At 37.4% G+C, this 144,179-nt stretch overlaps 1 long non-coding RNA gene and 2 pseudogenes across 2 annotated transcripts; 2 read left to right on the forward strand and 1 right to left on the reverse strand.

The window, feature by feature from the left end:
- Positions 1-26,146: 26,146 nt before the first annotated feature.
- LOC143662001 (uncharacterized) lies at positions 26,147-105,293 on the reverse strand. 2 transcript variants are annotated; one of them, XR_013165078.1, is made up of 5 exons: positions 105,275-105,293; positions 42,381-42,487; positions 40,335-40,421; positions 29,506-30,091; positions 26,147-26,405 (listed from the first exon to the last, which is right to left on the reverse strand). It is a non-coding gene; the product is annotated as an uncharacterized LOC143662001 (long non-coding RNA). The 2 variants fall into 2 exon arrangements; XR_013165075.1 differs by lacking the exon at positions 105,275-105,293 and adding an exon at positions 58,259-58,496.
- LOC143662735 (large ribosomal subunit protein eL32 pseudogene) lies at positions 58,527-62,523 on the forward strand (annotated as a pseudogene).
- On the forward strand, positions 73,244-74,045 carry LOC143662553 (small ribosomal subunit protein uS3 pseudogene; annotated as a pseudogene).
- Positions 105,294-144,179: the final 38,886 nt, after the last annotated feature.

Raw genomic sequence — 144,179 nt, forward strand, 5'->3', positions numbered from 1 at the left:
ACCACCCAGTACTCGTCTCCATAAACTGGACTATGTGGAAAGAGCATGGAGAGTCAGACATGGGAGACTGTAATGAGCGAGGCCTGAAGCGGTGGATATTACTCCTGCTCATGTTCTACTAGAACTCAGTTATGGGGCCACATTGAATTCCCAGGGAAACTGAAAAACGTAGTTTCCCTGTGTGCCTAGGAAGAAAAAGAAACCAGTCTGGTAAATAATCAGGCAGTCTGGGAAGTGGCAGAGCCAAGATTTGAACTCTGGCAGCCCGGCACCAGAGTTCCAACTCTGGACCACAGTGCTATACGGACTTCCTCACGGCCCCTTCCACAGTACCTACTCTGATGGCTACTGATTCGTCATTTTCTATAAGTTTACTATAAATATAAATGTGCATGTGTGTATGTATATAATATATATAGATAGTTGATTTTAGATGTTAATTAAAACCAGATAAATATATGCATATAAAAATCAGATGTAAACATGGTAGTTCATAGAGTTCAAGGATCCATGGGTGATAAACTTCCCTATAATTACATATTCAGATTCATTTGCATTAATTAATTAATAGCTATGTGGAAGCCTAATGAGAAACACACTGGGATTTTGTCTACCATTGGTCATACGATGGAGGCAAAGTTATGGGCAGGGCAAAGAAGGGCTCAAGAGATAACTCAAAGCAGGAGAAGGGTCTAGCTCAGTGACGTAGATATTAACCAGGCTTTAGAACCACAGAGAAAGAAGTGGTACTTGGCATAACCCGTAGTGGCTTCAGCCCTAGAGACCAATAATTCATGACTCCTAATGTAAATAAAACATGAACTACAGAGAAAAGAACAATACTATTAGTCACATGGTTTTACAGCAGAAGCCATTCAATATTAATCTCAGTAACAAAGTGAGTGATCAAGCTTATGAAGTACTTCTTTTGTCAAAAATAGGTTGTAAGAAGGTTCAGATATATTGGGTAGATGGAAATACCAGCAGTCAATGAGTGGGAGGGGTAAGGGGTATGGTATATATGAATTTTTTTCTTTTTTCTTTTTATTTCTTTTTCTGAGTTGATGCAAAGTGTCCTAAGAAATGATCATGATGATGAATATACAACTATGTGATGATATTGTGAGTGATTGATCATATACCAAGAATGGAATGATCACATGGTAAGAATTTTCGTGTTTGTATATTGTTGTTTAAAAAATATTAAAAAATTAAGAACAAAAAAAAATAGGTTGTAAGTATACAAGAATGAGGCAGAATTTTTCATACACAGTATATTCCATAAACTATTTCTAAAAGCAATTTCTAAATAGGCTTTGTTGGTAAAAGTATCGTATTCAGATGAAAGAGGAGATATTCAATTCGGATGCCTGCAGTCTCGTAAAGTATTATGCATATTTAATATACATTCCAGTCATATTTAAGGTAGAGATTATTTATAACTTGCCTCAATTATGCTCTTGCAGCTTTTGCACTTGCTTCTCTCCCTCTCTTTCCCTCTCTCCTTCCTTTCTTCCTTTCTACTTTATTTTTCTATTTCTTTTTTCTTCCTACATATTTCCCAAGATTTGTTGTCATGTTTGATTTCTGTCTATGCCCCAAAGCTGACCCCCAGGGAAACGTCAATTGACTTTCTTTAAACAGCCACATCTCGTCACTTAAACAACCATAAATCTCTATGCCCTTGCCCTATTTTCTTTTTCTTCTTAGCAAAATTTTATGTTATCTCTGGCATTAAATTTTATATTCATTTGCTTATTCATTTATTGAATTTCTTCTCCCAAGAATATAAACTCTGCAAGAACAGGCACTTTGTCTCTTTTGCCCACTACTGTGTGCCCAGCAGCCAGAAGAGTACCTGGAAAACTGTTCGATGAATAGCTACCTGCCACCAACAGGTGCTGTAACAGGATGTACCTGACTCTCAGTAAGCCACAACTCCACTGAGGAGAGCAGACGTATGCAGGCATCGGCACATATTCCAGCAAGGGAAAGGTGCTGATAATTCTAGAGACTCCCCTAAGAGGTGTCTTGTTAAGAGAGTATCTACTGTAAATATCAAAAATATAAAAATGCTGGCTTAACATCCCCAAAAGGATCTTTGGATTATCTCTGAAGAATTTGTGATTTGGAAAAAATACTTAATAGTCAGACTTCTGTCAAAACTGGGACACAAATACAAAATATACTCTAAACACACTATATACAGCCTGAATGATGCTGAATCAACAGTGCCCGAGTCCATGGCTGAGATTAATGCCACAAAGCACCATTTCATGATGAACCAGAATTTACAGGTTGTTTTTTTTTAGGTGCATGGTCTGGGAATCGAACCAGGTCTCCCACATGGAAGGTGAGCATTCTACCACTGAACCACCCTTGCACCCTACAATGTAATTTGAATAGCAAAATAAAATATTATTTCATATATGACAAGTCTGTATTTGGATAACTGTCCTGAAAATAAAATGCCAACAGTTGGCTGCCACATTCAGACTTACCCCACCTCTTTTCTTCCAACTCTGCCTGATAGCTTTCTTCCACATAATTTCTTTGCCCAGTAGTATCATATCATGTATCAACTTGTCCTAATCTTGCAAATGATCTTTATTCTTGGCCATAAAAATTGCCTAGAATATCTACATATACCAAAGATATTCAAGACAGTAAATTTCTTTAGAGTGGTAGGATGACGAAATGTCACAGTGACATTCTCAGAATATATAAAACTTTTAACATTGCTTTTGAAGCTGACAGATAATGTGCTATAATGTCACATATATTCCAGTAGTAAGGTTTTGATTTTTTAACAGCTCAGAATAAAATGACAGAGAAATGGTAGAGGCGGACGTTAAAATGATTTTCATGACTATTTCTAAATCATCTTTGTTGAGACCCAGGATAATTGTTCACAAAATAGTTAATCATCTCAATTACAGTTCATTCTCTTTTATGTGTGTTCACTCCTTAGGTAACAGAGAGGACACAAGATGGATATGACCTGAAGAAACGAAAAGAAAGGGGAGGGGGAGGGAAGGAGAGAAAGGAAAGGGGGAAAAAAAGGAAGGAAACAGAGAAAGGGAAGAAAGAGAGAAGGAAAGGGGAGATGGGAAGGGAGGAAGGGAGACGGAGGGAGAGAGGAAGGAAGGGAGGGAGGGAGGAATAAAAATCCTGAATCTTTAGCAAAATTTTGGTTATATATAATTATTGTCATTTTTAACACTCCTTTATAATGACTTACTTCTCAAGAGAAAGTATGGCTTGACAAAGCAATTCCATAAAATGATCTTGAATTATGTTTAATATTTTACTAAATATCTGAGGTCCAGTTTTGCATATTGCTTCATTTCCCTTGAAGATTATTAAATTTTAAGAGAAATTAAAGTGCTTTTTATTAAAATATATATTGAGAGAGAAAAACTGCCTATGGAATTGATAAAATAATTTCCATGGGAAACAAATATTTAGGACATTTTATATTTGGGGGGAATTTCTTTAAGTTGAAATTAAAAAGCAAGCTAAATAGAGATTATCTCAAATTATAAAATAAACTAAATTTTAGAGGTTTGGATTTCAGGAATGGAAGAGGGCCTACTATAACTTGACTAAATATATGCATCATGAAGTGGTTGTCATCAGTAATTATTTGTCATTAAACACTGATATTTAAAATGCTATTAACACCATTATTAACATTATCTTTAACACATCCCAAAGTTCTAATTCATTACAGATGCCCCTCCTGCCTTCCCTTTTCCTCTCTCTCTCCAGCCCCTCCTGCCCTTTCTCTTTATCTCCTTTCCTCCTTCCCTACCTCCACTCTCCCTTTTTCTAATGCATGTTTAGTAACATATTTTGTCATTTAATCAACAGCTGTTATATTTCACTATTATTTAATATTATTGAATACAGTAATTCTTTCACATTGGTTCTAGATATAAATAGATTTTATTTCAAACTGTAAAATCAGTATATTTAAATAAAAAGCCTGTTATCAAATGAAAATATGTATACATACACGAAGTTTTCATTAAAGCTCTAATATATGATATAGTCATAATCTATTTTTAAATTATCCTCTATCTACCCCAGATTCTATAGAAATGTGACAATCAATAAACCATCTAAGTTTTAAGTGTTTCACATTCCATTACAGGTTTAAAAATCAATAATTCATGTGCATTAAGCAACCCAGAATGTTAGTAAATATTGTAAAATTGTGAAAGTATTTAATGTTAATAAAACAGGTTATTTGTTTCTCTAAGTACCATTACAGACTGTGTTTCCATATAGTTTTCATTAAAGAGTAACATAAACATTAAACAAATGCAGTTCATAGTTTTTTCTAAATTCTAAATTATAATCTCTGCAATAGATATGGCTTTAATAAGAATTTCCTCCATCTAAAATAGACTTAAAAATAACATTCTGTAAAAGATAATTTAGAAATTTCATGACATTAAATTGATTCCTTTTCATTTCATGACATTAAATTGGCGCATGGCCTCCATGACTGCTTATCTTTGTATATTCAGTCATCCATTTATCCAATCAACAATCATTTCCAAGCATAACCTGGACGTAACTGTATTCTAGTTATCAGACTTTCTAGAAGGAAGAAGCATGTTACAATATAGTAGAAAGACAAAGGGCTGTGTGGTGAGAACACTTGGGCTGGATTCCAGCTCAATCCTCTACCATATGCAGGATCCTGACTCTCACCTAGAACTGTATTCACCCTTTAAGGGGCATTTAGGAAAACATACACAGCAGTGATTTTGATTAAGCTTGGGCATCCAGTGTCCAGAAACCAGAGCTTCTAAATGGCAGCAGTACCCTCAAAATGAAGACTTCTTCTGCCTAAAATGTCAATAATCACCCTTAAAAGATTAAGAAATATCTATTAATCTGTAAAATAATAATAAAACTAAAACTTTATGGCATTTGGGGGAGAAATAAAAGATACATGTAAATGAATTTGAAAAATTATAAAATTTTAGTTATTGCTATTAAAATGCTATTCTTTCATTATTATTAAATATTAGGCTCAGTGGATTATGAGGGAGCAATACCCACTATAGCTAACCCAGATAAGGGAAGGGTGAAGCAGAGTGTGTGTCTGTGTGGTGGGGTGGTGAGGCAAGGGGGCATTGTAAGAAGGAATATATATGACGGTAGGGAAAGTGGATATCAAAGAATAGGCTTACCTCATACACAATGGAATTGGATGAACATTTGCTTCCAACTCCCGTAGATCTTCACTACAGTGCTCCGTATTAATATGGTCCTGCTCCCTTCTCCACACGCCCTTTTCACTTTCCCTTTACCAACCGGCTTCCTCACCATTTCTTCTACATGTTGTGCATTCATTTCCCTGACGTGCTCAGCAGAATTCTAGTCCAAACACATGCACAAAAAAATTAAAAATAAAAAAGGGAATAGATCATTTTAGGATATTTGAAGATTTTGAAAGGTCCCAACAGGGAAAAAATATACACAACTATTTATCCCAGCATAATTTAAGATTCTTTAATTCAAGATGGAATCCCTTTTCTCAACAAGACCTATTAATGCTTATAAAGCAAGTGTTGAGAAACTAATTTTTTAAGTGCCATGGTTTCTCCTTACTAGTGTTTTAGCATATATATAAAGTGCCTTAGTCAAATCAAAGGAATTGGGGGTGCAAGGATAGTTCACTGGTAGAACTCTTGCCTGCCATGCGGGAGACCCAGGTTCAGTGGACTTTCCAAAAACAAATAAATAAAATCCAATAAAAGGTGCTGCAATAACGGGATGCTCACTATGGAAAAAGAATGAAATGTGACCCCTGCCATACAGCATTAAAAAAATACCAGGAATTTCTCAGGATCACTAAACATAAATCAAATACTAAACACACTTCAAAAAATGACTTTACTATGGTTGACCCTGCTTGAATTACTCTCAGGAAATGGAATAGCTACTATGTTAAAAAATACCAATGAAAACATTTTCATTAAAAAAAAAAAATAGTGGTATGATAATCACTTCCAAAGAAGTTGTTCTGAAAGTCAAATAAAGGGCCTACTTGACCAAAGTTTCCAGCTCCTCTCCTTAATACAATCATCGCAAAGTCTGATTCCAACCACTAAGAGGGAAAAGAAAGACTCAAACTCCAAATGAGTCCAAGGTCAGGAAGATTCATAAAGAAACAAGGTTGGGCCTTGAACACTTGTACAAAATTGTACTGGAAAAATCAATAACCAGAAAATATTTCTAGTTCTCCATCTATCACAGACCCATTAACTTCTGGTCCCCACTTCTGGATTGTTCAAATCAAATGTTTCCCAAGTCAGACCTAAGCGCTCAGTGAAGCTGAATGGTCCCAAATGCTGCCCTCCACTTGTACCAGGTCCTGTCTGGTTCCCCCGGGCAGGTTTCTCTTTAGCTTTGCAACATGCTTATTTCTTCGACCTGGTAGGTCTCTCCAGGCCCACAACTAACTCCGCTTATCATTTTCAATTTGAGACTTTATACTCCACACCACCATAAATCATTTAAAAGCTCAAATAGCTTTTCCATTTTCCAAACTCCACAGATCAAGTAGAGAACTCGTTATGCCCAGTGGGCACTTCAGTAAATGCTGCAGAACTAACTGTTCTCTAGAAAAGAGGACAGTAACTGCCTGCCCATGGAATGATGATTTAGTGGAAAAACTCACTTCATGAAGGAGAATGCGAACATGCTCTGTAGAAGAGGAAAACAAAGTAATTGGTTAGATGTACACGTGAAATTCATACGTTTAATGCTCTGCTTCCTTCCCGTGCTTTACACACTAATAGCCTCCAGATTAACACAGTTATCTTCCAAACATCATACTCCCAGGCCACAGGGCCTGACTTAAGGCTACAGGAATGACTTAAGACCTCAAGGGTTAGACTATGCCTTTCCTTCGAAGAAAAACAAAGGGTCAAATTAATACTGTATGTTATGCCTAAGATAAAATGATCGCAAAGCCACGTATAAATTGAAAACCTAGGGACTGAAATCCCTCACCACAAGAACTAGGAACACACATATTTCAAAAGGTAGCAGTGGATGCTTTTCTGCAAAGATAAGTGGTTAAGATTTCCATTTTGAATTTTAATAGAGCAAAATCAGAAAGTATGGTTCTTCACAGGCCAGGCTCCAAACAATGAAGAATTACAAGTTTCAGCCCAAGCTCCACACTTGCAGAGCTGCAGTTAAGACTGATTGAAATGAACAAATGATATAAGGGAAAGCAACTAGACATTTACTCATTAAATGTCAGGGTTTGTTCTACCTCCAAACAGGGCTGCTAGAAACAATATAGAACACCCCACTGTTACCAGATCAAATACAGGATGCCCAGTTAAATGCGAATTTCAAACAAACAATAAAAGTATTTTTTAGTGTAAGTATGTCCCAAATGTTGCACGTAATTTTATTTGCTAAATCTGATAAACCCCCTACCCCAAGAAAACAGAAACAAAGAATACAGAAATCCTAGGGTGACAGAAACAAAACTAGCCCAATACTTAAAGTTTAGCCCCAGGCTCTCTACCTACTGTGTGTGGTTTGTAAAAAGTACAGAGCCTCAGTGAACCTTCTTAAAATATGAGCTGAAATAATCAAATTTCATTTAAAATCAGAATGATATAAACCTATGACAGCTATTGAATGCTAACAGACTCCTTCATCTTCTAGACTCATGAAAATTATAATTAAAATCTGCACTATTAAAGCAAATCCCACAAAATCTTTGTTGCAATAGGCAACTAGCGGTAGATTCCACATTGGGACACTAAGACGTGGGTTAGAGCACAGCAAAGCAGAGTTAGCAAAGAAAATCAGTTGGGCTTTGATGAGCTTTTAGGATCAGAGAATTCTGAAAAAGCTTTTTTAATTTTGGTAGATTAAATTCGGTAGATGTAAGTTTGTGTTTTGCCATTTAGTACTTTTTGACACTCTGTATAAGGGTATCACAATCTTTTTGGTGTCTCTGAAGGTTTTAATCCAGCCCTGCACACTGTGGGGTTAGCTGAGGAGTTGGACCTCATGAAGTAACTGTCTGTGAGAGAAACAAGTCTTAACTTGGTCAGGAGGGCAAGAAAGAAGAGATGATCCAGAGGCCAGCCCGAGGAGATCCTTGTGGAAGAGAGCTAGAACAAGAGTCTCACTCTGTCTCTAAATCACTAGGAAAGGGATGGCATAAGCTTCAGAGAAAAGTGCCATATAATGGATTGACTTTGTAACTAAAAGAGAGGAAGGTATCTTGGCTTAAAGTATGGTGGAGCAAAAAATGATCCATGATCACTAATTTACAGTTATATTGAAATGAAACGTAATTTCCAATGATAACATGCTTCTATCTACATCATTCATGCAAATATCTACAGCTAGGGAATACAAAATTTAATAAGGCTTTGTCCATATTGGGTATTCATCAGTGGAGAAGACAAGTTTATTAACTTATGAAGACCACAGAGTGAGATGAGGGTGGCAAGAGAACCGTGAATGGAGAACTAGTCAGAGATATCATCACAAAGGAGGAGACACTTGGGTAGAGGCGTCACAGAAGGAGAGCAGGAGGCTACCAGGCATTCTAGAAGAACGGAGGGGCCTTTTACCTCAATTCCAATGGCTTAGATTTTATCCTGTCAGGACTAAGGAATCATTAACTACTTTAAGCTTGAGAAAGACTATTAAAAGTATTGAGGTGGATAACACAATAATTAAGAACAAGGGGATGTGGCAAACGAAATTCTAAGATTATTCTTGCCTTCTGTGTTAAAATAAAATGGGAGGGGAAAAATGGGAGTCAGTGCATCCCTATTTAGAAACAATTCTTTGGTGAGTAAAAAAACTGAGGTTTCCTTTTTCTTTGTATATAAAATGATATGTGGTCATTGAAAAAATCACATTGCACAGATGCATAAACAGGAAGTGGAAATTATATTTTTTTAAAAATTTAAATAAAATTCTATTCATGCCCCCATTGTATTTTGGTACTTTGCATTTTTGGTTGGTTGGTTGGTTTTTTGCTATTATAAACGCTATGGGAAGAAACACTCACATGTGTATGAGTATCCTAATAAGTCTTTTGCTTCCTATTTTTAAGAAGTTGTTGGATCAAAGTGGAAATGTGCTAAAAATTTTGATGACATGCAAAACTGTCTCCAAAAAGGATGCAGTATTTTAGTTGCCACCAACATTCTAGGAATGTGCTTGGTTCTCTCTATCCTCACCAGCACTGGGTAATTTTTTAACTCACAAAGACAAATTCTTATTCTCTTATAAATGAGGGTAATCACTCAGACCAGAACCTCATTCAATAAACATCTACTGAGTGACTTTCAGGTTTAAGTTCTGCACCAGGAATCTTCAGCGTATATAAAGATCAATAAGCTAGAGAACAGGCTGGAAGGAGACTAACATGGACAATCAACTACTTGCACTATAAGGTGAAATACTGTGAGTCATCTGAGAGTGTAAACAACTCCTCGCTCCGAGGAAGAAACAATTCCTTCTGGATGGACTGCTTAGGAAAGACGCATGAAGAAGCAGTCTTTCACCTTTTTCTTAAAAGCTGGCCAAGATTAAATAAGCTGAGTGCTCAGAATTCTTCTCGGCCTAGCAAACAGCATGAATTTTGGACAAGTGAGCATGGCCATGTGAGAGCAACAACAAGGAGCTTTCTTGGACTGGGATGAGTTAAGAACTGACCTTGGGCTTCCTGCCTACAAGAGAGCACTGTAAAACAACCTGAGGACCTGACTCCCCTGCTGCATGCCCCAGACTCAGTCTTTGTAGCCTTCAGCCCTTTACCACTCACCCTGAATTGCAGCACTCATTTCTGTTTTTTTACCAAGATCCATAGAGATTTTTAAACTAGCACTGATCTTATATATGGCATAAGGTTGTAACCATAACATAATTTGTATCCATATAGAAACAGTGGAAAGAATACATTATAGATTAGGTATGGGGAAATAAAGCCATCCCTATATTCTAAGTCCATACCGATCCAAATATTTGAGTAGCATTTTCATATATCAATCTTCATACCATGCCATTTGTGAATAACTATTTCTTTCTGCAGCTCTTGCCTACTTTCCTTGCATAATTTCTAGAAGAATAATGTTTTCTACCTGAAGTATAACCCAAGCCAAAGAATTTTTTTCAAGGAAGTTGACATGAAGATACTAGATAGCATTGGTCCCTGGGTGCAGGACACCTGGGTTTGGTTCCTGGCCCATGTACTTTCCAAAAAATAAATTTAAAACATTTATATACATATATTTTTTATTTGACACACATACATATGTGTGTGTCTGTGACATAAATAGCTTTGATCCACCCCACAATCACCATCACACTTGTTTGACAGGTCCTTTTCTGACCTTTATCCTACTCAGTTCTTAATAGTCAGTCTTGCCAAAAAAAAGCCTGAGCAAAGAATTAATTCTTGGAGAAATTATGTCTCTTCTAATGCACTTGGACAATTATTTTTCATTAGCTTAACAAATGACAGTCTTCTCTAAGGAAATGGAGTAGCTTGAGAAGTCACAGCTCGGAGATATGGTGACTCTATTTAATTTGCAGAAGAATTAAGCCACTGGTTTTCAACCTAATTATCAAAAGAGAGCTAAACTTCCAACTCTGCTAACAATACCTTCATTAGTTAGCTCAAGTACTCCCAAGTAGAGCAGGTAAATATAATATCAAGTATCTCTCCTAAATTATACAAAGGTCATGTGCTAATTTGAAACGTTATGTAACCCAGAAAAGCCATGACCTTTCCTAATCCAATCTTGCGAGGACAGACCTACTATTTAAGGTAGGAACTGTGGTTAGATTGTTTCCATGGAGATGTGATGCAACCAAATGTGGGCATGACCTTTTGATTAGATGGAGATGTGACCCTGCCCATTTAAGGTAGGTCTTGATTAGTTACTAAAAAAGGAAGACATTTTTGGAAAAGCAGTTTCTTCAGAGTTGATACAGAGATATATGCCCTCCAGGGAAGCTGTTTGAAACCAGAAGCCAAAGGACCAGCAGACGCCAACCATATGCCATTCCAGCTAAAAGATGTGTTCCAGACACCATTGGCCTTTCTTGAGTCAAGGTATTTTTCTTTGGATGTCTTACTTTGGATATTTTCATGGCCTTAGAATTATAAATTTGTAACTTAATAAGTTACCTTCATAAGAGCCAACCCATTCCTGGTATATCGCATTCTGGCAGCATTAGCAACTAAAACAGCTCACCTCAGCAAAATTTTTACATAAATGCTCCAGAAAATAAATACACACACAAGGAGCCAGTGATCAGGTGAGAAAACTAGCATCCTGTCCTCTCCACTCTTTTCCATCTCATCTCCAGTTTTGCAATTTCTTTCCTGTCTCATTAGTATCGTCCTTCTCTAGTTACTGTTTAAAACACAAAATTTCTTCTGAAGTGGGAACAATGCAACAAGTAATACAGTCATAAGGAAGCCAAAGAAATCCAGGAGTAATAGCAGGAAGTCGACCACCCAGTTACAGCAGCTCTGAACCAGGGCAGTCCTTCCCACGCTCCCAGCTCCCAACGCTCACCCTGAGGACAAGAGCAGGACCTTTGTTCCCTGCAGGCAACTTATTTCCAAGAAAAAGGAGGGGATTGCATCCCACTTCCTGCTCTCAAACTCACCAATCAGATAATGAGGAGCGAAGAGAGACTGGAGGGATACAGTAAAATTGGTATCAATTCACTTGCAATAGAAGGGGAAATGTTCTACACCACCAAACACCTTTCTAGTATCTAGTTAATCACTTTCTTCATCACCCCTGTTGCCCCTGTACCTCTACATACATCTATATCTGAACTTTGTACCTCGTCCTCATATACCCATAACTAGATTTAACTAAATTCGGCTACTGCAAATACACCACAGGGAAAGACCAGAGACTTCACTGGGTAGTAACTATTACTAAATGTTCAACTAGTACCTAGCTATAGTAACGGTAGCACTAGTAATAGGTAGTGATAATAATAATAAAACCACCACCTATCATTTATTTAGAGTTTGCTTTGTACTAGGTCTACACCAATTGCTTTACATCAATTACTTTGTTTATTCCTAATAATTACTATTTACAGTTGAGGAAATTTGATTCCAAAATTTGTGATCTTGTATCAGTTAGGATTATGTGGCAGCAAGTAAGAGAAAAGGACTTTAGCTAACTTAAGTAGAAAAGGAATTTATCAAAAAGATATGACATCACATACAGAACTGAATGGAAGCTAAAGGACCAGGAATGACAACGAGTATCTCGTGACAAAAAATGACAGACTGTGTCTATAAAGCACTGTCTCTGTAATCAATCAACTCCAAGAAATTTCTAAATATTTTTAGCTCTGAAATCCAGGAAGAGAATGTATGACTGTGTTACATTGGATCATACATCTATATCTTGGGCACCTCAAGTGATAATCCTGCCAGATATATCCAATAAAGCAAGGGTAGTTCCCATAAAGAATGCTGGGGTACTGTTTTAGAAAAGTGAAAATGGATATTAGGTGGGAAAAAAATTGTCCCCAACATCTCTTAATCATTATACTATATTTCTGCCTATTTCTCAGGCATGTCCCAGAGCCTGGAAATCATGAATAAATAAAATACAAGCATTATTCTCACTGAAATCAATAGATCTTGAGACAAAATGAAGTTTAAAGGGTAAAGGAACTGGGTAATATTAGAGTTGGTTATAAGAACCAATATTAAATGGAAGAGAAAGAACTAACTTTCTTATTACTAGCAGATGAACTGTTTTAATCATTTTTCCTAGGAACTGATTTTCTCTTATGAAAATTCCATTTGAGGCAAAGGGAGTCACGTTATCCTCACAAATAGAACCACGAACAAAAAAAAAAAAGAAATTCAGAAATAAAATTTTAATATTTCCATAAGTAGAAAGAAAAGGCAAAGATGGAGGCATCTCTAAGTTCGGAAACCAGGATTTTGAAGGTTGACTAGTAGAGGCCATGTTTTTAATAACAAGTGAAGTACTGTATCATTGGCATAAAGCTGACATCAGACAGAGATGTCCAGGGATTATATAATCACAATACAGTATCAAGGGATTATGTTGCCTACTGATTTAAATATTAACTCGGAGCTGGGATTCACACTGGGATAGAACTATCCCTAAGAGCTAGACAGAAATACACAGGTGTCAGACTCTGCTGTCTGGAGGACACTCAGAGTGAAAGAGAGAACTAAGCCCAAGGGAAGATAACCAAATGCCTGTCAGATGGCTTAGACATGCTGGGCAAGACACTTTCACATTCATAGGATAAAGGAACAGGAAAGGCCACTGTCATGGTCAGGTTATGTGCCTGGTTGTCAGGTTGGGCAAACCGCTGGCCTGTCTGTTGCTATGAGGACATTTCATGGACTTAAATCATGACCATGTTAGCAGCATACAAGCTGACTGCCTTTGCAATCAGCTAAGGGGAGTTTCTTCTGCAATGAGTGACACGTAATCTAATCACTGGAAGGCTTTTAAGGGGGACTCAGAAGAGACAATCACTCTTACTGCTTCAACCAGCCAACCTTCCTGAGAGTTCATTGAGGACCTTCACTGGAGCTGCCAGCTTGTGGCCTGCCCTACAGATCTTGGACTCCTATATTCCCATGGTTTCCCAGTCAGCCTCTTCTGAGAGTTCGCTGAGGACCTTCATTGGAACTGTCAGCTCACAGCCTGCCCTACAGACCTTGGATTCTACATACCCATGGTTACATGAGATACTTACATAAACTTTATATTTACAGATATTTCCTGCCAAATCTGTTTCTCTAGAGAACTCTAACCAATACAGCCACCAAGGCCACAATTCGAAATAGTGCAAGTGAAACAGCTGAAGAATACAAGGTACCACCTAGGGGCACATACATAGATGCTTGGTCTTAGAAAGATAAAACGATGTGAATTCTAAATGCTCCTTGGACTCACTAGGTCTCAGTTACCCTAACTGTAAAGTGAGGAGTGTTGGGAAATCTGAGAGGGATCAATAAATCACACTCCTCTTTCTTACCTGGGTGCTAAATCAATTGAGGAATAAAATAAAATAGTGACTGATGGGAGATCAAAATATCTTTATTATCTATAAAGGCTAAATTAGAAGACATTGCTAAGTGGTAAGAATGAAATGATCTAAGGTTAGGAAGACTTACCTATCCAGTTACAGGTGACAGCAGTGAACAAGTTGAGCAGCCCTCTCCCACTGGAGGAGAAGAGTTTGCTCCAGGGGGAGCTACAGAATGTATGCTAGGTCCCCAAAGTGAGCATAGGTCCCCAAAGTAAGAAGTTATTACTGAAAGGGAGAAAATTTACCTTGATGCAATAGTAGCCTCCCACTATAATATCAGGCAAGCTATCTCAGAAGGTGCAGAACCAAAGTCCCTTACACTAAACTAAGATGTTCACATCACTTGATTTATTGAATCAATTTTATTTATTTTTATTTTTTTGCATGGGCAGGCATCAGGACTCGAACCCGGGTCTCTGGCATGGCAGGCGAGAATTCTGCCACTGAGCCACCATTACACTGCCCTATTGAATCAATTTTAAAACATACTGCAAAAAGTAGAGGAAAGAAATAGGGTAGGGTATGGTGGAGTAGGAAGGACCATGCTACTAAATCCTGGATTATGCAATGTTCATATATCCTGTGTTTCTCTGCTGCATCATGCTTCCCTGCTGCTGATGAGGTTCCAACCAGGGTTCAAATTGAATAAGGGGGTCCAACAGGCGGATGGTGCCTGGAGGAATCACACTTTTGTGCAGAGGCAAGTTAAGGCTGACCACAGCTGTTGCTATCACAGACCTGCTGATTTATTCTTCCCCAATTTGCTGATCAAATAAATGACCCTGGACTGAGTGAAGGAAATCCAGAACTTATATTGGTTGAGTTCCCTTGACTTAGAGGAAAGCATTAAGATGTTAGGAGATAATTTTGGTGACAATGAGGTTGCATGAGATGATCTCCAGATTCTCTTTGACAATTATATTCTATATTCATTATATATATTTGTTCAGATGAGATATCAACCAGTTTTTAACAATGGAATAAAAACATACATCTCCCACTTCTGTAATTGAGGCACCATGTAATAATAAACTACTACTTATTCAGGTTTTCTCAATTTCCAAAGAATGAAAAACTCTTGAATAAATGAATTCTGGGAGCCAGAGCTCCATTTCTGTTTACTGACATAAATGGAAGGTGCATTCTCTATAATTAAGACTTTACATCTAGAATCATATGATAATTCACCCAACAGTGAAAAGCACTCTGACTTCTCAGGATTACTTCAATTCTAAAATAAAAATATTACATTGTCCCTCAGTTGGTCCATGCACTACTTTTTTTTAATTTAATTATTAATTTTAAAAATTAACAAACCAAATAAAACATCAGCATATATAATCAGTAATTCACAATATCATCACTTAGTTGCATATTCATCATTTCTTAGAACATTTGCATTAATTCAGAAAAAAATAAAAATAGAAAAAGAAATAAAACGAACACAGGAAAGAAAAAAAAATTATACCTACTATACCCCTTACCCCTCACTTTCATTGATCACTACCTTTCAAACTAAATTTATATTAGCATTTGTTCCCCCGATTATTTACTTTTATTCCACATGTTCTACTCATTTGTTGACAAGGAAGATAAAAGGAGCATCAAACACAAGGTTTTCACAATCACACAGTCACACTGTGAAAGCTGTATCATTATTCAATCATCCTCAAGATACATGGCTACTGGAACACAACTCTACATTTCCAGGCGGTTCTCTCCAGCCTCTCCATTACATCTTGAATAACAAGATGATATCTACTCAATGCATAAGAATAACCTCCAGGATAACCTCTCGACTCTGTTTGGAATCTCTCAGCCATTGACACTTTGTCTCATTTCACTCTTCCCCCTTTTGGTCGAGAAGATTTTCTCAATCCCTTGATGCTAAGTCTCAGCTCATTCTAGGGTTTTTCTCAATCCCTTGATGCTGAGTCTCAGCTCATTCTAGGATATCTGTCCCACGTTGCCAGGAAGGTCCACACCCCTGGGAGTCATGTCCCACGCAGAGAGGGGGAGGGTGGTGAGATTGCTCGTTGTGTTGGCTGGAGAGAGAGGACACATCTGAGCAACAAAAGAGGCTCTCTTGGGGGTGACTCTTAGGCTTAATTTTAAGTAGACTTGACCTATTCTTTTTGGGGTTAAGTTTCATATGAACAAACCCCAAGACTGGGGGCTCAGCCTATAGCTTTGGTTGTCCACACTGCTTGTGAGAATATCAAGAATTCAACCTGGGGAAGTTGAATTTCTCCCCGTTCTCACCATTCCCTGAAGGGGGCTTTGCAAATACTTTTCCACTCACTGATCATATCACTCTGGGATTCACTAGGGCATCACTCTGGACAAACCAACAAAATCTCATGTTCTGCCTGAGATTCCAAGTACTTATGGTGTTCAATCAAACTATCTACATTAAGTTATATTAGGAAATGCACTAGTCAAAATATAAATTTTGTACTAAATAAACATTTTTTGCTTTAGTCTCACACATAAGGTGACATTTTAAAATATTAATTACCATCTATTTTCAGCACCCTGCAATAATGACATTCCTTTGTTCTTCCTCATGCAAAAACATTTTTAAAATTTGTAATTTATTCACTACTATTATACACTCTAGGCATTCCTAGATTATATCATCTCCATCTTTAACATCTATCTTTCTTTCTTATTTCATTTATGTCCCCAGCCCTCCTCCCTCTATCATTCTTACATGCAGCTTCATTCAGTGTTTTAACATAGTTGTATTACAGTTAGATAGTATTGTGCTGTCCATTTCTGAGTTTTTGTATTCAGTCCTGTTGCACAGTCCGTATACCTTCAGCTCCAATTACCCAACATGCACTACTTTTAAATATAGTTTCATTTGCTAGTGGACATTTCAAAACATGTACAATACTATAAATTATTACATGGTTGACTTAGAATATTTTAGAAGTCTGATAAAATAACTTCCATAAGTAATTACATATCAAATAAAAAAATTATTTGTACTTATAAAGTTTTTTATCACCTAATTATTTGAATATAAACACTGGTTATTTAAGTACAACAACAACACAAAACATCTCTTTGAAATTAAAAATGAGGTCCTAGACTACCTACTGATATAAACTTCCATTTTCCTTCTAGCCTTCCCAGAAGATAGAAGAACATGGGAACTTTTGAGGCAACCACAAATGGAATTAGAAAATGTGGGGAGAACTGTGGATCTTCATCTCTGTTTTATACCAAATTTCAGACAATTTCCTTTAGTACTTTCTAATTAGCACATCAGCCATCTGCCCAAACTCTCAAAGTGATTCTAATCCATAAGAACACTTGCTTCAAACGTTTGCCTTCCCTTCACTTCTTTGTCCAAACATACCTACTTCATGTTCCATTCTATTGGCTTCTGATAAATGACTAATTATATAATGAGATAAACTAAATCAGCTCTGATGTTGAATGTAATTCAAGCCAAGGTATGGAAGCTGATGACAATTTAATGTTTCTACCCTCTCACTCCTAAAGTGGTATTTTCATTAACCATCTGGGATAAATTAAAGGAATAAGTAATGCCAAGAATAAAAATATGCTATAAAAGATAATAGTGATTTTTTTTAGGTCGGATGGCTTTTGATGCTACTCAAGTCATAAATGAAACAAATCATGGAGTGTGGTTAAAAGTACAATTATAAAAATGCTTTCATCAATTGTAACAAATGTACCATATCAATGCAAGGTATTAATAATAGAGTGGTATATGGGAATCCTACATTTTCCATGTAATTGTTCTGTAAGCCTACCACTTCTTAAATAAACCAACACCTTCCTCTTCTCTGAATGTCAACACTGGATCAAGAGCACAGTCCTGGAGACGAGCTGATCAGGACTCGAAATCCCAGCCAGCTGTGCATATGATCTCCTCACTAGAACCCAGTCCCAATAAGGCCAAGTTGTGTAACTTATTATTGGAATTTTTATTAACCTCATCTTCTTTATGGCATGCAATGGCTTCATTGACCTGGGTCAGTCAGCACAGGATTCCTTGCCTTGCATCAAAAACCAAAACCAGACAAAGGAGCCTAGGTCCATGCACAGTCTAGAAAAGAAACAGTCTATTTCCTCTTTAGGCCTCTTTATAATGGAATAATGTTGCTTTTCATACTTCGCAATGTTTTTACAGGGAGAAAATAATGTGGAATATTTTTGAAAAATCCAAAATACCATATAGGCACATGTAAGAAATTATCTTTATCTTAAATTATATCATGAACACTGCTACTAGTAAAGCAAAAGTAGATGGAAAAATTTTGAATTTTAACTAAGCTTTTAAAAACATTACCTTCACTTTGGAAGCATCCTAGTGGAAAACAATTAGTCCTTCTACCAGCTTTATGCTTATCTAAGATTGTATAATTATTCTACGTTTGCTTTTGCATAGCTCAAGCTCTTGACAAAGTGAAAATCTGTAATAATTATCCTTTAGGGCAGTTTTATTCTAAAACAAAGAATCCCTTTATGACTCATATGTCTACTAGTTAGATTTAATCCAATATATCAGTCTTTCCGTGTAGGAGCCAGGGTTAATGGAAAACCTGCGGAATTTATTGGGAGCAACTGGCTTCAGAGTGGCGTCAGCAATAAACTGTGGAGGCTGCTATCTGCTTAACTGGAGGACAGTCTGAGAGAGAGAGAATGTTTGGTTTTACTTAAATCCCCAGGTCTCGTTAGCTATCTCTTGTATGTAGGGAGTAATTTACTGGAAAGTAGGCACTCTGTTTTATCACGAAATACATGCATGCTTTTAGTCATGTAAACCCTGCAGTATATAAGCAGGAACTAGTTAAGAATAAAGTTGTCTGTTGTCTGTTATTGCTAAGCTTCAGACCCCCTGATACCATCTATCTTTCTTTCTTTCTCATCATTCCTTAATATCATTCGAGCTCTGTTTCACAGGAAGCAACATTTCTGTAACCAAATCTGTGTGTGCATATTCCACATATTACTAATTGCCCCAGTGTGTATAGGTTTACACACTAAATAGATGCCTGGGATTATAACCTTCGGGATAGTTTCTGAGGATAATATTCAATCGTTTGTTCATTATCACATCTCAGAAACTGGCAAATAAGTGACTTTTTTTTTTTTTTTTTTGCATGGGCAGGCACCAGTAATCGAACCCAGGTCTCCAGCATGGCTGGTGAGAACTCCACCTGCTGAGCCACCGTGGCCTGCCCAATCACCATGATTTTACTAAATAAGAAAAATAAATGTTGGTTAGGAGATTATTTTATTTTTTTATTTATCCACATATATGATGTATTTACAATCATATCAATAATCAATACAGTAATCCTAAAAACATAAATAGTGATTCTTTATCCTGGAACATTTGTTACTAGTTATATGCACGAGAAAACAGAAACGATTTCTATTTAAGACTTTGCATTCTGCCAAAACATTATTTTAAAACTTCTTATGTTTTACATGGCTGCAAATACTGGGTATAACAGAAAAACATTCAAATTTACTTTTAGCATAGAAACAGAGAGACACTAATATATTATTAAATATGCTTAAAATAAATGGTAGAGTTGGAACATCAAAACAGAAAGTTATCTTTTTCTCTTAGTAAAAAAAAAGCTAGTGTAAGTAATACAAACTCTAAAATAAGAAAATAATAAATCCTTTATGATTAAGAACTGTCATGATCTCTGTTTCTCAAAATGATTGCTTTCTTATCTAACCTGCCACCTACAGAGTGACTGCCCTAGGACTTTGTCATGGTTTTTTTACTCCATCTGCTCTTTCTCCCAAACAACTTTTCTTGGACTTTTGCTTTTTCAAATTCTACTTAGACCAGTTACCATTCTTCCACAATGGCATTGGTAGGTGAGCTTTGCTACAGTGTTTAATGTGCGGTTTGTTTGGGAGCAGCTGCGATCTAGTCTTTTTAAAGAACATTGAAAATCCTTAACCTAATATCTCTGATCACCCTGTGAAAGAGTAGGGGTTTGTCCTGTGGCATGCTCAGCCAAACCAGCAATTATTGAGGCAAAAAACCAGACCTACTGGACCTAGACAAAAAGCAGGAGGTCTCAGGAGCAGGTAAGATGAGGAAGTTCAACACTCAGCACCTGAGACATTCAGTGGTCAATACAAACAGAGTCTGGGGGAAAGGCAGAGGATAGCTGGAACATATGGAAAGATGGTGGCAGAAGAGTAGACAGATGCAGCCCTAGGAGCTGAGGTCCAGCAGCAGGGTCAGTCTCCTGAACAGGGTATGGCTCAGAAAGAAAATTCCAATTCAAAAAGAAACAGGTTACAGGGAATTCCAGGCAAGAACCATGTTGACAGGATTAAGTCGGGACTCTGTCAGTGGAAGAGGTTGGCTTAGTTACAAGATGAAACAGAGTTCTGGTATCCAACCAAAGGAATGCAACTAAAAGGACCAATACCTAGGATGAATGACACCAATGTAGAGTCCACTTTTTTTACAACAGGTGTGCTGGTTTGAAAGTATGTACGTACCCTTGAAATGCCATGTTTTAATCAAAATCCCATTTTGTAAAGGCAGAATAATCCCTATTCAATACTGTATGTAATTAGATCATCTCCCTGGAGATGTAACCAAATCAAGAGTGGTTGTTTACTGGATTAGGGGAGATGTGTCTCCACCCATTTGGGTGGTCTTGATTGGTTTCCTCCTTTATAGGACGAAACATTTTGGAGAATGGGAGAGATTCGGAGAGAGGAGAGCAGAAAGACATAGCCACAAGAAGCAGAGTCCACTAGCCAGCGACCTTTGGAGATGAAGAAGGAAAATGCCTCCCAGGGAGCTTCATGAAACAGGAAGCCAGGAGAAGAAGCTAGCAGATGGCGTCATGTTCACCATGTGCCCTTCCAGATGAGAGAGAAACCCTGAACTTCATCGGCCTTCTTGAACCAAGGTATCTTTCCCTGGATGCCTTAGATTGGACATTTCTATAGACTTGTTTTAATTGGGACATTTTCTTGGCCTTAGAACTGTAAACTAGCAACTTATTAAATTCCCCTATTTAAAAGCCATTCGTTTCTGGTATATTGCATTCCAGCAGCTAACAAACTAGAACAGGTATAATTCAAATTTATGGCACTAGGACATCTCTCACCTTTCCTGGCTGTAGCAGATTATTACACCATCACTTCACTGTAGTCTTATCCAAGGAGATTGGAAGGGGCCACAGTCATCCTCAGAAACAGTATTCTAGGATTCACCAACAGATTGGTGTTGGCTCCAGGTAAAGCCAGTATCTCCATATAACACCAACCTTCCCTCCAAAGTACTGCCAGGTAAATGCAGACCGCAACTCAAAGATGCCTTCTGCAAAAGATTTACCATTTTTACCCCTAATTGATAAGTGAGGTCATTCTGCTGTAAGCTGAATTTACAATATGAGTTTAGCTTTCCTATTTATCAGTGATGCCTAAAAGATTGAAATTCTGGGCTCATTTGAGCCAGAAAACATCATTAATGTTCTTTACCTTGTCCACCACTACTGTGACTCAAAGCTCAGGCATATTCCTTTATTCAACTGAGTAGATGCCCAAGGTGTGAGGAGCCCCTAACTGCAACTACATTAAATCTTACTTTCTACTCCAAAACACAAAGGGACATTTCCTTTCCAGCGATGTTGCCTAAGGAGAAGGCATCCACAGAGGTACATTCTTAACTGGCACTATTTCCTGTATTAAAAAAATAATTTCTCAACATATTTCAGTGAAAGGAACTCTAGAAAAGTCCAACTCCTGGCACAGGATAAACACATCAGATCTTAATTAGAGTCTCCTTAATCATCTCAGTGGTTCTAGCACTTTAGTGGTGTGATGGTTAAGTTCATGTGTCAATTTGGCTAGTTTATAGTTACCCACTTTCTCACCATGCAAGCACTGGTCTGATTGTTACTGAGAGGATAGTTCATGGACTTGGGTCATCAGCAAATGAATTGCATCTATGACTAATTACATCTACAATCAACAATGGAGACTGCCTTCAGCAATCTTATCCAATCAGTTGAAGACCTTAAAGGGCGATTTCAGCAGTGAGAAGTAAGGATTTCCATCCTTCAGGCAGCAATTCTCCTGGGGAATTTATCCAAAACCTTCATCAGAGTTCACAGCTTGTAGTGCACCCTACAGAATTCGAACTTGTCAATCCTTATCATCACGTGAGCCAATTTCTATAATAAATCTCATAATATTTATACAACACACACACACACATCCTGTTGGTTCTTTTTCCCTGGAGTTCTCTAATACAAGCAGTCGTTGGCATCATCTGGAAGGCTTCTTACATCAGATCCCCTGGACCTCAGCCCCCGAGTTTCTGATATTCAGTCAGACTGGGACCAGGCCCTAAAGTTTGCATTTATGGTGGCAATATTGCTGGTCCTGGCACCTTACTTTGAAAACCGGGTCCTCTGAATTACTGCCACCACTATGGGATACACAGCTTCCTTTCCCACCATGAGATGCTCTCCTTGTAAGGAAAGTGAAAGAGGGGCTTTTGGAAGAGTGACTGTTCTTTTAATTCCTCTTCTTCCATTAGGGTAAATAGCCATGCCTAATCCATCATTAATGGAGAGAGACAAAACTAAGTGTCAGCACAGCTAGGCGACTGTCTGGGTCACTGCTGTTCCCCTGCACATCTGTGTATGATGAGAACTCCCCTCTCTGGATAAGTGGCCTGACAAGAGGAACGCCTCTGCTGGTGCTATGGCACCCAAGGGTGAGCCTGCACAGCAGCTCTGCAGTAGTGGATGAGGATGTGTCAGAGAGCCAGGCTCAGGAGCCATAATTTTGCAGAGTCCAGAGTGAAATGATAACAAGAGAATGAGGGAAGGCCACGACCAAAATGAAGCAGATGAGCAAGGGTTAATGTCTGAATGGACAGGTCAGAAATGATAATCAGAATCCTAGACCACAGAGGTCTCACCAGCGGGGTGTGGTCACACCTTGACCTGGTGGTTAAGGATTTTGGAGTCAGGATTTTGGAGTCAGACAGACCTGAATTTGAATCCAGTTGTAGAACTTTATGTAAACACATAAGCTTTCTGTCAGTTTCCTCATCTGTAAAATGGGGACGATATTAGTTATATTAAAGGGTTGTTGTGAATTAAATTTTATAATGTAAAGTTATGGGCAGACTTTTCCACATTCCATCCCTATTCCCTGCTTCTTTCATTAACCTTCCCCTTCCTGAGACACAGCCCATAGCCAAGGCTAGGCTAAAAGCCAGCAATATGACAAAACCCAAAACTACTGATAAGCAACATTAGAGAATTTCGGTGGAAGGTGACACTCCTAATAGAACACTCTCTCCCACAAGAAAGGTTGTGACCCTGATTAACAGCTCAGTGGACACCATGAAAAGATGACATCTTGATAAAAGGGATTTATCATGGCCCTCAGTAGCCATGGGAATTTCAAAGATGCAACTGTAGGTAAGTAGATAATCCCTAACACATTTAGGGTAAAACGAAAAGCAACAGTTGACAGGAGGAAGCACGTGAATAGGAGTATTCTGGATCATTCAAAGACCTGATTTTTTTTTTCATATTCTTGCTTTCAAATAGGCATTTCCTGTTGCATCCTTTTCCCTGACTTAAAGCAGCAGCACATAGAGGAGGTAGGTACTTAAAATCAAGTAGGTGGTAAGAAGGTAGGGCATGGAACAAGCATGTTATACTTCAAATAACCACTTTTATTTATTTCTCAACTCACTTGAAAAGTACATGTTAGCCCCCATTTTATAGGAAACAAAGATCCTGGACCAGGGGGGAAATAACCTGCCCAGGAATATGGATAGGAAGTGTTTGAACTTGAATGCAAACCAGGTATGTGTGACTCCAATGGACTGTACGCCACACCTTACATCAAAGGACATTGATCAAGTGAGGAGCCAGGACTCAGCCACATCACATGCTGGGAGAAATGAGTCAGGGCCCAGGACGAGGCCCTTTACACAAAGGTTTACACGCCAATGAAATGAATGAAAGAGTGGCTCATAATGCTGATTATTTCACTATTTGACTACTTCCACCAGGCCTGGAATGCTGACTCATTCTACTCCACCCAGAGAAGACATTACCACGTGTTCTTAAAATCCTCCTTCTCATTCCTCTACAAGGTGAGTCCTTCAAGAATAGAGCCTATGCCCCTATTGTGGCCCTGGGTCATTCCGTCCAACTCTAAGATGATGCTATCCATTCGGCTGTAAATGACTAATGAATGATGTCTTGATATCCAACAGAGACCCCCTTAAGCTGGTGTGGATTATAATAGACATTTTCAATGGCATGATGATGGTTGTGCTTTTAATGGCATGTGATACATAACATTAGATGATGGTAGTATTTTGAAAGGCAAGAAGATTCTACACACTGAACTGAAACTGTGTTCATATACTATTTTGGTTTGCTAAAGCTACCAGAATGCAATATACCAGATATGGAATATATTTTAAAAAGAGAATTTATTAAATTGTAAGTTTACAGTTCTAAGGCTATAAAAAATGTCCAAACTAAGGCATCCGGTGAGAAATACCTTGGCTCAAGAGAGGACAATGGGTCAGGAACATCTCTGTCAGCTGGGAAGGTGCATGGTGTTCTCTACAGGCCTCTCAATTCAAAAGGCTTCCCTGGGGGCATTTTCTTTCTTCACCTCCCAAAGCCTCTGGCTGGGTGGGTTCTAAAGCTTTTTCCAAAATGGATGACCCTTAAAGAACTCCAGTAAGCACCTTGAACAGGTAGAGACACATCTCCATGGAAACTACCTAATCTGAAAGTCCCACCCACAACTGAGTGGGTCACATCTCCATGGAAACAACTTACTTAAAAAAAATCCCACCCAATAATATTAAATGAGGATCAAAGAACATGGATTTTCTGGAGTACACAACTGTTTCAAACTGGCACACACATGATGCCACAGCCTAAATCTGGAAATATTGTTAATCTAAAGCAGGTCATTCTGGACAAAGAGTTATTTATTATGGAAGCTGAATAAATGTTGATTGAAATCTGGATATCATTATTCCCAATGCCAGCACAGTACCTTATTATAACAATTTTATACTTGACTTATGATGATCATCTCTATTTCTCTACCAGTCCCTAACCTGGCACAATTCACCCAAATTGTCTCTGCTTTTCACTTTGGTATAAGGGAAAAAGTTTAGCCTTTAGACTTAGAAGACCAAGGTCTGCGTTCTGGCAATGTCACTTATTAACTCAGACAAACTGCCTAACTTCTTTGCAAGAAAAGATTAAAAATAATTATGACCATCTTTATTTATCACAAAGTATTAGTGAACCCCACATGAGATAATTCATATAAAAAATAGAGCTCAGCATATAATTAAGATATTATTAGCTACTTTCAATGGTTTATCCTAAATTCCAAAATCTTAATAAAACTTTACCAAGATATATGTATCAGTCCATATTTATCTCACCCAAATCTCATCTTATGTAAATAAACCTATTGCCCTTAATGATCTTACCATCACCTACTCTCATATTTTCTTTGATTCTTCATTTGTTCATGTAATACCATAGGTACCAGAGAAAGTGATATACTCTCTTTGTAACTACAGTGATCCTAAATAAAGAGTAGATATTCAAATACCCATGGAATAGCAATAAAATATGAAATTCCACCTTTTGGAGCTACTTACAAGACAGAGATTCAAAAAATTTCTCAGCTAAAAAAGATAAGGTCGAGACAGATAAAACAGCACAGATACCATTTCCAAGGCTGGCTTTGATGTTGCATCTGCTCTTTGTTGAGGTAACAAAGAAGTGACAGAAAGCTTTGAAGTTTGAACAAAACTGCTGGTACTCTTTCATAATGACTTTGATAATATTAAAATGAAATGTAATTGTCATTGGTGGTGCAATTATATGAATTTTGTCATATGTATTGACTGGGAGAAAGCAAATGAAATGTATTTTTCATTAAACAGTTTTGCTATTAAAAATGGGGAACTTTGAGAAAAGGAGTCTTTTTTTTTTTAAATATTCTGTGATCATGTAAGAGCATCATCTAGAGTAGGCCTGGTTTTTCCTGATTTTTTACAGCAATGAATATGAAATAAGATCTACCTTCCTTGCACCCCTGAGCCTCCTGTGTTCTAAAGCTGCCTCTTCTTCTTTTATCAGTCTTATCACCCGTGCCATAGTTGCAGGGAAATGCCACCACCGGATGGGGTTGTTATCAGTGTCATCTCCTCCGTTGGTCTCAGATTTCTAGAAGATTAATCATTACTTTCTTTGTTACTTTATGGTGATCAACCTTCAGGGGACAGCTTTAAATGATCTCATAACCTAAAAATATTCAACATTTTTTGCCCCACTGGCATTGATAACAGCCAAACCTCAAGAAGCACAGCACCACTGGGAAAGATAACGCAGCCAAAGGGGAACAATAAGATTGAGAACTGAGAAAAGTAAGTGCTGTTCTAATAAAAATGAATGAACGCATGGTGACATAATATTTTGATAAATTGGATACTACATTTTCCATCCAGACAGAAAATGGTTATATGTATAAAAAATTGCATTAGAGAACTGAATAAAATTGAACCATATCGCATCATTACTAAGGTTTTTTTTAGTATCCTGTGCCTTATATTACTTTTTCCAATACTTGTATCAGCCTACCGTGTAAAAGAATCCCAGCATGTTTAATGTTAAAATAAAGACAAATGTACTTGGCATTATCATAATCAACCAAACCCTTTTCATCTTCCTTGTTTGTAAAGCTCCTTAAAATAGGTATTGTCCCTCCTTTCTTTTCTGTAATCCCTAGGTCACTAGGTTGATTTTCACCCCAAGGAACAAAAATAAGAACCAATCTAATAGCCAATTTATTTTATTATTCTCTATCAATAATATACAAATATATAACATGTTCACTTTTTAAAGACAGTTCATTCATTTATTCAACAATATTTATCAAATATCTATTATATATGTAGCACTGTTCTAGGACCTGGAAATGGGTAATGAAGAAAGCACAAAGTCCATAAACACATGGAGCTTTTATGTATACATACTATATGTATACACACATACACAGAGAGAGAGAGACAGAGAAAAAAATAAATTAGGACAAAGGGATAAAGTGAGGGCAATGCTTTGTACAGGAGGGTCTATCTAGGTGTGGAGTGTCTGAGAAGGTGACATCTTAGTAAAAAAGACCTGACTGAATTGAGGAGAGAAGCGTGTAACTATCTGGAGGAAGATTTTCCCAGAAGGAGAGGATTTGACACAGGAAATTCTTGCCATTTTGAGGCTCAACAAGAAGGCTGACAAGTTAGAATGTAGCGAACAAAAGAGAGGGTGGTGGGAAATGAGAATCAGAAGTCAGCCAGGGACCCAGCAAAGGAAGGAGCTTGGATTTTCTTTTTTTTTTTGGCTTGGGCAGGCTCCGGCATTCAAATCTGGGTCTCTGGCATGGCAGGCAAGAAGGGACCTTGGATTTTATGCTTCGTACGATGGGAAGCCACTGGAACCCTAAACACAGGAGAGTGACATGGTTGACATGGTCTGACCTGCACTGGTGAGAAGCATTCTGGCTGCTGTGTTGAGAAAGGGACCACCAAAGGAAGAGAGGAAGCAAGGAGACGTTGGAAGGTTTCTCCTCCATCGGTGAGAAAGGAGGGTGGCTTGGACGGGGTGTAGAGGCGGAGGGCCTGACTGGATGCTCTGGGAAAGAGTCTCCAGGGTTTAGTAGTGAATTAGGCACAGCAAGCCCCACGGAAGCAAGGAGTCAAAAATGGGACTCCAAGTGATTGGGCCTAAACAATGAGGTGAATGATGAGACCATTTATTCAGTTTTCTCATTTCAATCTTTCAGTTTGTCTTTAAGCAACTGAACAGTCCAACTTATACAAGAGAATAGGAATTAATCTGTGCTACAGAATTTAAAGAATATAAAATCTTTCTACTCTCCTATTCTCACCCAAACCTTTTCTTCTACATGGCTCAAATTTCTTCACTTTAATTCTTTTCCCAAAAGTCTGCAATCTACCCTCTAGAGATTAACTTGGGTCAACTCGTTTTACTGCTGCATTAATATAAAATGCAAAAACACTTACGAGATTTGGCAGGCTATTTATTATACGTGTTTTAGTGGGAATTGATAGAATCAAGGTGTTTTCCTTCCCCAACCTCTAAACCAGTATTGAAGGGGATGTGGCTCCCTGAGTGAGACACTGAAAGGAAACATTTGGAAACATATGGTACTTAGGTAATAAAGAAGTCTGAAGTAGAAAAATGAAATGTGAGGCTTTGGAAAGCTAAAGGTCAGTATGAGCTCACTGCCCCTCTGAAACCCTCAGGGAAGGGATAAGAGATATAATCAAATGGTTACTATTTTATCAAGGGCAAGTACTACTCTATACCAAGAAGAGAAGATCTTCTCTGTAGCAGCAAACACTAGTGTACTTCAGCACATATTACAAATATTTATTCTCTAGATTAATTAAGAAAAGCCTTTAACAATTTTATATTATAAAGTCAGTACAGGTTGAAATTTGAGGAGATACTATAAAAGGAACACAAGTAGGGGGCTATATTTGCAGTGACAGTATTTCCCAAATCAAAAGTAAGCAAATAAAATTGGCTAGGCTTGCTTTTAATTAAGAGAAAAAGACAAAAATTGAACTTATAACTGCCTAAGTCCTGTTGTTACCCTACATAAGTTGTACAACACAGTAATAGGCATTATGGGCTTGAGAATGCTAAAGCACCTTCTCAGAATGTTATGTCATCACAGTAAATCAAATACTTCATGAGCATTTACTTCATTTTATTTACCCTACACTCACAATCAAAAGCACATTTCCAGGGCTGTGCAACATTGGCTCAGTGACAGAATTCTTGCCTGCCATGCCAGAGACCAGGGTTCAATTCCTGGTACCTGCCCAGGCAAAAAAAAAAAAAAAAAAAAGCACATTTCTAGGTTTCTGTTACTAGAGATATTTTTTGTGGACTGAACTGGTCTTCTCCTTTTTTTAGTTTCTTCTCTTACCTAACAATATATACCTTCTGAGGGATTTTTTGGCTGGGAGTATACTTCAAGTATTAAGTCAGCAATTGCTTTATTCTATAAAATCTACCTATTAAAGAGGTACAGAATGAAGGTTTTATGCACTGTGGGACCAAAACGAACCTAAAAAGAGACCTGACCCTTAAATTCACAGGATTTACCTCTAAGTTGGTTCAGTGATTAGAAGAAAGGCAGTTACAAAGACAGAGGAGGTACGCTATCTTGGTGGTGCTATCTTCATGTATCTCGTCTCCATGCACACAAGCCCTTCCCCACACATACACACAAACTCACCCTGTTGAGCTCTTTGATACTGTCCGCTTCCTTCTCCCAAGTCGCCACTTCCTAAATCAGTATCATATTGTAGCACTTCTACTGGGAATGTGACAATTCCTCAACTGTGATGCTGAGTAAGAAGAGTTAATACACTTTGTGGTTTTAAAATATGTCCGAAAAGTCTTTGACAATCCTCTTCAAAATACAGGGCCTAATTCCGCTCTCCCTTGAATGTGAGCTGGACGTAATGAGTTACATCTAATGAGGAGAATGTGGTAGCAGTGATGGTGTGTGACTTTCAAGGCAAGGCCCTAAGAGACATTTTGGCTTCCACCTTGCTCTCCCTTCAACCACTCATTCTGCAGGATGCTGGCTGCTACATCAAGAGGACACTCAATTAGCCCTACTGAGAGGCCCATGTGGCAAGGAACTGATGCCTCCTACAAACAACCAACAGGGAATTAAAGGCTCGGGTCCAAATCTATGTGAATGAACTATCTTGGCGATCTTCAACCCCAGGCAAGGCTTCATATGACTTCATATTGACTGAAACTTAATGAAGGATATCGAAATAGAACCATCCAGACAAGCTGCTCCCGAATTCCTGGTCAAGAGAAATCACATGAGGTAATAAATCCTTATTATTATTTTAAGCTGCTAAACTTGGGGGCTAATCTGTTAAGCAGCAACAGATTACTAATATACATGTATAAAATAAAAAAGCTCCTCTTATTATCTTATCTAAGCCTCAGATGACTATTTAATATCATTCATTTCAGTAAACCACTTAACTCACCCCTAGGACTGTCATGTGCTGCTTCTTCCAGGGGTAATAACTTACCGGAGAGGTTTACTGTGATCTGGATAGTATGGGAAATCATTAAAATACCATGTTTTGGTTTTTCTACAGCTTTGTTTTACATCTATTGCATTTTTGTACTTTTCATTAATAATCACAACACAATGCTTTTCATGAGAAATTCTCATTTCATCTAGAATTTGACACTTTTAAATATTGACCTCTACATGCACATTTCAAGATATAAACATTGTATTTTCATGGCATTCTTGTAAATTCTCTATAAGGTTGACATTTTCAAACAAGCAGCTCAGAACAACATCAATTTTTTTCTCACACTATTTTAAACAATTCATTCTTACTTCTTAGAGAGGTAAATAAGTTGACCTTCATGCTTTAAATAAGTTATGTGTCTCATCAGATCTTTTAAATATCCCTGATGGCAATCTTACCTCTCTGACACACTCTTTAATGTGGCTCTTCGAACTCTAGTACATAACAGCTTTCCTAATTTATCCAAAAGCTAAAACCTATCCAACAATAGCAATAATGATAGCTGTTTTTTGAGGCTCTCTGAGTGCTAGGCACTGTGCTATGGGCTTTATATGTATTAATTCATATAATCTCACAACAACTCCATGACATCGGGACTGCTATTTTCATCCCCATTTAGAAGCTCAAGAAAGAGAATGTTTTAAGAAGGAAGGAGTCAGGAGCGCACTTGCCTGCAGAATCAGAAGCAGGAGGACCAGGTTCAAACCCAGGGCACAACTCCTACTAAATACCCCAAGGTACAGAGGCAGTCTTAACTTCACTGTTTGTTTCAGCATTTCCTCTTTTATTGTCTCCTTCAGAAACTGCCAGAGAAACTTAAGGAGTAACCCATGCTCTATCAGTGCACTTAACTTATATTAAATTGGCTATAATTAATGGTCTATGCAATGTCCTCTCAGGTTTTCTAATTCCCCAATGTATTAAAATGCACTACCCTCTTACACTAATATTAGGTTTAATGTTATAATTACCTAATGTATATTAGTGCTATTAATCACATCAACCATACAATTACACTTAGAATGTTGTCAAACACAGCCTTTCTTCTTAGCTATAGAAAGTGAGCAGTTAAATATGATATCAGGCTTTACAGCACTGACTATTAATGTCTCTGATGCTCTTTAACTACGAAATTAATTGCCTATGTCTCAAGAAGACATCTACATATCAAGATCCCTGTTTTCTAGAGGTCCAGCTATTCCCATGACATAGGTTCCCTCTTGCCTGGCTCCTCAGAGCTCTCTTTACTCGCTTCTTTAAGAGATCTTGCCCGGCATCCTGCATGCTGAGCCATTCCAATCACCAAATACCTATCTGTCCAGTTTCACCCTCCAACATGGTTTTGCTCTTTGCCAGAATTGTTGAGAGTTCATATGGTAAATAGTGATGGGAATGGATTTTGTTGTCAAAAGATCCAAACTTGAGTCACTTCTCCCTCTGGTATAGCCACCAGGGTTTGCTCAAGTTGCTTAACCTTCACATGTTTTGGCTTCCCCATTTGTTTAATATGGCAATAACTCAACTCTTGTGAGGAATTAAAGAAATGAGAAGCACTGAGAAAAGTGCAGAGAACATAGTCAATAGTCAATAAACCACAGTTATTATCTGTTGACTAATCTGATTAGTCTGTTTTGTTCTTTGTAAATGGATGCTGCTGGATCTAATGTCATGACTGTAGGCAATATATTGGAGAAAGGCCCTGTCCTACTTCGCTAGCTGCCAGAATGCAATATACCTAAAATGGAATGACTTTTTACAAGGGGAATTTAACAAGTTGCAAGTTTACAGTTCTAAGGCTGTGAAACTGTCAAATTAAAGTAAGTCTATAGAAATCTCCAAATTAAAGCACTAACAAGATTTAGTGCCTTCACTCAAGAAAGGCCGATGAAGTTCAGGGTTGCTCTCTTAACTGGAAAGGCACATGGCAGACATGGTAACGTCTGCTAGCTGTCTTCCCAGCTTCTTGTTTCATGACACTCCCCCAGGGGTGTTTTCCTTCTTCATCTCAAAAGGTCTCTGGCTGGTGGACTCTCTGCCTCACATCTCTGCCGTGGTTCTGCAGCTCTCTCCTTGTCTCAAGCCTTCTGTAAAACGGCTCCTCTCTTAAAGGATTCCAGTAAACTAATCAAGACCCACCTGGAATGGGTGGAGTCACATCTCCCTCTAATAAAAGGTTAATACCCACAATTGGGTGAGTCACATCTCCATGGAGATAACCTAGTTTCCAAACTACATTATTGAATAGAGATTAAAAAGAAATGGTTGCTCCCACAAGATTGATTAGGATTAAAACATGGTTTTCCTAGGGTACATAAATCCTTTCAAACTGGAACAAACCCTCTGGCTGAAATATTTTAACCTAAAGAAATGATAGAAATTGGGATTTTTAGGAGCTGGATAAACCTGAGACGAGAATAAATGTTTGAGATCAAGTAGGGTTGTTTGTTTTTCTGCTAATGAAATTCCACCACAAAACAAACATTTAGTTCACTTAAGCAGAAGTAGTAAAGTAAGAACCAAGGGAGAATGAAGATTGGATTTGGAGGGAGAGTGATTACTTTCATTTTGGATACGAGTTTTTTTTTTTCCATGAGACTTCCAAATGAAAACATCTAGTAGGAAATAGGGCAAGCAGAGCAGGAAATAGGTCTACAGGGGAGTTTTAAAGCTGAAGTCACCAATATACCTGTTAGTAAGTGAGACTGTCCTCAGAAAAAGTGTAGACTGAAAAGGGAAGAAGGTGGTGACACAGAATCCTGAAAAACACCAGTAAGTAAAAAAAGGTAGCCACAGATGGAAAAAGAACTTCAGATAAATGAAAGAACTTGGGGTGCAAAGGAAGCCCAAGGGAAGCTAAATGTTTCAAGAAGAGAGTGGTCAAAGTGCTGCTCAGAGTACAAGTAAAGGGAATACAGGAGACAGTCTACTGCATTTTGCCACTAGAAGGTAATCAGAGGGTTTTGACAGAAAGTTTCAGGAAAGTACAGGTTGAAGCTCAATTTCCCAGAACTCATGTACAATTTACAATTAATATATTACTGTTCTAGTTTGCTAGCTGCCAGAATGTAATATACCAGAAATGGAATGCCTTTCAAAACAGGGAATTTAATGCATTGCTAGTTTACAGTTCTAAGGTCAAGAAAATATCCCAATTAAAGCAAATCTATAGAAATGTCCAATCAAAGGCATCCAGAGAAAGATGCCTTGGTTCAAAAAGGCCGATGAAGTTCAGGGTCTCTCTCAAGTGAGAAGGTACTTGTGAACAGGGTCAGGGCTTCTCTCTCATCTGGGAAGACATGTGGTAAACACGGCATCATCAGCTAGCTTTCCCTCCTGGTTTCCTTTCATGAAGCTCCCCGGGAGGTGTTTCCTTTCTTTGTTTCCAAAGGTTGCTGGCTGCTGGGTTCTCCACTTCTCGTGGCTATGTCGTTCTGCTCTCTCACAATCTCGTATTTTCTAAAATCTTTCCTGTTTCATAGGATTCCAGTAAACTAATCAAGACCCACCCAAATAGGTGGAGACACGCCTCCACCTAATCCAATTTAACAACCACTCTTGATCAAATCACATCTCCAAGGAGATGATCTAATTACAGTTTCAAATGTGCAGTACTGAATAGGGAGTAGAAGAAAAGGCTGCCTTTACAAAATGGGATTAGGATTAAAACATGGCTTTTCTATAGTACATACATCCTTTCAAACCAGCACAACTACTATACTATTTATCACTGTCTTAGTATGTCAACTATAATTTTCTCTTTATTTTATAAATTTTAATCTTGTCTCCCTAAATGGATATTATGTCCTTTATCACAGGAAATCTTCAGTGTGTTTCATGGTTCTGGGCAAACAATATTAAGTGCTAAAGGAACTCTTGCTAATGGAATGACTGATAAAATTTCCACTGGGAATGTCAGATTACAAAAATGGGCACTGGTCTGCCATGCTGGAGACCTGGGTTCGATTTCTGGTGCCTGCCAGGAATTTTTTAAAAAGGGGGGGGGGGGCACACTTGTGAGATCCAGGAACTGTTCTCTTGGATCCTGCCCCATTTCCTGTCCCAGTGTGAGGAATGGTAGACACCAGAAGTGGCACTCTCCATCAAAAGGCACCAAACCCCCTGATAATCCATGATCTAATCACAAACCCTAAAGCCATCTTCCCCATGGCCGCTAAAGCTTGAGCCCAGAGAATATCTGCTGTGGACCATGTAGCTAACCCAAGAAATGGGTCCTTTGATAGGAGTGTGGAACTATGACTAAAGTTCCACCATCCCACCTAATGATGGTTTTATGGATTAAATGGTGTCACCCAAAAAGAGACACTGACTTTCATATTCCAGAACCTCAGAGCGTGAGCTTATTTGGAAACAGAGTCAAGACAGGTAGAATTAGGAAACTTAAAATGAGGTCCTACTAGAGTACAATGGGCTCTTACTACAACATGACTGATATTCCTACAAGAAGAGGAAATTTAGATAGACAGAAGGGAGAATGTCAGGTGACAACTGAAGCAGAGAAACATGATTGCTGGCAAGTCACCACTAGAAGCCAAGAGAGAGGCATGACACAGATTTCTCCTGAAACACTTCAGAGGTAGCAGGACCTGATTACATCTTGAAAACTCTGAGACAATACTTTTCAGTTGTTTTAAGCCACCTGGTGTATGTCACTTTGTTACAGCAGTTCAAAGAAACTAAAAGAGACAGGTACACAATAGGTTCCCCAGGATCCAGACAGCTGATGTAGTGTTAGGTTTCTTCTTCTTTAAATATTTCCCAAGAAGTGAAAATAACCTCTGAATTCATTTAGAATTACCCTCATGACAGCTGGATCAGAAGTGGCAGCAGAGAATGATAGGACAGAGATGGCCAGCAACTATCTTTAACTGATTTAACTTCAGAGAGCTGCTTGGAGAGGTGATAAGATCTTGAACTGAGAATCTTCTTACAAACCTGGGTGAACAGGCTATGTAAAAGAAGCAGAGGTGAGAGATCCCCAGTGATGAGAAATCTCTAAGAAACCCACAAAATACCTGAAGACAGTCCATTTTGACCATCTGATACTGTCCCAAAAAACCCCAACTATGTCAGGAAGAAGATTTCAGCCCTTTTACCTCTCCTCTGCCTCTCTTCAACCACAGGAAATCAGTGGTCTCAGCTATACATATCAGGAAGGGGTGCTGTTAAAAACACATGGAGATGGAGGTGGGGCAAGATGGTGACATAATGATGTATGAAATTTAGTTCATCCTCCAGAGCAGCTAGTAAAGGAACTGACTGCAGGGAACAACTGTTGCAAGGACATCAGTGACCAAGACACAGTATACACCACTCTGAGCCAGGTAAAATGGGTAAGATCCCATACAGAACTCAAGTCCCCCAAGCCACGGAGGCCAGTGCCCCTACCCTAGGGATAGGGCAGACTGGTTTCCCAAAAGGAAAGGAAACAGATTTTACTAGTAACATGGACTTAGCTCAAGTTTCAGAATTAATTAACAAATTTTGACTATTGAAAATAGGTCCTGAGCACAGACAAACCTGGAATAAGCATTTAAGTAACCAGGAGTTTTTTGCACCAGCAGAGAGGGTATGGGGTTGTTAAAAAAAAAAAAAAATCAACCAGAGGCTTTCTGAGTTGGACAGCACAAAATACTGGAAAAGGGGTGGACCAAAAGAAAAAAAAACTACACCTCAAGCTCTTGATTGGCAAAACCCAGGGAGCAGGGTCCAACTCTGAAGAGGCTTTTGGTTTGCTGGTTTGTTTTCATCTCTTAACAGCTGATTAGATAGAACAAGCACTCTCAGACTCCATCACTGCCCAAGGCAAGGACAGAACTATGGCATGTATGAGAGACAAAGTAACTAGCTAGATGAAAGAGGTTAATTCCCTAAAGGACGTGTCCTTCCAAAGAAAAGGGTAGTGGGGTCCAGATCAAGTAGAGGCACTCCTTCAGGGAGCAGGACCCAGGGACTGGAAAGCAGAAATAATCAAAGCCTGCCCACTACAGCAGCCTCTCTCAACAACACCCCTGCAGGGAGAGTCTGCTGAAATTATAGGCACCATATCACTTTATGCTGGCAGGAAGCTGTGGTAGACAAGTAACACATACTGGGCAGGATAGGAAAAGCAGAGTGTCTAGAGGTGTTTCCCTTTCAGGGAAAATGATGCTGGCTACTCTAGCCTCATGAGACATAGAAATGTCTTGTCTGGGAAAACCTGACTGGGGTCAGTAATGTCTGAGAAAACTCTCCTCAAAAAAAGACTCCATATAGGCAGAGCAAAAACAGAAAAACATGAACTGAAAATGTCTGGTCAGTTAAACAGAACCTATATTAGAGGTCCAGAATAAGTTGAACTGAAAGTCAAAGAACAGACAGAGAACAAATCCACCCAGCAAGAAAACCCTAGGTAAAAGAGTGAAAAACAACCTCCAGAATAAACTGATTAAGAAAATAAAATGCCTAGATGCCAGCAGAAAATAACGAGTCATGCTAGGAAAATCAAAGATATAGCCCAGTCAAAGGAACAAACCAACACTTCAAATGAGACACAAGATTTGAAACAACAAATTCAGGATGTTCGAACAGACATGCAAAACCACATCAAAAATCAAATCAACAATTTAGGGACGATATAAAGAAGACATTGGGGAACATAAAGAAGAACTCAAAATTTTGAAAACACAAATTGCAGAACTTCTGGGAATAAAAGGCAACACAGAAGAGATGAAAAGACAATGGAAACCTAAAAGAACAGATCTGAAGAGGCAGAAGAAAGGATTAGTGAACTAGAGGACTAGACATCTAAAATTCAACACACAAAAGAAAGTACAGGGAAAGGAATGAAAAAAATGAGCAGGGTATCAAGGAACTGAATGAACATGAAGCACATGAATACAGGTGTTGTAAGTGTCCAAGAAGGGGAAGAGAAGGGAAAAGGAACAGAAAGAGGAATAGAGGAAATAATCACTGAAAATTTCTCATGTCGTAAGAAAGATATAAAATTACAGATCCAAGAAGTACAGCGTCCCCAAAAAGAACAAACCAAAACAGATCTAATACACTTACTAATCAGATTCTCAAATGTCAACGACAAAGGGAGAATTTTTAAAGCAGCCAGAGAAAATCAATCCATAACATACAAGAGAAGCTCAATAAGACCATGGGTGAATTTCTCAGCAGAAACCATGGAGGCAAGAAGGCAGTGCTATGATATAGTTAACATTCAGAGAAAAACTGCCAACCAAGAATTCTATACCCAGAAAAACTCTCCTTCAAAAATGAGGGGGAGATTAAAATATTTTCAGACAATCAGTGAGTGAATTTGTGACTAAGATACTGGCTCTACCAGAAATATTAAAAGGAGCACTACAGACAGATAGGAAAAGGCAGGAGAGAGACGTCTGAAGAAGAGTATAGAAATGAAGACTATCAGTAAAGTTAAAAATAAGAAAAACTGGATATGACATATAAAATGGAAAAGTCAAAATGGTAGAAGAAAGCACTGCCTTTATAATAATAACATTACTATGTTAATGGATTAAACTCCTCAATCAAAAGCCACAGACTGGCAGAATGGATTAAAAAACAGGACCCATCTACATGCTATCTACAGGAGATGCACTTTAGACCCAAGGACAAAAATAGGTTGAAAGTGAAAGGTTGGGAAACGTTATTTCATACAACCAACCACCAGAAAACAGCAGACGTAGCTATATGACAAATAAGACTTCAATTGTAAAACAAATAAAAGAGACAAAGAAGAATACTACGTAATAATAAAAGGAACAATTCCAACAAGATGACATAACAATCATAAATATTTATGAACCATCAAACATTAGGGACACCCAAATCAACAGGACAAGTTTTCTTGAGGTTTGCTCTTATGAAGCATATATATGTAGGGGAGAAGCTTACCCTACCTATAAGTATTCCCAAGAGTAACTTCTGGAGGTCTTCTTTTGTTGCTCAGATGTGGCCTCTCTCTAAGCACAACTCTGCAAGAGAAATCAATGCCATCCCCCCTACATGATATCCAGGGATGAAAATCTCCCAGGCAGCATAGGAGATGAATCCCAGGGATGAACCTGGCCCTGGCACCATGGGATAAACAATACTATCCTGACCAAAAGGGGGAAAAGAAGTGTAACAAAAAAGGTAACAGTGGCTGAAAGAGTTCAAATACAGTCAAGAGGTTATTCTGGATGTCACACTTACACAAACTTCAGTAAGGCATTCCTACCTATCACAGCTAGCTGAATCCAAATGAAAACCATTCCTGCCAATCCTAAAGAACACCTACGGTGTTATATAAGATTCTACAAAGGTTTCATGTACTAGGGTAACTTTTCAGAAACCTACAACTCCAGATGGGTCCCTGGACCAGATAAGCCCTGAAATGCAGAGGGGGCACCCTCTCCAGAACATCAACTAGTTCTATCCATCTATTCCATATTACTGATAGCCCCTTCCAACATGAAAATACAAGAATGGGCATAGCTCAATTACCCCTAAAGAATAGGAGAAAGATCAAAGGTGATAGTGGAGTGTAACAAATTACTTTGATTACTGAATCATTACATTAATATTTCTTTTAGTCTCTGTGCTGTTTTTGAAATTGTTTATGTCCCCTAGAAGAGCCAGGTTTTAATCTAAGTCCCATTTCATAAAGGCAGAATAATCCCTATTCAATACTGTATGTTTGAAACTGTAATCAGATCATCTCCCTGGAGATGTGATTTAATTAAGAGTGGTGTTAAACTGGATTAGGTGACAACATGTCTCCACCAATTTGGGTGGGTCTTGATAAGTTTCTGGAGTCCTATAAAAGAGGGAACATTTTGGAGAATGAAAGAGATTGAGAGAGAGCCAGAGAAGAACGACACAGCCACGAGAAGGAGAGAGCCCACTAGCCAGCAACCTTTGGGGATGAAGAGGGAAAATGCCTCCCGGGGAGCTTCATGAAACCGGAAGCCAGGAGAAGAAGCTAGCAGATGATGCCGTGTTCACCGTGTACCTTTCCAGATGAGAGAGAAACCCTGACTGTGTTTGCCATGTGCCCTCCCACTTGAGAGAGAAACCCTGAACTTCATCGGCCTTCTTGAACCAAGGTATCTGTCCCTGGACACCTCTAATTGGACATTTCTATAGACTTGCTTTAACTGGGACATTTTCTCAGTCTTAGAACTATAAACTAGCAAATTATTAAATTCCCCTTTCAAAGGCCATTCCGTTTCTGGTACATTGCATTCCAGCGGCTAGCAAACTAGAACGGTCTCCAATATCTTAGAGCAGTTAAAATTGTGGAACTGTAAGCCATACCAAACTGAAATCAGTTCTACAACTAATTGTTGTGCTGTGCTTTGAAGTTTATTGTTTTGTATATATGTTACTTTTCACAAAAAAGACAAAGTTGATTGTGATGATTAAAAAATATTTATTCCTTCTAGACTCCTATATTCTAGAGCAGCCAGAAGGAAAGATCTGAGATGATGGTATGGCAGCCCATGACAAACTCTGGGATCTGTCCTGTAACCACTTGTTGAGAGTGCTTTCAAAACTGTTGCTTATTTCTTTCTTTGCTTTGTATATATGTTATATCACACAATAAAAAAAGTTAAGAAAAAGAAAAAGAAAAATCCGTGGCACACAATAAGATCCATGTCCATAAAGTAATTGGAGAGAACACAAAAATCTTAGCGTTCTGGAGGATATCAAAAGGAAGACAGAGAGGGGCAGTCTAAGGCAATATGGTTCCCAGACTTTGCTGCAAATTGGAAATCACCTGTCTCCTCCCCCAACTCCCCCATCCCACCACCTACCTCCCACCATTCTGGTTACACCAGTATGGGGTGCATTCCAGGGCATCAGGATTTCTTAAATGCCCCCAGGTGATTCTAATGTGCAGCAAAATTTTGAAACTATAGGTCCAAAGTTTATTCAGGAACTCAATGCCCCTGCAGGCCAGCAATCCCCTTTGAGGTAAGTCTACCTGAATTGGTTTTCCACCTAGACTGATGGTTGCAGTGGGGCAGAGTGAACTCCTTCAGCTGGGCTTTCAGAGCAGTTGTGGCACCACCTGTATGGAAAATACACAAGTCTTCAATTATACCTTAGCTTTGTACTCTCTGAACAGTATGGATGAGTTTATAACTTGAGTCCAAGAAACTTGTAAGAGAAAAGAATTGTCATAACTTCCCTTCAAAAACAAATTAAAATTTCCCCCAGTGCTCCAACTCATTTGGGTAGAGATGCACCCCATTTTAGTCTTTTAGAGGTCCTTTCCCCAGTCCCAACATTGTCCTACATGCCAAGGATTCCTTCAGAGAGCAAAATATCCTGGGAGGATCTCTACCTCCTTTCATCAGTGGCACCAGATCACCTCAAAATGCACACTACCCAAACCCATATGTTGCATTTGTTTTTTGTTTTTTGTTTTGTTTTCTTTTGTTTTTGTTTTTTTTTTGGCGGGGGGGTGCATGGTCCAGGAATCGAATCCATGTTTCCCACATGGAAGACAAGCATTCTACTACTGAATCACCCATGCATCCCCACATATGTTTTTTAAAAGACTGTGGAAACCATTCTGTCAATAACCACAAAACAGGCTTTACAAATAGGTTATCATTAATTAAAGAAATCAGTTTCAGTAAATCAATGAAATGTTCACTTGTCAAACTGATTGGAGACCAGGTTTGCTTAATTTCCCAATTAGGAGATTTTCATACCTACTTCAGACTGCAAAAGAATAACAAACATGAATTCTGTCTTCAAAACCTTATAATCTCATAATCCTAATGTAAAGAAATAAAGTGGCAATGAAAGTACAGATTAAAAGCACAGTAATCAGAAAAGGAAGATATATATTTATCATGGGGAAGAGGAATAAGAGACAAGGGGATCAGAGAAGATTTTATCATGGAAAATGACATTTGAACTAAACACTAAAGAGTAGCTTTGATTAGCCTATGCAATGAATACTTATCATTTATTTCCATAAAATACCAATATACTGAGTACAGCAGGAATTATCATTATCATCTCAATTTTCAAATGAAAAAAAAAACCTGAGATCAAAGGTGACTTATGTAAACTATTCAATTTCACACAGCTACGTAAGGATAAAATTTGGACTTGTCTGCTGATAACTCATTCCACTTTCCCAAAATAGCTCACTTAATGGATATTTTTTATATGATAATCATACTAAATGTTGTAGGGAAAAAAAGTACTTTTATTGGCAGGGAAGCCTCCCTTCCCATGCTAATCAAGAAGTTTTTCTTACAGAGAAGATAGGATTCAACAAATAAGTATGACTGCTGAATCATTATATTGATATTTCTTTTAGTCTCCACTGTCTTGGAGCAGTCAAAAGGAAAAACCTAAAATTGCAGAACTGTAACCCATACCAAACTCTGAAATCTGTTCTGTAACTAACTGTTGCAGTGTGCTTTGAAATTTATTGCCTTTTTTGTATATATGTTATTTTTCACAATAAAAAAATAAAAACAAAAAATTTTTCTTGAACAATGTGCTTCCAGTTTATCTACCCACATGAGAAACTTAAAGATTCAAGGAAATTGAAAGTAGTTTCTCATAAAAAAGCTGAGAGCACCAGACCAAGAAAACAGGAACCCGCTCAAAACCCAGAAGAAGTCAACCCTTGGTTGGTATAATCACACTGGCAAAGAACTTTCATAGTCGGATGGTGTATTACTTTGCTAAAGTTACCAGAATGCAATATACCAGAAATGGAACAGCTTTTTAAAATCTATTAAGTTGCAAGTTTACAGTTCTAAGGCCATGAAAATGTCCAAATTAAGGCACCAACAAGAGGTTATCTTCACTCAAGAAAGGCTGATGCTGTCCAGAGCACCTCTTGTCAGCTGGAAAGGCCCCCAAGAGGTTGCCTTCACTCAAGAAAGGCTGATGCTGTCCGGAGCACCTCTGGTAAGTTGGAAAGATCCCTGGCTGACCTCTGCTGGTCCCTTGCTCCTGGGCTCTGCTGCTTTCAGCCTCTCCCGTAGGGGTTCCTCACCTGGCTTCTCCAGGGCTGGGTTTCATCTCTTGTCTTCTCTTGGCTCTCTCCAGGTCCTGGCTTACTTAGCATTTCATGGGAAGGCTCATGGAGATGTCTGCTGGGCCCTGTAATTACAAACGCCTTGGTTCTTGTATTACTCTGCTGGCTCTGAACTCTCCCTAAAATGTTTCCCCTTTTAAAGGACTCCAGTAAACTAATCAAGACACACCTTAAATTGGTGGAGTCACAGCTCCATCTAATCAAAAGATCACACCATAACTGAGTAGATTATATATCCATGGAAACAATCTAATCAAAAGATTCCACCCTAAACAATACTGAATGAGGATTAAGAGACCACAGCTCTTCTGGGTACATAAAATTTTCTAACCAGCACAGATGGGTTCTAGGTTTATTCCATTTTTCCAAGAAAGTAAGTTCAGGGTGTCATACTGTGCATTAGGAATTGAAAGGAGAGTGACAGAGTCACCTTTATTTGAACTCACAGGCTCTACCTGAGAATCATGAGCGCCCCCTATTTATTTTATTAAAATGTTTGCTTTTTCTTGAGATCAAGAATAGAAAACAAATGCAAATGAGTGAAGCTGTGTTTTACTAATTCACACACAGATCCCTTCCGAACTTTATCATTAAAAAATAATGGTAGTTTCAAAGGTTAGATTTGACAGTGACAGAGAAGGATACCAGAGAGGCTGGCAGGGGAAGTCACTGAATCCCAGGGTACTACACAGTGTGTCTTATACTTTGGCTGGTGTACTAACTCCATGCCCTGAAGAGTGAATACTGCAGATCAAAGCACTGCCAACCACATCATGTCTTTGTCAAAAAAATTCCCGAGTGCAGTGCATGGTGAGCAGCATTAGGGCCTATTATAAAAAAGAAAAACTATTTCCCATGTTTGTTTTTCCAATGTTTAGGTGATGCAATGGGATCAAATTGTTATTTAAAAAATTTATTTGACTGAGAAAACAACAATAAAAGTATAGTTAAGGTCCCCATAAGCTTTGTTGGTATTTTAAATTCCATGTGCAACACTCAATTCATAGAAAATAGTCCCCTTTTGAAATGATTTGTGAAACTACAATAAAATGCTTGTTGCAGAAATACTTAAGAGAGATGCTAACACAGCATACGTTTTAGTTGGCTTTTACATTCATGTCTTATATTCTTGTGTTGTACTGTTTCTCTTATTAAATAAATCAAAGTGCCTTACACTTCTTGCCACATCACGGGAAGAAAATAATTTCCTTTCAATGAAAAAATGATTACAAAGAAACTGCCTGACAATTTTAATAACTCAACTGGCAAAAGACTGCCTAGGAGTTTAGCTTTTGGAAGCTAACATCAGCCTTGTTCCTCATCTTGGGGATACAACAAATATGTTTCTTTCTTGATGGTCAGAAAGAGCAACTGCAAAATGCAAAACGAAACTCAAGAGTATTTTACGAAGAATACTAGTATTACTCACAACCAACTTCATGAAAGATGCTGTGCTAGTCTCTTTTAATAATCATTTAATCTTAAGCCCCCCTGCAAATTATATAGGCATTATTATCCTTATAGTACACATGGCAAATTAAGAGAAATCTGAAAATTTTTCATGTCACAACACTAATAATTGGCAAAGTTAGGGTTTAAACCCTGTCCGTATGCTTCCAAACTCAGAATTCATACTACACTACCACATGAATATCTAAATGATATATATTTACCAAATCTTTGGGCTTAATACTAAAATCTCATATAAAGCCCCAAAAATAAAACTAAAAATTTATAGTAGAACTATCCAGTGTGAAGGGATCTTTACATCAGCAAAAATTTGAAGAGTACCTATTATGGGCAAGGAATATTTTTCTAAAAGCTGTGGGAAATATAAAGAGTTATAAAAGAGAGTCACAATTGACCCATCTGACATGCACAGTAGCTTAAACTTTAACCAATAAGTGACCTATACCTCATTATGTACTAAAACTCATACCCATCATCACCATTTTCTTACATATGTTCTATGATTAAGCATGTAATCAAACTACACATGCTCAATAATTAGATCATGTCTAACTTTGTTATGTTGAGCCATTATGCTCATTATCCTAAAACCTGTCCATTTTTTGATACCATAAACCTATCAGCATAAATGCAGTTCAGGGAAACAGATTTTTAGGCTGATAAGACATCTGATCTCCTGCTTCCTCGCCTAGTGATAAACTCCTTTTCTCTTTGAAAGTCCGGTGGCTCAGGAATTGGTCATTTCAGCAAATAGGGGAGAGAATCCACCACTTTTGATTGTTATCAAAAGGTTGCGTTTTTGACCAGTAAGCTCATAGTTCTGCCAGAGCAGAGAATTTCTGCAGAAAAATAAAGAGGTCAAAGGAGCCCAGGTTTTAGATAAACTGCTATGTTCATAATCTAATTTAATAGGGAAGCTCCAAGCTTACTGTATAATTTTCCAAAATGTAGACAATTAAATTAGCAGTAGCAATATAAATATACACATACATGTTTAAAATAGCCATACATATTTAAAACAGAAACATATTTCTCATTTACTCATTAGGACAATCATGTTTCACAAGTACAACAGATATTCCCAATTTTCCACTGGAAAAAGTAAAACATAATCCAATACAAAGGATAATACTATTGTGCTCAAAACACAGCCAAAGAAATAAGCTTAACACTGAAAAGATGCTTAAAGAGTATAAACTACATGTATTTGCTGTCAATAGTTTTTTAAATAATTTTGGGTTATACAATAAAAAAATGTTCTTTTAGATAGATCAGAAAATTGATTCCTAAACACGAATATAAAAACCACCGATAATCCTATCACCCAGGCTGACTACTATGTGCCTTTTGATACATTCCTTTCCACACTTATTTTTATGTACTCTGAATACATGTATATATTAAAATAAGAAATATTACAACACATACCGCTTGGTAACTTGCCTTTTCCACTTAACACTATTTCTACAACAAGAATTGTCTCTCTCTACCTCATCTTAATGATTGCATGGCAAACACTGTAGAGATAAACTACCATTTATTTAAACAGTCTCCTGTTTTGTGATATTCTAATTGCTCCTGAACTCATTAATCCCACATAAAGGGATCACTGGAAACAGCTAACAGAAGGAAGTTTGGTAATAAAATTTGGGAGGTGCTAGGACAAAATTGCAAAAGGCTTTCAAAATCCACATGAACCCTTAAATAAGGACTCTGTTTATCACTAGGACATCAGATGCTGAACCCATACACAATGAAGGAAACCTGGGAGCCTTACATCTGACAAAAGCCCAGAAATGTCCCATACAGAGTGGCTCAGACACTGGGTCAGGGCTAAATCTGTAGGAAGAAATATCAGTGGGCTGAACCATGAGGGAGTGGGGACAGGGGCTGACACAACTGTCCTTTTCATTCACCCTCTCTGCACACGCAAATCTCACCTGTCCTGGAAAGCTCAGCTAAAGTCTAGTTCCATAGCCTTTAAAACTTATCTACTAACCCTGATCTCATTCCTTAAATTCCTGTGGTATATTCTAGCCACACCTCATCATTTAAACATTTCATTACAATCTGGCTTTTCATCTTTTTTAGCTGTTATCCCTTCAAGAAGTCAGCAAGACAGTCGAGCCCAGGTGCTCCATCCAGCATATTTCTTTGTTGTCCCATGGCAGCAACCATCACAGAAATATCTGTTGCACATAAAATACTCCCACTGAAAAAAATTCTTCTTTTCTTGATTGAGAAAAGGTGACTAAGAAGACTCAAGCATACCCACAGCATAGGGGGCCGAGCTGGTAACTGGGAGCTCAATCAGTGAGTCCTTATTCCTGAAGTTGGAGGAAACCCAAGTTGGATTTCTCACTTTTATCCATCTTTGGCTCACTGGTCCACTATGGCTCTTGAGATTTGCTCTCGGTGTGAGAACTGTATCTGGCATTTCTCTTCCCAGAGCAAGATTTCAATCACACATTTCCAGGATTTACGTAGAAGCTGGATACAGAAAATGCAAGGGGCTGCTGTGAGAATAGGCATCTTTGTGGTCCAAGCACAGCCTACGTGTTTGCACTCAATCAGCATCTACTTGGACAAATGCCTGTGTATTTCAGAGGTGCTCTCAGAGCCTGCTGACGTGGCCATCCCTTGAGGAGTGACTTCTCTTGTGAATGAACAGACAATGTGATATGCAGTGATTCTCCAAAGTCAAACTTCAATATAGCGCAGCTTGCAAGCAGAGCCCTGCTTAAACTAATTTACAGTCACATCTGACCCCATGCCCAGGCCTTATCAAGTAACAAGGGCATTAGCTCACAGCACTTTTTTTTTTTATCATCACATAGTTGCATATTCATCATTTCTAGAACATTTGCATCAATTTAGAAAAAAATAAAAGACAACAGAAAAAGAAATAAAACGATAACAGAAAAAAAAAAGATTATACATGCCATACCCCTTACCCCTCGCTTTCATTTACCACTAGCACTTCAAACTAAATTTATTTTTTAACATTTGTTCCCCCTACTATTTATTTTTTTAATTAATTAAAAAAAATTAACACAACATTTAGAAATCATTCCATTCTACATATGCAATCAGTAATTCTTAATATCATCACGTAGATGTATGATCATTTCTTAGTACATTTGCATTGATTAAGGAAAAGAACTAGCAAAACAACAGAAAAAGATATAGAATGATAATATAGAGAAAAAAATAAAAATAATAATAAAAAAATATATATATATATAAAAAAACACAAACAAAAAAAAAAAAACTATAGCTCAGATGCAGCTTCATTCAGTGTTTTAACAAAATTACATTACAATTAGGTAGTATTGTGCTTTCCATTTTTGAGTTTTTGTATCTAGTCCTGTTGCACAGTCTGTATCCTTTCAGCTCCAATTACCCATTATCTTACCCTGTTTCTAACTCCTGCTGGTCTCTGTTACCAATGACATATTCCAAGTTTATTCTCGAACGTCGGTTCACATCAGTGGGACCATACAGTATTTGTCCTTTAGTTTTTGGCAAGACTCACTCAGCATAATATTCTCTAGGTCCATCCATGTTATTACATACTTCATAAGTTTATTCTGTCTTAAAGCTGCATAATATTCCATCGTATGTATATACCACAGTTTGTTTAGCCACTTGTCTGTTGATGGACATTTTGGCTGTTTCCATCTCTTTGCAATTGTAAATAATGCTGCTATAAACATTGGTGTGCAAATGTCCGTTTGTGTCTTTGCCCTTAAGTCTTTTGAGTAGATACCTAGCAATGGCATTGCTGGGTCGTATGGCAATTCTATATTCAGCTTTTTGAGGAACCACCAAACTGCCTTCCACAGTGGTTGCACCATTTGACATTCCCACCAACAGTGGATAAGTGTGCCTCTTTCTCCGCATCCTCTCCAGCACTTGTCATTTTTTGTTTTATTGAAAATGGCCATTCTGGTGGGTGTGAGATGATATCTCATTGTGGTTTTGATTTGCATTTCTCTAATGGCCAGGGACATTGAGCACTCACAGCACTTTTAACAGCCAAATTGTTTCTTGTAACAGAAATTATTTTAAAAATTATAACAAAAATCTAAAGATTTGGAGAATCAGTGTTTCTTTTACCTCTGAATCACTGTATCAGATTTTCTTCTTGAATTTCAATTTTACGCCATGAGAGAAGAAAATATTTCCTTTCCAAAGCACTAAGAAAGGTGCATTTTAGACAATCTATTCTTTCTTTTAAGAAAAATCACCTTCATCTTTCCAATGAGTGGGCATTAAGAGAGAAATCATATTTTGAATAAAGAAAACAGTTTGCTACTGTTGGTACATATTATAAGAAATCTATTATCTATAATTAAGTAAAAATTGGAAAAAATTAAAGGGGCCAATTTGCCTATAAAAAAAACATTGTCCCCAGGTTCTCGTGCAATTAGAGGATACCACTGAACATAAACACCAAATCACGTGGACCTTACAGTCTGATTTTAGGATTCTGATGTTCAAATTACACATGGAATGGATCCCTATATAATTGTATTGTCTGGGATTATACCACAAAATATTTTGTCAATAGGGTTATTTTTGTGCAATAAAAAGTTGAATTACTGAAAGAAGCCCATAGGAAATAGTATTCACCTATAATTAATAATGTATAATCTAGAGAATGTTTCTATTTGTAATATGTCACCCAAAGAGTGCACGCCATGACCGAGCACTTTGACCATGAAGTGTTCGATAAATTTAGGAATGGTACTGATTAAGAGGCACCTCAGTTTCAGGGGGAATTCGTTTCTAATAAGTCCACCTATCATTTAAGTGAAAACAGACTAAATTACTCTGAAAGTATAATCAGAGATAAGCCAACAGCTCTGTTCAAAATTTTATACTCCTAGAAAGAGCCCACTTGATAATATTAATATTATTAAACCCACAGTGACTATTCATTGGCCAGTAATCTGAAAAACATTTGAATACCTGTTTAACTTTTCTCTTTGAAACACTTTCTGGAGGTGACAAGTTCAGTAAAATTACATATTTTTTTATCATGGTGATGAATATGCAACTATGTGATGATAAACAAAGCCATTGATTGTACACCAGGTATCGAATGTTTGGATACTAAGAATGTATGTGCTTGCACATTGTTGTAGTAATAAAAATTTTTTTAAAAGATGACATTATGAGATTAAAAAATTACATATTTTTTATTTCATCTAAGCTTAATGCAAGTCAAACAGGTGTTTCAATAGTATTACCTCTAAATTGTCTGATCCATAAATATAATGAGCATAACAAACACTAAAAGTCGAGTGAATCATAAATGAAGTGTGCCTGGGTCATGGCGTGCTGGCACCTGAGTGGCAGACAAGGATGGACAGCAGGGAACTAGAGCCAGTTTCAGGACTAAACCCCCATATGGGTCACTACTAATACAAACTAGAATACCCACAGAGGAATAGTGAACTTGGATTCAATTTTTCAGAATGCAGAGCCATCTAGTTGACCATGTGAGACATGGAAACAAGTTTTGGTTCCATGCAGTGATAAAACATAGGAAAGAAATCATCAACATGATTCCAAGAGACTTTATTTTGAAACAGATCCTAGTATACAGCTAGAGGGATCAAGATATTGAGAGGACTGCTCTACCCTTGAGGAAGACAATTGGCAAATTTAACCAGGATCAAATATGAGAGGGTTTGGGGGCAGGGATCCAACTCCAAAGGGAGGAGTAACTGAAATACAAATAAGGAACATGAGGCAGGATTTCAAGTAGGGATGAGCAACTGGTGAAGTTGATGGAAAGTATTCCTTGACTCTGAGTCCTTATCCCAGATACACTGACAATTGTGCTTATAGCAGATTTAGTTGTTCAAGATCATTTACTTTGATGATGATCTAGGATTAATATTGGAACTGAGGCAGAAGGACAATGAATGAGGCTGAGCAATAAATGAATGAAAAAAATGATTCAAGAAGAAATAACATAGACAATTCTATCATGAGGAATTGGAAAGTAACAGTTTATATCATCTAATGCAACAGATGAAACAAACAGTGTTTTGAGGGAAGTTTGAAGTCTATCTTACAGTCAGCGAATCATCCATCAATTTATGATTTATATTTTACTTAATTTCAAAAAATCTTCTATTTGCACAAGCTTAACAGAAAGCATACATGCAGGACTGCTAGTGTAATGATGGCTACACACTGAATTACCACCGTTTCCCCTTCTCTGTGAAATCATCCAAAAGCAACAAGAAGAATGGAGAAAAAATGTGAACTCCAATTTTGGTGAAACTTGGAAACAAGTTATAAGTTATCTATAATAGTGGTCAAAACAGCCAAGCATGAGAAAGTCATGTTAGAATATGTGGAGCTGTCAGGACCAAGATATTCTCCACGGTAGATCTCACAAATCACCAAAGATAACACACCTCTTGAAAGATCAAGGCGTGCACTGAGGAGACCAGTAGCTATATCCCTTGCCTGCAACAACATGTACAACCTACACAATGCATATATAACCTACCAAACACACACACACACAACTGACCTTGATCAACTTTGGGAAACTCTGAGAATTAAGCAGATAAACCAACTGAGAAGAGATCCTTCACATGGTGGAGCTCCGCTAGCCTGGCCTCTCATATATAAAACCTCCAGGAGGAGCTGGTGTTACCATTTCTTCTGCCCTTGGTTTCTGCGCTTTGCGCAGCACCCCGGACAGCGCCCTGCTGGGGGCAGAGCACATGGAGATTCACAAGCTCCGCAGTCCATAGCAGCCACTACGAGAAGGGTCCTGGGAAGAATTGCCACTTTCAGTAGAAAACAAGTGGCGGTTACTAGTTTTGATGACTTTGTACTTTGGATCTGAATTTGCTGCACCTTTCTTTATACTAAGACACCAACTGCTTAAGAACTAAGAATGTTTTAGTCCATCCACGAAATGGCTATGAAGAGAAGCATTTTAAAAAAGTGCAGTTCGGAAATACGGCTCAAACTGTTTAACGATATAGTATATTGGATATATTTGTAAGTAAACCTACTACAAGAACACCTTACCAAAAATAAACCTCTGGGAAAACCAATTTCATACAACGTTGACTAAATTTTTTAAGGATTCCATCACATTTTCTTTACAAATTTACTACTAAAAATCACTACAGACCCTGGATGATTAACGGTATGTGAATATATTATATATATCAACAAAATGGTATTAAAATTTTTTAAAATCACTGTAGAAACAAAGGAGCAAAATTTACTAACAATAAACTTTGTTAATAATTGTATTAATATGGATTAAAAATAAAAGGGAAACAAATGTTAAAATAAATTTAGCTGATTGAAATGTTAGTGATCAATGAAAGGGAGGGGTAAGGGATATGGTATGTATGAATTTTTTTCTGTTTTCTTTTTATTTCTTTTTCTGAATTGATGCAAATGTTCTAAGAAATGACCATGATGATGAACATACAATTATGTGCTGATAAAAAAATAACCCAATTATAACACTTAAGAACATGTTAGTTGCTGGAATCCAAATGAAACTTACTGCTAGTTCAAAAGAATTCGTGTATATATTAAAAGCTATGACTTCTTTTAAGATCTTTATTAATAACTCTTAATAATACCTGTTAATTATATCAACCAACAATACTGTTAATTTTTCCCTTTCAAGTCTGTAGATATAAATATAATCTTTCTTTCATCCCAAATAATAATAATAATAATAATTGTATTAAAGAATTCCATCAGAAAATTTGCAAAGAAAAATTGTGTACAAGTACTCAGCTATTAATTTTAAAAACAGAGTTAAATTCTCATCTTTAAGAGGGGAAAACCACAAAGCAGAAACGAAACAATTCAGGTAGGTGATGATAAGCAATAGTAGGAGATGAAACATGAACTAATGACCTTTTTAGTGGTATAGAAGAAAAAGAAAATCAGATGAATTCACCACAAAAATAAAGATGAAATTGAAAGGTCAAAGTGAGAAAGATATTATAGAAAATATTCTAAGAATCAAGCAAGATGTAAACTACAAAAATGTATAAAACTAAATAGAAAAAAAAGTAAATGAAAATAAAGAAAAATCTTAAAAAGGATTAGGTAGAAAATGATGCTAATGGAAGATAGGAAAAAGAGATTTAACATATGCATAAAAGGGAGAGGGATTTGAAAAGCTCAAGTATTTAAAAACATAATTCAAGGAAACTTCCCAAATTTATTTAAAAGATCATCTGACTCTCTGTATCAGGTACATGTAAGTCAGGAAAAACTGACCCCAAGTAGTCAGATTCATATATAGGGTAGGAAAGTCATCAGACTGTAAAGATAAATTCTTAGGAACCCAGACAAATAATCAAGCCACGTATAAGGACCTAGACTTCTCACAACATAATTCAACACCAAAGATGATGGAACAACTGCTGTAATATACTCAAGAGAAAAAAATTACGAAACTAGGATTTCCCATTCACTCAAGCCACATTTAAGAATAAAGCTTAGACAGAGAGTCCACAATATAAAATAAATCCAAAAATATCACTCTTTAGGAATCACCTGATGGTGAACTTCATTCAGCCAAGAGACGACTAGAAAAAAAACATAACAAAAATACTAATGATGAGCGTCGAATAGATTTATTGGCATAGCTATAATCAAAACCTAGAGGAATGAGCATGTCAGAGGAAAATGGAAAGGCCTTGCTTAAGTCATGTAACTATGATAAAACTAGCACAAATTCAGAGGTGAAGGGTAGAAGATGGAAAATAGAATAAGTAAAATAAATGACTTATCTGTAATACCTGATAATAAAAGGATATCATTAAAAGATCTTCTTTTAAGATCAATTGAAGCATAAGTATGTTTAAGAGGATATAATAAACTCTAAAAGATATAAAGATTGACTGAAATTGACAAGTGATTAAGACAGAGGAAGATGGAAGAAGAAATGCACAAATTCCATAGAAGAATAAGATAATGCATAAAGAAACAGAATATTATAGGTTTTATGTACAGTTATAATTAGAGATAAGCAAAGGAACAAAAATTCACATACTCTTAAATATACATGAACAGCATACAAAAAATAAAGCAAAATCAACAAGCCACATAGTAAAAAAGACTTAAAAATAGCTATAAAGAACAGAAAATATAAAATAAAGAATTCATACCATATACAACTTTTATAACCACAGTGATAATTAGGCTAAATTTACTAATCAAATATGAAATAATTTCATATTATATCATAAAATGAAACCCAACCCTATACCATAAACATATAACATACATACACATATCATACAAAGAAGGCTTCAAACTTAACAATAAGAGAACCCAACTATAAAATGGGCAAAATATCTGAACAGTCATCTCACCAAAGAAGATACAGAGATGTCAGAAAACATATGAAAACTGTTCATCATTATATGAAATCAGGGAATTACAAATTAAACGACAATGAGTTAACAATACACCTTTGGCCAAAATCCAAAACACTGATAACACCAAATGCTGGTGAAGATGTGGAGCAACAGGAACTTCCACTCACTGCTGGCGGGAATGAGAAGTGGTATATACAGACACTTTGGAAGACAGCATGGTGGTCCCTTATTAAAATACTAAACACAGGCTTTCCACATGATCCAGCAATTGTACTCCTGGGTATTTACCCAAATGAGTTGAAAACTGATGTCCACCTAAAAACCTGTACAGCATCTTTGCTCATAATTGGCAAAATCTGGAAAACAATCAAGATGCCCTTCAAAAGGTGAATGTATAAACAAACTGTGATATATCTATACAATAGAGTATTATTCAGTGATAAAACAAAATGAGTTATCAAACATGAAAAGACATGAAAGAGCCTAACTGCATATTTAGTGAAATACGTCATTCTGAAACATCCACATAATGTATAATTCCAATGATATGACATTCTGGAAAAGACAAAACCGTATAGAGATAGTTAAAAAAATATATACTAGCTATCAGTGGTAGGGAGGCAGGGAATAAGGGTTGAATAGGTGGCGTGCAGGGTATTTTTTGGGTAGTGAAATTCTTCTGAATGATACTATAAGGTGGATACATGACATTATGCATTCATCAAAACCCAGAGACTGTACAACACAAAGAGTGAACTCTAGTGTAAATTACTGACTTTAGTTAATAATAATAGTGCATCAATATCGGTTCAATTTTAAATGCACCATAATAACAAGGCAAGATGCTAATAATTGAAACTGTTGGGAATGGTGGGGCAGAATAGGGATATGCAGAAAACCTCTGTACTTTCCGCTTAACTTTTCTGTAAACCAAAAACTGCTCTAGAAATAAAGCCAATTTTTCTAAAAAGGCTCACCTAAAATAAGTTGTCTCTGAAAGGCAGACATAAATAATAAGAAATCAGGAGTCACTGTCTTAAAATACTGAAATAAGACAGCAATAAGGGAAGACTAGGCCTATCATGTAAGAAAAAGCAGTTTTGTACTTAAAACAGAGTGATGCCGCATCATGAAACCAGACAAGTGGAACAAAACTTGAAAGTCCAAAATTAAACTCTATACATATTAAACTTTAAAATATGATCAGGTGGCATAAAAATTATGGGGAAAAGATAGACTATCCAAAACAGTTTTTGGAGAAGTAGGTAGTCATTTGACAAAAATAAATTCCAAAAGAATCAAAGATTTAAATCATAAATATAATGGAAAGAAAAGCATGGAATTTCTTTATAACTTTGGAATAGGGAAAATCTTTCTAACCATGACTTAAAATCCAGTAGTAGTAAAAAATATTGATACATTAAATACAAATTTCTGTACAGCAAAAAATATAAACAACATCAAAAGGCAAAATTATAAAATACTTGGAACCTGTATCACAATTGAAGTTCAAATCTTTCTACTATGTAAACTGCCCAAGAAAAATTAATAATACAATAGAAAAAATGAAAAGATAATCTAAACACTGGAAACTGAAAAGGATCTCAAAGGTAGGAAAAGATATTCAACCCCACCCAATATGTAATTAATATAAAATAAAGCCCTGCTGATAAATTATTTTACCTATCAGATTGGGAAAAATCAAAATACTTGATAATATACTTTCTTGAGAAAACACTCCAACACTGCTATTGGGAAGGCACTCTAGCAGCATTTACCAAAATACAAGTACACACATCTTGTCCCAGAAATCCACATTGAAGAATTTATCCTTTACTAGTACAGAGGCAAAAGGACATGTACCCAATTGTTAACTGAAATATCTTTATAATTGAAAAATATTGGAAACGATCTAAATGCCAATCAACATGAAACTGATTAAATAAATTATGGGCATCTATGTGATGGAATTATCTATAACCATAACAGAAAATGAGAAATCTCATATAATTATAGAGAAAGGTTTCCATCGGTTATTTATATATTTGATGTTACGTGGAAAATGCAACATGCAGAACAAGGCACTTGATATACTACCATTTGTGTATAAAGGGGATGAGAATAAAATTAATCTGCATTTTCTCCTATAGACATTTAAAGATTCTCTGGCAAGATAAAAATGGGGTGATGGGAACTCAATATGTAAGCACAGGTATGAGAAGGAGACTTCTCACTGTATATATTCATCTTACCCTTTTGGATATTTGAATTATATAATAGTGTTACCTATTTAAAGATGAAAGCATTTCTAAATATAAATTAAAATATACTTAATTTTACAATATTTAAACATACAATTATTAATAATCTAAATATTCAATATAAAGATAAGTGCAAAAGAGCCATATTATGAGTAGAAATTATGGAAATGGAAAAAAGTACTAAAAAAGAACGCTTAAGATGGCTCCTATTTTATGGCACAAAATTCAGTTTAAATTTTCTGGCAGTCAAAGAACGAAGAGTTACATAACTATCATTACTCATAACCAAAAGCATATTGTCTAATTTCCCTACTATGAATGACCTCGCCAAGTAGGTCCCATAGGGCAAAAACTTGGGATAGGAATACCTCTTACCTACAGTTTTTAATACATTTAAATGCAGAGGTGAGAAAAAATAAAAGTAAATAGTATGGTACTTTGTTCTGTGTCAGCTTAACTAAGCTGGGACCAAACTTCCCAGAAAATATTTCCCTGTAGGACTCCAAGTTAGATTTAGCCAAAAGAAATATTTGAGTTAAAGTTGGATGCCGGAAATGACATAGCTGCCACTACTCCCTAAAGGTATATGTGTATGTGCTGAGAGACAAAGTAGAGATGCCAGTGAATTCCAACTTTTCCCACTCTCCCCCACTCCAATTCTGCTTCCTAAATGCCAGCCTGCTTATCAACAGCCACCCAAGAACCACCACCAGACACAGAAGCAATAGCCTTCCTTAGACATCACCATCCCAACAGCTGGATGAACATGGTTTCCAATATTCCTTTGCAAATTCCAACTGATCTCTCATGCCAGTATTTCTCTCATCCTCTGATCCTCCAACTACCCCTTTTGGACCTCACTTCCCCAGCTTTTTCTAGCAAGGTCTTATTCCTATAATAAATCCCTACTTGATAATGTTCACTGTTTTTCCGCTTTCTTAATTAATCATGGCTGAAATCATTGGTATGGGTCGGGGTTAGCAGTCCTAAAACACATGTCCAAAAAGGATGTAGTATAATGGCCTGAGTATTGAATTAGGCAAGAACCAGAGAAGAAAGGCCAACAGATTGAAGAAAGAAGTAGGTAAGAAAAAGGAACAGAGGGCCAAGCAGACAAGCAAAAAGATCTAGGAGGGGAGTGTTTTTTTATGGGGGGAGGGAAAAACAGGGTACAATATACATGCTATAAAATAATGATGCCACCTTAATCTGTCTCTAGTTCCCAAAACTGCATTTGCCCGGGGTACTCTTCAACTTTCCCATTTGCTTCAAGGTATGCAGCTATTTTCTGCCCCTCCTTATCTCAATCTGGAATGAGAAATCCAAGGTCAGAAATTCCTCCTCTACCCTCTACCCTGTATTTTTCCAGTGAGAAACTTTACATAAATTCCTTAAGACAGAGAAATTTATTTGCTTGCACCAAACTAAATTGTATCTCTTATAAAACTATAGAGGCACCAGGTCCACATAATAAACACTGCTTCCAATAGTTGGGTTTAAATTCACAGAAACTTTCTTCATAGCCATTTCTGGCTGATTCAACCTGAAAGCATCCTGCTTTATCATGGATTAAGAATGAATTTCAATGGGGGAATTAACAAATTTAGTCCAAGAATACAGATTTCTGATAATCTAACTTAACATGGAGTTTGAGTTTAGAGACCAGCACATTGGTTCAACTGAGAGGTACTCACTAACCTCATGGGAATGGTATTGATGATAATAATTAAAAACTAACTACTTGGAAGAGCTGTGTGCCAAGAGATTTACATGGACCATCTCATTTAAGCCTCAAACATCCTATGGTGTAATGTATAATGAATTCCTAGATGCAATTCAATGCCAAAAGATTAACACTGCAGTATGACAACTGACCAAACCTACTTAACTGCCAATCCTAGGATAGAGAAACAAGGGGGTGGGAGGTGTTTCCACATAGGAAGTAGAGGTAATAGGTCAAGAAAGGGAAAAATGAATGTATTTCCAAGTCACTCAGAAACTTTTACGCAGGTACAAGAAATTTTGGGACACAAGATTGTTTAATAGGAGATGCTTATTTTATGTTTATTGTTAGAAACCAAAGCTCTGTGTGGAATCTTGAATTTATGTTGGAGGAAGAGAAGGTAGGAAAGCATATACCTGTTTCTTCTTTCCCAAATCCCTTTTCTCATTCCTGAACTGCAGGAGACTAAACCCCCTGGGGCTTTGGTGACCCTATCACTGGGGTATGTTTATTTGATGGCTGATTTTGTACTGGGTACTTTTCTTTCTGCTATCATTTTGTAACACATACCAACCCTTTCCACTTCCCCTTTCTTTCCCTCAGATAACACAATGAATAAATAAAGATTTATTGGAACTGAAAAAAAAAAGGAAATCCAAATACATTATGTTAGCTTCCAGACACCTAAATGCAAAGCTCACATGCTGCTATAAAATTGAATAATTTTGTTTTCTTACATAAATGAAAGGCAGTTTCATCTGTACATTAAGATGCACTGCTGAAGAATATGTAAATTAGATCTAAATTTTACACTTAGCACCTTTTCTAATATTCAAAACATGTGCTTTACATAAAAAAAATATTTGCTGGAACAGGAAGTCATACATTTCAGTTCTTCTAAAAACTACCTTGTTATAAAAACAGAATCTGAAAATAAGAGGATCTAGGACACAATTCTGTTGATAACACTTAATTCTGGAATTTTACCTGCAAGGCACTATTTCTTTTCATTCTGGTAGTCATGGTAGCATTACAATCAACACTTCTTTGAAGAACAAATCCTAGAATACAAATCAGGATCATCAAGATTGGCACATAGAGGGCTCTTATCTAAGGAATTCAAGATCAGTAAATTCTAAAGTTAATCATATATTGAATTGAAGGAATCAAAGATAGGTAAATTCTAAGGAATGAAAGATAAATCTTGCCCTCTGTGTTCCTCAGCACTGCCTACAGCAGAGGTAACCATCTCCTATCTGGCATCGCAGCTGCCCTCAGATCCCTCCTGAAGCCCAACATGGTCAAAAAGGGCACCACAAAGCATCTCCAGCACCAGTCAGACAATATGTCAAAATGAAGTATATACTGCAGACACCACTGCCTGCCACCACACTCCAGCTTCCACAGTCATGGTCAACCCCAACGTGTTCTCTGGCATCGCTTTCGAAGGCAAGCCCTTGGGACACGTCTCCTTCCAGCTGTCTAGAAACAAAGTTCCAAAGACAGCAGCAAATTTTCATGCTCTGAGCACTGATGAAAAAGATTTTGGAATTATTCCTAGGTTTATGTGTCAGGGTGGTGACTTCATGCACCATCTATGGGAAGAAGTTTGATGAGAACTTCATCCTGAAGCGTACAGGTCCTGGCATCTTGTCTATGACGAATGCTGGACCCATTACAGTTTCAGCTTTCATCTGCACAGTAAGTCTGAGTGGTTGGGTGGCAAGTATGTGGTCTTTGGCAAGATGAGAGAGGGCATGAATATTGTGGAAGCCTAGAACGCTCTGGGTCCAGGAATGGGAAGGCCAGCAAGAAGATCACCACAGCTAACTGTGGACAAATCTAATAAATTCGATTTGTGCATTGTCTTAACCACCAGACCATTCCTTCTGTAGCTCAGAAGTGTGTTCCACCTCCACTGGTTTGCCTCAGTATCCTATCATTGTGCTCCTGCTGCAGTTCTTTGGACTCTACATTATCCTCCCCTTCCAAGTTTAGCTGGATTGTAGAGTTAAGCTTATGACTATGAAATAAAAGCTTAAACAACCAAAAAAATTAACTATATGTTGTAAAGTTTTCTAGATTGTAAGCTCTTATAGCAGTCACATCTATTTCTGAGTTGTAACCATTAGAACATATGTCTAAATTCTGTGATGCCAAGTTCTTCATGTAAAACCTGAACTTGGGGTATCTGTGTGCTTGGGTTTGCTAAAGCTCCCGGAATGCAACATACTAGAAATAGAACAGCTTTTTTTTTTTTTTTTTTTGTATGCTATATGGTGGGGTCACATTCCGTTCTTTTTCCATGTGACTATGCCATTATTGCAGCACCATTTGTTGAATTTTTGTTTGGTTGGGTTTTATTTTTGTTTGCTTGCTTGTTTGTTTTTTGGGGAACTGCATGTACTGGGAATTGAACCCGCATCTCCCTCACGGCAGGTGAGAGAATTCTACCACTGAACTACTCTCGCACCCCACTGGAACAGCTTTTAAAAAGGAAATTTATTAAGCAACAATTTTACAGTCTCAAGGCTATAAAAATCTCCAAACTAAAGCACCAGGGACAGATACCTTGACTGAAGAAAGACCAATGGGTCCAGAACACTTCTGTCAGCTGGGAAGGCATGCGGTTGGGGTTTGCTTGGGACTTTGGCCTCCGGTTTCCACAGCTTTCCTTCTGCATCTCCAAACATCTAGGTCTCATATCGGCTTTATCATATCTGTTCTCCAACAGTCTGCAGCTAACGTTTCTCCAAAATGCTTCCCCTTTTAAAGGACTCTAGTAAACTAATCAAGACCCACGTTGAATGGATGGAGCCACATTTCCATCTAATCAAAAGGCCACATCCACAATAGGTGTGTCACATCTTCATGGAAGTAATCTAACCAAAAGTTTTCCACACTAAGCAATCATCTGGCCCCACAAGATTGGATCAGGATTAAAACATGGCTTTTCTGCAGTACATAATAATTTCAAACCAGCACACTTTTGACACCTGAGACTCAGAGCTACAGTCTTACATTAATGACTTGCATTAAAATCAAATTAATCCATATAGTAACTTAATCTGAAAAGGAGATCAGATTTCAACGAAAGATATGAATGAAGCCAATCTGGTTAGGATTAAGGTAGGCCAATCTAAAGTATAAAGGATGATATTGATTGTATTTTAATACGTCAACTTCTGTGGAAAACTAAAGATGTTTATTTGGTGCAAAATTTATATTTTCAGTAGCACATTAATTTAATTTGTATAGTCAGTTTATTCAAACACCACAATTACATGGAAATTTGAATAGGGAATGAGATCTTGTTGGTATATACAGGTGAGTGTGAAGCTCTGATACATCCCATGTAATCTGGGCAGAAGATAAAAAAGTATTTGCAAAATCCCCTTGAGGGACTGGGGTAAAATGTGGAACTATTAAACCTCCCCACCTGGGGAACTCCTTATACTCTCACAAGCATTGGGGACTATCAATTTAATAGGCCAAGCCTTCGATCCTGGGGCTTGTCCTTATGGAACTTATTCCTAAAAGGAGAAGCTAAGACTACTATTTTAGTTTGTTAATGCTGCTGGAAAGTAATATACTAGAAATGGAGTGGTTTTTAAAAAGGGAATTTATTAAGTTGCAAATTTACAGTTCTAAAGCCATAGAAATGTCCAAACTAAGGCATTCAGAGAAAGATACCTTAATTCCAAAGAAAAGGTCGCTGATATTCGGGCTTTATCTCTCAGCTGAAAAGGCATATAGTGACGGCTGCTAGGTTTCTCTACCAGCTTCTTCAAACCGCTTCCCCTGGGGTGTTTTACTTCTGCATCTCCAACGGTCTCTGGCTAGGTGGTCTCTATCGGCACTAAAGCTTTTTCCAAAATGCTTCCCTCTTAAAGGGCTCCAGTAAACAACCCCACCCTGAATGGGTAGAGATATGTCTCCATAGAAACCACCTAATCAAATCTTACCACTCACAATTAGGTGGGTCACATCTGCAGGGAAACAATCAAAAAGCTCCCACCCTGGGTGGGCCACGGTGGCTCAGCAGGTAAGAATGCTTGCGTGCCATGCCCATGGACCCGGGTTTGATTCCCGGTGCCTGCCCATGTATTAAAAAAAAAAAAAAAAATGCTCCCACCCAGCAATACTGAATGAGGGTTAAAAAACATGGCTTTTCTGGGGTACAAACAGTTTCAAACCAGTACAACTATTTATAATTATGTCTAAAAGTCACCCTGAAAGAACCTCTTTTGTTGCTCAGATACGGCTCCTCTCTCTAAGCCAGCTCCACAGATAAACTCACTACCCTCCCCCAACATGAGACATGACTCCCAGGAGTATAAACCTTGTGGCAATGTGGGATATGACTTCCAGGGATAAACCTGGCCCTGGCATGATGGAGTTGAAAAAATATTCTCAACCAAAAGGGGGAAAATAAATCAAAATAAAGTTTCAGTAGCTGAGAGATTTCAAATAATAGTTGAGAGGTCATTTTGGAGGTTATTCTTATGCATTATATAGATATCCCTTTTTAGGCTGGGGTATACTGGAGTAACTACAAGGAAATGCCTGAAACTGGTAAACTGTAATCCAGTAGCCTTGATGCTTGAAAAGGACCGTATAACTATATAGCTTTTACAATGTGACCATGCGATCATGAAAACCATGTGACTGATTCCCTTTATCCAGTGTATGAAGAGTCAGAAAAAAATTATTATTTTAAAAATAAATAAATAATACAGTGGGATGGGGTCATGGGATGTTTTGGGTGATCATTTTTATTTTTATTCTATTTTTAATGTTTTTGGAATAATAAAAATGTTCAAAAATCGATGGAGATAATAAATGTGCAACTATATGATGATCCTGTCAACTACTGATTATATACTTTGGATGATTATATGGTATGTGAAAATATCTCAGTAAAATTGCATTTAAAAAAAATTAAGCATAACTGGCCAAAACCCAGGGGCATTGACTACAGGATGCAGAGAAGATTCAAGAGCTAGCTCTTGATGCCTAACACTGGTTATGGAAACAAGAAAACAAAGCAAATGCTGCTGAGCAGCTTCCAAAATTTCCTGGTCCACAATGTCAAGAAGCTGGAAGCGCTACTGATGTGCAATAAATCTTACTATGCTGAGACTGCTCGCAACATTTCTTCCAAGAACCACAAAGCTATCGTGGAAAGAGCACCCCAGCTGGCCATCAGTCACCAATCCAATGCCCAGCTGCACAGCAAGGAAAATGAATGAACAGCTCATTTGCAAGTTTTATTTATGTGAAATAAAGCAATAAAAAGTAAAAAAAAAAAAAAAAAGGACAAATCTTCAATTTCTATGGTTAATTAATGTCTACAGAATCAAAGATCAATAAACTCTAAAATTAATCTTAAACTTGGCTTTTCTCAATCAAGTGAAAAAGAACAAATTAAACTGTAATAAAATACTGTGCCAAAAATCAACTTGTTTCTCATCTAGGATATTAGATTGGGAGTCCCAGATCTGCTGTTTATTGAGCATGAAGCCAGACTACAGATGTGAGAGGATATACAGTAGTCTGATGGTTTAAAATTTAGGACAGAGAACATTTTTTTCCTGTAATTTTACCTTTAATATGCTTTTATTAAACAACTATTTTTTAATTACTTTGCTTCTTTGATGACACAGAAGTTGGGAAGACATCTAAAAGCAAGTTAAATGACAGAGAAAAGCAATCTTGGAAATCAAAATTTGTCATAATTATTTAAGATACTCAAATTTGAATAATCAACCACTAGTGTCATTTCTGTACTAACTGTATATTCAACCAACACACACAGAGCCATAATACATAGTGAGGTTTCAGAAATAAATGCAACAGATTCCCTGGCTGAAGCAGCTCTTAATATGGCAAAACAAGGAAGGGGTTGGAGGAGGCCCAAATATAGCTTTCTAAAACATTAATTAGTGGGCCATCTAGAAAAAAGGTTCTTGATTGATAATTATCTATCACTGTTCCAGTTAATATGTTGCGCATAAGATTAAAAAGTTCAAAAACAAGAGACTGTCCTTAAGATTTCCTGAGATAATGCTAAACAATTTTTCTAAAAATACAAGGTTTTTAACCAAGATGGTTCAGCTGCAAAATGAGAAAATACAAATTTTCTCAGGCTTCTAACTGAAGTATGAAGACTCAGACTTCTCACTAAATAAGAAAGGCAAGCTAATTAATTTATGAGTTCTTAACATACTATTAATGCAAACACCACCATTTTAAATCTGGGACTCAGCCATTTCATTTTCTATACAGACCCCCAAAATTAAGAAATTACCTTACAATACAAACCTGTTGGTCGCCCTTAGAGATGCTGCAAGATAAACGAGAACTGGATAGTATTTGGTACTATATAGTTTGAAACCTCTTTGCACTTTAAGACAGGACCTTCTCCCTGGGGATAAAGAACAAAGGGACTGCCACATAGAATTAGATCATGTTCTTGCTTTTGTTTCTTTAAAGGTGCAAGGAAATCAGGAGTCTTTCCCAGTGTGTTACGTGTCCAATAATCATTAACCTCACCACTCCAAAAGAGATTTCCCGCAATAAAAGTACAGCAATTAATACTCTTCATTTTCTTCTCATCTTTTTTAAAGTACAATTCAAGTGGCATATTTGAAGAAACTTTGATATAGAAACACGTTAAGCAAAGACCTGACCACAGGAGCAGAAAAAAAGACATGACAACATCTATCAATTACAATAATCCGGGAGAGAGGGGATTGAGGCAAGTCTCAGTGGAAGGGCAGAGGATGGACAAAAACAAGAGATGCTAAGTAGGTAGAACTGAAATGGCTTAGAGGTTAATCGGAATTGGAATTAAGGGAGGAGTCAAATCCTATTTGGGTGACAGCCGAAGATCCTATTTAAACTCAAAGTCAGATCATGTCACCCTGCGCTGAACCTTCCAACTGTTCCCTTCTTATTCAGAGTCTTCACCTCATCTCCTAATGTTGGCCCTTTTGGTCTCTCTGCACCAGCCACACTGGCCTCCCTGCTATCGCTCAAACAACCCAAGCATGCCATAGGGTCTCTGCACTGACCATTCTCATCACTTGGAGTAATCTTCCTCAAATGTCTACTTTACCAACTCCCTCATCTCCTTCAAGTCCTTGCTTAAATGTTAACACCTCAACATAGCCTATATTCACCACTCTTCTTTAAATTCCAACTCCCCTCCCAGTATCCTCAATCTCCTTTTCCCTATTTTATTTTTCATAGCCCTCAACATCTTCTAACAAATGGGGAGCTTTTACATCATGTTTATTTTCTATTTTCTTACTGAGGTTGAGAATAGGAGAGAGAAGATTTAGAAAAGGGACGAAATGGTTGGTTCATTTTGTAACACACTGAGCTTGCAGTGTCCATGGCCATCTACACAGAAATACTCAGTGAACAGCTGAATGTACAGTCTGTAATGCAGACGAAACCTATGGAGTTAGAAGTTAGATGTCACTAGCATACAGGGAGTAGTTTAAGCCATAGGTACAGGTAAGATTGCCCACAAAAATATGTGTCACTGCAGTAAGAATTCTTAAGAAGAGGCAAAAGAAACTGTGGTTATCTTAAATTAGAAAGTACTTTATTGAACAACAACCAAGGACTCACAGTTTAAGTGGAGTTTGGAAACCAAAATTGGAAAATGGACGGGAACTAAGTTAATTACAGATTCCCAAGAAAAAGCAAGCATAACAATCTTGGCACTGCTAGTTCTGCCAGATACTGAGGCCAACACAGGAGACTGTGCTTGCCCCTGAATACCCAGTCTAGCATTATGAATAAATTATAACCATTCCTCCACCTCTACATTTACTCAAAGACCCAGAATTAAACATCAAGTTTGCCAATCCTGGTCCCTTGACCATGCCCTGCCTGTCACCGGGTAGGAAGAAGGACCCTCTCCATCCCTGTCTCCTTCCATCGTGCATACAAACAGAGATTTCCCCACGCAAAACGGAGGTTTGAAGGCTGAGCTGCCACATAAACCCAACACATGTACACCTCAAAGTATAGAATGAAGAGAGGAAAAAGCACAGAAAACCTTGTGCTCACTACATCATAAAAGAAAGATGGTGCTATAAGAACCAACAACGAAGTTTTTAAGGAAAAGTCCAAGAAATAAGGAGTGTGAACAAACAAAAAGTGATATTACCAAAGGTAAAAGAAAAAGTCAAAATTTTCAAGTGTCGCTGGGAGTTCAAGTCACATAAATTCAGGGAAGTAATCATTAGATTGGCTTTATTAAGAAACGTTCAGACAGAATGATTTCGACAAATTTCAACTGCGTAGGAAATTAAAAGGAAGTAAAGAGAAGACAGTGAGTACACACAAATTATTACCATAAGTTCATAATTACATGTCTCAGCTTCTCCACTTCTTGAAATAGATGTAGAATAAATATCTCTTCAGGCAAAAAGATAGTCACCTGAATGTTGTTTTATATGCAGTTTATGTTTGGACAAATTGAATGTCCAAAATTAGGATTTTGATTATACACACATCTGTTCATTAGAATATCACATAGCCATTTAAATTATAGGGTAAAAAGTAATATATTCAGGTGAAAAATCTGAACACGACTCATTGTTGAATAGACAAAACCTGAAATACTAAGTTGTTAAAATGTTTTCCAAAAATTTAACTAATTAAAATACACAGAAACAGTCTATGTATTTGTAACATTTAGGATGTTTGGGCCATAAATAACAGAAAACCAAATTCTAACAGGGTTATATCATAAGGCTTTTTCTTAGCTTATCCATCAGGGAGGGAATCTTTGGGTGGGACAACACCAACTGCACAGTGGTAAATTCAGCTGTTCAGGGAGAATATCAAGGAGCTTTCTTTCCAGTCTTTCACCTTGATCTTAAAGTCCATCATTTGTAATAAAATGTACTGATCCTTCTCTAAGGGTGTTTCTGGAAGGAAAGGGGCTGTAGCCACACTATGTCAAGTAAATAACTTCTCTTGTCACTGTCATCAATCTAATTCTTGGCCCCAATGATTCTTTCCATTTCGATATGAAATCTGTAGCTACATTTGTCAAAGAAGACGAGAGCCCCCTCTCTAGTGCATTGTTTCTTAAATATCTAAATTAACACCTTTTATAGGTGTTAATACTTTGGAGAGGTCACAAACTTCAGCAAATGGAGCATATGATAAAATAATATAATAATATAAATATGAAGAACACAAAAACGGTAAAATCTTCTTTAAAATTCCCTCTTTTCTACATAACTCTAAATGAATAATGCATATTTCTTACAGGATACTTCATTTCAATAAGTGAGAAGGCTCATTAGCAGAATTTTGTATTAATTTTATGTTTTGGATCAATAAAAATGCAAATTAATGTTCAAAATGTCCTTTGAAATTCAGGGAAACAATTTTATGTATACCTAAATTATAAAAGAGCAATAAATTAAAAGACCAAAAGAAATTAAAATATTTTAAGGCAAATATTGAATATACAATGCCAGGCTGGAAAAAATGTTAAAATATTATACCTTATACCTATTTCACGCTTATGGAATAGATTATGATTACTAAACGCATACCCTTCATACAAGAAATAAAGCAAGTAATACAGAGTATATGCTTGTATGTGTGTGGCTCATCTCTCTCATTTCCAAAAAGATATTAAAGCTGACAGCAAATGACAAATACAAAAAAGCATAAAAATGAGTTAAAAAAAAAAAAAAAAACAGAACAAGAGCCGCTGATGAAAAGGTAGAGGAGTGCTACCAAGAAATTTCATTAAGCATAGTTTCTGCGATTAGAAAAAATAACTATGCACCAAGACAAAAACGATGCTTAGAAAGTCAGTTCTCTTTCTCTTTGAACTAACCATGAGGATAGACATGCGCATTGCTGTAGTGAGGAGAGAAAATATGTGGCTCAGGTAGACTTTTATGAGATAAATTGTTTTATGCGAATTTTCAACAAACCAAGCAACCCTGGATGAATTGTGGTGCAATTAAGTTTTTTCTTCTCGTACCTCCCTTTTGAGTATTTCCATGAACTCAGAACTTGGGCCCCTGGAAATGAAGCTTAACAAGGTTACTTAAATAAAGCAATGATTCCCCAAACCATTCATGAGAATAAGGTGTGGCGTTTCAGAGACTGAAACTTTGATTTCAGTAGCCCCCAGGTGGTTAGGAAGCTTTGTCAACTTCACTAACAATCTCTATTTTCCTTTTGGGGTATCTTCACACAACAGGGAGTGCTTTGGAGCACCTAAAATGCAAATACATAACCAGTGTTGTTCTAATTATTCAATAACATATACACATTCTAGAAAATAAACAGATAAGAAAAAATGTAATTCCCTATGATCAATACCACCACACAATAGTCACTTGTGCTATTGTCTTTCTATGAATGCAAAAAAACAAAAGGTAGGATTTAACATATATACTTACAATACATATATAACATATAGTTTTTTTATTATTAATTAAAGAAAAAAAGAAATTAACACAACATTTAGAAACCATTCCATTCTACATATGCAATCAGTAATTCTTAACATCATCACATAGATGCATGATCATCATTTCTTAGTACATTTGCATCGATTTAGGAAAAGAACTAGCAAAACAACAGAAAAAGATATAGAATGTTAATATAGAGAAAAAAATAAAAATAATAATAAAAAAGACACAAACAAACAAAAAAAAAAACTATAGCTCAGATGCAGCTTCATTCAGTGTTTTAACAAAATTACATTACAATTAGGTATTATTGTGCTGTCCATTTTTGAGTTTTTGTATCTAGTCCTGTTGCACAGTCTGTATTCCTTCAGCTCCAATTACTCACTATCTTACCCTGTTTCTAACTCCTGCTGGTCTCTGTTACCAATGACATATTCCAAGTTTATTCTCAAATGTCGGTTTATATCACTGGGACCATACAGTATTTGTCCTTTAGTTTCTGGCTAGACTCACTCAGCATAATGTTCTCTAGGTCCATCCAGGTTCTTACATGCTTCATAAGTTTATTCTGTCTTAAAGCTGCATAATATTCCATCGTATGTATATACCACAGTTTGTTTAGCCACTCGTCTGTTGATGGACATTTTGGCTGTTTCCTTCTCTTTGCAATTTTAAATAATGCTGCTATAAACATTGGTGTGCAAATGTCCGTTTGTGTCTTTGCCCTTAAGTCTTTTGAGTAGATACCTAGCAATGGTATTGCTGGGTCATATGGCAATTCTATATTCAGTTTTTGAGGAACCGCCAAACTGCCTTCCACAGTGATTGCACCATTTGACATTCCCACCAACAGTGGATAAGTGTGCCTCTTTCTCCGCATCCTCTCCAGCAGCTGTCATTTTCTGTTTTGTTGATAATGGCCATTCTGGTGGGTGTGAGATGATATATATAACATATAGCTTTTATAACTGAAATGCCATCGTGAACATTTTCAACTATTATCAAATATTTTTTGAAAATGTGCCTATTAGTGGTTGCAAAATATTTACTATATGAATATGCTAAGTTTCTATCTTTTCTTTTAACTGACACAATTATTGTTGGGATTTGGGTTGCTTTTGCATTTTTTGCATGTTTGAGAAAATCTTAAAAGGACTGAGCAAATAATACAAATTTATAATAGATCAAGATAAATATGCCTATTACTTGATATAGGTAAATGAGGGGTCTTTTATCCATTGTTCCACATGTGTGTCAAGCTTCCAAGCCCTCCTTCCAGGCACCCAGGTACCTAAAGGCAGACTAAGTGGTAGAATAAAGGAGAGCTGACGCAGCCAGGAGAGCCAGAATAGGACACTGCCCTTGACCTCTCTGCGGACTGTCTTCATTATTCACTATGGAGACGCTAGGAGAGATGGGCAGTGACCAGTACCGGCACTGCTACAAGTACTCACTGAGCAGTGTCCAACATTGCCTAAGAGTAAGCAGGTGAGTTTTGAAAACAAATTTATAATTAAATTTTCAGGCATAAAGAAGCAACATATTGGCTCATGGCTTAAATTGAAACGTCTTTAGTCATATGCAGAAGGGAAATTTTGAGGTTAGGCTGCACTTAGGATGACCTGCTTTTTCAGCGTGCTGGGTTAAGTCAACCTTTGCTAAGAGAGTTGTGAAGATTGATAGCGGGCAGTATCAGCTGAGAAGGAAGAGAAGCATTCTCTTAGAGTTATTCAACATGACTCATCAAGACTCTGAAGTTAGTCATAGAATCTGTAAATTACAGGGTGGTATTTTATTCACTTAGGGTTATTACAGTGTTTGCTTTCCCAAACAATGAAAATGAGTTAAGATCCTGAGGGGAAACGAGTTTGCAGAGGTTTATACTTAATCCCTTGACAGCATTTTACTATCCAGGCTAAACTCATCTTCAAGTATAAAGAAAAAATACGGATAAGAAATTTGATAGATAATATAAAAGTTATGAGGTTTAAACCAATGAAAGGAATAAAGGAAAAGGTCATGTCAAATGAGGATGATAATAAACTGTTTCAGGTATTGGGGAAAGAAATGTAGGTAAAGAGAAGAGTATGCCTTTTGGAGAAATCACAGGAGTGAAAGATGCAAAACAACTGTTTCATCACTACTGTAGACTATAATAAATATTCAAAATGGAATTTCTTATTCATGAAGATTGGAGTAAATACAGAATATGAGATATTATTAAAGAATTTTAACTATAGTATTTAATACTGGGGTGCAAGTCTGACCTTTCTCAACTTCATGGAACTGACTTAATAGTATTCTACCTCTGCCTCTCTGCTCACAAATCAACATATAAATTGTTTCTGTTAAACTGTAGTTCACCCACTCATTATTTATTCTTTTATTGGTATGACAGGTACCAGAGGTATGGAAGGAAACTATATACCTTACATTTCTTAAGTCTACCTACTAACGAGAACTGGGCATTAGAGAAATGGGATAAAGGAATTCTGAGACCATTATTTTCTTTTGACTGAAGGAGCACCAATTAAAAAAAAATTAGTTATGAGTTAAATTTAACTGACCAGAAGAGAAGCAGCAGCAGGGAAATTTTAATGCATAAATTCATTCATTCTGGAATAAACCATAAAGCTAGGGACAGGTGGGCCACAGTGGCTCAGTGGGAGAGTTTTTGTCTGTCACATGGAGACCTGGGTTCAATTTCTGGTGCCTGCCCATGCAAAAAAAAAAAAAAGCTAGGGATAATAATGAAAAAACAAATCATTACTGTTACTGAGGGAAAAATTGTGTAGGGAGATGCAGAAAATCAATGGAAAATAAGGAATGAACAGTACAGACTTTTTTAAAAGCAAGAAGACTGAAACGTACCCTAAAGCAGTAAGGAGCTCTCAAACGTTGGTGAGCAATAGAAAATTAAGCCTGCAGTGCTTTAGCTTAGGAAAGATATATAGCTTAGGTATGGAAAATGGAACCTGCAATAGTAGTGCGGTTGGGAAAGGCTCTGGAAGCTCTGTTGGTGAGAAGGTAAAGAGAAAAATTGAAAAGTTACTTCTAAGTAGGAAAAGACACAACTTGATTATATATTGAACATCAGGATGCAAACACAATTACTCCTATTATTTCCAGCTTGGGAAATGAGCAGACTGTCGATGCTACTAGTAAGTGTGAGCCAAATCAAAACAACAAAAACAGTTTTTTCCATCACACACAACATTGAATCTGACTTTTTTTGCCTGGCAGTCAAAGCCCAACAAAAGTTGTCCCTCTCCAGAGTGCATTACTTCAATCATACAATGACTAGCATTTATTTAGTAGCTGCTCTAATGCTCAACCTGTGCTAGGTACTGGTTTATATATAAATCTAGACTTGTTCCTGCCTCAAATATTCTGTGGTGTTGCATGTCCTGACTGTGTTTTGTTTGTAAAAAGTAATTGAGCACTGTTCTACAGCTAATTGTGGTGCTGTGCTTTGAAATTTATAGCTTTTTGTATATATGTTAATGTTCACAAAAAGAAGGGGAAAAAGTCGATTGCGATGATATTAAAGTATTTACGCTAACTTCCTATATTCTGGATCAGCTAGAAGGAAAAATCTGAGAGGATCATGTGGTAGCCCATGACAAACTCTGCAATCTGTCCTGTAAGTACTTTTTGAAGAGTGCTTTGAAAACTATTGCTTTATTATTTCCTTGCTTTGTATATATAATATACTACAAAATTAAAAAGTTAAAAAAAATTCAAAGCAATTAATACCATATAAGAAGAACTCCCTAATTCTTATTAGAATTATTTTTTACTTGCTCAGTTTCATTACTGTGAGGTAAACTGTGACAAAATGGACAGTTTTGTATAATCCAGATGGTTGTTCTCTGTGAATGATAAATCTTAATTTAGATTTTATATGGCAAAAAAAAGTAACTGAATACTAAAGATGTACAAAATGTGTTGTAAATAAACCTTATATAATTTGATCAAAAAGAAAAGAAAAAAGAAACCTTCCTTTTTATTCCTGTGCTACCATCCTTAGCGACAGCTACTACATCATCATCCATTATATATATATATGGATCCATATATATACTGGATCCATATATATCATCCATGATATTGGGATATTCTGTCTTGGGATTCCAAGACAGAAGATGGAGAAAAGGGAAGAGACTATACCAGATTTTGGCTTTCATATCATTAGTGAAAACTGTGTTACATAGCAGGGATGAGCCTGGCCCTGGCACCATGGGATCAATGATGTCACCCTGACAAAAAAGGGGAAAAGAAGTGTAACAAGGTATCAGTTGCTGAGAGTGTTCAAATAGAGTCGAGAGTCTACACTGGAAGTCACTCTTAACACAAGCTTCAGTTAGACATTGCTACCTACCATAACTTGCCAAACTTCAACCAAAACTATTCCTGCCAATCCTAAAGAATGCCTACTAGGGCATTATATAAGATTCTAGAAAGGTTCCCAAAATCTACAACCTACAGATGGGTCCCTGGATCAGACAAGTCCTGAAATGCAGAGGGGTCAACCCTTCCAGAACATCAACTAGTAACATCCCCCTATCCCATATTATTGATAGCCCCTTTCAACATGAAAAAATAAGAATGGACATAACCCAAATACCCCTAAGGAGTGAGAGAAAGATCAAAGGTGATGGTGAAGTTATACAAAGAAGGTCATGTTTAACAAATGAGTGCTGAATCATTATGCTGATATTTCTTTCAGCCTCCATTATCTTCAGGTAGCTAGAAAAAAGACCTAAAATTGTGGAATTATACCCCATATCAAACCCTGAAATCTGTTCTACAACTAACTGTTGCATTGTACTTTGAAATGTATTGCTTTTATGTATAATGTTACTTAAAGAGAAGGAGGAGTATAACAGAGAAGACGAATTTAACAAATGAGAATGACTGCTGAATCATTATATTGGTATTTCTGTTGTTCTCCCAGTGTCTGGGAGCAGCTAGAAGAAAAAATGAAAAATCGTGGAACTATAACCCATACCAACTATAAAATCTGTTCTGTAACTACTTGTTAAAATGTACTTAGAAATTTATTGCTTTTTTGTATATATATTTCACAATTTAAAAATGCTAAAAAAAAAAAAACTGTGTCACATCATCAACTCTAGCTGCAAGGGAGGCAGGTGACAGAAATTTTAGCCTTCACTACACCTCTTTAGTAGAATCCATCCAAAGAGGACATTGGAATGGTATTAAATAAAACAATCTATAGTTCTATCACCGAGTCCCCATAAAAACTTAACTCCAAATAGATTTTAGTTCAAATTAAAATAACAACATTCTAAAACTTCAAAAGGAAAACATAAAATTCTTCGTTGCATTAGTGGAGAAGAGTTTCTAAGACACAAAAAGAACAAACCATAAAGAAAAAATTAAACTTTTATTGCCAGTAAAACTTCCATGGATCAGGCAACACAATTAAAGGTTTAAAAAATGGGACCCTGACCCTTTACTTTCAGTGGTGCACAGATGCAAGATGGCAGCAGAAATTTCCAAGAGGAAGTTTGTTACTGATGGCATCCCCAAAGCTGAACTGAATGAGTTTCTCACTCAAGGGCCGGCTGAAGATGGCTACCCTGGAGTTGAGGTTTGAGTTATACCAACCAGGACAGAGATCATTATTCTGGCCACCAGGATGCAGAATGTTCTTGGTGAGAAAGGTTGGGGAATCGGGGAGCTGACTGCTGAAGTTCAGAAGAGGTGTGGCTTCCCTGAAGGCAGTGTAGAGCTTTATGCTGAAAAGGTGGCCACAAGAGGTCTCTGTGCCACTGCCTAGGCAGTCTCTGCGTTACAAACCCCTAGGAGGGCTTGCCGTGCAGAGGGCCTGCTAGGGTGTGATGCGTTTCATCACGGAGAGTGGGGCCAAGGGCTGTGAGGTCGTGGTATCTGGAAAACTCTAAGAACAACAGGCTAAATCTATGAAGTTCGTGGATGCCTAACGATCCGCAGTGGGGACCCTGCTAACTACTATGCTGGTACCGCCCTGCGCCACGTGCTGCTCAGACAGGGTGTGCTGGGCAGCAAAGTGAAGATCCTACTGCCCTGGGACCCCAGTGGTAAGATCGGTCCTAAAAAGCCCCTACCCGACCATGCGAGCATCGTGGAACCCAAAAATGAGGTCCTGCCCACCACTCCCATCTCAGAGCAGAAGGGTGGGAACCCAGAGCCACCTGCCAGGCCCCAAGCAGTCCCCACTGCATAACAGGCTTTCCTTGGCAGCTGGATCTGGAGCCTGGATATTGCTTTATAAAGACCTCTAATAAAACTCTTTAAAAAGGCACATGGCCTTTCATTTAGGAATTAAAAGTCACAGCATCTTCCTAAATGCTATTTTAAAAGTCCAATAATATAACTATCAAGCACTGTGAGGATATGAAAGCTCCTTCGTACCCCACATGAAACCTTCTGAGAGTAATATTCAGAGCTGACCTCTCTTGCCCTCAACAACTCCTTCCTAGGATAAGAGAAGATAAGTGATCTGATGGCCAGTTTGTTCTGGTCTGCTGCCTGTCATTTGGGAAACATGGTGGGATAAGTTCTACCCTTGTAGATAGAGAAGTTGAGGTTTCAATCTGCCCACTTCTGAAGTGCAGTATCAGGAAGCTCATTGTTGCTGCAAACCTGAGCCACATTTCCAAACAAATTTTTAGGTAATTAAATTAACACTTTAATCCTCATCTATCTGACTTCTGCATCATTTTATAACTGGATCCAAACTTAGGTAGAGGGAAAAACATGGGCATTACTTATTAACCCCAAAGTACAAAGCACTATGGTGGGTATTTTTCTGCTCTTGTAAAGCTTACAGTGTATGTGGGATAAAAAAACAAAACAGCAGGAGGGTTACATAGTAATGTAAGAACTACCTGGCAAATATCAACTGCAAGAAGCGCATGACTGTGAATAAATAGGTGAGAAACTGTGACACCTGGATCTTCGGTAAGGATCAGAACATCTGCGAGAGCGAGGTGCCTGGGTCTACAGGAATAGGACCCCAGCAACTGCATTTTTCCCAGTACAATCTGACCCACACCGATTTAGGAACAAGTGTAATACATGGTAAGTTCCATGACTCTGGAAAATAGGAGACTGCTGTGTGCTGGCAGTAACAGCCTATAGAATTTGAAGTGAACTTTAATGGACAAGCAAGAGGAATAGGGGAAAGCAGTAACTGCCGAGAGCTCATAACTGCAAGACGCTGTTCTACATACTACCTCACTGAAGATCACTTCATTTCATTTATGGAAAAACTGAGGTTCAGAGAGGTTAAACAATTTGCCTGAAGTGTCACAGAAGTGGTATTAATAGATGTTTTCATTTTATAGGGGAATTTGAGCCTCAGGGAAGTTAAATATTTTTGTCTCAAATAACAAAACTGAGAAGTAGTAGAATTGGGATTAATAAATGGCAAATCTGAAATCAGGTCTGTGAATCTAAAGTCTATGGTTGTTTTTTTTTTTCCTTTTTTTTTTAAGAAGGAGGTCTATGTTGCTTAGAAAAATACACAGATGGAGGAAAGCACAAACAAACTTTAAAAAGATCAGTGTGGACCATCAAAAAAGCAGTCTAACTAACTTGTGATGTGGTCAGAGAACAGTACATTAAAAACAAACTACAAGTTTACAAAGCACTTTTTAAAAAATGTCTATTTTCAGTATTTATTGGTTTTGACTTAACTGATTAATTTACTAAACAACTTCTAACTCCAATTAGCCATCAATCAGAATTCTATTGTTAGACTGAACTGATAACTAGTTGGAAATTATCAACATAGTAAAACTAGCCAAACTGATTTTAGGGTTAGCGTTAAATTTAGAAATACAACGTTTAAGGCCAAAGCAATTTTATTTATAACAGATTTTTAAAGATGGCTTTATGATAATGCCTTTCTAAGAATCCTTTGTAGTCAGCATTATCATTTTAAGGCTCTAGAACTTGAAGCTGAGCATTCATTTTTCTCTATTCTCTACAGGGACTTCTGTTCTATTTTTTTTATTTTGACTTTGGTTTTGGTGCCCCTCCCACAATCATTTTTTTCTCTGTTGCTCCTACAGAACATTGTCTGTAACTCTTACTTAACATTTATGTCCTTGTTGTGCCTGGTATAAAAGGTGTTTACAAATATTTCTACTTGTCTGTAGGGATAAGGCCTATGCATTATTCACCTTTGCATTCCCTAGAATTTAGCAGACTGCCTTGCACATTCAGTAAAACTTATTGAAGAATGTTTAAATTTTTCCTCAATAAGATGAACATATCAAATATGTGTACATTTCCAAACCAACCCTAAGCTAATAAATATGAGAATATGAGGGGGAAAAAAGGCACATGGCCTGATCTGACTGTACGCCCAGTGTCAGACTCTGAGGTCCATGTTGGCTCATGGGAGCACTGGTGCTCAGGGTCACCCGGCTTAAGATGTTTCTGTGGTTTCTCTAAAACCCTCTGTTTGCAGAACTAACCACAGAAATAATGGGTAGTAAATCTGGTGACAGTGAAGTCTAATTGCTAGCGGGGCAGCACCTCAATTAACTGACCTGTAGTTCAGGGATAAAGGAGAAGAACTGGGTTGTTATTTTTACTATAACTCCCCAATGCACCTCCCTGTGCCCCTGGTCATCTCTAATCAACTTTGTCTATGAATTTGCCTGTTTCAGATATTACATATAAGTGGAATTATAATATTGTTCATTGTGCTGGCTCATTTAGCACAACATGAAATCTTCAAGATTCCCTGTGTTGTAGCATGTACCAGAACTTTATTTCTTTTTACAGGCGAATAATATTCCATTGTATATATGTTCCGCATTGTGTTTGTGCATTCCTCTGTTGGTAGGCATTTAAGTTGTTTCCACCTCTGGGCATTGTGAATAATGCTCTGAATATTGGAATACAAGTAAGATTTTCACGATGACTTTTCTTGAGGAATAAGGAAATACGTATTGCATGTAGAAAATAAATTAACACTGGTCATTACATTTGGGACAATACTATGTGCCAGATGTTGTGCATTACCTATGTTCTCATGTAATCCTCAACACCTCTGAAGCGTAAAAGGAATTTGCTTGTGTCACTGAAGTATAATAAAGTATTTTACTTTATTTTTTTATTTTTTTAATCTGCTATTTATTTAGTTAATTATAAAGTCTTTTCTGTTTGAAAACAGCAACCCAGACACATATTTTAAGAGAAGGTTAGATAATGCAATCTTAGACAGAATCCGTTAAGACCATATTATAAAACTAGATACACAATTTGGTACATTGAATGAAAATGTCATTTGCATAAACAGGACATGTTAAGTTTTACATAGCAACATAACAGCTACAACTACCATAATGAGAAAGTCAAGCATTCCTAAGCAGAATGTATACAAAGTTTTACTGCTGTGCCCTCTTTTGTCTCTAATTAGATCGGGAATGTAGTTTTCCAGACAAGTAAGAATAATATTTGAGGTATTTCATATAGCTTTAAGAGTTGCTAGCATAATCCAATCCACAGACCTATCTTGCAATGCAATGATTTCAAAATACAAGGTACTTCTTGAAGACCAAAAGTGACCTAGATGGAATGGAAATCACGATAGTTGACAGGTATCATATAGATTGAATCTGCTATCAGTGGTATATTAACAAAGAAACAAAGTAAAAAGGTAAAATGAAAGAAATACACCATTTCCATTATTTCATGTAAAAAGAATGGCTTCCTTAACTACAAATGTTAGCACATCAAGACATTATTTAAAATATTCTTTCTTATAATGTCTTTGTCTAATTCTGGTCTCAGGGTAATACTGGCCAAATGAGTGGGGAATGTTCCCTCCTCATTTATTTTCTGGAAGAGATTGCATAAAATTGAATTTTCTATCTTACATTTTTGGCAGAATTCATCAGTGAAACCATCTGAACCTGTAGTTTTCTGGAATGTTTTTAACTACATATGCAATTTCTTCAACACACAGAGGTCTATTCATTATCTCTTAAGTGAACTTTGGTAGTTTTACCTTAAAATTAATTTGTCTGTTTCATCTAAGTTGTTAGTATATGACCTGTGGCTGGAATTTTCTAAATTACCCTTTTGATATCTACAGGATCTGTAGTGATAATCCTGCCTTTCATTGCTGATACTATTAATTTGTATTTTCTCTATTTTTTCTTAGTCCATCTAACAAGAGGCTTATCAACTTTATTGATCTTAAAGTGTTTTTAATAAACTCAATAGTTATGCTGGAAACTAACTTCTTATTCAATATTGGATAAGAGTGACAAATTTTTAAATAAGGATTAATTTTGCTTCTAGAATTTTTTTTCATCACAGTCCTTATTTTTATCTGATTAGTTAACATTTTATTCTGTATAACATTTGAACACAGGAGTGGATTTCATGGAATATTAAGTTGGTTTAGTTGGAATATAAGAGATTTAGTTTCAAAAGGCCTAAAATTTAATTTCTCATCTACTCTGGCCAGAACTAGATAGATCTTCAATGCAGCCTGTGCCCAGAAACTTAGGTACTTTCTGGTGTAATTGAGGAGAAACTATTCTAAAACTTAGTGTTTCTCTAAATGACAGTACTAGGACCTAACCAGACCTTCCTGAATTATAGAACCACTCTTTAAATCTTACAAAAGAAAAGAAAGACAAAGTTGGTTTTTGGGAGAGACCCTGATGATCAATATTACTAGTTTTTTTACATTACTTTCTCTTTCATTTATCACTCACAACACTTGTAAAATCATGTCAGCCTCCACTTTCAGAGTTTGTGATTAACACACAAAAGAAAACCTAATTGGAATTAGAATAGTCTCATCCACACTGTAGTTAGAGACATGCCATTAATACCCAATGCCACTATTCTCCATTAATTAATTAATGGAATGTAATTTGTGATAAAATGTTTTAAATCTACTGTTATATTTAAGTTGCATTTTTAAAAGTATAAAGATATTTAAGCCCTCTAGCCTCCTATATTCTGGAGCAGCTAAAAGGAAAACTATGAGAAGATCGTATGGTAAGCCATGACAAACCCTGAATTCTGCCCTGTAACTATTTTTTGAAGAGTGCTTTGAAAACTATTGTTTTTTTTATTTCTTTACTTTGTATATATATTATGCGATACAATAAAAAGTATAAAGAGCATTTAAATTGTCCAAAAAAATGGTACCCTGCAAAAAGATATTTGGAAAATACATAAACAGTAAAAAAAAAAGAAAGTATACCAAATATACAAAACCTACCAGTCAGCAGACTAAAAAGCAAACACAATAGAGAAGTGAGCAATAGACATTAATAGGTAATTTATAGAAGAGAAAACCTAATGGCCAAACGTTTATGAAAAGATGCTTAAATTCACTAGGAAATAAGGAAATGCAAAACAACACCAAAAAAGAAATGCCATTTCACATCCATCAATTTGACAAAAACGTGAAACGTTGACAAACACTATTTGTTGGTAGAGAAACGGAATTTTTAAGCCACTGACGGTAGGAACTCAAACTGGCATAACTACTTTGGAAAGCCAACAGCAATATTTAATAAACTTAAATGTATGCACACCAAACAACCTGACAGTTCTACCCCTGGGTACAAGCCCTAGAAAACCTTGCATATGATGCCAAGGAGATATGTATCAGAAGTTCATATCATATAGGCACTGTTAATAATAGCAAATAATTAGAAAATACCCAAATGTTCATCAAAAATGTAATAGATAAATTGTATATTCCTACAATGTAATTCTACACAACAGTGAAAATAAATGAACTAAAGCTTCATGTATCAATATGAGCACTATCGATTTTCATATAGTTTAAGGAAACACAAAAATGGAGTAAATTTTTAAATGTTTTAAGGGAGTTAAATGACAATAATTAATTAATTCTATCAAACAGTTTGTCTGGGGGGGGGGTAAGATACAGTAGGGGAAGGACACAAAGGGAAACCCAGTAATAACCCTAATGATTTCTTTCCTTAAGCTGGAAGTTGTATACACGGATTGTCACCATACTATTATTTACATTTTTTTAGTTTTAAAAAAATTGTGAAAATTTTCAAATATACACAGAAGTAGAAAAATAATATAAATCAGCACCAAATGCTCACCGCCCAGCTTCAACAATTATAATTTTGCAGCCCACTTGTTTCATGCATACTCTCCTCAAAGCCTTCACACAAAGATTATTTCTTAAAAAGGGGGGTGGGCATTGTATGATTTATCCATTGATATCTCACTACGTTCATCCAAAAAATAAGTATACTACATCATACTTTTAAAATCAGTAATAGCATCTTTATCAAATAAATGAAACCCCCTCCCTATTATTTTTTCTTTTACAATTTGTTTCAAACAAGACACACTGCATTTGGTTGATATGTCTTAAGTATATTTTAAATCATAGGTTTCTCTTGCACTTCTTTCTTCCTTGCACTCTAGGTATTGAAGAAATCTGATCATTCGTCCTATAGAGTTTCCCACTCAGACTAAATTTAACAGATCACATCCAGTTTTACTTGTTACTCTGTTCCCTGCATTTCCTATACTTTTGGTAAGTACAGCTAGAGTCTTGAGCAGATTCAGGTTTGATATCTGGTAAGAATACTTCATAGGTGATGCTCTTTGTCTCAAAAGGAAAGTACATGATTTCTGTTTTCTCTATTTTTGTGATGTTAGCTACAAATGATGGTGGTTTAAATCTGTTAATTCATTAGGAGTTACAAACTGTGATTTTATGTTATATTTTCTTCATTTATTAGCTGAAATTATTCTTTAAAGAAAAATCTTCCCTATCAACCAGGTACAGCTCACAGAGAAAGAATGAATGTTAAATTCTTACCCTTTACTTACAGTTTTTCCAAATCAGGAGTTGGCTTCCTAGCATTATCCAAAGGCAACCAATGAGGTTATTTTTGTTGTTTATTGTTGTCTGAAATATTTCATAGCAAATATTTAATGAGTGAAAAGAAGGAAATAGACTAGTTGTATATAATTAATAAAATAATCCTGGAAGTCAGATGGGTCCCTGAAACAGCTAAGTCCGGAAACCTAGAGGGCCCAGCCTCTCCAGAACATCAGATAGTTCCATCTCCCTACCCCATATTAGTGACAGACCCTTCCAATATGAAAAGTTTAGAATGGTCATAGTTCAAACACCCTAAAGAGAGGGATGGAAAGATCAAAGGTAACGGTGGAGTTATACAGTGAAGATAGGATTTAACAAATGAATATGAATGCGAAATCATTAAATTGATATCTCTTTTAGTCTCCAGTATCTTAGAGCAACTAGAAGTAAAAACCTAAAATTGTGGAATTGTAACCTATGTCACACTCTGAAATAGATTCTACAACCAAAAAAAAAAAGAATTACATATAAAAAAGTCAATTAATGTGTGGGAACTCTATTTCCTACTAACTCTGTAAGCCTTTAACTGCTCTAAAAAAATTAAGTCCATTTAAAAAATAAACAAATAACCCTGGAAGATTTTTGGAGAGGTAGAAAGGCAGAAGTGAGATAGTAATTTAAGGAGTTAGCAATGCTGAGTGAAATGCTATCTTTCCTTTTTTTTTTTTTTTACATGGGCAGGCACCGGGAATCGAACCCGGGTCCTCGGGCATGGCAGGCAAGCATTCTTACCTGCTGAGCCACCATGGCCCACCCTGGAGTGCTATCTTTCAAATCAGAAAAACAGAAAAAAATACTCTCGTAAAGCTTTGTTTCACTTGAATGTACTTAGAAATGAATAAAAAAGGAAATATTTAAGTTGTATTTCCGATGGACATTTTGAAAAATATTTATTTTCAAATATTTATTCTCATTGATTAAAAAATAAAATAGGGTGGTGCAACGATGGCTCAGTGGCAAAATCCCTGCCTGCCATCCAGAGACCTGGATTCGATTCCCAGTGCCTGCCCATGCAAATAAATAAATAAAATATATATTTCCATATAAACTAAATGTGGCTTACATAAATTAAAGAAAAACCACACCGTGAAACAAGGCCTGTTATTGGTACATGTTATGCATACTGAAAGGCCCTGCTTATCTGCTGAAGATGGGTCACACAATTGTCTAGCAGCGTCCAAAACAAAGAGACACCATCTAGTGCATGATTCATACTGCCTAGAAGTTTAAAAAAATTTTCAATAGCTCAGGTGACAGAATAATTCCTCATAAGATTAGAAAAATTTCTCCGAGGAATCCATAAACAGCACACTATAAAAGATGATGTAACCAACAAAGTAGAAAGAGAATCTCACTGTCCCTCACATCTCCGCAGTGCTCCTGTCAGCGTCTATTTTAGAGGTGAGCCTGCCACCAAAGGTCTGTGCCCCAACAAGAATGTATTTTGGTGGCATACCTTTTTTTTTCTTTTCATCTCATTTCCAAGTTTTAGAGAATATATATATGTTATTTTCCGGAACATAAAAAATTTAAAAGTAGTCCAGAGAGTTTCTATATCCTGCTTCTCCTATTATTAACATCTAACATTACTGTAAAGTTTTTTTTTAGTTAATGAACCAATATTGGTACACTGCTATTAATTAAAGTCCACCCTTTATTCAAATTTCCTCAATTTTTATCTAATACACTTTTTATGTTCCAGGATTCCATCCAGGATACCTTATTATATTTAGTTGTCATGACTTGCGGCTACCCTGGGTTTGTGACAGTTTCTCAGAATTTCCTTGCTTTTGAGGATGTTGACACTTTTGATGAATACTGGTCAGGTTTTTTGTAGAATGCCCCTCCACTGGGATTTGTCTGATATTTTTCTCATGATGAGCCTGAGGCTGTGTATTTTGGGAAAAAGAGCACCGAGATGAAGTACCATTTTCATCACAACCTGTCAAGGGCACATACTACCCACATGACTTATCACTGATGGCACTGACCCTGAGCTCACCTGACTGAGGTAGTATTCGTAAGATTTCTCCACTGTAAAGTTACTCTTTTATTCCTTCTTTCCATACTGTACTCTTTGGAAGGAAGTCATTATGTACAGACCACACTTAAAGAATGGGGAGTTCTGCTCCACCTCCTTGAGGACAGAGTATCTACATAAATTATATGGAATGGTACACCATTTTTAAAGAAATGCCAGCAAGAATGAGTGTCTTCCAGAACAAAGGAATGTCATTATTGCAGGGTGCTGAAAATAGATGATAATTAATACTTTAAAATGTCACATTATGTGTGAGACTAAAGCAAAAAATGTTTGTTACAAAAATTTAGATTTTGACTAGAGTATTTCCTAATATAACTCATGTAGATAGTTTGATTGAGTGTCATAAGTACTTGGAATCTCAGGTAGCACATGAGATTTTGCTGGTTTGACCAGAGTGATCCCCCGATGAATCCCAGAATGATTTGATCAGTGACTGGAAAAGTATTTGCAAGCCCCCTTCGGGGAATGGTGAGAGTGGGGAGAAATTCAACTTCCCCAAGTTGAATTCTTGATATTCTCACAAGCAGTGTGGACAACCAAAGCTATAGGCTGAGCCCCCAGGCTTGGGGTTTGTTCACATGAAACTTAACCCCACAAAGGATAGGTCAAGTCTACTAAAAATTTAGGCCTAAGAGTCACCCCCAAGAGAGCCTCCTTTGTTGCTCAGATGTGGCCCTTCTCTCCAGCCAACACAAAGAGCAGTCTCACCACCCTCCCCCTCTCTGCGTGGGACATGACTCCCAGGGGTGTGGACCTTCCTGGCAACATGGGACAGAGATTCTGGAATGAGCTGAGACTCAGCATCAAGGGACTGAGAAAAACCCTAGAATGAGCTGAGAATTAACATCAAGGGATTGAGAGAACCTTCTTGACCAAAGAGGGAAGAGTGAAATGAGACTAAGTGTCAATGGCTGAGAGATTCCAAACAGAGTTGAGAGGTTATACTGGAGGTTATTCTTACGCATTAAGTAGATATCCCCTTGTTGTTCAAGATGTAGTGGAGAGGCTGCAGGGAATTGCCTGAAAATGTAGTGCTGTGTTCCAGTAGCCATGTTTCTTGATGATGATTGAACAATGATATAGCTTTCACAATGAGACTCTATGAATGTGAAAACCTTATGTCTGATGCTCCTTTTAGCTACTATATCAACAGAAGAGTAGAACATATGGAATAAAAATAAATAATTGGGGGAACAAATGTTAAATTGAGTTTGAAATACTAGTGGTAAATGAAAGCGAGGGGTAAGGGGTATGGTATGTATAGTCTTGTTTTTGCCTCTGTTATCATTTTATTTCTTTTTCTGTTGTCTTATTTCTTTTTCTAAATCAATGCAAATATACTAAGAAATGATGAATACGCAACTATGTGAGATATTAAGAATTACTGATTGTATATGTAGAATGGAATGATATCTAAATGTTTTGTTTGTTAATTTTTTTAATTAATAAAAAAAGTTTTAAAAAATTAAAAAAAAAGAAGAATGAGTGTCTTCCAGAATGGCTCCCACGTATTTGCATTTCACCCTGCCTCTCTACCTGCCTCATGTTTGATATCTTTGCTTTTTCCTGCATGACTTGATATCCTCTGCGCAGTCACTCAAAGTGTAGTTCCCAAACCAGCAGTAACAGCATCCTTGGAAATTTGTTAGAAATGCATATTTTCAGGCCTGTCTCCACTCTAGGGTCAGAAACTATGCAGTGGAACACAGCAATCCGTTATGGTACACAAGTAAGGCTGACTGCTCTCATGCTTTCACACAGGTTTGCCTGTCCTCATGACCAAATCCCCATTCCTTCATCCTCTGGCTCACAGGAAGTCTCGAACATCCTCTCACAATTATTTTGTTTAAACTAATAACCTGATGTTCAGAACTTAATCTCAAATTCTTTTATTAAATGGCCCCACAGACATCTCTGAAAACCTGGAAAGTTCAGGTATGAGATATATTTTCATTTTTATTACTAACACGTTCCACCTAGTCTCATCAAGGGGGTTTCCTGTCCCTATTCTCCCTGATACAATTCCCAACTCAGTTCTTAGAAGAAATTCTGGTTGGCACCCGTTTTAGTTTGCTAAAGTTGTCAGAATGCAATATAACAGAAATGGAACAGCTTTTATAAAGGAAATTTATAACGTTACAAGTTTACCATTCTAAGGCCAGAAAAACATACAAACTAAGGCATCCAGGAAAAGATACCTTGACTTAAGAGCGGCTGATGTCTGTCACATGGTTGGCATCTGCTAGTCCTTTATCCAGAACTACTGTTTCCAGCTTCTGATGGCAGTGGCTTCCCCACTAAGCATTTGTGGGCCTTCACTTAGCTCGTCCAGGACACAACTCTGGGTTCTGGCTTGCTTAGTATCTCATAGGAAGGCACATGGCAATGTCTGTTGGGCTCTGGCCATGTCTAGGAATCTGATCTCACTGTGGGCACTCCAAGTATCTCCAAACATCCGTGTCTCTGTCAGCTCGGAAGCAAGTGTTCTCCAAGCATCTGTATCTGAGGTTTCTCTAAAATGCTTCCCCTTTTAAAGGACTCTAGTAGGGAAGTGCCAAGACAACGGCTTAGTGAGGTGTGGGATTTAGTTTGTCCTCCAGAACAGCTACTAAACAGCCAGGAACAGTACAGAACAACTGCTGGGGCCACCTCAGTGACAGGACACACAGCATACCCCAGTCTGGACGAGCTGCAAGCCCCCCAAGCCATGGCGGCCGGTGCCCCTCCCCCACAGGCTGCTTCCCAGAGGAGAAAGGAAAAAGACTTTACCAGCAGCAGGGGCTGAACACAATAAGCTCCAACTGTGAAATTAATTCACAAATTCTGACTACTAAAAATAGCCCCCCAGCTCAGCTGAACCTCAAGTTAAAGCAGAGGTTGCTGATTTTTGCCCCAGCACAGAAGGGGCAGGGCAACTTCCCTGGTTATTAGGGAAATGCAAATCAAAACCACAATGAGCTATCATTTCACACCCACGAGAATGGCCATTATCAACAAAACAGAAAACGTCAAGTGCTAGAGAGGATGCGGTGAAAGAGGCACACTTATCCACTGTTGGTGGGAATGTCAAATGGTACAACCGCTGTGGAAGGCAGGTTGGCTGTTCCTCAGGAAGCTAAGTATAGAACTGTCCTATGACCCGGCAATACCACAGCTAGGTATCCACTCAGAGGACATGAGGGCAAGGACACAAACAGATATTTGCACACCAATGTTTATAGCAGCATTATTTACAATTGCTAAGAGACGGAAACAGCCAAAACGTCCATCAACAGACGAGTGGCTAAACAAGCTGTGGTATATACATATGATGGAATATTATGCAGCTGTAAGACAATAAAATTATGAAGTATATAACAACATGGATGGACCTTAAGGACATTATGCTGAGTGAGATTAGCCAGAAACAAAAGGACAAGTATTGTATGGTCTTACTGATACAAACTGACATTAGTGAATAAACTTGGAGAATTTCACTGGTAACAGAGACCATCAGGAGATAGAAATAGGGTAAAATATTAGGTAATTGGAGCTGAAGGGATATAGATTGTGCAACAGGACTGTAAAAACTCAGAAATGGACAGCACAATACTACCTAACTGTAACACAATTATGTTAGAACCCTGAGTGAAGCTGAATGTGAGAATGATAGAGGGAGGAGGGCTGGGGGCACAAATGAAATCAGACAGAAAGACGATGAAGTCTGAGATGGTATAGATGGTATAATCTAGGAATGCCTAGAGTGTATGATGATAGTGACTAAATGTACAATTTTTAAAATGTTTTTGCATGAGGAAGAACAAAGGAATGTCATTACTACAGGGTGTTGAAAATAGATGGTAATATTTTAAAATTTTAACTTACGTGTGAGACTAAAGCAAAAAAATGTTTATTTGGCACAATTTTTATTTCGACTAGTGCAGTCCCGAATATAACTTATGTAGAAAGCTTACTTGAACAACATAAGTACATGGAACCTTGAGTAAGGCATAAGATTTTGTAGGTTTGTCCAGAGTGATGCCCTAGTAAGTCCCAGAGCGATTTGAACAGTGAGTAAAAAAGTATTTGCAAAGTCCCCTTGGGGGAATGGTGAGAAAGGGGGAAAATTCAACTTTCCCAAGTGGAGAATTCTTGATATTCTCATAAGCACTGGGGATAACTAAAGCAATAGGCTGATCCCCCAATCTTGGGGTTTGTTCATATGAAACTTAACCCCACAAAGAGTCACCCCCAAGAGAACCTCTTTTGTTGCTCAGATGTGGCCTCTCTCTCCAGCAAACAGAACAAGCAAACTCACCGCCCTTCTCTTGTCTATGTGGGACATGACTCCTGGGGGTGTGGACCTTCCTGGCAACGTGGGACAGAAATCCTAGAATGAGCTGAGACTCAGTATCAAGGGAATGAGAAAACCTTCTCGACCAAAAGGGGAGAGAGTGAAATGAGATAAAATTGTCAATGGCTGAGAGATTCCAAACAGAGTAGTGAGGTTACGCATTAAATAGACATCACCTTGCTAGCCAAGATATAATGGAGAGGCTGGAGGGAACTGTCTGAAAAGGTAGAGTTGTGTTCCAGTAGCCATGTTTCTTGAAGATGACTGTATAATGATACAGCTTTCATAATATGACTGTGTGACTGTGAAAACCTTGTGTCTGATGCTCCTTTTATCTACCTTATCAACAGACGAGTAAAACATATGGAATAAAAATAAATAATAGGGGGAACAAATGTTAAAATACATTTAGTAGACTGAAATGCTAGTGATCAATGAAAGGGAGGGGTAAGGGGTATGGTATGTATGAATTTTTTCTGCTGTCTTTTTATTTCTTTTTTCTGAATTGATACAAATGTTCTAAAAAATGATCATGATGATGAATATGCAGCTTATGTGATGACATTGTGAATTACTGATTATATATGTAGAATGGAATGATCATATGTTAAGAATGTTTTTGTTTGTTGCTGTTTTTAATTTTTTAAAAATAAAAAGACTCTAGTAAACTAATCAAGACCTACCTTGAATGGGTGGGACTCACATGTTCATCTAATCAAAAGGACATACCCACACTGGGTGTGTCACAACTCCATGGAAATAATCCAATGAAAATTTCCCAATCTAAATAACAGGCTTGACCCACAAGATTGGATCAGGATTAAAACATGGCTTTTCTGGGGTATATAATAGTTTCAAATGGCACAATACCCTACTGTTTTCACTCTGCCCTTAAGTAATTCCAACAGATTTCTGTTTAGACATTTAATGCCTACTTGTGAGTAATGAGAATTGCCACACTCTGATTTGAATTTGATATCCAACAATATTTTTTTATTGCTCCAGGCCCCATTCCCTTCTTGCTACTCTCTTGTTTCCTGGGCTTCCATCTGGTACCAGGCAGCATGTCCAACCTCCTGCCAGGGGCCAGCGCTGACACTCTCAAGTTTCCTGATTACTGCTTGTGGCAAGTTTCATTTACACAGCACACTAAATTATTAAAGTCTTGAGACATTAGAAGAGTTACTCAGCAGCTGTATAATAGTCCTTAGAAAGTGTAGGGATAAAACAAAGTGGTACTAGTTCCCCTATGATCTATTTTAACTTCACTCTATCACAAAACTATTACATATAAAATTCTATGAGCTAAAAAAAATTTTTTTTAATTCTATGAGCTATACAACATTTATTTCCTCATTCATAAGCTATGTATTGCCTTATGGGGAGGCCTACTTGCAGTCACAATGTTTTCATGGAAACTGCTTAGAAGTGAACAGCTATTGGAAGAAATGCTAAATGTTAATTTGCCCTGAAATATAAATCCAATCCATCAGGAGCTCACAAAAAAACACAAGTCAGCCAGAATCAATTCACTCGTTTGAAAAATATTTCATGGCATATGCATAGTACCTTATCATCCTTGATCACAGACACAGTGATTTTTCTCTATTGATTCATCCCTACAAGGGAACTTGAGCCCCCCAACATTAGCTTGTGATCAAACCTATGGAAGATTGATTCCTATGAGGCTCTGTCTTAAGCAAATGGAATTATATACATTTGGTGCAGATGTCCCTCACCAGCTTAGGTTCAGCAGCCCAAGTGAATGACAGAGGAATCAGAGTCGTGAAGAATCTAGAAGACCATGATCTTTGGGCCATTCCTGCCAACAGGTTTGTTGAAAACACCACGCCTGGGGCACTTGCTATACAAATACACACGCCAGGCTGGAAGCTCCATAAGTACTGGATCTGGGTTCTGTTTGCATGTTATATCTCTAATACCTACATACAACAGTGCCTGACTCATGATAAGTTACCCATCAGCAGGCTTTTGGCTGTGAGTGACAGAAATCCAACTGAATCTAGATTAAGCATACAGGGAAAAGTTTGGCATAAGTAACCAGGAAATCTAGAAGCTTCAAACACAACTAGGTCCAGGACTTCAGTGCCTCTCTTCTGCCCAGTGATGGTCTATTAGACCTTAAAGAATATTCTCATTGGTCCAGTGTAGGGCCCTTTTCTACCTCCAAATCAAACTCTATACTTAGAGCGTTGGTGCAAATTCACCGAACAGCCTGCTACATCTAACCAGCTCTCGGCAGCAGAGTACCACGACACACAAGCCCACGACCACAACTGAAAGACTACCAGAGGCAAAGAGGGGTGACAGTACTAGTTAAAGAAGGAGAGGCTTCTTCAGGTCAGTACCTTCAGAGCACGGCTGCTCAGTAAATATAAGTTGGATGAAAAAACAGGTGTATATCTCACAAACATCTCACCACTCCCTCGGGTTTCATGTTTTATGATTTTCCTTCCAGGGCTGAAATCAATGACAATTTTAACCTGGTTCAGAAGAGGGCAACACAAACAGCATGGTCTGTCCTGAATCTTTTCTTCTTATTTCCCGGGGGGGTTAAGAACGATCTTTTTTAAAATTGTGCTACTTTGCATAAACTTTGTCAAAGTGTTATTTGTGACTGCAGCTTTTACATTTACATTAGGCTAATACAATGCTTTTATTATATAAGGAACAGTCCCAAACTTAATATTTAATGGATTTGCTATGATTTTTTTAATTAGGCTTAGCATAGCAATCAGTACAGATTAACTTAAAGTCAGTTGCATAATACAGCCAATACCATGCACCTAAGGCCAGAGGGTGGCTCCATTCACATAGAGGAATTAAAGCCTATAATTAGCAAACTATACTCAATTAGTAACTTCAAAAATAGCATTTTAATTAATTTAAATGGAAATACACCATTTCTTAGCCCCTACCACATTTAATTAATTGTAATTCCTGCTTTCAAAATAAAAGGCTTATAAACTAGGCTCCAAACCTACTGATAAGAAATTTTGCTAACATAGCAAACACAGGTGGGTGTTTCAACAAAGAAAAGTAATCTGTTCAGAAGGAAGAGGTGGTTCCTAAAAATTCTCTGTGCATTACTAAGCAGTTTTTGGAAGACCTGAAAATCTTCCTCTACCGGCTAGGTTTTTTCCTTTGGAATCTGAAATAGAGTTCCCTAGTCAGTTTTCTTACTATTTGGGTAAGAACGAATTCAATTCATAATATAAGTAGCCACTACATTTAGGCTATTGTCATTCATTGTCAGAAAGTCTTTTATTTCCATAGTTTTAGATTTTAAACAGTACTTCTATTTATATTACACGCATTTCTTTTGAACCTCATAACAACCTTGTGAAGTACAAAGGGCAGGTTATTTTCACATAGAATATTCAATAGCCATAATATCTGGGACCAGAGCTACTCTAGATTAAAATATGCCTGAATTTTGTAGCTCATAAAATCAGAAAAGCATCGACTTAGAGAGTGTGTGTATGCAGCATATACACACAGTGTGATGCAATAGTTAGCAGAGTTGTTAAGCCTACAGTTGTTAAATATGGAAACATTTAAATAACAGAACCTGTATCAGAACTACCCATTACCAACAGAAAGACAATATCTTGTCAGTCTCTGATGAACTGATTTGAGCTGGCATCACTAACCAGTGATTTGCATGTGGGTGGACTGTACCATCACCAAATATTGTCACTATGGCAAATCCTACTCCAATATTAACAGAGTATTTTGCCAAATGAAATGATTTTTATTAGTTTGAAAAAGAACTATTTTATAATAATTCCAATGTTTGTGTGTTTCAAGTATTTAGACACACACATAAGTGATTTTCTTCTACCAAGTGTTGGTGTACATGTGAAGCAACTGGAAGTTTTAGATTCTTCTGATGGGAATTAAATTTGACCCACTTACAGGTATTTACCCAAAGGAAATGAAAATGCATTCCCATATAAAAAGCAGTATGCAGGTGTCATGGTCAGGTTCATGTGTCAACTTGGCCACATGGAGGTGCCCGGTTGTCTGGTCAGGCGAGCGCTGGCTTGTCTGTTGCTATGAAGACATTTCATGGATTTAAATCATGATCACGTTGGCTGCATCCATTTGCAATCAGCTAAGGGACTTGTCTTCTGCAATGAGTGATGGTTAATCTAATCACCAGAAGTCTTTTAAGGAACATTCAGAAGAGACAGCCACTCTTCCTGCATCAGCCAGGAAGTTCACTGAGGACCATCACTGGAGCTGCCAGCTTGCCGCCTGCCCTACCAATCTTGGACCGTGACATCCCCACAGTTGCCCAGCCAGCTCTCCTGAGAGTTCACTAAGGACCTTCATTGGAGCTGCCAGCTCCAGCCTGTCCTACAGACACTGGACTCTATATCTCCATGGTTATGTAAGACACTTTAACAAATTTTATATTTATAGATATCACCTGCATATTCTGTTTCTCTAGAGAACCCTAGCTAATACAGGAAGTATTCATAGTGGGAAGACTTTTAACAGCCAAAAACTGTAAACAGCCCAAATCAACAGGCAAATAAACACTGTGGTACATCCGTGCGATGGAATACTGCTCAGCAAGGAAAAGGAATGAAGCGACTCCTGCAAGAAATAACATGAGTTAATCTCAAAATAATTGTGCTGGATGAAAGAAGCAAGACCAAGAAAGAGTATACACCGCTTGAATGATATAAAATTCTAGAAAATGCAAGGTGATCAATACTGGAAAAGCAAACAACTTTTTGCCTAGGGAAAACAATCTGTTTGCCTAGGGAGGAAGAAATGGGCAGGGAGAGACAGAAGACGAGATTACCAGGAGACACAAGGAGATCATGGGGATAGTTTCACAAGCTTATATATGTCAAAATTAATCACATTCTTCTATATAAATATGTTCAATCTACTGTATGTCAATAATACCCCAATAGGGATGTTAAAAAGACAACCACAGTCACCCTTCAAATTGATACAAAATTCGAAGATAAATACATAAACTCTTTGGTTGCTTGCATTTGATTTGGTAACGTAACACTTGTCCTACTGCAAGCTATCAGAAAACCATCTTATCAAAAGTTGATCTACAGGACAATTTTATTAAAACAAATATTTGATATAAAACTCTTATAGTTTTCTTTATTTTAATTACTAGCAGTTTTTTATACCAATGAAACATCTTTACTAATCTTTGAGTTTTTTTACTTAAATAAATTTAAGTAAACTTTACTCAAAGTTTCAGAAAGTTTTTCCTACATTTGGTTTTTTTATTTCTAATGAAATTTCAGCTCATTATTCTTACTCTGCACTGTTTGGGAAAGTAAAAATTAAAAAAACATAACATTCATTATTAGGGAATGTATTATAGCATAAATACTGTGCAGAAAGAAAATAATTAGGGAAACAGCAATTAAATTGATCAATAAAATTACATTTAAAAAGTAACAGAAGCAGAAAGTTTATTTTATTGCTATTTTCTGGATTATTTTGTTTAGTTCATTATTTATTCTTTCCCATTTAACAATCAAGTTCCCCAACTTTTTCCTCTTATTACAATCTGGTCCAAAACTAATATGTTTTTATATGAACCTATTAGTTCATATTTCTGAAATAATAACTCAAGCTTTCATTTCAACTTGAATCCAAAAATGACTGGATTTTAATCAGTTGTGAGCAATTTTTAATTATAGCTCATGGTAATAGAATTTTTAAATTCAGTTTGACATTTGAGATTTTCTCTGATTATCGAAATAGTTTTGTAAATGTTACATTGGCAAGGGAAAAGAAAGTAAGTCATTTGAGAAGGAAAAAGTTCAATGTTAACTCAACTTTCCCGTATTATATGAATCCTCCTTGATTTTCATTTTGAAAATTTTTTCAATTTTTTTTATCTTGAAAATTTTCAAACACCATATACCCTTCACATGGGTTCATCAACTTAGCATTTGCCACATTTGCTATGTAGCTACAACCTGTATATGTTTTATATACCTCAGTAGAAACTGATGTATTTTTTTGTAGAATCATTTCAAAATAAGTTGTAAACATAAATACTTCAGCATGTACCTCCAGAAACTTGGGGCATTCCCTTATATAAACAATTCTATTATCATATTTAAGAAATTCAAGATGAATTTAATACATTATTTAATATACAACCCATACCAGATTTCCTCAATATTGCTCTGTATAACTTTTTTCTACCACATTAATAGGGTAAACAAAGAAAATGATATGAAATAAAAGCATATGAACAACTTCAGCATCCTTTCAGGATGAAAAAGTAATTCTCAGCAAATGAAGGGAATTTCTTCTGATAAATGTTATCTATGAAAAAATTTATGCTAAGATCATATATAATGGAAAATCACTAAAAGTTTTCTTCATGATGGCAGGAACTCATATTTATCATCAACACTTCTAATCAACATCACACAGAAGCTAGCCAGTACAAGAGGACAAACAAATATATAAATAGTATAAAGACTGAAAAAATTATTCCTACATTATTCACAGTTGACATGATTACATATGTATAAGAGCCCAAAGAACATTTAAAAATTACCAAAGTTTAAAAGAGAATTTTGCAAGGTTGATGGATACAAGCTCAATATAGTATATTACTGTATACTTCAAAAAAAAATCAGAGAATAAAATGAAAATCAATACCCTATAGAATAGTTTAAAAATTATCAAACACACAGAAGTAATCTATTAAAAGATGTGCTAAACTGATGGGCTGATGTGCTGGTTTGAAAGGATGCATGTCCCCTAGAAAAGCCATGTTTTAATCTAAACCCCATTTCGTAAAGGTAGAATTGTCCCTATTCAATACTATATGTTTGAATCTGTAATTAGATATCCCTGGAGATTAACCCAATCAAGAGTGGTTGTTAAACTGGATTGGGAAAAATGTGTCTCCACCCATTTGGGTGGGTCTTGATTAGTTTCTGAAGTCCTATGAAAGTGGAAACATTTTGGAGAATTAAAGAGATTCGGAGAGAGCAGAGAATGTTGTAGCACCATGAAGCAGAGAGTCCACAAGCCAGCGACCTTTAGAGGTGAAGAAGGAAAATGCCTCTCGGGGAGCTTCATGAAACTGGAAGCCAGGAAAGGAAGCTAGCAGATGACGCCGTGTTTGCCATATGCTCTTCCAGCTGAGAAAGAAAACTGTGACTGTGTTTACCATGTGCCTTTCCAGATGAGAGAGAAACCCTGAACTTCATCGGCCTTCTTTTGAACCAACGTATCTTTCCCTGGAAGAATGCTTTTGATTGGACATTATTATAGACTTGCTTTAATTGGGACATTTTCTTGCCCTTAGAACTGTAAACTACCAACTTATTAAATTCCCCTTTTTAAAAGCCATTTCATTTCTGGTATATTGCATTCCAGCAGTTAGCAAACTAGAACAGCTGAAATCTTGAAAATACTGCTGAGAAAAATTAATGGATACTTAAATAAATGAGTGATTTACCATGTTCATGAATTGGAAGATTCAAATTGTTGTGGTATATTCATCTATATTTCCAATGATAAAATCCTAATCAAAATCCCAGCAGGTGTTTTTGTAGACATTGATAAGCTGATCTAAAATGTATGTGGAAATGCAAAGGATCTAGAATAGCCAAAGCAAACCTGAAGGAGAACAATACTGGAGTTCCAATACAACCAGATAAGATTCATTACAAGGTAACAGCATTGAGACAGTGTGATGTTGATGCACTGATGAAAAATAGAACAATTAAACTGACTGGAGTCCAGAAGAGACCCCAAAATTCTAAAAATGTCTTAAGGGCACATAGCAAATATTACAGTGACATCTCCAGCCTGATCTTCCCCTCCTTATTCTTTAAAGTACAGAATGAACCAAATTTATGAGAAAATAAGTGAACCATATTCTCCTCCAACAGCACTCCCTTTCATTGGTTTAATTTAAAGCAGTGGTTCTCAAAGTGTTGTCTCTGGACCAGCAGCAATACCTGGTGACTTGTTAGAAATGCAAATTCTCCAACTGCCCCAGACCCACTGAATCAGAAACTCTGGAGGTGGGACCCAGCAATCTGGGACTAAGAAGCCCAGTGAGTAACTCTGAAACAAACTAAAGTTTGAGAACCACTAATTAAGAGCAGTAGTTTCAAACTTAGCTGTACATTGGAATTACCTGAGGAGCTCAAAAAAATACAGATATCTGGGTCTTGTCCTCAGATCCTATAATGTCACTGGCCTGGGGAATATAAGGACTTATAAAAGTTCTACAGGTAATTCTAATATGCAGCAACATTTGAGAACCACTTATTTTACTCCTAGCCTATGAAAATAGATGTAAAAACAGGTTGGTAAATAGGCGCCAGTCACTGGGCTGGAACCTAAGAGGCACTTAATAAAAGAAACCAAGTGCAAGCGTCCTTCCTATAGAGACCCTGGTTATAGGTGAATATAGTTGTTCAACACCTCTGACTCCTGTGGGTTGTACTGAATCCCGTACTCCTCCCCTCAGCATATACTAGGATGTACCCAGAGTACAATCATGGTGGACGTCGACTGAGCTAATGGTAGCACTTGAAGAGAATATGTGGAGAATGATTAAACATGATTCTTATATTTATTTTTTCGTTGATATTTGGGAGTAAAGTTTTTCCTAATCAATGGATGTTGGCACCTTGGTGTGTAACAAGCAGAAGCATATTTCAAGATACAGATCCATGTCCTCATCTGTTGCCCCTAGCAGCCTTAGGTGGACCCTCACTGAGCTTCCAAAGCAGCTCTACTTTAACATAAATGAGGCCATTTTCCAGGTAATGGTTAACAGAGTTCATTTTATGCATCTCTGCATCTCTAGGGCTCAGAAGGCCTTCCAAAATGCCTGTTGAATAAGTCAGGGGATGAACTATGAAAGGCACTCTCAATCTCCAAGTGAGAACATGCATATTTTTTCAGCAGCCACAAAACAGAGATTTATGACTTTCGGCAATCCAGGAGCTATAAAGTGGGTTTACAAGCTGAGGACTGAGATTATTTCTTCTTGTTCTCAAAACCTTCACAACACTGTGAACATAATTAACAGCACCAAATTAAATATGTGGTTAAAAAGGGAAATTTTATGTTACCAGAATAAATTTTTTTTTTAAATCCATGGGACTGTATGTATAATACAAGCCATGAACCCTAAGGTGAGCCATGGACTGCAGTTAATAGTACAATTATTTTCTTATGTGCCTTAATCATTTGTAAAAATGTGCCATACTAATGCAAGGTGTTAATAATAGGATGGTGTTATGGAACCCTCGTATGTTTTATGCATGATTTTTCTGTAGACCCACAAACTTCTCTAATAAAAATTAGAAAATGAAATGACCATGGTCATTATAAAAAAAATAATAACTGATCTTTAGCAAACTAAAAGGTTGAAATTGTTTGCTAAAAAAATTAAGTCCTGACCATTTAGGAAAAGGGAAGTGGGATACACTTACATCTTCTCAAAATCAATACAATGAAAAGACAACCTACTCCTCAGGAAAGACTGCCTCTGTAAGTGTGTCTGTGTGGGTGTGAGCACACGTGTGTAGGAGGAGTGATGGTGAAATACAAAAAAGAGGAAATCTGTTGCAAATAACCAAAGCCATTGGCATACTTTCTTAATAATTTACTTAGAACTTATATTCTAATCACATCCTCTAAAAAAGTGGTTAACAAATGTGGTGGTTTGAAACTGTATGTACCCCAGAAAAGCATGTTTTTAAAGTTAATTCATGTCTGTGGGTGTGTTTCCATTTTAAGAAGGAGCTTATGATAAGGCTACTGCAGTTAAGGTGCGACATACCTCATACAGGATGGGTCTTAATCCTCTTACTGGAGTCTTCAATAAGAGAATGAAATTCAGACACAGAGAAAGCAAAGGAAGCAAGAAAACCCGGAAGAGAAGAGAGAGACCAGCAGACGCTGCTGAGTGCCTTGCCATGTGACAGAGGACTGCTGAAAGCCCAGGATTGCCAGTAGCCGGTCTTCAGGAAGAAAGCGTTTTGATAATGCCTAGATTTGGACATTTTCACATCCTCAAAACGGTAAGCTTGTAAGCTGATAAATTCCCACTGTTAAAGCCAAAGCATTTCATGGTATCTGCTTTGAGCAGCTTAGCAAATAAAACAACAAACCTTTTTTAAAAGGTCCGGAGAGTAATTATTTACGTTTGTGAGCCATAACATTGAGTGTTTTAACTAGTCAATGGTAACTTTTATCCCAAAATCAGTCAGAGACCATGAATCAGTGAATGGTTGTGGTTGTATTTAACTTACAAAAAACAGGCAGCATGCCAAATTTAGCTCATTGGTCATGTTTTTGCCCACCTCTGATGTAAACACATTTCCATTCCTTTAAGTCATGTTTAAAGACAGGGCCTAGATTTTCAGCTTCCAAATACCAAGGGCTTGCTAAGAAAGAGCCACTCCTAACTTTCTGCCCACAGCACTTGGCTACAGCAGTCTAAGGTCAAAACACAAAGCAACGCAAAGCATGCCTTTTCACCCCCTGAACCAGAACTTGCCCTGTGCTTCTTGTTTGTTTCTCACCTTCCATTAGCACTCATCTTAGTTTTTCTTCCTTTTAGAATCCAGGTTTTCTTAAAATGTAGGCTGTAGACCACTTAAATCAGAAGCACTCAGAAACACTTATTAAAAAGGAAAATCGCCTTCATCATTTTACTAAATCAGAATCTCTGGATATAGAGTCCAAGAATCACGTTTAGATCAAAGAGGCAACTATTACGATGCTGTGAAGTTTGCGAATCACTGCTAACCTACCACACTCTCTCCCAGCACCATCGCACATTGAACGTATCACTTGCATGTAACCAAGAGTTTGGGGAGTTTCTCATAAGCTGGATAACAGATTTCCTTCCACTCCATTTCTTATATTTTCATGTTGCTCTAATATTGTTTACGATAGTGTCTGTAGTTCTTCTCTGTATTTAGAGGATAGTAACCCTGATAGATGTAGCATAATAGAACAAACCCCAACTTGAGAGCCAGGTGGGTTCAAGGCTGCTCCACCCCTGTGGGCACGTTACTGAACCTCACTAGGTCTATTTGTTTAACTTTAAAATGAGGATAGAAGTAAATGCAAGATGTTGGGAAGATAAAAATAATATAAAGCATACAAAAGCACTTAGCACCTAGCAGCATCCAATAAAGGTTAATGGTTCCTCCCTGCCTTTCTTTTTCACTTTATACATGTAGTTCAGATGCATGCTTCCTTTCTTTCTCCTCTGTCAGCTCTCTAGTTAGTCCCAGCCCTCGTTAGAGCTCTGAAGTCTCCGCTTAACTGTCTCATTCATTCATGTGTTCAACAAATATTTATCCGGCATCTGGGAAAGGCTGGACACTGGGGTATGTCCTTGCAAATCTAGTGATGAGAAAACACACAGACCCTGCTCTTCTGACGTTTATAGCACAGTGCGGGAGATAGACTATATATAATTAATACATACATAGTTATTAATATATATATAACATTAATTATATATATATAACTCACATAATTAATATATAAACTCACCAATGAATTTTAGTGCTGGTTTTCAATGAGGGGGAGGGGTTTGCGTGCACACACACACACACACACACACAGACACACACACACACACACAGACACACACACACGGGACGTTTGGCAATGTCTAGTGACATTTTGGGTGGTCACACCTGGTGAGGCGGGTACTTCTGGCATTTGGTGGGAAAAGGCCAAGGATGCTGCTAAACATCCTGCAGTGCATGCACAGCCCCTCCACAACAAAGAAATAAAGAACCCAAAATATCAATGGTACTGAGGTTTAGAAACCCCAAATTAGACATATAACATATACTATGAAGGAAAAGGAAACAATAAGGAAACAAATTTGCTGGATATAGAAGAGAGCCTTCAGCAAGGCCTCCCTGAAGAAGTGAAATTAAGGTAAGTCCTAAAAGATGAACAGAAGTTCACCAGGTGAGGGGGCGATGAGAGTACAAGTGCTCGGAGAAGTGCATTCACTCAGGCCTTGTGCTTTTTAGACAGCTGGGTTCTAAAAAGAGAAACAAGGTAAGCATGACTGATTCACTTGGCAAGGGGAACGTGGGTTAGGAGGAGGCAGACGAGAATAGTGAGGGCCCTTCATACAGGATCTTGGATGCTGTGTTAAATATTTTTTATCCTAAGGGTAAAAGGAAGTCATTGAAGGGTTTTTAGCTGGACTTGACATAATGTAGGTTTTAAGATTAAACTATATGAGTAATAGAGAACGAATTTGGGTCAGGAGGAGGTAGGGTGAGATCACCAGGAGTGGTTGCAGTATGTCAGAGGGTGGAAGTAGAGATAGAGAAAAGGGGAGAACTCAAAGATATGCTGTGGATTCACTGCGGGGGTCGGTGAGGGGGGGGAGGAGTCAAGGATGACTTCCAGGCAGGGTTGGCTTTTTGGACGTGTGCCCTGGCAATCACACAGAACCTATCACCTAAAGGGGCCTCATACTTGGTATTCTGGTTTGCTAGCTGCCGGAATGCAATATAACAGAAACAGAATGGCTTTTAAAAAGGGGAATTTAATAAGTTGCTAGTTTACAGTTCTAAGGCTGAGAAAATGTCCCAATTACAACAAGTCTATAGAAATGTCCAATCAAAAGGCATCCAGTGAAAGATACCTTGGTTCCAGAAGGCCAATGAAGTTCAGGGTTTCTGTCTCAAATAAGAAGGCACATGGTGAACAGAGTCAGGGCTTCTCTCTCATCTAGAAAGGCACATGGTGAACACAGTCAGGGTTCCTCTCTCATCTGGAAGAGCACATGGAAAACATGGCATCATCTGCTAGCTTCTTGTTTCATGAGGCTCCCTGGGAGGCATTTTCCTTCTTCATCTCCAAAGGTGGCTTGCTGGTAGACTCTGCTTCTTGTGGCTATGTCGTTCTGCTCTGCTCTCTCTGAACTGCTCTCATTCTCCAAAATGTTTCCTCTTTTATATGACTTCAGAAACTAATCAAGACCACCCAAATGGGTGGAGACATGTCATCACCTAATTCAGCTTAACAATCACTCTTGATTAAATCACATCTCCAGGGAGATGCTCTGATTACAGTTTCAAACATACAGTATTGAATAGTGAATTAAATTATTCTGCCTTTATGAAATGGGATTTAGATTAAAACATGGCTTTTCTAGGGGACAAACATCCTTTCAAACCAGCACACTTAGTTTAATGCTCAACCGTCATCATCTTGAAATTCCTTACGATTTTTTAAGAAGAGGGTCTACATTTTCACTTTACACAGGGCCCCACAAATCTAGCCTATACCAAGTTTTCTCAGGATTCTCAAAAATATATGAAGATAAAGCAAGGACTGATTTACCTTGAAGCTTTACCATTATGTGTATTTGCAAAGAAACATTCCAGATATTAAGTCATGAAATTTTGACTAATTTCAAAAAGATTTTTGAAAGAAAATATTCTTTCTCAAGTCCTAGACAATCTTCCAAAATATAGTCAAACTACAGTCATATTATCTTTCATTACTAAACGATTTATCCAAAATTTATTAAGCCTCTGTTATGTAAATAGGCATTGTGCTAACCATGAAAGACACAAACACGAATAACGAAAATGCCCTTAACAGAATTCCAAGTCTAGTAAGGAAGACAGAAAAATGCCAAGTATTAAATACAATGATACAAAAAGGTAAGAGAACACAGTAAGAGTCAGAAAATTCTAAAAGAAAAAAAAAAATTTTCCCAAAGCATCTAACTAGTAAGTGATTAAGGTGGACTTGAACTCAGCAGCACATGACTGCAAATCCACTAACTACCCAGCAGGGCCACTTGAAAACTGGTCATCTCCCTCTTCCAGGTAATACAAAGCTATAGTGATGAGGTACTTGGTTGCTACGAGTTTATCAGAGTAAAATCTAGCATTTGCTAGCAATATTAGGCATACTATAATAAAACTATGATTTAACAGGGATAATCTAATGGGATACTGGATTTAGGACAGAGATCTATCTCTTGCTTGCCAGAATATGACCTAGACCTTCTTAGATCAAAGCTGGCAAGAGCTAACTGCCTTTCTCTAAAGGGAAGCAAAGGAGAACAGTAGGTAAGCAGACATGGGTTTGAATACTGGCTCTGCTGTTTAGTAGCTGTATGATCCTGGGTAAGTTGATTAATTACTGAAAACCAGGAGGTCTGAATCCTACTCCTGGCTTTGACACTATAGCTAGAGAAAATCCCATAAAAGTTCAACCAGGATATACTAAGCAATGAAGGTTCCTAGAGACAGTATCTAGGCTATTGTCTAAAATCAACATACGGCTTTCAATCTATAAATGAAAAAATGTGGACATGACTGTGAAAGTGATGACCTGATAAAGGTAGAACCATTATAAAAAATAAAATAGACAGCTCACACTAATTAAGAGTTGGTTTGATGAGTGTAAGAGGTGGAAAGAGCCTAAAGAATGGAAAACCTCAGCACATCTAGTTCAAACTAGTGACAGTCAAGAGAAAACCGTTAGTCTCATTAAAAGGGAAGGCCTGTACTTCTTTAGGGAGCTTCATGTAGAAAAATTAAATTCTAAAGGACTGTGACTATGGTCGTTGATAGAAGCCAAAAGAGTACAGGCTGCCTCTCATTTGACCAAAAGATAATTTGGAGTTTACCAAGAGGAGTTTCTACTCCCCTCTAGAGCCACAGGCTGGGGCCATTCATCATTGCAGAGAAGCTGAGGTAGTAGAATGAACCCTCTAGACAGATTCTCTCTCTCATATTTATTTAATGCTACCCTAAGCCTTAGGGCCATGAGTAGCATTAAATAAATATAAGCCTGCATGCTGAACCTAAATTAAGCACACATATTACATGTGTCTTCTCATCAGGTGTGCTGGTTTGAAACTGTCACATACTCGCAGAAAAGCCATACTTTTCGTATTAGTTTGTTAGAGTTGCCGGAATGCAACACACCAGAAATGGAATGGCTTTTAAAAAGAGAATTTTTTAAGTTACAATTCTACAGTCGTAAGGCCATAAATATGTCCAAATTAAGGCATCCAGAAAAAGATACCATGGCTTGAGGAAGGCTGATTTGGGAAGGCAGGTGGCTGGCGTCTGCTGATCCTTGTTGCCAGTTAATGGCTTCCAGCTTCTGATGCCAGTGGTTTCCTCTCTAAGTGTCTCTGAGCCTTCACTTCCTCCAGGACACAACTCTGGGTTCTGGTTTACTTAGCATCTCATGGGAAGGCACATGCCAACATGTGTTGGGCTCTGCCTGTGTCTAGAAATCTATCTGCTCTTTCAGTTTGCACTCCAAGCATCTCCAAACATCTCTATCTCTGTCAGCTCAGAAGTAAGTGTTCTCTAAGCTTGTCTCTGAGGTTTCTTCAAAATGTTTCCCCTTTGAAAATACTCCAGTGAACTAGTCAAGATTCACCCTGAATGGGCAGAGCCACATCTCCATCTACTCCAAAGATCACACCCACAATCAGGCACGTCACATCTCTATGGCAGTAATCCAATCCAGGTTTAAACCCTAAGCAGTGGGTCTGGCCCCACAAAACTGGATCAGGATTAAAACATGGCGACTCTGGGGTACATAACAGTATCAAACTGGCACACTGTTTTAATCTAATCTTTAATCCAATGGGTACTGACTTATTGTGGATGGGATCTTTTGAATAGATTGTTTCTACGGAAATGTGATCCTGTCCATGCAAGGTAGGTCTTAATTAGTTTACTGGAATCCTTAAGAAAGCCAACATAGAGAGCAGACACCTAGATAAAAACATTTGCAGATGTTTGGAGAGCTGATAGAGAAAGCTACTGGAATCAGAAGGTGAAAACAATGTAACCCAGGAACAAAGGACTGGGAAATGCCAGCCATATGCCTTCCTAGCTGACAGAAAACCGAAGACATGATCAGCCTTTCTAGACTGAATGTATCCTCTTGTTAGTGCCTTAATTTGAACATTTTCAGAACCTTAGAAGTATAAACTTGTAACTCAATAAAACCCCTTTGTAAAAACCAATACATTTATGGTATATTGCACTGGGGAAGTTTTAGCAAAACAGAACATTAGGTAAACCAAAGGCAAAGTGCCTGAAACAAATTGTAACCACATCTGTGACCTGAGTCACTTCCTTTACTTCACTGGCAAATCTGCTAAATACTATATGCTCCTTGGGCTGGTCAGGGCAAAATACATTTACTTATACTGTAAACCTTCTGCACTGTTACTATTTCATAAAATAAGGAAAACTAAGTTTCTTCCAGCTCTAAACCTCTACCGGCACAGAAGTTACTGAAGTTAATTGCACCTCCTCTGAAAACCCAACTGTTAAATGCCCAGAAATTTTATAAGCCAGTTGTTATTAAGCCATGGATAATTTGAAAATTACTGTGTTTGAAAAATTTACAACACAGAAATTGGCAAAGGCTAGAAAACAGGTGTTTGGTTTGGTTTTTTTTAGGGGGGATGGGGAGAGAAGAGCTAACTTACCAGTATGCTACTAAATATGAGACATTTAAGCAAAACTTGTTCATTTTGTAGGTGATGTGTTAAATACTCTAAGAAGGTGGGATTTGAAATATGGGGATCCATTTTTTGTTTGCAAAATAAAATACATGAACACTACAGACATTTAATGAGCAGAAACTTGCTATTATAAATATCCCACAACGCATGTGATAGTTTCTCCTAATGAAGTGTTCTAACCAAAACATCAACAGCAACCCAATTTCGAAACAGTACAATTTATCCAACCTTATTCTAACATCAACTTTTAGTTGCCTTCTTTGAGCCTCTACAGGAAATTACACTTGCATGAAAATTATTTCCTATGGAACTGACATATCTGTTGACAATTTGTTCATTACAAAATGCAATGCCCTAAACTCCGACCCCCAAGTTCAACTTTTCCTTTCTTCTTGAATCTCACTTGCTTTGTCTCATTGCTATCTTCGTGCAAAATCATTTATCAAAAATTCCTTTACCCTTGTTGTACTGGGATAGTCAGTGCTGGGATGGTACTAGGCTGCAAGAAACAGAACACCCAATTACTAATAGTTTAGAAACATGATTTTTTTTTTTTTCCCTCTCAGCACTCATGGTCAGGAGGTAGACAGCTGCTGGCTTCGTTTCAGCGGTTCACGGATATCAGTTCTGTAGATGCGTGGTGCCTTCCTGTTACAAGTGGCTTCTAAAGCCCCAGCAACCAAGTCCACTTTCTAAGCAGGAAGATGAATCAAATCAGAAAGGAGAAGCATCTGTATCTAAAAAGCAAAGACTTTCTGCTTATTCCGCAAGGGCCCGACTCTCTCACATGACCATCTCAGCTACAAGAAAGACTGAAGTGAGACTTCCTGTAGTAATAGAAAAGCAAGGGGAAGGGGGCTGGAATCGGTGATATGAAAACCAATAGCAGTCTTTTTCAGGCAGAACCTTTCTGCAGAACTTCAGGTAATATTGAGATACAATAGAGAAATATTAAAGGTAGAGAAATAGGCTTACTTGGCATGGATTTTTTATTATAAAACAATATCTCTTAGCCACAGGTCAGTTGGCACACCGTGGGCACCCATCCAGTATTCTTTTTTCCATTTTAATTCATTCTGAAGATCCCTGTGAAAAATGTCTACTCAGTGCAGTTCACAAACAATTCCTAATTTCCTTTCCTGTTTTCCCCCTTTTTCCTTTGGGTCTGATTACAAAATAGGGATATAGTTTCATTTATCTCCCCTGGAGACAATGGATGGTGAGTGGGATGATTACTCAAAACCTCAGTTGAAAATAGCATTTTTGCACTTTGTATGGTACAAATTAATTTGGTTACACAACCACCTGACAGTAAGGCCCATTCATTTTCTCCAACCTGGAGAAGAATAAAATATTTCCGCACATTTTTCTTATCCATCAGTATCAACTTAATCTTTTGTTATCACGGACACTGTACTCAAGAGCTTGGAAATGTGAAAAAGAAGATTGTGCTCTGATTGTTAAATGTCGAAAGCAATGGGTAAAGAAAATAACTTCCTAAGTCATGCCACTGAAGGAGATACAACCTTCCGGTGAGTCATCTCACTGAATGATTTAGTATATTTAAACAAGGAATACATCAATTAAAAGCCATGGATGCATGAAACAAAAGAGATATAGTAGCAAACACTGACAGCATGCACCCCAGTACTCACCAGGAGTACTTACAAGGACATTCTCCCAGTGGCATTCAATTTCTACTATGAAAAAGGATAGGGTTATGTCAGCCATTAACCATTTGATTCCCTTTGGTTCATACCAAACATCTTAGAGATTACCTCCAGAGAAAGAAGGCACAGTTCAAGGGGACCTTGGATGTCAGAGCCCTAACTTTTTAATTTTTTTTATTTTCAAAAATAACATATAGGGCGGGCCACGGTGGCTCAGCAGGTAAGAATGCTTGCCTGCCAAGCCCGAGGACCCGGATTCCCGGTGCCTGCCCATGTAAATAAATAAATAAATAACATAACATAACATAACATATAAACAAAAAAGCAATAAATTTCAAAGCACACCAAAACAGTTAGTTACAGAAAAGATTTCAGAGTTAAGTACGGGTTACAGTACCACAATTTTATGTTTTTCCTTCTAGCTGCTCCAAGACACTGGAGACTAAAAGAAATATCAATCTAATGATTCAGCAGTCATATCATTTGTTAAATCCTATCTTTTCTATTATAATTCCACCTTCTCCTTGGATCTTTCTCCTAATCTTCAGGGGTATTTGGGCTATGCCTATTATAACTTATTCATATTAGAAATGGCTGTCAGTAATATGGGATAGGGGGATGGAACTAATTGATGTTCTGGAGAGGCTTGGAGAGGATTGCCCCTCTGGGTTTAAGGATTTATCGGCCTAGGAACCCACCTGGAGGGTGAAGATTTCTGAAAGTAATCATAATGCATGGAACTTTTGTAGAATCTCAGATACAGTTCTGGATGTTCTTTAGGGTTGGCAGGAATGGTATTGGTTAGGATTTGGCAAACCACAGTAAATAGCAATATCTAGTTGAAACCTGCATTAAGAGTGGCTTCCAAAATAGTCTCCTGACTCTATCTGAACTCTCTCAGTCACTGATACCTTATTTGTTACAATTCTTTTTCCCTTTTGGTTAGGAAGGCATTGTCAATCCCACGATGCTAGGGCCAGGCTCATCCCTAGGAATCATCTCCCATGTTGCCAGTGAAACTTTCACCCCTGGATGTCATGTCCCATGTAAGAAGGAGGGTAATGACGCTACTTGGTGAGTTGGGCTTAGAGAGAGAACCTTAAACTTTAGAACAGTCATTCTCAAACTTAAGCTTTCACTGGGAGTGCCTGTTAAAACATAGATTGCCAGGCTCTACCTGTGAAAACCTGACTCAGCAGGTCCGACATGAGACTTCAGATCTGCATTTCTAACAAGTTCCCAGACAAAGATAATGATGCTGGTCTGGGGACCACACTTTGAGAACCAAGGTTCTAGTTAGAGATGGTAGGATGCTGACAGAATTATACCTAATGACCTAGAAATTCACATGTGAAAAAATGGTCAGTTACCAGAAAAAAAAAGTATAGAACTGGGAAGAAGTCTTCAAGAGAGAGTGAAAGATTTACGAACCATTACAAGGAATAACGAGCACATAAACAAAGCTGAAGTCCTGACATCAGGGAACTGAATTATGGTGACAACTTTTATTAAGCAATAACTATATGCTAAGTACTGAGCTATGAATTTTGTATGTATTTATTCCTCCTAAAACCTTGTATATTCGCAACTTCTATTACTTCAGGTTTACAGGGGAAACAACAGACTCACTTATCCAGTAAGCGCAGAACCGAGGGTTTGAAATCACAAAGCTTAATTGCGAGAGGATGCCACTCGGCATTCAAATTATTAAACTCCATCATTTTGGCATGAATCTCATTCAAAAGTATCCATATGGGGTTCTTTCTGAGGTCAATGCTGAGAGCTTCTCCCTAGGCATCATTCATATTTTCTCACCCTCTGTGATGACAGCACTGCACTGAAAAAGAGAAAAGTATGATAGATGTGACAGGACGGGGCAGGGTGAGATAAGCTGGTTTCTGTAGGAGGGCTTCACAGCTTAGAGCATGCACCATTTACAGCTGCCCCTCAGCCTCTCATAGCACTCATGTTTCAATGAGGTGAACGCCAATTCTTTCATTTACAATCAGGGGGAATACTCCCTTACAGTGGCGACAGGAATATTTATATTTAACCTCCAGAGCATATTCTTCCAGTAATCAAAGTACCTAGCAACCAAGTTAGTATCCAGAATGAAATCTGTTGAGCAACAAATCAGCCTAGAGAAAGTAAACTGAGGTGCCAATATTGAGCCAGCAGAATGATATGGCCAGGGCAGGTGTTCTCAGCCAGCTGCCACTCTGACAGATGAAGCATCCATTTGCATATTTAGATCATCTAAATGATAAAAAGCAGGCAACCACTCCCCACTACATGGGACATGACATACAGGGATGAAAGTATCCCTGGTGTAGGAGATGACTCCCAGGGATGAGTCTAGTCCTGGCACCATGGGATCATCGACGTCATCCTGACCAAAAGGGGGGAAAGAAGTACAACTAATAAAGTATCAGTGGCAGAGAAAGTTTATATAGAGTTCAGAGGTTACTCTGGAGGTTACTCTTACACAAGCTTCAGTTAGACATTCTACCTAGATATAACCAACCAGGACCATTCCAGCCAATCCTAAAGGACACCCAGCGCAATATATAAGATTCCACAAGGGTTCCAGGCACTAGAGTAACTTTCCAGATGGGTCCTGGACCAGACAAGTTCTGAAACCCAGAGGGCCCAGCCTGTCCAGAACATCAGATAGTCTCCTCTCCCTACCCCATATTAGTGACAGACCCTTCCAACATGAAAAAGTTAGAATGATCATAGCCCAAACACCCCTAAAGAGAGGAACAGAAAGATCAAAGGTGATGGTGGAGTTATACACAGATAGGATTTAACAAATGAATATGAATGCTGAATCATTAAATTGACATCTCTTTTAGTCTCCAGTATTTTAAAGCAGCTAGAAGCAAAAACCTAAAATTGTAGAATTGCAACCCACACCACTCTGAAATATGTTCTACAACTAACTGTGGTGCTGTGCTTTGAAATTTATTGCTTCCTTGTGTGTGTGTGTGTGTGTGTGCGTGTGTGTGTGTATATATATATATTTTTTTTTTTTACAAAAAAGTCAATTGTGATGATAAAAAAAAAATTGTGCCTTTTAGCCTCCTATATTGTGGAGCAGCTAGAAGGAAAAATCTGAGAGGATCGTACGGTAACCCATAACAAACTCTGGGATCTGTAACTATTTGCTGAAGAGTGCTTTGAAAACTATTGCTTTTTTCTCTTTGCTTTGTATATGTTATATTTTACAATAAAAAAATTTTTAAATAAAACATTGTGTTTTTAAAAAAAGGAGACAACCACAACTCACAGGTGTTTTATAGGAATATTTAGAAAGGAGCAGAAGAAACAAAAATTGTAACTAACATTAGAAAGAACATCTCAAAGAAAGATGTTGTTACACTTTGAAAGAAGGAAGATATCACAGGCATTTAAGTGACAAATATAAAAATGTTTAGGCATTTGGTTTAGAAATAAGCTTCAGTCTTCTGGAAAATTCAGTAATATAATAAAGTGAATTCCCATATGCTATATATTAGAATATACACTAAGAAACATACTAAGAAACACACAACTAACTGCAAACCCCCTGGTGATGGCTCAACTGGCTCTACCTTCGATAAACAAAAAGATTTGTAAGAATGCTAAATGAACAGCATAATGTTTAACACAGGTACTTATCTAAAGTAAAGAAAAGCTACCTGTAAAGCTAAAACTGTACTCCAACAGATGTATCATAGAACAAATGGGAACGTACAGAGGCAGCATAATTTGCCATTGTGGTTATTTTAACTTTTTCTAAAAGGATAAATATATCCTCGGTGAGTATCAAAGCAAAGAACTGTGTTCACATATGAAATCACATACTTTTAAAGATGTTCAAAATATCACTTTCCAAATACATTTATATATAACCCAAAGCACTGTTCAATAATATTAAAATTTGGAAATGTTATCATCTAGAATTGCCATATTGAAATGATGAAATGTTAATTAATGTAAAGCAGTTACTAGATTAGCTCTATTAATTTCTACTCTTCATCCCCAGAGCACAATTTAAGAACTCCTCATTCTAAGTTGCTACTACAACAAGAATCACCCACCTATGAAGTTAGTTATCTTTATATTCTTGCTGCATAAAACACATATATCGTTACACACAATGATCACAAAATTCAAAATTTATGGGAATAACCCGAAAAGATTTTTTTTAAAGTCAATAAATTCGGCCTCATCAACACAGAGATCACACACAATTTTTCACTGTTATAATTCAAAAAGTGTTTCAAACTCCATAAATACACACTTTTTCCTTTAAAGCATATAATTATTACTTTTAAGAGTATCTTTATTAATAGAATTTCCCCAAATATAACCAAGAACCTTAGAAAAACACCCCCTAAAATTAAAATTTTTTTTCACAACATGGAATTAAAAAGCAAAAAAAAAAAAAAAACTTTACAACTGCACACAGATTGTACATATGTTACTAGAATAAATTTTTTTTAAATACCACAGGACTGCACAGAACAGTGAAGCCTAATGTAAACTATGAACTATAGTTATGGTACAAGTATAATAACATTCTTTCATCAATTGTAACAAATGTACCAACCACACTTATACCCAAAAAAGGCAAAAACTTTGGACTGTATTACAATTGAACAAAAAAAATAAGCTAAAATAATTTTCTATTCCTCAAAAGAAATAAGCAAGATGCTAGCAAACTTATGAGATATATGCAGCAGCTGAAAAAATAGGCAGCTTAAAGACAGGCTGACGGGTAACCTGGAGTCTGATGCCACCTACTGAACACCAACGGCAGTAACTTGTCCCCATTTGCTTCTACAGCTAAACTGTGTGTGAGCCATGATTTCATTTACGTGACTAATACTGACTAATGTCAGAGTGACTGAAAGTATTTGCAGACAAAAATAATTGCTGTGTTCTTTTGGAATGGCCATACCTAGTTTAAAAATATATACATGGGGCAGTGCAACAGTGGCTCAGTGGCAGATTTCTCACCTGCCATGCCAGAGACCTGGGTTCAATTCCTGGTGCTGCCCTGTTCGATTCCTCGTGCAAATAAATAAATAAATAAATAATACATATATGGTTGGGTAGTGCAAATGGTGGCTCAGAGGTAGAATTCTTGCCAGCCATACCGAAGACCGGGTTCAATTCCCAGAGCCTGCCCATGCGGGGAGAAAAAAAAAATACATACATGGTTAGAATATTGACAAAACACAAGAAATGCAGATACATGAAAAACTCGGGCCAAATGAGAAAGAACAGCCCCAGAATCAGTCACTTACGACAAAGAGGTAACCACTGTGGATTGTCATGGGGCTGCCAGTAACAACAGTCATCTCACAGGTCAAAATTAAAGACTTACTTTTTCTCCTGCTATCTACAATTATGGCTGATGAACATAAAATAAATCACCATCTCTTGTGCAGGACATTTCCCATGAGAAATTTATGATAATAGACTGCTCACCATGATCTACAGATAAAATCTCTGAATACCTTCTCTAAATTCTCAAAGAAAAATAAACCAATGATTGCATAGTTACAGTTTAGCTTTGCTAGAAGTTCCTGGGCTCAACTATTTTGGAAAAGATGAGGTCCCAGGGTTTTGCTAGGCCTATGTAAACCTCAGCCTGGTGGGAGTCCAGATACTCAACATTTTAATGTACAGTACTTTTGTGGGTAGCCATTCTTTTTTTTTAAGATATTTTTATTGACAAAATTTAACATGCAAACATACAAGCATTCCTAACAAACATTCTATACATGGTGTACAATCAATGGCTCACAATATCACACAGTTGTGTATTCATCAACATGATCTTTTTTTTTTTTTAACATGTGCATCACTCCAGAAAAAGAGAAAAAATCTCATACATATAATACCCCTTACCCATCCCTCTCACTGACCACTAGCATTTCCATCTACCCTATTTATTTTAACCTTTGTTCCCCCGTTATTTATTTTTTATCCATATTTTTTACTCATCTGTCCATACTAGAGATAAAAGGAGCATCAGATGCAAGGTTTTCACAATCGCACAGTCACATTTTAAAAGCCATATCATTATACATTCATCTTCAAGAAACAAGGCTACTGGAACACAGCTGTCCAGTTCCAGGTACTTCCCTCTAGCCATTCCAATATACCATAATCTATCCAGGATAACCTCTCAACTCTGATTGAAATCTCTCAGCCACTGACACTTTTTCTCATTTCTCTCTTCCCCTTTTTGGTCAAGAAGGTTTTCTCAATCCCTTGATGCTGGGTCCTGTCTCATACCAGGACTTCTGTTCCATGTTGCCAGGGAGATTTACACCCCTGGGAGTCATGTCCCACGTTGAGGGGGAGGGCAGTGAGTTAAGAGAGAGAAGCCACATGTGAGCAACTAAAGAGGTTCTCTGGGTATGATTCTTAGGACTAATTTTAAGTAGGCTTAGCCCATCCTTTGCCAGATTAAGTTACATAGGGGCAAACCTCAAGACTGAGGGCTCGGCCTATTGATTTGGTTGTCCCCACTGCTTGTGAGAATATCAGAGACTCTCCAAATGGGGAAGTTGAATACTTCCTCCTTTCTCCCTACTTCCTCCCTAAAATGACTTTGCAAATACTTCTTTATTCACTGTTCAAATTACTCTGGGATTTACTGAGGCATCATACTAATCTGGACAAACCAACACAATCTCAAGCCCTATTCAAGGTTCCATGCACATATGGCGTTCCATTAAACTGACCATACATGTTAAATTAGGAAATGCACTCTGGGTAGCCATCTTATAAACTCTCCTTTCCCATAACTAAGACCAGGGGACCCTGAGTTAAGACCATGCCTTAAATACATTTATAGGTGCCTTTTTCTCCGTAGATCTTATGAAAGTAATTACGTACCCCTATGCTTATTTGTCTCCAAGAACACCAACATTATCCAATCTCTATTCTGTTCCCTACTTTATGCATAGTTCCCAGCACCATTCCTGATATATGGGAATATTTTCATCACTGATACAGTAGGCACCCAATAAAAATCTTAATTCACTAAAATATAAGCCTGGGGCTTGCATTAAAGACAAGAACTTGCATTAAGCATTATTGATGGGAACTAAAGAATGTTAGTTAGGAGTATGAATATATTTTTCTTTAAATTCCAACTGATGTTTGGTAGGAAAACACAATGTTCTTTGCAAGAAGGCTCATCACAAACAGCTGAACGCTAAAAAGCCCCACTTCAGATGTCATGCAGGATTCAACCACAGAAGCAGAACTAATTACATCTTATGTAATTAAGATGAGATCATTTTGGTGTGATGGTCTGGAGGTTTTATAGACCCCAGAAAAGGTCATGTTCTTAGAGCTAATCCATTCCTGTCGGTGTAGACCTACTGTGGGTGGGACGTTTTGATTAAGCTATTCAGTTGAGGCGTGTCCCAAGTGGGTCTCAATCCTCTTCCTGGAGCCCTGCATAAGAGATGAATTTCAGAGAAGCACACAGAGAAGTTTAGAGAGAAAAGCCAGAGAAGCTGAGAGAGGACTCACAGGATAGAAACAGACAGAAAGCCACTGAAACCAGAAACTGGGAGCAACAAAACCGGGGAGAGAAGGGAGTGACCAGCAGATGTCACTATGTGTCTTGCCATGTTACAGAGGAGCTGAGAATAGCCAGAAGCCGGTCTTCAGTGAGAAAGCATCACTTGGACATTTTCAAATCAACTATAGATTTGTTAGTTAATAAATTTCCATTGTTAAAAGCCTGTCTATTTCTGGTATATTGCATTTCGGCAGCTTTAGCAAACTAAAACATTTAGAATAACCTTAACAGCTAACGCGTAGTGACTGCTTACATGTGTGAGAACATGGATGACCTCTATCAGTCCTCACGACAATGCTATAATGTAAGTGCCATTAAAGATGAGCAGGTGGGGTATACAGAGGTTAAATAATGTGCACAAATTGGATAGAGAGTAAATGGTGGGGTACAGCCTTTCTCAATTCCTTCCCAGGTACAGGAAAGTCTAGGAATGACTAGAGAGGATGCTTGCAAACTGTGTTCCAAGTCATTAAAGGGTTCTGCCACTCTAAATAACTAAAACTATTCAATGAATGCAAAGACTCATAAATTATGCTTCACAGATTATTTCAAAATCAAACGCTAAAACATGGTAATGTTTGGATGATTTTCCCCAGAGGTGTTAACAGGAGGCTATCAGGATCCTGCATTTTGAGCGACACCACCTAAGAGCCCTTTATTGTTGCCACAGTATGCTGCTACCACTACCAGCTGACCCTAAGAATGATGTCATTCAATCACATTCCTTTTAGCTCTGCACTGAAATGAGAAAAGTCCCCAAAGGCTGGGTGGTGAGAAGAGAGCTACAGAAATCTACCTGGAAGAGTAACCACGTACCCATCCATCATGACCCACCAGGTCCTGCTGCATTTTTCCTCGCTATAGTTGAACAAGACACGACTCTGGTCACAGAGATTTTAGAACACCAAAGGACATTCGCCCATGGGAGGTAGTGGTTGTACTTGTCATAAAAGGGAAAATAGGCGGTCCTGTGCTGCTGCCACAGTCATGAGTATGCTACAGCTTCAGAAGAGGCTCATCTCCAGCATCCTCCACTGTACCAAGAAGAAGGTCTGGTTGGATCCCAAGGAGACCAATGAAATGGTCAATGCCAACTCCCATGCACAGACCTGGAAGCTAATCAAAGATGGACTGATCACCTACAAGCCTGTGACTGCCCCATACTGGGCTCAATGCCAGAACAATACCTTGGCCCGCCAGAGGGCTGCCACATGGATGTGCTTCCAATATTCAAATGCCCAAGAAGGTAACCTGCTTGAGGAGAGTGAGACTCCTGCAGCAACTACATAGAAGATATTGTGGCTCTAAGACTGACCACCACACATATCACAGCCTGTAACTGAACGGGGAATATGTTAAAGAACAAGAAGATTCTCCTGGAACATATCTACTAGCGGAGGACAGACATGGCCTGCAAGACTCTGTCCAGGGAGGAAGAAACCAAGAAATGACCAGCTGCCACAATTCTGTTTCATCAAATCACTATAATAAATCCCTCATTATATCATGCCTACTAATCCTGCCTCTGTAGTTGAAGCCTGACTAATACACAAGATAGGACAGCATTTTAGTCTTCAGCCATTTGTAATGAGTCTTCTTGCAAAGAACATTGTGTTTTCCTACTAAATATCAGTTGGAATTCAAAGAAAAATACATGTTCATAATCCAATAAGACTCCTCAGGTTCCCTCAATAATGCTTAATGCAATTTCTGGTGTTAATGCAACACCCAGATCTATATTTGAATGAACTAAAATTTTTATTGAGTGCCTACTGTATCAGTAATGGAAATATACCAACGTTTCAGGCATGGTGCTGGGAACTATGCACAGAGGGGGAACAAAACAGAGACAGGCTAATGTTGGCCCTCCTGGACAGAGATGCAAAACAAATAAGCACAGGGATAAGTAATTACTTTCATAAGACCTGTGGAGAAAAAGACACCTCCAAACATATCTACACAAACACTTACAGAAAACTTAAGAATCAAAAACACTTCCCAAATCATTTTATGAGGCCAGCATTACCCTGACACCAAAACTAGGCAAAGACATTATAAGTAAACCACACGCCAATATTCCTCATGAACATAAACACAAATATCCTCAACCAAATATTAGCAAGCTGATTTCAGCAATGTATAAAAAGATAATATATCAGACCAGTTGGGGCTTACTCCACAAGAGCAAAGTTGGTCTAATAGTCAGAAATTAATCTGAAACTAAAAAGGAAACAACTATTCACAAAAGACAAAAACACATTACCTTCTCAATAAATGCTGAAAACTTATCGGACAAAATTCAACACATATTCATGATTTTTACAAAAGAAAAAAAACCTCCCAGCAAACAAGGCAGGAATCAAAGGAAAAGCTCTCAATCTGATAAAAGGAACTGACGAAAAACCCACAGTTATATAACTGATGAAGACCGCTTATTCTTCTCTTAATATTGGGAGCATGGCAAAAATGTCCAATCATCATTTCTATTCAACATTATACTGGAAGTCCTAGCAAGACAATTAAGGAAAGAAGAAAATGTCAAAAAGATTGGAAAGGATGAAGTAAAACTGTCTTTATCATTCACATAGATAATTTTAAGGAATCTACAAAAAAGCTATTAGAAGTAATAAATGACTTTAGCAAAGTCACACAATACAAAGTCAGTATACAAAAATCAATTATATTTCTATATGGCAGTTATAAACAACTGGAAACAATTTTTTTAAATACTATTTATAACAGTATGAAATATTTAGGGATAAATTTACCAAACATTTGCAATATTTATAAACTGAAACAAAACAATGCTGAGAGAAGTTAAAGAAGATATAAGAACTTATTCAGACATACCATGTTCATGGATAAGAGAGCTAAAATTTTTAAATCTCAATTCTTTCACAGCTTATGTATATATTCAATGCATTCACAATCAAAATCCCAGCAAGCACCTTTGTAAAACTTGGCAAGCTGATCCTAAAATTTATATGGAAATTCAAAGGACCTAGAAAAGGCAAAAAAAAAAAAAAAAAATTGCAAAAGAGAAAACAAACCTTATACTACTTGATTTTGAAACTTATCATAAAGGTACAGTAATCAAGAAAATGAGATATTGGCATAATAATAGACATATGGAACAACAGAACAGAGTGAGAGAAATAGACCAGAAATAAGACACAAACATATACATCAGTTGACAAAAGCACCAAGGAAATTCAATGGGTAAAGAATGGTCTCAACAAATCCTGCTGAAACCACTGGATATCCTTATGCAAAAAAATAAATAAATAAATAAATAAAGCAGTCTATCCTTTACCTCATACTATATACAAAAAGTTACTCAAAATGAATCATTACACATGAGACCCAGTCAATGGAGGTGGCTGAAAGATGCACTGACTGAGAAACAGACTGGTGAACGTTGGTGTAAATATATGATCGAACACGGTGCTACTACAAAAAGGAACGAAATCGTGAGGCATTCAATGATGTGAATGAACTTGTGGGACATTTGGTGAAGCAAAATAAGCCAGAAACAAAAGAGCAAATATTATATGATCTCATTTAGAAAATACTTATTAGAAAACAGGGGTCTAGATTGTAAGCTCTTACAGCAGCCACATTTAGTCCGGAGTGGTAATTATTTCTAGATTTTGAGGGGCTGTTTTATATATGTATAACTTGGTATTCAGAGATAAGAATGAAGCCGATTGGGTCAGAATTGCGGCAATTCAGAACACAGGGGTAAGGAAGACATCTCCAGTATTTTAGAACTTCACCTAATCTTTGCAACCAACGGAAGAAAGTTTTATTATGTCCAAAATCTAATTTTCTGTAGCACATAATCTAAGTCAATCTGTCTAGATAAGTCATTTAAACAATCCAAACACAGAGAGCCCAGAATAACAATGAGAGACTTTGATCATGTATAGCTTAATGTAATGCCTGGATACATCCCAGAGTATATTAAGCAAATAATCAAAAAATATTGGCAAAGTCCCTTGAGAAACGAGAGAAAAATTATCCAACTATTAAACTTCACCACCAAGGAAAATCCAGATACTGTGCCGAACATTAGGGATACCCAAATGAATAGTCAAGCCCTTGATCATGAGACTTGCTATCGTAAAGCTCATGTAGGTGGCAGAGAAGTTTAGCCTACCTATATGTATGCCTAAGAGTCACCTCCGGAAGACCTCTTCTTTTGGTCATATGTGGCCTCACTCTCTCTATGCCCAACTCTGCACGTGAAATCATTGCCCTCCTCCCTATATGGGACAAAACATCCAGGGGTGAAAGTCTTCCTGGAAGCATGGAAGATGAGTCCGAGGGATGAGCCTGGCCCTGGCACCGTAGGATCAACAATGCCATCCTGACCAAGAGGGGGAAAAGAAGTGTAACAAATAAGATATCAGTGGCTGAGAGTTCAAATAGAGTCGAGGGCTACCCTGGAGGTCACTCTTACACACACTTCAGTTGGACATTGCTACCTATCGTAACTTGCCAAATCTCAACCAAAACCATTCCAGCCAATTCTAAAAAACACTAAGGGCATTATTTAAGATTCTGCAAAGGTTCCACCCACTAGGGTAACTTTCCAGAAACTTACAACCTCTACATGGGTCCCTGGACTAGATAAGTGCTGAAATGCAGAGGGACCAGCCCTTCCAGAGCATCAGCTAGTTCCATCCCCCAATCCCATATTAACGACAGCCACTTCCAACATGAAAAAGCTAGAAAGGGCGTAGCCCAAATACCCCTAAAGAGTGGGAAAAAGACCAAAGGTGATGGTGGAGTTATATAGAGAAGGACGGGTTTAACAAATGAGTGTGATTGCTGAATCATTATATTGATATTTCTTTTAGTCTCCAGTATCTTAGAGCAGCTAGCAGTAAAAACCTAAAATTGTGGAATTATAACCCATACCAAACTCTGAAATCTGTTCCACAACCAATTGTTGCCCTGTGCTTTGAAATTTATTGCTTTCTGTACATATGTTACTTTTCCCCAAAAAAAAATTTAAAAGGAGATTATGATAAATGCGCAGCTATATGATGATATTGTGAATCACTGATTGTACACTTCAATTACATGGTACGTGAATATACTATTTATATCAATAAAAACAAATAATTTAAAACATAAAGAAACAAAATAAAAAGCAAAAGCAAAAAAAATAAGTAAATAAAGTTTCAGCGGATAAGAGATTTCAAATAGAATTGAGAGGTCATTCTGGTGGTTACTGCTATACAAGCTTCAGCCAGATACTGCAAATTGCCACAGTATTCCCAGCCCCCAAAAATAGCATTCCTGAAAACCGTAAAGAATATTCAGGGCTCTATCTGAAACTCTGTAATAGCTTCACTCAATCTATTTGTCAGAAACCTAAAATATCAAGATTGTTCCTATGCCAGATAAGCCCTGAAACCCAGAGGTACCAGTTGCTCCTAGAATATCAGCCAGTTTCATCCCCATACCCCATAATGTCAACAACCCTTCTCAATAATGAAGAACTTAGAATGGTCATTGACCAAACATCCCTAAGGACTAAGAGAAAGATCAAATGAGAGGGAGGAGTTGTAACAGAGAAAATAGGAATTAACAAATAAGTATGACTACTAAATCATTATATCGATATTTATTTTTAGTCTCTAATGCATTAGAGCATCTAGAAGGAAATACCTGAAATTGTAGAACAGTAATTCATACCATACTTTGAAGTTTGTTCCATAGCTACTTGTTAAAATGTACTTTAAAATCTTTTACTTTTCTGCATAGATGGTATATTTCACAATAAAAATTTAAAAAAAAAAAGATGCCAGACCAAAAAAAGAGTATATACTATACATTCTGATTGAGGAATTATTCATTGTAAACTGAAAGCACTACCATGCTCAAAAGCCGTTTTGATTCTCTGCTGATAAAAAAATAAAATTTAAGCTTACAATAGAACATCTGATTTTAAAAGAAAGAAAATGATTCCCCATCTTTATGGGAGCTAACTCCAACTTGCAAAACAGCTTTTTAAATCTAAAAAGTCACAAAACAGTAGGAAAACCTTCCCTTTTTCTAACCATTTGAGAGCACATTCATAGCTTTCCAATGAACATCAATACATCATATAAAGACAATGCTAATCATACTTTTTCAGTGCAATATATAATTTCCTGTTGCAATGATTTTGAAGAAGATTTAAAATATTTTAGGGGGGTAAAGGGAGAGATCTTTTGGAGAGGTCTTTTTTTTTTGCCCAGAATGAAATCACTCTTGTATGGACTTTCATATAGCAAACGGATATGACACTTTAAAATGATGGTATTTCACATTCAGACTTAGAAAAGGTATATTTTCAAAAAATCCTTTTTCTGGGTTTCCACTTTGCTTTGTTACAATGATTCATCTTGGCCTCTGTTCTTGGAAAAGCCGAATGAATCTCTGAGTACAGAAGTGAAAGCCACATTCATTTTAGTATTCAGAACATTGGGAAGGTTTTCATAACAGAACTTTCTTTCCACATTTATATGTGTGGAATACAAATGCAGGAGCTTTATTTTTTGCCTACAACCACCCAAAACCTCTACAGCAGGAAGACAGTACACAATTTTCTATGAGTGTTGATCTTTCATTTGCTTCTATTTTTCTCACTATCAACCTCTCCTCCCTCTTTTTTTGGTGAAAAATTTTGGTCATTATAATAAAAAATGGAAAGACTAAAAAGACAGCTATGTACCCTGACTTTCCTAGCTGAAAGTTGTAAGGAATGGTGTTGCGGTAGTTAGATCCAGTTGTCAACTAGGCCAGGTGAAGGCACCTAGTTCTGTTGCTGAGGCCATGAGCCAATGGTACATGAACCTCATCTGTTGCTGATTTCATCTGCAGTCGGCTAGGAGGCGTGCCGGCTGTCATAAAAGACGCCTGATTTAACTGGCTGGTGCTTAAATGAGAGAGCTCAACGTACCACAGCCCAAGCAGCTCCGCATTCCTCATCTCGGCACTCGCAGTTCAGCCCAGGCTTTTGGAGATGCAGGAAGGAATCACCCCGGGGGAAAGTTGCTGGAACCCAGAGGCCTGGAGAGAAGACCAGCAGAGATTACCCTGAGCCTTCCCACGTAAGAAAGAACCTCAGATGGAAGTTAGCTCCATTTCCTTTGAAGAACTAATGAAATAAATCCCCTTTTATTAAAAGCCAATCTGTCTCTGGCGTGTTGCATTCTGGCAGCTAGCAAACTAGAACAGGTGTAATGCTAATAAAGATGCTCTCAGTCAACTGTGGACTAATGTTAGTATTAAAACTTTTAAAAATGCAGTCTTTCTCATCCAGGCTGAAAATCTCCTTGGCAGCATGGGAGACAACACCCAGGGATGAGTCTGGCTCTGGCACCATGGGATCAACTATGCCATCCTAACCAAGAGGGGGAAAAGAAATATAGCAAGTAAGGTATCAGTGGCAGAGAGAGTTCAAATAGAGTCAAGGGGCTACTCTGGAGGTAACTCTTACACAAGCTTCAATTAGACACTGCTACCTATCACAACCTGTCAACCCCCAACCAAAACCATTCCTGCCAATCCTAAAGAACACATAGGGCAATATGTAAGATTCTACAAAGGTTCCATCCACTAAGGTAACTTTCCAAAACGTTCAACCTCCAGATGGGTCCCTGGACCAGCAAAGTGCTGAAATGCAGAGGGGCCAGTCTCTTCAGAACATCAACTAGTTCCATCCCCCTATCCCATATTATCAACAGCCACTTCCAACATGAAAAAGCTAGAATGGGCATAGCCCAAATATTCCTAAAGAATGGAAAAAGGACCAAAGGTGATAGTGGAGTTATACAGAGAAGGTCGGGTTTAACAAATGAGTATAATTGCTGAATCATTATATTAATATTTCTTTTAGTCTCCAGTATCTTAGAGCAGCTAACAGTGAAAAAAGAAAAAAAAAAAAAGTAAAATTGTGGAATTATAACCTATACCAAACTCTGAAAACTGTTCTACAACTAATTGCTCTGATGTGCTTTGAAATTTACTGCTTTTTTATATATATGTTATTTTTCACAGAAAAAAATGTCAGAGTCAAAACACTGAGCATAATATGGATATATTGTTGTCTTATACAGAAATTAACCTATTTGAAACCACACATAAAAAAGTAGTTTTTCTATTTGGCCATTATGAGTGACCACTGGTGCCGATTAGCCTAACAAATCTTTGCGTAGTTATTTTGTGTTATTTGCAGTGCTGAATGATCACTGCTGTTCTTGATGCAGTTTTTACATTTTCTGGGAATGTTTGACCTCCCCTTTTTTTTTTTTTTTTCAGTTTTCAACAATTTCTCAGTAGTCAAAATTGAGAATTTCTCAAATTTAACTCAGAGGGAGGTTAAGTGAAAAAAAAAAAACATAGCTAATAATGGAAGAGCTGGACTCACCCAAGCCCCATTAAAATTAAATAATTATGGATGGACCTTAAGGACATTATGCTGAGTGTGATTAGCCAAAAACAAAAGGACAAATACTGTATGGTCTCACTGATATGAACTGACATTAGTGAATAAACTGGGAATATTTCATTGGCAACAGAGACCATCAGGACATAGAATTACGGTAAGATATTGGGTAACTGGAGCTGAAGGGATACAGATTGTGCAACAGGACTGAATATAAAAACTCAGAAATGGACAGCACAATACTACCTAACTGTAATACAATTATGTTAAAACACTGAATGAAGCTGAATGTGAGAATGATAGAGGGAGGAGGGCTGGGGGCATAAATGAAATCATAAAGAAAGATAGACATAAAGATTGAGGTGGTATAATCTAGGAATGCCTAGAGTGTGTAATGATAATGACTAAATGTACAAATTTTAAAAAAAATGTTTTTGCATGAGGAAGGACAAAGGAATGTCATTACTGCAGGGTGCTGAAAACTGATAGTAATTAATACTTTAAAATGCCACCTTATGTGTGAGACTAAATCAAAAAATGTCTATTTGGTACAAAATTTATATTTTGACTAGTGCATCTCCTAATATAACTTACGTAGATAGTTGGTTGAACAACATAAGTACATGGAACCTTGGATAGGACATTAGATTTTATTGGTTTGCCCAAAGTGATGTCCCGATGAATCCCAGAGTGATTTGATCAGTGAGTGGAAAAGTATTTGCAAAGTCCCCTTTGGGAAATAGTGAGAATGGGGGAAAATCCAACCTCCCCAAGTTGAATTCTTGATATTCTCACAATCTGTGTGGACAACCAAAGCTATAGGCTGAGCCCCCAGTCTTGGGGTTTGTTCATATGAAACTTAACCCCACAAAGGATAGGTCAAGCCTACTTAAAATTAGGCCTAAGAGTCACCCCCAAGAGAACCTCTTTTGTTGCTCAGATGTGGCCTCTCTCTCCAGCCAATACAACAAGCTAACTCACTACTCTCCCCCTGTCTACATGGGACATGACTCCCAGGGGTGTGGATCTTCCTGGCAACGGGGGACAGAAAACCTAGAATGAGCCGAGACTCAGCATCAAGGGATTGAGAAAAACTCCTGAATGAGCTGAGACCAGCATCCAGGGATTGAGAAAACCTGGACCAAAAGGGGGAAGAGTGAAATGAGACAAAGTGTCAATGGCTGAGAGATTCCAAACAGAGTCCAGACTCATCCTGGAGGTTATTCTTATGCATTAAGTAGATATCACCTTCACCTTGTTATCCAAGATGTAATGGAGAGGCTGGAGGGAACTGCCTGAAAATGTAGAGCTGTGTTCCAATAGCCATGTTTCTTGATGATGATTGTATAATGATATAGCTTTCACAGTGTGACTGTGTAATTGTGAAAACCTTGTGTCTGATGCTCCTTTATCTACCTTGTCAACAGACGAGTAGAACATATGGAATAAAAATAAATAATACGGGGAACAAATGTTAAAATAAATTCAGTTTGAAATGCTAGTGATCAATGAAAGGGAGGGGGTAAGGGGTATGGTATGTAAAATTCTTTTTTTCTTTTTCTGTTTTGGTTTTATTTTTCTGTTATCTTTTTATTTCTTTTTCTGAATTGATACAAATGTTCTAAGAAATTATCATGATGATGAATTTGCAACTATGTGATGATATTGTGAATTACTGATTATACATGTAGAGCAGAATGAGCATATATTAAGGATGTTTGCATTTCTTGTAATTTTTTTAATTAATAAAAAATTATTTTAAAAAAAGTAAATAAATAAACTCCACAGAACAATGCCTTTGCGAATTTTTTGAAAGCCCTAAAGCAGCTGATACCACTCAGTCATCTCCCCCACAGTCTTAAACAGGTGGCCACAGATTCAAGTGTAACTAACATTTATTACAATGCACCCTAAATTGCAAGAGGGGTGTTAAAACATCAAGTCAAGTGTGAAGTGATAAAAACCTCAATAGCACAAAATTCCTATACCTCATCAAACCAGCTACCCCAGCATCATTAGTTCCATCTGTCATCTTGAGGCCTTTTGCTTTTTTTTTTTTTCCAGTTCCCACATATCTCCCCAGAAGGAAAAATAACCAGAGGAAAGAAAATTATCTTACCATTCATCTGCACTTTTTCCTTTCCTATCTTTATTAATAATAAATTCTTCAGACTTCTAGAACTAAACTACCCTCATCCTCTATGTCCCAAAATATCCTCAAGACTCCTGTCTTAAACCTTCACCAATAAGGATCTAGTCCACTAGGAATGTACTATCAGAAGACATTTTCCTACAGGCCTTACCCGCTTTTCTTTTTGTGTTTCCCTCATTCATTCTGAACACAAAACCCACTGCCTCTACTTGCTTCCTCACTGAATGCTAGGGAGGAATCTTCTAGAAGGGTTACCTCAGTTTCCTGGCCGCTATCACAAATATCACACAACCTCTGGCTTACAAAAAAAAAGCAATCTTTTGACTCACAGTTTTGAGGTTAGGGGAAATCCAAAGTCTAGGCATCAGCAAGACAACACTTTCTCCCAAGAGTTGGGTAACACGGGGGTAGGGGTGGCCTCTGACCACGGTCCCCAAGCTTCCTTATCTTGCAGCCCCGCTCTGGTCACGTGGGTTGACCTCTCCTTTCTCTTCCGGGTTCCCTCGACTTCCGGCTCCTGGCTCCACCCTTTAGCTTTCTCTCTAAAAGGCCTCCAGTAATTAAGACCCATAGTAAGTCATTTGGTTGAACCATAACTTAAAGTAACATCTTGGAAAGACCCTATTTGCAATGGTTTCATACCCACAGAAATGGGATTACGATTAAGAGCATGTTTTGTTTTCTTTTTTTTATTTTCCCTAGGGTACATAACTCAATCTACCATTAGCTTTTATCATATTAGTAATCAGGGAGGGTTTGGTGAGAATGGTAGTCAATTCCACAGGTTAGAGCAGAGATTCTCATATTAGAATCACCTGCAGAGACAAATCAAGGCTTTTTGCAACCAAAAGTTTCTGTCAATTTGAGGGTCCTCCTTTTAAAAACGAATATTAACATTTCTTAATTTTGCAAATAAAATATATGTATTGACAAGATTATCTGTTTTGGGGGACAATTTATCTGTGCCACATTTCTCAATGACGATTAAATTTTGATATCCTGAAATTTTTTTTAAAAACCATGAAATGACATCATATTAGATTATTCAGTTTGTGGGACAAAGTGCAATGATTATGTCATCCAACAGGCTCCTTATGTCTTGTTTTCTGAGCTAAAATCGAACAGTCTTCTAGGGAGGTGAGGAAAGATGGGTTAAAAGGAGTTAAATGAATGAAGTACCATAAAATATTTATCTCAGCTATAATCTCCCTATATTTGTGTGCAAAAGTTTCTGTCCAGCTTTCTACGTTTTAATACTTAAATTATAAACCTTATAAATCTATTAAACAATATTTTGTATATTGCTTACAAATAAGTTACATATATACATTTAACTAATTTTTTTAACATTTGTAAATCAATTATAAAACTGTTGTATTAGAGCATGTCTACTATATAAAAATCTCCTACATCCTTTAACATCTTAAAAAGAAAATTATCCCAATAATCATGAAACTTATTACATCCTGCTGTCCTTCGGATCTGAGTCATCCATTCCCTCAGCTGCAAAGAAGCTTGACAGCTGATGGCGATTTCCCTGGGAATTCCCCTCAGCTAGTTCTCACCTAACATTACACCCCTCCCTGGGCACAGATTGCCTCCAGTGGATGGCTGGTTTTATTTTTTCAGCTTATCCTGTTAAGTGGGCTTTGCCAGTTATCCCTTTTCTGTGAGGGAACAGGTTCCCTTAATGCCATCTGATTGTATATTTCAGTGATTTTCTGTTTTGTTTTAATTCAAATGGAAACAATCTCCTATTTGATTCAGAGCTCTTTCCAAAGTCCCTCTCTTCTTCCCCTTCCCACCCACGAGTGTTAGGCTGATGGCTCCTCTAGAGATGGACCAATCTGCTTACCACCCCTTTCCCCCTTACTAACTCCTCTGACACTGGCAGAGGAGGGAGAGGGGAAAGAGGTGACTTTTCTTTCTGTGACTGCCTAAGACAAAGTCCCCAGTCTCCTGGCTATTTCTGCTTTCCTAGCCAACAGTGACCTCCTCTTGGGTCCATCTGCAATGGTAACTGTCCAAACACTGATTTTCTTGGAAGAATACTTGTTGGTTTTCAGAAAGGTGGAAGAGCCCCCAAATGTAAGAGTTATGGCTCAGGCATGGACACTTTTCCCCATGCGGCCCCATCTTGAGGGATCTATCCCACAATCTCTTTCTGATGCGGTTCCTTCTCCCACCAAGTAGCCCCTTTGACAGCCGCTAGTAAACCAGCCTAAGCCCAGTCACGGTATTGTGTTGCCCTCTCCACCCACCAGAAATTTATTTTTCCTTGCCAGGCCAAACGGTAAGAATTCAGACTGCCCAACACTACTTGTTAGCTCTAACAACCTCTTTCTCCATATCTCAGCAGCAGCAGGTATTTTCCATCCAAAGGATTCAACAAATTTCAGAAAAGAGAAAGATTAATGATCTGGGCAGCTCCTACTTTAAATAAATGGGGCTGTTCTTAAGGGAAGAGATGGTTGCCAGACCATAAATTCTTTAGTCCCCAAAAAGCCCACCCCTTTGTTCCCCATCATCCTCGAAGACCCACAACAGAAGGAGAAGGTGCTAGAAGGGAGGATTCTGCATATGTGATGCCTCTGGGCAAGCTCCGTGGGAAGGCACCTGACCCCAAATGCTGATGGTTCACTGTATTTAGAACATTAAGTGTTTGAGGCTATTTATTCCCAGATGTGGCCATTAACACCACATTCCAAGAAGACAAGGATATCTCATAACCACTTCAAACTACCCTTTACATCCAGTTTGTCCAGAGTGATATTCAAGATAGCCTGGAATAAAATAAAACTGAAGGTAGGAAAGTAAACCAGCATATTATTATTCGTACAGCAATCTAGCTATTAGGTGACAAATAAAAGCAGGCTATGATAAGCAGAATAATAGTCTCCTAAATATATTCTAATCTCCGGAATCTATCAATACGGCAAAAGGACCTTGCAGGAGTGATTAAGGTTAAAGACTTTGAGATAGAGAGATTATTCTGGATTACTTGACTGGGGATTAGGCCCAGTTTAATTATATGAACCCTTAAAAGTAGAAGGCAAAGGAAGAAGAATGGATGAGCGAGATTCAACTTGAGAAGGAGTCTGTAGCTGACTTTGAACATGGAATAGGGAGGCCAGGCGCCAAAGACTATGGTAGTCTCTAGAATTGGGAATGGCCCTCAGCTGGCCACCTATAAGAAAATAGGGACCTGGGTCCTAGAACCTCATGGAAATTAATTCTGCCAACATCTCTAATGAGCTAGAAATGGACTCTCTCCAAAGCCTCCAGAAAAGCTCAGCCAATACCTTGATTTTGGTCCAGAAAGACTATTCAGACTTCTGATTTATAGAACATAAAATTTAAAATTTATGCTGTTTTAAACAACTAAGTTCATGGTAATTTGTCATGGCAGCAATCGAAAACTAATGCACAAGTCCAGGTAAAGAGGAAGGAGAGAGAAGGTTCTAGGGTATCTACAAAATTTTAAGCCCCAAACATTAAAAGAATGTTGCTACTTCATCCAGAAACTAGACAGTTTAGAAAGGGACTTTGTTTTGAGATTGAAGTTGGAAATTCAGTTTTACACTGAACTTAAGGTAATGGTAGATCATCCATGTGTGATGCAAAAATGTTGTAGGAAATTAGGAAACGTGCTAGGAATAAAGAGGTGAAGACAGCTGTGACTCCTAGTCTATAAAGGACCTTAGGTTCATGGTTGACCCAATCCTCTTCTCCAAACTTACAGCCACAATAGAGAAAACATAAAAGAAAAAAAACAAAGACAGCCAGTTTCAAAACATAATAAATAACTTTGTGGACTAGAAATAGAACGCAAACCCGAAAGAATGAACAGCAATAAAGCCACAGCCCCTCCCAGCCATCACTGTACAGGGACAGGCAGCAGTGGCCAGAAATTCCACTCCTAGTGGACAGTTTGACAGGATCAAAAGCACACTGCAGACTGGAGGACTGGAGCCAGCCTCGTGCACAGACCTTACATGCCCAGTAAAACAATGAGGATTTATCATTTTGTTGAAACCTTAATTTTCTTTCTAGAACTACTGGTGTATCATAAGATAGAATTTTTAGTCATAAGAAGATATTATCAATTACTTTATGCTAATATATTCAAATACTTCAATTGACCTAATAATTTTCTAAAAAAGCATAAATGACCAAAACTGGCTGAATGCAAATGTTAAAGCCTGAATAAAACCATTAGCAATTTTTAAAATTGAACTAAGTCAAAATTCTCCATCACTCCTGCATTCCCCCAAGTAGTGGCTTTCAGATAAGATTTACCAAATGCTTAATGCATGGATAATCACTGTCTTGAAAAGAAAAACAATTTGAGAGAATTATATATAATGAGGGAAAATAGCAAACCAATCTTATGGCTACTATAACACGATATCAAAATTAGGGAAGAAAACACAAGGGAAAAATACATCTGTCTAAATAATACTACTCAAGAATAAATTGCAGGAGGGGACAAGATGGCGGCTTAGCAATGTGCGCATTTTAGTTCATCCTTCAGAACAACTACTAAATAACCAGAAACAGTACAGAACAGCTCCCAGAGCCACAGTAGTAACCAGACACACAGTGTACCTGAGTCTGGACCAGCTGGACCATCTGCAAGCCTCCCCAAAACCGTGAGTTCCCCAAGCCACGGCAGCTGGCGCTGGCGCCCCTCCCCCACAGGCGGCTTCCCAGAGGGAAAGTAAAGAGACTCTAAACCCGGTCAAGGCGGAGTTCGCTCATTGGGCTCATGGAAAACGAGGAAAGGGGAGGAAACAGAGGTTTTAGTGGCTGTGTCTCTATGGAGACATGGCAAACTCTGGATTTCACGGCGGGACTACTCGGGCTGCAACTGCCCCAGGCATAGGCAGAAACGGGCTGATTTCAGAGCTGTCTCCCACCTGTGCCTTCCCCAGGGGAGAGGTAAACCCCAACTTAGGTGGAATCCTTCCCTCAAGGAATTCAGACCCCAGGGCTTGGCAATTTTAAGCCATTAAAACCAGCCTACAACCTCTCCTCTGTCTCCACCACACCCCCAGCAGGGAGAGTCTTCCAAACTTAAAGGAGCCACAACATCTTTTGCTGGTGCGACCCGCAGGCAGACGCGCCACATACTGGGCAGGATAAGAAAAACAGAGCCCAGAGACTTCACAGGAAAGTCTTTAAACCTGCTGGGTCTCACCCTCAGGGAAAACTGACACAGGTGACCCCTTCCCCCTGATAGGAGGCCAGTTTAGTCCGGGAAAACCCGGCTGGAGTCTATAATACCTACGTAGACCCTCCTAAGGGTGGGGAGGGAAAAGGCACCACACAAGCAGGGCAAGAAACAAGAAAACAAGAACTGAAAAATTATCCTCTGTTAAACAAAACCTAAGCTAGAGGTCTGGAAAAAGCTGAACTGCAGGTCAAAGAACAGATAGACAACAAATTCATCTAGCAAGAAAACCCTAGGTAAGAGAAATGAAAGCAATCTCCAGAATAAACTAATTAAGGTAATTAAATGTCTAGACGCCAGCAAAAAATAACAAATCACACCAGGAAAATTGAAGATATGGACCAGTCAAAGGAACAAACCAATAGTTCAAATGAGATACAAGAGCTGAACAATTAATTAAGAATATACAAACAGACATGGAAAACCTCATCAAATACCAAATCAATGAATTGAGGGAGGATATGAAGAAGGCAAGGAATGAACAAAAAGCAGAAATGGAAAGTCTGAAAAAACAAATCACAGAACTTATGCGGATGAAAGGTACAGTAGAAGAGATGAAAAAAACAATGGAAACCTACAACAGTAGATTTCAAGAGACAGAGGTTAGGATTAGTGAACTGGAGAACAGACCATCTGAAATCCAACAAGATACAGAAACTATAGGGAAAAAATGGGAAAATATGAGCAGGGACTCAGGGAACAGAATGATAATATGAAGCGCACAAATATACGTGTTGTGGGTGTCCCAGAAGGAGAAGAGAAGGGAAAAGGAGGAGAAAAACTAATGGAAGAAATCATCACTGAAAATTTCCCAACTCTTATGAAAAACCTAAAATTACAGATCCAAGAGGTGCAGCATACCCCAAAGAGAATAGATCCAAATAGATGTTCTTCAAGACACTTACTAGTCATAATGTCAGAGGTCAAAGAGAAAGAGAGGATCTTGAAAGCAGCAAGAGAAAAGCAATCCATCACATACAATGGAAACCCAATAAGACTATGTGTAGATTTCTCAGCAGAAACCATGGAGGCGAGAAGACAGTGGGATGATATATTTAAATTACTAAAAGAGAAAAACTGCCAACTAAAAATTCTATACCCAGCAAAACTGTCCTTCACAAATGAGGGAGAAATTAAAACATTTTCAGACAAAAAATCACTGAGAGAATTTGTGAACAAGAGACCAGTCTGCAAGAAATACTAAAGGGAGCACTAGAGACAGAAACGAAAAGACAGAAGAGAGAGGTGTGGAGAAGAGTATAGAAAGAAGAAAAATTAGATATGACATATAAAATACAAAAGGCAAAATAGTAGAGGAAAGTACTATCTAAACAATAATAACACTAAATGTGAATGGATTGAACTCCCCAATCAAAAGACATAGACTGGCAGAATGGATTAAAAAACAGGAACCTTCTATGTGCTGTCTACAGGAAACACATCTTAGACCCAATGACAAACATAGGTTGAAAGTGAAAGGTTGGGAAAAGATATTTCATGCAAATAACAACCAGAAAAGAGCAGGAGTAGCTATACTAATATCCAACAAATTAGACTTCAAATGTAAAACAGTTAAAAGAGACAATAAAGGATACTATGTACTAATAAAAGGAACAATTCAACATGAAGACATAACAATCATAAATATTTATGCACTGAACCAAAATGCCCCAAAATACATGAGACAAACACTGCAAACACTGAAAAGGGAAATAGACACATCTACCATAATAGTTAGAGACTTCACTCCCCACTCTCATCAATGGACAGAATATCTAGACAGAGGATCAATAAAGAAACAGAGAATTTGAATATTACAATAAATGAGCTAGACTTAACAGACATTTATAGGACATTACACCCCCCAACAGCAGGATATACATTTTTCTCAGGTGCTCATGGATTATTCTCAAAGACAGACCATATGCTGAATCACGAAGCAAGTCTCAACAAATTTAAAAAGATTGAAATCATACAAAGCACTTTCTCAGATCATAACGGAATGAAGTTGGAAATCAATAATAGGCAAAGTGCCAGAAAATTCACAAATATGTGGAAGCTCAACAACACACTCTTAAACAACCAGGTGGACAAGGAAGAATTTACAAGAGAAATCAGTAAATATCTCAAGGCAAATGAAAATGAAAATACAACATATCAAAACTTATGGGATGCAGCAAAGTCAGTGCTAAAAGGGAAATTTATTGCCCTAAATGCCTATATCAAAAAAGAAGAAAGGGAAAAAATACAGGAATTAACTGTCCACTTGGAAGAACTGGAGAAAGAACAGCAAACTAACCCCAAAGCAAGCAAAAGGAAAGAAATAACAAAGATTAGAGCAGAAATAAATGAAATTGAGAACATGAAAACAATTGAGAAAATCAATAAAACCAGAAGTTGGTTCTATGAGAAAATCAATAAGATTGATGGGCCCTTAGCAAGATTGACAAAAAGAAGAAGAGAGAGGATGCAAATAAATAAGATCAGAAATGGAAGAGCAGACATAACCACTGACCCCACAGAAATAAAGGAAGTAATAACAGGATACTATAAACAACTTTATGCCAATAAATACAACAATGTAGATGAAATGGACAACTTCCTAGAAAGGCAGGAACAACCAACTTTGACTTGAGAAGAAATAGATGACCTCAACAAACCAATCACAAGTAAAGAAATTGAATCAGTCATTCAAAAGCTTCCTAAAAAGAAAAGTCCAGGACCAGACGGCTTCACATGTGAATTCTACCAAATATTCCCAAAAGAATTAGTACCAATCCTGCTCAAACTCTTTTAAAAAATCGAAGTAGAGGTAAAACTACCTAATTCATTCTATGAGGCCAACATCACCCTCATACCAAAACCAGGTAAAGATATTACAAAAAAAGAAAACTACAGACCAATATCTCTAATGAATATAGATGCAAAAATCCTCAACAAAATTCTAGCTAATCGAATCCAGCAACACATTAAAAGAATTATACATCATGACCAAGCAGGATTCATCCCAGGTATGCAAGGATGGTTCAACATAATGTAATACACCATATCAACAAATCAATGCAGAAAAATCACATGATCATCTCAGTTGATGCAGAGAAGGCATTTGACAAAATTCAACATCCTTTCCTGTTGAAAATACTTCAAAGGATAGGAATACAAGGGAATTTCCTACAAATGATAAAGGGAATATATGAAAAATCCACACCTAATGTCGTCCTCAATGGGGAGAAACTGAAAGCTTTCCCCCTAAGATCAGGAACAAGGCAAGGATGTCCACTATCACCACTGTTATTCAACATTGTGTTGGAAGTGCTATCCAGAGCAATTAGACAAGAAAAAGAAATACAAGGCATCAAAATTGGAAAGGAAGAAGTAAAACTATCACTGTTTGCAGATGATATGATACTATATGTCGAAAACCCTGAAAAATCCACAACAAAACTACTAGAGCTAATAAACGAGTACAGCAAAGTGGCAGGTTACAAGATCAACATTCAAAAATCTGTAGTGTTTCTATACACTAGTAATGAACAATCTGAGGGGGAAATCAAGAAATGAATTCCATTTACAATTGTAACTAAAAGAATAAAATACTTAGAAATAAATTTAATTAAAGAGACAAAAGACCTATACAAAAAAACTACAAGAAACTGTTAAAAGAATTCATAGAAGACCTAAATAGATGGAAGGGCATACCGTGTTCATGGATTGGGAGACTAAATATAATTAAGATGTCAATTCTACCTAAATTGGCTTACAAATTCAACGCAATACCAATCAAAATCCCAACAACTTACTTTTCAGAAATAGAAAAACCAATAAGCAAATTTATCTGGAAGGGCAGGGTGCCTGAATTGCAAAAAGTATCTTGAGGGAAAAAAACGAAGCTGGAGGTCTCACGCTGCCGGACTTTAAGGCATATTATGAAGCCACAGTGGTCAAAACAGCATGGTATTGGCATAAAGATAGATATATCGACCAATGGAATCAAATAGAGTGCTCAGATATAGACCCTCTCATCTATGGACATTTGATCTTTGATAAGGCAGTCAAGCCAACTCACCTGGGACAGAACAGTCTCTTCAATAAATGGTGCCTAGAGAACTGGATATCCATATGCAAAAGAATGAAAGAGGACCCGTATCTCACACCCTATACAAAAGTTAATTCAAAATGGATCAAAGATCTAAACATTAGGTCTAAGACCATAAAACAGTTAGAGGAAAATGTAGGGAGATATCATATGAAACTTACAATTGGAGGCGGTTTTATGGACCTTAAACCTAAAGCAAGAGCACTGAAGAAAGAAATAAATAAATGGGAGCTCCTCAAAATTAAACACTTTTGTGCATCAAAGAACTTCATCAAGAAAGTAGAAAGACAGCCTACACAATGGGAGACAATATTTGGAAACGACATATTGGATAAAGGTCTAGTATCCAGAATTTATAAAGAGATTGTTCAACTCAACAACAAAAAGACAGCCAACCCAATTACAAAATGGGCAAAAGACTTGAACAGACACCTCTCAGAAGAGGAAATACAAATGGCCAAAAGGCACATGAAGAGCTGCTCAATGTCCCTGGCCATTAGAGAAATGCAAATCAAAACCACAATGAGATATCATCTCACACCCACCAGAATGGCCATTATCAATAAAACAGAAAATGACAAGTGCTGGAGAGGATGCGGAGAAAGAGGCACCCTTATCCACTGTTGGTGGGAATGTCAAATGGTGCAACCACTGTGGAAGGCAGTTTGGCGGTTCCTCAAAAAACTGAATATAGAATTACCATACGACCCAGCAATACCATTGCTAGGTATCTACTCAAAGGACTTAAGGGCAAAGACACAAATGGACATTTGCACACCAATGTTTATAGCAGCATTATTTACAATTGCAAAGAGATGGAAACAGCCAAAATGTCCATCAACAGACGAGTGGCTAAACAAACTGTGGTATATACATACGATGGAATATTATGCAGCTTTAAGACAGAATAAATTTATGAAGCATGTAATAACATGGATGAACCTAGAGAACATTATGCTGAGTGAGTCTAGCCAAAAACTAAAGGACAATAACTGTATGGTCCCACTGATGTAAACCGACATTCGAGAATAAACTTGGAATATGTCATTGGTAACAGAGACCAGCAGGAGTTAGAAACAGGGTAAGACAATGCATAATTGGAGCTGAAGGGTTACAGACTGTGCAACAGAACTAGATACAATAACTCAAAAATGGACAGCACAATACTATCTAATTGTAATGTAATTTTGTTAAAACACTGAATGAAGCTGCATCTGAGCTATAGTTCTTTTTTGTTTGTTTGTTTGTGTTTTTTGTTTTTTTCCTTTTTTATATATTTTTTTATTTTTTATTTTTATTATTATTTTTATTTTTTTCTCTATATTATCATTCTATATCTTTTTCTGTTGTTTTGCTAGTTCTTTTCCTAAATCGATGCAAATGTACTAAGAAATGATGATCACACATCTATGTGATGATATTAAGAATTACTGATGCATATGTAGAATGGAATGATTTCTAAATGTTGTGCTAGTTAATTTTTTTTTAATTAATAATAAAAAAAAAAAAACGAAGCGGGAAGTCTCACGCTTCCTGACTTTAAGGCATATTATGAAGCCACAGTGGTCAAAACAGCATGGTACTGGCATAAAGATAGATATATTGACCAACGGAATCAAATAGAGTGTTCAGATATAGACCCTCTCATCTATGGACATTTGATCTTTGATAAGGCAATCAAGCCAACTCACCTGGGACAGAACAGTCTCTCCAATAAATCGTGCCTAGTGAACTGGATATCCATATGCAAAAGAATGAAAGAGGACCCGTATCTCACACCCTATGCAAAAGTTAACTCAAAGTGGATCAAAGATCTAAACATCAGGTCTAAGACCATAAAACAGTTAGAGGAAAATGTAGGGAGATATCTTATGAATCTTATAAATGGAGGTGGGTTTATGGACCTTACACCTAAAGCAAGAGCACTGAAGAAAGAAAGAAAGAAATGGGAACTCCTCAAAATTAAACACTTTTGTGCATCAAAGAACTTCATCAAGAAAGTAAAAAGACAGCCTACACAATGGGAGGCAATATTTGGAAACGACATATCAGATAAAGGTCTAGTATCCAGAATTTATAAAGAGATTGTTCAACTCAACAACAAAAAGACAGCCAATCCAATTACAAAATGGGAAAAAGACTTGAACAGACACTTCTCAGAAGAGGAAATACAAATGGCCAAAAGGCACATGAAGAGATGCTCAATGTCCCTGGCCATTAGAGAAATGCAAATCAAAACCACAATGAGATATCATCTCACACCCACCAGGATGGCCATTATCAGCAAAACAGGAAATGACAAGTGCTAGAGAGGATGTGGAGAAAGACCCACACTTATTCACTGTTGGTCAGAATGTCAAATGGTGCAACCACTGTGGAAGGCAGTATGGCGGTTCCTCAAAAAACTGAATATAGAATTGCCATATGACCCAGCAATACCACTGCTAGGTATCTACTCAGTGGACATAAGGGCAAAGACACAAATGGACATTTGCACACCAATGTTTACAGCAGCATTATTTACAATTGCAAGGAGATGGAAGCAGCCAATATGTCCATCAACAGATGAGCGGCTAAACAAGCTGTAGTATATACATATGATGGAATATTATGTAGCTGTAAGACAGAATAAAGTTATAAAGTTTGTAACAACATGGATGGACTTTAAGGACATTATGCTGAGTAAGATTAGCCAGAAACAAAGGGTCAAATACTGTATGATCTCACTGATATGGACTGACATTAGTGAATAAACTTGGAGAACTTCATTGGTAACAGAAACCATCAGGAGATAGAAATAGGGTAAGATATTGGGTAATTGGAGCTAAAGGGATACAGATTGTGCAACAGAACTGATTGTAAAAACTCAGAAATGGATAGCACAATACTACCTAACTGTAATACAATTATGTTAGAACACTGAATGAAGCTGAATGTGAGAATGATAAAGGGAGGAGGGCTGGGGGCACAAATGAAATCAGAAAGAAAGATAGATGATGAAGACTGAGATGGTATAATCTAGGAATGCCTAGAGTGTATAATGATCGTGACTAAATGTACAAATTTTTAAATGTTTTTGCATGAGGAAGAACAAAGGAATGTCTTTGCTACAGGATGCTGAAAATAGATGGTAATTAATATTTTAAAATTTTAACTTATGTGTGAGACTAAAGCAAAAAATATTTATTTGGTCAAAATTTATATTTTGACTAGTACAGTCCTGAATACAACTTATGTCGACAGCTTAATTGAACACCATAAGTACATGGAAACTTGAGTAGGGCATAAGATTTTGTAGGTTTGTCCAGAATGATACCTCGATAAATCCCAGAAGGATTTGAACAGTGAATAAAAAAGTATTTGCAAAATCCCCTTGGGGGAATGGTGAGAGAGGGGGAAAATTCAACTTCCCCAAGTGGAGAATTCTTGATATTCTCACAAGCAGTGGGCACAACCAAAGCAATAGGCTGAGTCCTCAATCTTGGGGTTTGTTATATGAAACTTAACCCCACAATGGGTAGGCTAAACCTACTTAAAATTAACCCTGAGTCACCCCCAAGAGAACCTCTTTTGTTGCTCAGATGTGGCCTCTCTCTCTAGCAAACACAACAAACAAACTCACCACCCTCCCCCTGTCTACATGGAACATGACTCCCAGGGGTATGGACCATTCTGGCAACGTGGGATAGGAATCCTAGAATGAACTGGGACTCAGCATCAAGGGATTGAGAAAACCTTCTCAAATGAAAGGGGGACGAGCAAAATGAGACAAAATAAAGTGTCAATTGCTGAGAGATTCCACACAGAGTCGAGAGGTTATCCTGGAGGTTATTCTTACGCATTAAATAGATATCACCTTGCTAGTCAAATGTAACGGAAAGGCTGGAGGGAACTGCCTGAAAATATAGAGCTATATTCCAGTAGCCAGGTTTCTTGAAGATGATTGTATGATGACATAGATTTCACAATATGACTGTGTGATTGTGAAAACCTTGTGTCTGGTGCTCCTTTTATCTACCTTATCAACAGATGAGTAAAACATATGGAATAAAAATAAATAATAGGGGGAACAAATGTTAAAATACATTTAGTAGATTGGAATGCTAGTGATCAATGAAAGGGAGGGGCAAGGGGTATGGTACGTATGAATTTTTTTCTGTTTTCTTTTTATTTCTTTTTCTGAATTGATGCAAATGTTCTAAGAAATGCTCATGATGATGAATATGCAACTATGTGATGATATTGTGAATTACTGATTATATATGTAGAACAGAATGATCATATGTAAAAAAAAAGATTAAAGTTCATCAAAACATACCTGTATGAACATGAAGACTATATGTATGGAAAAGATCTCCTCCCACTCCATAACCTACAAGGTCCTGTATATATAAAACTCCTACCTATCAATAATAAAAAAAAGACAACCCAATTAAAAATGAGGCAAAATATTCACACAGGCACTTCATAAAAGAAGACCTCCAAATGACCAATGTGAAATATGCTCAAATTTTTTAGTCATCAGAGAAATGTAAATTCTTCTATAAGAATAGATAAAATTGTTTTAAAAAATTTACAATATCAAATTTTGGCAGAACGTTAAGAACAGAAACTCTGATATTACCAATTGGAGTGTAAATTAGCATGATCTCTTTAGGATACTGCTTGGCATATCTACAAAAGCTGAATATATGTGTACTTTATGGCCCACAATTTCCACATATAGGTGTATACCAAACAATGAATTGTACATATGGGCACTAAAAGACTTATAAGAATGTTCACTGTAGCATTATTCATAATAGCCAGAACTTGAAACGACCCAAATGTTCATCAACAATAGAATGGATAAACAAATTGTATCATATTCATATAATGAAATACTTTGCAATCCAAGGAAATTCCATGAAAAAAATGGACAAATTTCTGTGCACAATACTATGAAGAAATCTCACAATCTCTATTGATAAAAGTCAGACATAAAGGAATACATAATCAATAATTCCATTTATGAATTTCACTTAGAACGTAGATGGTCACAAAGGGCAATGTTTTTCCTGTCCAGCAATGAAAATACAACAAATGAACTAGAAAAACTATATATTCATATTTGTACTCAAAGTCATCAAAAAGCTGTGGATCTAAGTTTAAATGAAGAAAATTCCATAAAGAACAATCTCTCCTAGGTATGCAGAGAACAGCAGCTGCTTTCATACTGGGGACATTTGCCACGTCCAGAGTCACAGGTAGGCAGAGAATTAAACCAGCCATAAGGAAAGCAACTTGACTAGAACAAAAGAATTATTACTGGTAGAGCATTCCTTTTATCTTGAGACCAGACAATGTTCATTGCATGAGCTACCTGATATAGCATAATAAGTGAAAAGTTCCAATTATGAGCAATTTTTTACTAGCCCCTTATTTTGTTTCTCTAGAAAAGGCCCAAAATAAATGTCCTGTGAACCCCTGCATAGGAAATCATCAGTGGAGTTTGAAGTCCAATAACATCAGTTGAGTTTGTTCCTTTCTCTTTTCATCCTATAATCCAGTGGTGGTAACTTCCACCTGTAAAGAGATAAGAGCAAATGAGAAAATAGGTAAAGAGAAGTATTGTATTAGAGAGAGGTGTGAGGCTGACAAGGCAGTGAATAAAAACTGCCTGGCTACTTTCCATCCTTAGTGGAAAACTGAGCAACATATATAGCACCTGTAATGACACAAAAATAGGATCTACAAGGATATAAGCCTGCAATTACAGCCAAATTTTACACTGAAAACATTTAATAAGAGTAAATACAAAATTATTTGGGTGCAAAAACCCCAGCCCGACATGTACAGGACAAGAAGTAAACGAATTAGCAACCCTACATTAATTTTTTCAACACTAGTTTAATGAAACAGAATTCTCATTGTCACTAAGCAGCATATGATGGTTAACCAGGAAAATAAAAATGCTACTGCAGTTTTAGACAGAATCTAGGAGGAGGAAGGTGTGTGCTGGCTATAGCTACACGATACCAAAATCATGGGCGCTGCATCTAATTCTCAACACCATGTTTTAAGAGTTGCTTGAACACCGTGAAGAACATTACAAAGAACATGGAGGCCAATAAATATTTTATGAGCAAGGGTGGAAGAAGCATAAAGAGAGCTGAGGCCCTAAGGATATAAGCAAACAGTGAAATCAAAGGACAATCCTACTCCTGCTGGACACAGAAAACATCTGTGGACATTTGAAAGGGTTCTGTCTGAGTAATGGTGGGCCCATAGAATAAAGGATATTTCATACTGGCATTATAGAAAGTCACTCTCTAAAATGTAACTTCTTTTCCTAAGATTTAACCAACTGATATAAATCAAATGTTAAAGAATAGGTAAAAATAAAATGTATTTTAAAAGGTTAAATATACAAAGAAGTAAGACGACAAAATTTGGGGGTATGATGGAACTGTTCTGTATTTTTACTGTATTAGTGGATACACAACTCTATGATTCATTAAAAGCCATAGATATGTACGCCAAAAATAATAAATTGCGTTATTTATAAATTGAAAATAAACTCATCGAAAAAATATTATTTAAAATGAAGCTAATTTTGTCCAAAGACAGCTTCTTGTTAGTACCATACTACACATTAATTCTAGAGTAGGAAAAAGGAATTAATGAGAACCCAAGCATTCAAGTTGTTATCATTGGCTTGAAGTATTTTTGTTTATATTTTTACTAATATTCTTTCTAAATAAGATAGTAAAATTATACAAATGAAACTACACACTTTTCTGCAAACTCTTGTTCTGATACATAAAAGATTGTATAATATAGGATTGCATCCATTTTTCCTCTTTTATCATACAGTCTAAGAGTAATATAGTATTTTTCTCTATAGAACTATTTTCAGGCCATTTCCCTCCCGATTCTAAATCATATTGAGTCTAGGCAGTTTTGCAAAAAAAATATTGTTTAATCTTTTTATTCCCATAGGCTCATATCCAAATGTTGATCAATTATCAAATACGCATTTGAAAGGGCTACATCCCTCTTGCGTAGTTCTGTAAGAGTGTCCCATCACTCGAAACAAACAGTGAACAATATTAAATATTTAGACAATGAACAATGAGGACATTGTTCATAGGAGTCAGCTACTAAACACCAAGTACTGAAAACCAAAGTGAGAATCTCAATAGTCAACTCTCTAAAGCCTCAAGGTCTATACCCAAAAACGAAGCTGCAAAAGCCAAATGTGGGACTCTAACCCACAGTCCTGGTTATGCCCTCTGCTGGTTTGAAACTGTGATGAACCCCAGAAAAACCATGTTCGTTTCATCCTGATCCAGTCTTGTGGGCGCAGCCATGTTCTTTTAATCCTGATCCACTATTGTAGTGTAGGACCTCTTGATTAGGTTGTTCCCATAGAGATGTAGCACACCCAACTGTGGGTGTGACCTTTTGATTGGATGGAGTTGTGACTGCTTCATTCAAGGTAGGTCTTAATTAATTTACTGGAGTCTTTAAGAGAGCTCCCGGGGAGAGAAAGAATTCAGGGCCGACATAGACACAGACGTTTGAAGATGCAGAACCCAGCAGATGTCGCCATGTGCCTTCCCATGAGATGCTAAGCAGGGACCCATAGTACTGAAAAGCCAGAACTGGAAGAGAGCCAAGGGAAGCTAAAAAAAGAAATCCACTATTTGTCCTAGAGAAGCTAAGAAAAGGCCAGCAGACACAGGCCATGTGCCTTCCCATGTGAAAGAGGAAATCAGGATTCTGAATTGATGCAAAGGTTCTAAGAAATGATCAAGAGGATGAATATACAACTATGTGATGATATTGGAGATCTTGATTATATATCAAGAATGGAATGATCATATGGTAAGAATGTTTGTGTTTGTATGTTGTAATGTTGAATAAAAATAAAATAAAAAGAAACATGGCTACTGGAATGCAGCTGTACATTATCAGGCACTTCCCTCCAGCCTCTCCAATATGCCTTAACTAAAAAGGTGGTATCTATATAATGCATAAGAATAACCTCCAGGATAACCTCAGCTCTGTTTGGCATCTCTCAGTCATTGACACTTTATTTTGTCTCATTTTCTCTCTTCCCCCTTTTGGTAGAGAAGGTTTTCTCAATCCCTTGATGCTGAGTCCCAGCTCATTCTAGGATTTCTGTCCCACATTGCCAGGTCCACACCCCTGGGAATCATGTCCCACGTATACAGGGGGAGGACAGTGAGTTTGCTTGTCATGTTGGCTGAGAGAGAGAGGCCACATCTGAGTCATAAAAGAGGTTCTCTTGGGGGTGACTCTTAGGCCTAATTTTAAGTAGGCTTAGCCTATCCTTTGAGGGTATGTTTTGTATGAACAAACCCCAAGATTGAGGGCTCAGCCTGCTGCTTTGGTTGTCCCCACTCTTGTGAGAATGTCAGGGATCAGAGAACCTCTTTTGTGGCTCAGATGTGGCATCTCTCTCTAAGCCAACTCAGTAGGTGAACTCACTGCCCATCCCCATACATAGGACATAACTCCTAGAAGTGTAAATCTCCCTGACAATGTGGGCATGACTCCAATGGATGAACTGGGATTCGGCATCATGGAATTGAGAAAGCATTCTTGACCAAAAAGAAGAGATGAATGAGATAAAATAAATCTTCAGTGGCTGAGAGATTTCAAAGAGAGTTCAAGAGGTTATTCTTATGTATTATATAGATAACCCTTTTTAGTTTGTGTTACATTGAAATGGTTGGAGATAAGTACCTGAAACTATTGAACTGTCTTCCAATAGCTTTGATTCTTGAAAACAACTACATAACTATATAGCTTTTACAATATGACCGTTTGATTGTAAAAACATTGTGTTAGAAACAGGGTAAGACAATGGGTAATTGAAGCTGAAGGGATACAGACTGTGCAACAGGACTAGATACAAAAACTCAAAAATGGACAGCACAATAATACCTAATTGTAAAGTAATCATGTTAAAACACTGAATGAAGCTGCATCTGAGCTATAGGTTTTTGTTTTGTTTTGTTTTGTTTTGTTTTGATTTTACTATTATTACTTTTATTTTTTTTCTCTATATTAACATTCTATATCTTTTTTCGGTTATGTTGCTAGTTCTTCTAAACCAATGCAAATGTACTAAGAAATGATGATCATGCATCTATGTGATGATGTTAAGAATTAATGATTGCATGTGTAGAATGGTATGATCTCTAAATGTTGGGTTAATTTCTTTTTTTCCGTTAATTAAAAAAAAAAAAAGAGAGAAGGGATAATTGGAGATGAAGGGATACAGACTGTACAACGGGACTGGATATAAAAACTCAGAAATGGACAGCACAATACTACCCAATTGTAATGCAATTATGTTAAAACACTGAATGAAGCTGCATGTGAGGTATAGGTTTTTTGTTTTTGTTTTTTTTTTTTTCTTTCTATTATTGTTTTAATTCTTATTCTGTTGTCTTTTTATTTCTTTTTCTAAATCGATGCAAATGTACTAAGAAATGATGAATATGCAACTATGTGATGTTATTAAGAATTACTGATTGTACATGTAGATTGGAATGATTTCTAATTGTTTTGTTAATTCTTTTTTTAATTAATAAAAAAAAAAAAAAAAAAAAACATTGTGGCTGATGTTCCCTTTATCCAGGTTATGGACATAAACAGTAAATAAACAAATAAGGGTTAAAAAATAAATAAGTAATGGAGGGGGGAATAAGAGGTAAAAAAAATTGGATAGATTATAATACTAGTAGACAATGAAAGGGAGAGGTAAGGGATATGGGATGTTTGAGTTTTTTATTTTTTCTCTTCATTTCTTTTACTGGAGTGATGCAGATCTTCTAAAAATGATCACGGTGATGAATACACAACTATGTGATGATATTGTGTGCCATTGTTTATATACTTTGGATGGACTGCATGGTGAATGAAGATATCTCAATAAAAAATTTTTTTTAAAAAAAGGCAATGCTTAGACCCCTGATTGAGATAAGGCCAGCCCTCCACCAGCCAACAAGGAGCTTAGCATTCCTTGCCTCTTAAACAAGGCATCAGTGATGAAGACTTGGCACTTGCCTCTTCCACCATGTCCCCAAAAGCTGAAAGACAGAACAGTTGTCCAGTGCCCCCCATAGTAGATATATTAAACCAAATATCTCCCACTATGAAATTATTGTACAAATTCTTTTGGGCTTTACACAATTTTGATCCCAGCTACCAACAGAAGCCCAAGCCCTGCAAGTCATCATCCCCCAAACTACTAGGCACATGCACTAATGTGCCCCACTTTGCCCCTCCCCTCCACCCTTCCAAACCTGCCCTTGTATTCTGTGGCACTCACAATCTATCATAAGTAGCCTCTTTTTTTCCTCAAACTCTTCTCTTTCACACCCTATTCAAAACCTGGTTGTTCCATAAAAAAACACTTCTTTCCCCCACAGCCCTCTGGGACGGAATCTATCTTTTCTCACACACCCCTTGTACCCTAGGACCTGGAAATGGAGTATTGTCCTTCTATCTTACCATTGCAACAATAAAACCCTGAATTTTTCCTACCTGCTTCACCTCCAAGTTTTCCTCACCTCCAGAAACAACAGAAATATCCACTAGATTTTTCAAGTCAAAACACCAGCAGCTATCTTTGATTGCTTCTTTTCTCATACCTACATCCAGTCCATCAGAGAACTATCAGTTCTACCTCTAAACAAATCCCTCCTTTATTCAATTCTCTTCATCCTGACCATAGCCATTGTAGTCCAAGTAATGTTGATCCCATCCTAACCAGGAAATGGAGATTTAAGGGATGATTATTTGCTGAATCATTATGTAGATATTCCTTTTTGCTCTCTGGTATATTGGAGTAGAAAGAGGGATATATCTGAAATCTATGAACTGTAATCTAACTGCTGTGATCTCTGATAATGATTGTTATAGCCTTTATCTTCTGCTGTTGTGATTGTAAAAATGTTGTGAATGGCCCTCAAGTACCCATTTTATCCAGTTTTTCAACTGTGGAATTCTTGTGATCACTAAAGACAGCCCCTAAAGTTTACTAATGAAGGGCCTTGGGTCAGCCCAGAGCTAACCGACCTTAAGTCCAAAGTCATCTTGATAACTGAAGCTGGATCTAATCAAAATCAGCCTGTCTGACATGTGCAATAGCTTAGACTATAATTATAAGTGACCTATACCTCAATATAATACTAAAATTGATGTTTATTGTTTTGGTTTGCTAAAGGTGCCAGAAAGCAATTTATCAGAAATGGATTGCCCATTTCCTTTTTTTTGGGGGGGGGGGGGGGAATGGAGGGGCAGGGTGTAGGGGTGCATGGTTCAGGAAATTGGCTTGGCTTTTATAAAAGCCATATTTATTACATT

The sequence above is a fragment of the Tamandua tetradactyla genome, chromosome 18 (genome assembly GCF_023851605.1).
Source record: "Tamandua tetradactyla isolate mTamTet1 chromosome 18, mTamTet1.pri, whole genome shotgun sequence".
Taxonomy (NCBI): Eukaryota; Metazoa; Chordata; class Mammalia; order Pilosa; family Myrmecophagidae; genus Tamandua; species Tamandua tetradactyla.